Source organism: Gymnoscopelus microlampas (genome assembly GCF_963454915.1).
Source record: "Gymnoscopelus microlampas genome assembly, chromosome: 10".
Classification (NCBI taxonomy): Eukaryota; Metazoa; Chordata; class Actinopteri; order Myctophiformes; family Myctophidae; genus Gymnoscopelus; species Gymnoscopelus microlampas.
The window spans coordinates 6371883-6509758 of record NC_139947.1 but is presented as its reverse complement, the minus strand read 5'-3'; the positions used below and the strand labels follow the sequence as shown (position 1 = coordinate 6509758).

General features: G+C 41.9%; 5 protein-coding genes across 6 annotated transcripts in view; 4 read left to right on the top strand and 1 right to left on the bottom strand.

The window, feature by feature from the left end:
* The window catches only part of LOC311053224 (leucine-rich repeat neuronal protein 1), a gene marked incomplete at its 3' end in the record, with an annotated part of 16706 nt that extends 10650 nt beyond the window's left edge, over positions 1-6056 (top strand). Inside the window, 5 exon segments of the mRNA XM_084068681.1 lie at positions 185-314; positions 944-1131; positions 2020-2166; positions 2816-3152; positions 5764-6056. Coding sequence (XP_083924807.1) covers positions 185-314; positions 944-1131; positions 2020-2166; positions 2816-3152; positions 5764-6056 — 1095 coding nt within the window.
* Positions 6057-16275: 10219 nt separating this feature from the next.
* otud5a (OTU deubiquitinase 5a) lies at positions 16276-60947 on the top strand. Its single transcript, XM_084070235.1, has 9 exons — positions 16276-17361; positions 32748-32841; positions 43453-43517; positions 44295-44451; positions 46944-47092; positions 50298-50483; positions 52148-52361; positions 54448-54522; positions 59021-60947. Exons 1-9 carry the CDS (start codon positions 16612-16614, stop codon positions 59176-59178), a joined length of 1848 nt encoding a protein of 615 aa, XP_083926361.1. The 5' UTR covers positions 16276-16611; the 3' UTR covers positions 59179-60947.
* Positions 60948-64151: 3204 nt separating this feature from the next.
* On the top strand, positions 64152-70141 carry pim2 (Pim-2 proto-oncogene, serine/threonine kinase). Its single transcript, XM_084068485.1, has 7 exons — positions 64152-64412; positions 65693-65793; positions 65893-65943; positions 67208-67428; positions 67990-68159; positions 68449-68625; positions 69671-70141. Exons 1-7 carry the CDS (start codon positions 64340-64342, stop codon positions 69829-69831), a joined length of 954 nt encoding a protein of 317 aa, XP_083924611.1. The 5' UTR covers positions 64152-64339; the 3' UTR covers positions 69832-70141.
* Positions 70142-73908: 3767 nt separating this feature from the next.
* On the top strand, positions 73909-97101 carry slc35a2 (solute carrier family 35 member 2). Of its 2 annotated transcripts, XM_084070232.1 has the most exons (7): positions 73909-74689; positions 78413-78595; positions 79974-80125; positions 84843-84965; positions 86150-86377; positions 88128-88525; positions 96069-97101. In XM_084070232.1, exons 1-7 carry the CDS (start codon positions 74656-74658, stop codon positions 96094-96096), a joined length of 1146 nt encoding a protein of 381 aa, XP_083926358.1. In that variant the 5' UTR covers positions 73909-74655; the 3' UTR covers positions 96097-97101. The 2 variants fall into 2 exon arrangements, with proteins under 2 accessions (XP_083926358.1, XP_083926359.1); XM_084070233.1 differs by lacking the exon at positions 96069-97101 and having other exon boundaries at positions 73910-74689; positions 88128-90810.
* A 16912-nt stretch (positions 97102-114013) lies between these two features.
* On the bottom strand, positions 114014-117017 carry LOC311054063 (uncharacterized protein; the record flags this gene model as incomplete). The annotated part of the gene is made up of 8 exons (XM_084069943.1): positions 116473-117017; positions 116339-116389; positions 115866-116079; positions 115625-115677; positions 115276-115412; positions 115101-115165; positions 114732-114811; positions 114014-114138 (listed from the first exon to the last, which is right to left on the bottom strand). Exons 5-8 carry the CDS (start codon positions 115333-115335, stop codon positions 114014-114016), a joined length of 330 nt encoding a protein of 109 aa, XP_083926069.1. The 5' UTR covers positions 115336-115412; positions 115625-115677; positions 115866-116079; positions 116339-116389; positions 116473-117017.
* Positions 117018-137876: the final 20859 nt, after the last annotated feature.

Sequence of the window (137876 nt, the reverse complement as noted above, 5' to 3'; positions counted from 1 at the left end):
AATGAAGTAAATAGGGTCTTAGTGGTAAAATACATGTGTTTAAGACCTGATGACATTGTAAACATTATTGTATTAAAACTAAAACTAGCAAAACTGCTCTGCTGGTGATACACAGACCTCAGGCTTTGTTTTTGGTTCCCCGTCAACCAATGAAACACCTTCTCTTTCCCTCTTTCGCCGTCAGGTGACCTCAGAGGCCGTCGCAGCGCCAATCATATCGGAGCAAGGGCGTGGCTTAACCAGGAACAGGAAGAAGCAGCGAGTGTCTGAACCCGGAGCGCTGATTATTGAACGCGTGGAGCCGACAGACGCAGGTACCTCACCTGGAATAATATCACACCACCGACTACTGATTAGATTAGATGTCCTATGTTGTATTATCCACAACTGCAAATAATTGACATAGAATTTACATACAATACATACTATAGGCTCTATGCACAGCAGCCATATTGGGAATGAATTGGGCGCCTTCCTTCACAGGTGTTACCAATGATACTAATTAAGGCTCAGTTCCATTCAGTGTGGCATAGTGGTTGTCTTATTTTCAAGGACCCCCATAACTCTGAGAGTGTACAAATGGAACCAAATGGACCCTTACGGGTCCATTTGGTTCCATTTGTACACTCTCAGAGTTACACACCCACCATAAGGGGCCATTTGGGAACCAAAATGGAGTGTTTCTAGTGAGCCAACATGCACGTTATCAGCATCCTGACCAGAATGGAACAGAGCCTTCATTAGTATCATTGGTAACACCTGTGAAGGATGTAAGAAGAGGCCCAATTTCTTTACAATATGGCTGCTGTGCATAGAGCCTATTACAGCCCAGCCTACCCGCAGCAGCATCTGTTATTAGCTCTCCCTCTCTCTCCCCCCCCCTCTCTCTCTCTCTCTCTCTCTCTCTCTCTCTCTCTCTCTCGCTCTCTCTCTCTCCCTCTAGGTCTGTATACATGTGTAGCGTGGAACGCAGAAGGAGCCGACACCAGGAGCGTGTCGGTGTCTGTCGACCACCAGGGCGGCGTGCTGTCCGACCAGGGGAGCAGGCAGAGAGACGATCCCAGCCGAGAGGAGCCGTGGCTGGGGAACTACTCCAGCCCTGCAGGGGGCTCCCTGGTGGTTCTGGCCAAGGTAGACAGACTGCTGTTATTGGATAGATCAGCTGTTTGCGGCGTGTATGAATGAGAGGCCCAACAGTTAAATGAAGTAATCGATTTTAATCAAGTATAAAAAATAACAGATTTTTAATATAATAATAGATTTTCAAAAATGAAAATCTATTAGGTTGTGAGGCAATCTACAACCTCACAACCTTAATCTACATCTCACTGTGAGCTTGTAGATCGGATCTTTTTGCTATGTTTGTGCTAGACTGTTGTACAACAAAGTATAAAATAGGGCTTAATTGGTTAATCATACTAATTGATTTTATTCAATTTTTGATTTACTCATTAAGACCGGGAAATAATCTGTGTCATTTTTAGATTTCTTTGGCTATTCAAAAATAGCAGATCTACAAGCTCGTAGCGCAGCACCGAGTGTCGCGCTATGAGCTTGTAGATCTGCTAATTTCTTTTTTATCGTGAAAGTTTGTGGAAATCTTTTGAATATATATATTGTTTTATATTTTTGACTAAAATCTTTGCTTCTGGGGGATTCTACAAAAAAATATGTTTTCTAAATCCTAACAGTTTTTTTTTTTTAAATATCAGTGTTTCTCAAACATTTTCATGTCAAGGACCCCAAAAATGATATGCATTTGGCCGCGGACCCCCATCTCAAAATATTTTGTAATAGGGACCCCAGAAGCAAAGATTTGAGTCAAAATGTACTACGAGCTTGTAGATCTGCTATTTTTGAAAAATCGTGAAAAAATATTTTTTACATTTTTTTTCAAAAAAACGATTTAGAAAACATTTTAAGAATCGGACTCGGGCCTTAATGGGTTGAGTAAAACATTTGAGTACTTTTTCCACCACAGACAGATTGTGATGTTGTTCTCACCGTGTGGTGTTACAGGTGGTCCACGCCCAGTCTGTGGTGTTGGAGTGGAGGCTGTACCCCAACAGAGAGGCTTCATCCGGGGGGGACCTGCCCGTCCCTCTGCCCCGCTGGACCAGTGCCACGGTGCACATAGACAACCCCCAGATCAGCTACACCGCCAAGGTTACCTATCAATCTATCAATCAATCAGTCAGTCAGTCAGTCAGTCAGTCAGTCAGTCAGTCAGTCAGTCCATCCATACAGCCTTGTCTTTATTGTTTTCGTTTTTTTCTTATTAACCCATTAAAAACGGCAACGGTTTTAATGGGTTAAAGTTGGTTCCGTCTTTTTCTTTATGTAAAGCGACTTTCAGTACTTAAGAAAAGTGCGATATAAATATGAGCTATTATTATTATTATTATCCATCCATCCACCCATCCCTCCCTCTCTCAGTCAAATCGATGGCTCTGAGAGTCAGGAATGAAATGCCTTGCTCAGACGCAACACCCGAGCGCAACCAAACATAAAATGACTTGTCTTTTAGTTCTGCTGGATCTCTTCTCCACTAGTTCCCTCACTGACATTTTAGTCTAGTTTTTATTTGTTGACGAAATGGTCAGCACATTTAGTCTTAGTTTCAGTCATCATAGCTTAGCTTTTATTTCGTTTTTAATTCGTTTTCGTCAGTGAAAAAAGGTAGACGACCGACATTTTTCCTCATAGTTTTAGTAGACGAAATCAACACTGCTGTGTAATCAACTTTAAGACTCCCCAACAACTGAATAATCATAGTCTCTCTCTCTCTCTCTCTCTCTCTCTCTCTCCCCCCTAGGTCCCTGTGGACGTGCAGGAGTACAACCTGACGCACCTCCTTCCCTCCACCCAGTACCAAGTCTGTCTCACCGTCTCCTCCTCTCCTCTCTCCTCCTCCTCTCCTTCTCCTCCTCCTCCTCCCCCTCCCCCCGCTCCTCGTCCCTCGTCCTCGCCCCCGTCCCCTCCCTCCTCTGCGTTCTCCTCCTCCTCCCCCGCCTCCTCCTCGTCCCCGTCGTCCCCGTCCTTCCACACCTCCTCCTGTCTGAACTTCACCACCAAGGACTCGGGTTTCTCCGTCCAGGTGGTGGCGTCTCAGCACGTCAGCAGCCGCCGCGTGGCGCTGGCGGCCGTCATGGGTGAGATAAAACAGCATTCATGTTACACGAATATACGTTTATATATTGTTGCTCAGGGACGTGCACAGATAGACTCTAGGTGGTGCTAGAGCCCCTGCCCTTTGCCCTCTTGACCAGAAGTGCCCTTTTGAAAAAAAAAAAGGGGAAAAAAAGTTTTTTTGTTTTTTTTTCATTTTTCATTTTACAGCAGGGGTCTTCAACAGGGGGTCCGGGACCCCCAGGGGGTCCTCAGAGTTACTACAGGGGGTCCGCCAAGTCTTTATGTGATGTGATTTTTCTTTTTACCATAACCACTCGAAACCTAGCATCCCTTTTCTGAGGAGAATTTTAGCCAAAAATAGCAGATCTACAAGCTCACAACGCCTCGCGCTGCGAGGCGTTGTGGGCTTGTAGATCGGCTATTTTTGGCAAAGAGGTATAGGTGTAGAGGGAAAAAAGAGCAGACCAAGTCAACAAAAAAAAAGTATAATTTACTTGAGCACCTGCCCCTCAAAATGTCTGTGCACGCCACTGTTGTTGCTGTCCGGCAGGAACCAGCTGACTCCATTTTGATGCTTTTGCATTTTTTTCCCATAAATCAGGGCCAGTGAACACCCTTTATGTCTGTGTGTTGGTAAAAAAAAAATATTGAACCAATGAAAAGTATTAAAAAGCGCTTCTGACAAAACCAGCTAACTCCATTGGATCCTCAAACTTTCTGCTAAACCAGCTAACTCCAGCAAAGGGGGGTGGAGTTAGCTGGTTTTCCTGACTCCAGGCTCCACCCCCTTTTGACCTCCAACCTCATTGTGAGCTTGGAGGTCCATTCAGCTGTTCTTATCAATGATGAACAAAACCTCCTAACTGTTCCAGGGACCCCCAGAAGCATCGATTTGAGTTACAAATGTTCGCTTTACAAATGTATATTTTCAAAGATTTGCACACATTTTCTCGATTTTTCATATATAGCAGATCTGCAAGCTCATAGCGCGGCACTCGGTGCCGCGCTATGAGCTTGTATATCTGCTATTTTTGAATAGCCAAAGTGTAAAATAATGCTTTTTAGCTCAAATCAAGAAGTGACACAGATGCGTTCCAGGTCTTAAAGGGTTAATTAAATAATAGTTTGAAGAAATAGGATATGCATCATGATTTATTGGTAGAAACCAGTATATGTTAAATCAGACATTAAGCACCCCTACAGCCCAAATGGAATGTTCCTCTCTTGCATAACATCTTTTTTGCATGATTCGAATCGACTGAGAGATTGGCAATCTCAGTCGAATCATGCAAATCAATATTTTTTTTTGTAGCATTAGTCGACTATTAGTCAACTAATAGTCGACTAATGGTCGACTATAGGCAACATTTGGTCGATCAGAGTCGACTAGAAATACTTAGTCGGGGACAGGCCTATGAACAGCATTCGTATACATGAATATACATTTACATGTAAGTACCGTTTATCAGTGGTGGAAAAAGTACTCACATTTTGTACTTAAGTAAAAGTATCAATATTGTAGAAATAGTCTGTTACAAGTTCGGTATTCAAAATTGACTTGAGTGAAAGTAAAAAAAGTATTGGCATCAAAATGTACTTAAAGCACCAAAAGTATACTCATTATGCAGAGAGGTCCCATTTAAAGTTTTCAAAATGTATCGAAATCTTTTGAAAATAGCAAATCTTCAAGCTCACAATGCGTCCTTCAGATATATGAGCTTTTAGATCTGCTATTGTTTTTTAAGTGCAAATATTTGATTCTTTTTTTTTTAAAGGGAACATTTGTAACTCAAATCTTCCCTGGAACAAAATATTTGGAGATGTCTGTGGCCAAATACATATATTTTTGGGGGTCCTTGACATGAAAAGGTTTGGGAACCACTCATATTAAAGCAACATGTTTTCAGAAAACTGTTAGGAGTTTTAGAAGAGGAATCCCCAGAAGCAAAGATTTGAGTTACAAATGTTCGCTTTAAAAATGTATATATATTCAAATATTTGCAAAAATCGGTGCTGCGCTATGAGCTTGTAGATCTGCTATTTTTGACTAGCCAAAGAAATCTAAAAATGACACAGATTCTTTCCCGGTCTTAACACATTAACCGCCAAGAACGTAGTCCTACGGTCCGTTAAATCCAACTGTTAAGCGCCGAGACCGTGGCCCTACGGTCCGGGTGCTTTTTCCTTTTTTTCGAAAAAAATAATAATAATACAATTTCTACACGGACCATTTTCAGTGTAACACCACCGGAAGTCGGGACTATTTGCGATCCCGTTTTTCGTTTCCCGTCGGCCTCCATTCTAAGGCACACACTGAAAGTCCATTTTAAACCCTTGTAGTTTTTTTCTCCTCGCATTTCCCATGTTAACATAAACGGTCAGAACTCAAACATGGCTGCCCCGTTTGACACGTGGTCTTGAGTGGGAGACGCAGGCAGATGTCGGCGATGTATGTAAACAAAGCAGAGATCACTTTTATGGATTTTAACAAGGTCTATGGCGACGTGAAAAAAAACAAAAAACAACAAAAAAACCTTGGCACTGGTGAGTACATTCTGAGATTAGCCCTTGGCGGTGGATGTGTTAATGTGTTAACATGTCCATATGTCTGTCCTCTGTCTTCTCCATCAGGCTCCATGTTCGCCCTGTCCCTCATGTCTCTGCTGCTGGTGTTCATGGGCCGCCGCGTCCCGGGGAAGGGCCACTCCCTGAAGACCTACGTCCAGCACGCCACCTCCATCCCCCTCAACGAGCTGTACCCCCCTCTCATCACGCTGTGGGAGAAGGACAAGGACGAGAACAGAGAGGAGGACGACGAGGAGGACGAGGAGGAGGAGGAGAGGAGGGACGAGGAGGCCCGGGGCGTAGGAGGAGCGGCGGGCGGCGGGGTGCAGATCGACACCTCCAAGACCTATATGTGGTAGACTGGATGGAGGGAGGGAGAGGATGGACAGATGCAAAGGACAAACGGATGGAGGGACGGATTGAAGGACAACTTCTCTGACTTCCTGTGAAAGTGACGAACATTTGAGTGTTTGGATGGATGGATGATGGATAGATGGACGGACGGATTGAAGGACATTTCTCAGACTGAAGAGCATTTGAGTCCTCGGACCAATAGAGCTCTATGCACAGCAGCCATAGTGTGAAGACATTCGCAGGTGTTGCCAATGACACTAATGAAGGCTCTGTTCCATTCTGGTCAAACAGAGTCAGGGTGCTGATATTGTGCATGTTGGCTCACTGGAAACACTCTGCTACACCGGTGGGTCTAAAATGTGGGTCCAGGGACCCTCATGGTTCCTTAAGAGGTTTCCAAATGGCCCCTTACGAGTGTGTAACTCTGAGAGTGTACAAATGGAGCCAAATTGACCCGTAAGGGTCCATTTGGTTCCATTTGTACACTCTCAGAGTTATGGGGGTTGTGGAAACCACTGTGCTACACTAAATGGAACAGAGCCTTCATTAGTATCATTGGTAACACCTGTGAAGGAAGTGATAATATGGCTGCTGTGCATAGAGCCTATTGATGGAAGGATTGATGGATGGACACCTGATTCGGACGCTATCAATGCATGGATTGGGACATTATCACGTTTTATCAGACCATTGAATGGGCGAAGTGTAGGCGACATACTGACCTACCCGCGATTTATCGCGTGTTATCGAGACATACTGACCTACCGACGGAGATGACTTATCTAAGTAAAGTGTTAGTTTCAATGGTCTGATAAAACGCGATAATGTCCCATTCAGTGGGTTGTGAGATGGACAGGTGGACAGGGTCTCTGCATCGTCAGGAGAAGAGGACAGGAGAGGAACGCTGAAGACATTTAATGGTTTTATTATCGTTACACTTTCACGTCCACACGGTCCACGCGTCACATGCTCAAATACACAATACTTTATAGACTGAAAATATAATCTCTATTCTCACTTCCTCCCCTCTTTGTCTACGTCTCTCAAGCACACTTGCAGTAATATTATCGTTCACAACGTTGTGTTTTTTGTTTTGTTTCATATGAACACAATATGAAGCTACTCCGCTCTAAGCCCCGCCCCCTGTGTTGTCACCAGGAGGGAGGACCAATCCCAGAGTTTGTTAGGTTGTCTGTCCGTCTGTTTCTTCTTCTATGGTTTTTATTGAGGACCATGTATGTTTGGGTTTCACATCAGCTTTAGTGTGAATGTGATATACAGCTTCATTGATGACCCCCTAGACTGATTGTACAGTTTGTGTTCCAGTTCAGGTTAAAAAACGACAACAGGGTAAAGATATGGCCAGCTGCATAAGATTGACTATCACTGCCTTCATTGAACAGTTGAGTTGAGTCAGTTGGTTCTGTCTTTACTGGTGGCTTTATTAACACGTTGACACATTGGCTTGTTGATACCTGGAAGAGTTCCAGGTATCAACAAGCAGTGGCGGAGCGTCCGGGTAGGCCAGGTAGGCGGCCGCCTACGGGCCCGGGACTCCGGGGGCCCGGGCCGTCGGATCACATGGACCTTTATTTTATTAGAATTAGACGCACTTTGCGTGCTCCGCCTCTCCGCCTCTCCGCCTCTCCGCGGCCGCCTCTCAGCAACTTTCCCAGAGATTCACCAGCTTACATGGAACTGCAAATATATTCGAGGCACCTCAATACACTGTTGGAAGCTCACTCTAACCCTAAAACCGAAATAAAGTAACACTAAAACGAACACAATCCGCACAAAACCCGCAGATTTTCGCGCATGCGGGGGGGGGGGCTTGATCAGTATGCCGTGCCTACCGCCGCGGCTTTCAGTTGTTCCGCCACTGTCAACAAGCCAACGTCAAACTGGTTGAAACACAAAAATAAACAATGTTCAGACTAAACATAACGTAAACACACATAACACATATGAATGTAATAAAAATAAAATACCCTTCAAACTAATTTACCTCACTGGCTGCATATTATTTACAACAAACTCCAAAGGAAGCCCAAAGAAACAGCGACAAACAAAATGAATCAATCAATCAAGCTTATGAAGAAACATAATAACTTGTTTGTTTGCGTGGCAGCATCACGCTGCCACACAAGCAAAACGCTGTCCGTCTACATTACGGAAGTACCCCCCGGCACAATATAAAGAATTCCGGAATGCACTTCCGTAAAACAATACTCTTCCCATAATAAAACAAAAATATCAGTGAACATAGGAAATAAAGAAAACAACAAAATAATGACAAAATAATAATTATGGCAGCTAAACTGACCTCAGACCGAGATGTAAGCAACACAGCTGCAGCTAATCCACTTAATGGGTTTGTTAGATTTAGGTTCATTGACAATACGGTTGAGTCAACAGTGTTGACTGCTGTCTATGCTTTGCATGTTGGCACAACCATGGCTCTGGACACACCTAAATCCATCATTAATTTGATTAGCTGCAGCTGTGTCGTGTTTTTAATCCGAACTGGAAAACAAAACGACAAAATCAGCCTAGGGCCCACCACACTACTGACACGCTGCCCACAAAGTAGAAGACTGTGGTTGTGCTGGTCAGCTCCCAGTTAGTGGTGGTGGAAGACCACTGTTGAATAAATGCAAGAGAAACACTGGTACGTTTATACTGTCACTTTACTGTCACTGCTACACAATTACTGTATACTGTACTGTATCAGTGGCTCTCAGCGTGGGGTCTGGGGGACACCCAGGGGTCCTTGTGGGGGTTCCAGGGGGTTATTAGGAACCAAATGGACCCTTATGGGTCTGTAACTCTGAGAGTGTACAAATGGAACCCTAACCCTAACCCTTGATGATTTGGTTACATTTGGTCACTCTAAACGATTTTGCAGTGTAGCCTTTTCTGTTCCTTTTGTACACTATCTGTCGGTCCATTCAGTTCCAAACTATCAGTAACTTATTGGGACCCCCCCCCCCCCCCCCCCCCCCCGTTGAGAACCACTGCACTAAACCCACGACAACAATACACTGTCAGCGAAAGTACCAAACTTTATCGACGGCTGCTGCATGGACAGTTTAAACATGTTCACGTTGTTTTACTAAAAACACAATTGCAATCTTTACTCTGACTTCACAACTGTTAAGATACTGTTTTATTTTGTAGTGGTATTATGATTATTATTATGAATACTATTCTCTGTTGCACCCTGAGGCCAGTTCTGCTGCATGTCTTTGCACCCATGTTTTAAATATGTTTAATCAACTTTTGTAAAAAAAACAAAAAAACAATGAGATTTTAGGGGAAGGGGGTGTTGGCGACATCCTGACCAATCACCAGGGACCCGGTAGGACTCGAGCATGGGTACTAGCTAGGACCCTATCTATAGATATTATACTGTAACATACTGTTACATACTGTAAGGTACTAGGATGACAGTATATAGCGAAGTACATAGGAGATTATGAAGGACACTACTATAGCTAGGGTACTACCTAGTACTCTATGCCTGTTGCATCATCTAGGAGACTAAGAGTGACATCGGCTATATTTACATAAGATATAAGATCAACTTTATTGGACCCTGTGAGGAAATTCTGGTCATTATACATTGTAAAATGCTAAAGGAATAGAGAGAAAGGAAAGAACACGTCGACTAGTTGCTCTGTCTGTTTGTAGACCAGCAACTCTTCTTCGAACAAGCTGGCAAAAACAAGCAATTGTATGGATGTTGCATAGTCATTTTTGGAACTCACTGCAGACATACATTAATTCTATACTTTGGTCTCAATGTAGCGTCAACATTTACTTTTCTTTACATGAATTGACAGTCATTACATTCACATTAATAAAAAGACAGGGAGAACTTTCACACAAAACCAATGTCTTTAAGTCCAAACCCTGTGAGGTTTTTCTGTAGTTTTTCAGAAATAATGTTCCAGTCTCACAACCAGAAATAGAACCTTTAATTTGGCAAAGCTCTGTGAGGAACCATTCGTTGCTCCTCAAAGAACCATTTTTGGTATTATTTTGGTCACCTGTAACCAACCACTCAACCCTTAGTGGCGGCCCTATTCTGGGGTGAAAATAGCCAGCCTCCAAGTTCACAACGTGCTAGCCATGGTTCACATGACGCTTAATGACAGTCATGTTTCAGGGCTAACAACGTGCAAGCTTGTTCTGGTTGTTTTCAACAAAGAGATTTGATGTAAAGGGGGGGAAAAAGTATATACCCCCTAAACACCTGTTGGATGGAGTATTTTAAGTGGTGAAGGGTTCTTTATAGAACCATTAAGATAAGGTAAAGAACCTTGGTTCTGCTATGGCATCACTCTGAAGAACCAGCTTCGGTTCCAGTTGGCACCTTTTTTTTTTATGTGTAAAAGTGTGTGTGTTTAGGTGAACATGCACTGTGAATGTCCAAAATGTATGAGGTGCCAGAGACTGCTCCTCACACACACTTCATGACCTACAGTAACTGTCTGTATTTGTTTTTGTTTTTTATCAAACCCTCAATTATTACTGAAACCACAAATGGTTCCATTTGAGGTGCACTAGTAACAGACTGCTAAATTGGGGCTTGAGACAATGTTTCAGACTTTTTGTTATGTTTTCAATGTCCAGATAAAGTGTTTTTTGTAATGCTTCTACAAACCCTTCAAACCTTCCTTTGGAGAGAATCTGAGAATAGACTTTGAAATGGCAAAAAACACAGTGAACTACGCCCTCTAGTGGTGCTTAGTTCGAATAACCAGTAGGATGATGTCATTTTGTTAAATCTGACGTCACAACAAGCTGTAGTTGACTGTAATTTGATTCAGAACTCGTCAGTAATATGCAGGGTATTTTGTACAAAGTTTATTGCTCTAACATTATATTTTAACTTAACTATTGCTACTATTATTGCTATTATTATTATTACAATTATTATTATTATTAATACTTGACACCAACCACCAATTGTAATTAAGCTGTGTGGGTATGTTGTAGTAAAAATGGGAGAGTACTATATAAATATATAAATAAACTCACTGACTACACTGATAACTGATGTTTCTGTGTGTGTGTGTGTGTGTGTGTGTGTGTGTGTGTGTGTGTGTGTGTGTGTGTGTGTGTGTGTGTGTGTGTGTGTGTGTGTGTGTGTGTGTGTGTGTGTGTGTGTGTGTGTGTGTGTGTGTGTGTGTGTGTGTGTGTGTGTGTGCGTGCGTGCGTGTGTGTGTGTGTGTGTGTGTGTGCGCGTGCGTGCGTGCGTGTGTGTGGCTCTTCTTTTCTCTTTTTCATCTCAAAGGTGAATTTCCTCCTCAATTCATCAGAAGAAAAATAATCCATCAGGAAAAATAAAGCAATTTTGTTTTTGTATCCATTTATACGACAATAATTCAAAAGTATATTACATTTCCATTGTGTTGAATTGGCAATGGTGGAAAAAGTACTAAATTGTATTACTTAAGTAAAAGTATCAATACTGCAATATAGAAATATACTCTGTTACAAGTGAAAGTCTGGAATTCAAAATGTACTCTACTTGAGTAAAAGTACAGAAGTGTTGGCATTAAAAAGTAAAGTACCAAAAGTACAAGTACTCATTATGCAGAATGTCCCATTTCAAGTTTTCAAATGTATTAAAATCTTTTGAAAATAGCAGATCTAGAGTACAATATTTGCCTCTGAGATGTAGTGGAGTTGAAGTAAAAGTATTGCAAATTGGAAGTACTCCAGTAAAGTAAAAATACCTTAAAAAAATTTACTTAAGTACAGTAGGCTAGCCTACTAAGATAAGTTACTTTCCACCACTGCAAATGTATTTATATAAACACATTTGTATTATTTGCCTTTGCTTGGAAAATGAAACTAGCATGTCCCTACCCTACCTATAGCCTACTTTTACATTAATATTAGGTTATAGAAACGTCGTGATATCGATCTTCATTGATCTTCTTGCCCGATACATAAGTCGTTTTTTTTATGTAATCCTTTGTTCTCCGTTGCTAGGCACCGGTTGCTAGGCAGAACAAAATACGACATGACGTGATTTAGTTTTACTGTGGGTCGGCTATTTTTCGACGCACGAGCGTCGAAAAAGACCAGCGTTGCCATGTCGGCTTATTATAAGCGACTTTGGGCTTCCTTTTCTGTAAAGTTGCCTGTAAAAAATGGTAGTTGGTTGCGTTTTTTTGGGCTGGTTTCTAACGTGTACTTGATCATTTAGGCTTGTTTCCCCCCCAAAAAAGCATTTGTGTCAGAATGTTGCAAAAACATTCCAAATATTCCACATTTTATTTCAAGACTTTTGAAAATAGCTGATCTACAAGCTTATCACGACGTGTTGTGAGCTTGTAGATTGGCTATTTTCAATTAGCCGATGGCCGTTGTATATATTTAAAGTGCTTAAGTGGCGTAGTTGCTTCTTTTATGTTTTCATAGACCTGGTTGCGTAATTCTCTCACAAACAATGGCAACGCTGCGCACGACACCGTCGTGCGACGAAGTATGAATCTGGCTTCAGGCGAGAATAAACATTTCTGTGTTAAATGAATAATATTAATAATAAGTCCTGTAACAGGACTTATTATTAGTGTTATTAATTTAACACAGAAATGTTTACACAGAAATGTTTATACACAACAGGACTCCGAAAGTAAAAGTACTCATTATGCAGAATGTCCCATTTCCAAGTTTTCAAAATGTATACAAATCTTTTGAAAATAGCCTGTATTTTCAAATAGCTTTTCAAAAAGCTTAAGTTACAAACTTAATCTACAAAGTAACTAGTATATAGCCTACTAAAGTTTTCAAATAAAGGTATTGGAGTAAAAGTACAACATTTTCCTCAGAGATGTATTGAAAATTGGTGATTGTCCACTAAAATAAAAGACCTCAAAATTGTACTGAAGGAGGCCAGAGTACTTGAGTAAATGTAGGCCTACTTAGGTATTTTACACCTCTGGTAGCCTAGATTAGACAAAATAGAAGAAAATTAGGAAATAATGATGAGGACAAAACTAAATGCACAAAAACAACCAGAGACAATCATAAGGAGTTCGAAAGAAGATGAACAGATTAAATGTACACCTTTAAAAATGCACAAGTTATTAAAAGTGTAAGAAAAATGAGGTTTGCGAATCGCAATGCAGTTCATTCAGAAGTATGATTGTAAAACAGGAAGTACAACAGTAGAAAGTACAATCAATTAATAGAAATAGAAATCACTACTACTGTACTATATATATATTACACAGTACATATCAATTATATGTATGTATATTTATATGTACCTATAAATAAATACATACATACATACATACAAATAAATACAGTATAACTACCTACTGTATATGCCTGTCTGTCTGTCTGTCTGTCTGTCTGTCTGTTTGATATAGGCTACTATATATTTACGCCCAGTACAAATAAATTATATGTATGTTTGTATAATTTTTTTAAATCTGTACACAGTATAATGTTGTTGTTTTTTTTATTATTATTATTTTATTGACAAATTATCAACATTACATTTACAAATAACAGGACAAAATGCAGTTACAAAACTGGAAACATTAAATAAAGACGGAACAAATAAATAGATAAGCTCTAGGTTATAGACTTCAATCACTTCATCACGGATTATTTTGGTTTTCATAGCTTTAGTGTTTGTATAATGTTTTAAGGTGTCTATAAGTATGACAATAATAAGGCTTTAAAAACAATATTTGGACGTTGGTTAATTGATTGATTGATTGAATACTTTATTAGCAGTTTGCAAAAAAAGCACAGGAAAGTACAGTTCAATACAAGGTCTGCTAAGAGGATTTTAAACCCAAGAAAGCCTATGGCTTGTTTCCATTGGAGTCCTTTGTACTGAATTCATCGAAACATTTAATGACAGACAAATATACAATACTATGCAAAACATCATATAAACAGTTAAAAATCAAAAAGAAAACCTGTAAGTGCTCTTTTAAAGCAGTTTTGAAGGAGAGTAGGGATTTACACTCCTTTTAGACTGTTGGTAGGGTGTTCCACATTTTGGCGGCATAGCAGGAGAATGAATTTAACCCCTTGTTTGAGCCAAATCTGGGTTGAACGTGATTAGTGGAGCTCCCTCTGGTGTTGTGATTGTGGACGTCATTGACGTTTGTGAAGTAGTTTGACGGGTACATGGGCCTGGTCTTGCAAGTTGCTGTACTCTGTCCTCTACCCTGAGCCATCCCACCCTAGCAAAGTGAGTAGAGGTTAAATGAGTTGTAGATGTGAGGCCAAGCAGTAGCCTTACCAGTTTGTTTTGGGATTTCTGGAGCCTTTTTGAGGCCTATGTCACGTGGTGCTATGGTGGTTGCATGCATAGTCCAAGTGACTTTGGACGAGTGCTCCTGTTATAAGTCCTCAATGTAATTCTTACTGACCACTGACCATTGAGGAGATCCTGTACAAAAATCTTGTTCGGTTGAATTTTTTTGATTACTTTAGTTGCAATTTTATCACTGGAAAGATTGGAACCCAGGTAGGTAATTTCCTCTTTTCTTGTGATAACTTTAGCAAATGTGGTACAATGAATACTATAGTTAAGCTCATCTAACCCCTGCTCACTTTGCTAGGGTGGGATGGCTCAGGGTAGAGGACGGATACAGCAACTTGCAATGGGCCTGGTCTACAAAATACACTATACCAGGGGTCTTCAACAGGGGGTCCGGGACCCCTATGGGGTCCTCAGAGTTACTACAGGGGGTCCGCCAAATCTTTGTGTGATATGATTTTTTTTTTACCTTAACCACTTGAACCCTAACATCCCTTTTCTGAGGAGAACTTTAGCCAAAAATAGCAGATCTACAAGCTCACAACGCCTCGCGCTGCGAGGCGTTGTGAGCTTGTAGATCGGCTATTTTTGGCAAAGAGTTATAGGTATAGAGGGAAAAAAGAGCAGAAGAAGTTTATCTGAAACACAATTTTATACAATATAGAGGGGGTCCCTGCTTCATCTCTATCTCAGCTATGGGGTCCTTGGCCTGAAAAGGTTGAAGACCCCTGCACTATACTACACCACAAAGCATTCATGTACCTTCAAAAACGTTAAAGACGTACACAAACACAACACCAGAGGGAGCTCCACAAATCACGTTCAACACAGATTTGGCTCAAGCAAGGAGTTAAATTCGTTCTACTGCTATGCCACCAAAATGTGGAATGCCATACTATCATACATCAAAGTGTGAATCCTTCAAAACCGCTCTAAAAGAGCACATTTACAGGTGGCTGCATGCAGCCTGCAATTCGGAACCGGCCCTTGTCAAAAGTCCAAGCCTTTCACCAGAAATGCCCCTGGGCCCTGCCCCCCCACCCCCAACTGTTAACTGTACATATTTTTCTTTTTGTGTACTAATCGTTTATATGATGTTTTCTGCATAGTATTGTATATTTATCTGTCATTAAATGTTGATGAATTGAGTACACATGACAGGACCCCAATGGAAACAAGAAATTGTGTTTTCTTGGGTGTATCCTTTTAGCAGACCTTGTATAGAACTGTACTTTCTGTGCTTTTTGATTTCTGTGCTTTTTTGGGCAAACAGTTAATAAAGTATTCGATCAATCAATCAATCAATCAATCAAACAAGCGGTTTTGAATCTGATGACAGTCATGGCGCAATTAACTTGTTCCTGGTTTTGTCACTTTCTCCATTCCGTTCAGATTTCACATATAAAGTGCTGACCCCACGGCCGCGGATGTGACAAGTTAGAACCCCTGGGTCTAAGTACCCGTATCTTCCGTATTGTTCAATAAAAAGCATTTTAATCCAATCGGTGGCCATTAAAAAAAAATGTCCTTCATATGCTTTCAAATACGCGACCCTATCGGTTGGGAGGTGTATTGCACTTTGATACATTATTACATTATACATTACACAGTCTATGAACAAATGGCCGCCAATCGGATTCAAATGCTTTTTATTGAACAATACGTAAGATACGGGTACTTAGTCCGAAGCGATTCAACTTGTTACATCCATGGCCGTGGGGTCAGCACTTTATATTTGAAATGTAAACGTTTATATAGATGTGCGGGTTGTAAATGGAGAAAGTGCCAAAACCAGGAACAAGTTGCGCCATGACGCGTGTGACAGAGCATACACAGTATAACGTATCTGCCATTCTGCCAGCTTCCCAACAAACACCTCAACGTCACATCCTGGTTGCAACAGGAAGTGAGGTCGGGCTGTGTTGATGTTTAGTGGCCAGGCTGGAGAGAGAGAGGAACGGGAAGAAGAAGAAGAGAGAGAAGAAGAAGAAGAAGAAGAAGCAGGAGACGGTTTGTTTTTGTTCAACATTAAACCGTCAAAACGCCAACAATCCTCACACTCGTCGCCATTTTCCGCCAGATAAGACGCTAACGTGGCGCATTCCTCCGCCGCGGCCGCTCGGGGAGGCGATCAAACCGACGTTATTGGATCCGCGAAGAGGGGAGGGAACCGCCGTCACCCCTCTGACCCCCCTCCCTCCTCCCCCCCCCCCACCACCTCCTCATAAACACACAACAACCATCATCACATCAACATCATGACGATCCTCCCCAAGAAGAAGCCCCCCAGCTCGGGGGGCGTCGGCGGCGGGGGGGTCTCGGATCACGCCGACGAGAGGAGCGGAGCGGACCCCCACAACAGCCGCGATCAGCACCTCGGTCGGCCCGGCGCCCGGCCGAGGGCTTCCCCTCCGCCCTGGTCCTCGTACCAGCAGCACCAGCTGCAGCCCGCGCTGCCGCCGCTGTCCGCCAGGGACGACAGGCGGAGCATCGAGGCCAGCTCCCGGCCCGGGCAGGCCTCCCCTCCGCCCGTAGGAGGAGGCGGAGGATCGTCGGCTCTCTCCCCCGCCGGCAGCGGGGACGGGAGCATGATCAGAGACAGTAGCGGCGGCATGATGATGATGGTCGGCTCCGGCGGGCCGGGCCCGTCCGCCGGCGGCGGCGGTGGTGGGGTGGGATCGTGCGGGGATCGACTCGATCGCGGCGGGGGCATCGGCGGTGGCTGCTGCTCGGGGCCCGGGCTGAGCAAGAGGCGGCGGCAGGCTGGCGGCGGTGACCGCGGAATAGGAGGCACCTGTTCCGGTCAGGGTTCCAGCGGGGGGGTGGCGCTGATGGCCGGAGGAGGGCAGCCCGGCGGGGTGACCGGGGGGCCTGGGGGCGGGGGAGGTGGGGGCGGTGTGGGGGGGCCCGGGCAGGACGCCGAGGAGGGAGCCGGCGGAAACAACAGCGAGGATGAGTACGAGAACGCGGCCAGGCTGCAGTCGCAGGACCCCGCCACAGTGGAACAGGTTAGCTGTGATGATAATATGTAATATATACTTAAAAAGTACCCAAGTAAAAGTACTTGCTATGCTAGAAATGTCCCACTTCAAGTTTTCAAAATGAATACAAATCTTTTGAAAATAGCAGATCTACAAGCTCATAGTGAGCTTGTAGATCTGCTATTTTCAAATAGCTGGACTATATATATATATATATATATATATATATGTCTATATAGGGCTGAAGTGGTTAATGCATGTTTTGAAATAATAATGACATCTACAAAGTAACTCAAGTTTTCATATAATTGTAGTGGAGTAAAAGTACAATATTTAGTGGAGTAGAAGTAAAAGTACTGACAACTGGAAATACTCGAGTAAAGTAAAAAAAAACTTCGAAATTGTACCTAAATACAGTACTTGAGTAAATGTACTTAGTTACTTAACACCACTGATACCAGGTACTACCACTCACAAACACTCTTGCATATTGTGTATGTACAATGTTATGGTTATGGTATAATCTGTTCTGGTATAATAGTATATGGTATAGTCTGGTATTCCCCATGTGTTGCTATCTGATTACCCTTTTACTTTCTATATTACAGCATTTTTTGGTACAGCCTTTTCTGCCATATGTCCTATGTTTCATAACTGCTGTAATGCCATAATTCTATCTATCTATCTATCTATCTATCTATCTATCTATCTATCTATCTATCTATCTATCTATCTATCTATCTATCTATCTATCTATCTATCTTAGTATCTATACATCTATACAAAAATAATGTCCTCCTCTAGTTCTATGTAGTTTGTCCTGTCTAAGCTCCCCAGTTACCCTTGTAACCTCCTTAACTTTGAAGTTAGTAGTTATCAACCACGGTCCAACTGACTGACTGCTGCTGCTCTTAAAAGTTCCCATGAATTGTTTCCATGTTCGGGAAAAAAAAAAGCCTTTTCATGTCGTTCGCCCACACACAACGTGGAACAACTTACAAAAGCCTCTTCAGTTAGTAGAGAGATGCCACTTTAAGGGAGTTCAAGGTCCTGATGGCAGACGTTTCTCAGGAAGGAGGTGTAGATGGATGTTTCCCATAGGCTGCCGTGTTATTTTTAGGTGTCACAGAAGATGTTACTTATAACCCACTCCGACTGGGAAACGCATGGCATTTTAAGATTTCTTTGGCTATTCAAGAATAGCAGGTATACAAGCTTGTAGATCTGCTATTTTTTTGAAAAATCTTGAAATTTAAGCGAACATTTGTTCCCTGGAACGAAATATTTTGAGAAGGGGGTCGGTGGTCCGCGGCCAAATACATATTTTGGGGGGTCCTTGACATGAAAAAGTTTAAGAACCACTGATATAGCAATAAGTTTAAGAAGACATTTGTAGAATCAGGTCTTAATGGGTTAACCCATTAAGACCTGGAACGCATCTGTCACTTTAGATTTCTTTGGCTATTCAAAAATAGCAGATATACAAGCTCATAGCCGCGCTATGAACTTGCAGATCTGCTGTTTTTTATTTTTTTATTTATTTATTTTCAAAAAACGGTTAGGATTTACAAATCATTTTTAAGAATTGCCTCAGGTCTTAAAGGGTTAATGCATGTTATTGTGATGTGTGTCAAACTGTCAGTGTGACCCAGTTTAGAATGCTGTTCTGCTACCTGTTCTTTGGCAAGGTGTCACTTGAAAAACACATTGTGTGTCTCAATGGGCATTTAACATCTTAAGTAAAGTTTACATACATAATCTACGCTATATAATACAACCGTGGCCGTCGGTCAGAAACCTCATATCTTTTGTAAGCCGATGCCCTGCTTCATCATAAAAGAGTGTGCGTACAAAAGTAGTGAAAATAAGCGGATAGCTTGTAGATCGGCTACTTTCACAATTTCACAATCGGCATCACAATCATGTTAACAAATGAATCCATATTTTATACGTTGGCTATTAAAAAATAGCAGATATACAAGCTTGCAGTGCGTCACTTCGTTCCGCGCTGCGAGCTTGTACATCTGATATTTTCGAACATTTTTCTCCCCTCTGGGGATCCCTGGCCACAAAACATTTTCAGGTGGGGGTCCGCGGCCAAATAAATATCAATTTGGGTGTCCTTGACATGGTATGCTACTATGGTACAGTATGGTATTTGATATGGTATAATACAGGGGTCTTCAACAGGGGGTCCGGGACCCCTAGGGGGTCCTCAGAGTTACTACAGGGGGTCCGCCAAATCTTTGTGTTATGTTTTTTTTTGCCTTAACCACTTGAACCCTAGCATCCCTTTTCTGAGGAGAACTTGAGCCAAAAATAGCAGATCTACAAGCTCACAACGCCTCGCGCTGCGAGGCGTTGTGAGCTTGTAGATCTGCTATTTTTGGCAAAGAGGCGTAGAGGGAAAAAAAGCAGACCAAGAGAACAAAAAACGTTTAATCTGAAACACAATTTTATACAATATAGAGGAGGGGGTCCCTGCTTCATCTCTCTCTCAGCTAGGGGGTCCTTGGCCTGAAAACGTTGAAGACCCCTGGTATAATATAATAACATAACGATCATATTTCAACTGGGGACCCCCACCCTGATACGCACTTGGAATGTAGGAGTTGAGGCATTACATTTAGTTTGACTCGGTTTCCACAGATAAAAAGTGAGAACATTGCCGATCCGCACCGCGTTGGCAGACAGACAAGTTGTCGCATTTCAGTGACATCACTGTCTTTACGAGCTCCGAGCGCCGACCAGTGGTGTACCCACACTGTAGAGGCAGGACAGGCGGTCGCCTGCCCAACTAAGATCTCGTCTCCCCTAAAAAAAAAAAAAAATATCCCGAAAATGTGTCATTGTGTGCTTAATGTCCTCAAAGTCACGCACCCAACAAGCTTTGAACTGAGCAGATTGGACCTTCTGTTCCAGAGATAATGACCAAAACATATTGAAAACGTCCACTTTCGCCAGTTTTCTGGGTATTGAAAACCTCAAGGGATGCGTCCGTGACGTATATACCATGCGACCATTTAAACTCTAGATCTCCGACGCTAGCGGTTTTGACATACTGATGGAGTATATTATAGTATATTGTGGGTAGTATATCGAGATGACAGATATGGGACATTAAAAAGGACAAATCAAACAAATGGGACACTTTATTAGAACACCAAAAAAGTCGCTACAGCCTCAGTCGTTAACCAATGAAATGACGGTATTTTACAATGCCACTCATAAAGATTGCATTGAGAGCTGCAGTTCATCTTTCTAACGGACCCCGAGTAGCAGCGCTGTCTCAAAAGTGGGCGTGAATTTGTAGGCCGTCCGTTTCCGTCCGTATGTCTCTATGTACAGTATATAGCAACATACTTTTATTTGTAATTTTTGAATAAATATTTGAAGTTTTTCAGAAAACTTTAGGTTAGGATTTAGAAGGCGTTTTTAGAATCGGCCTCAGGTCTACATTTGGCCAATGTTTGACCAGCCTTTATATTATAGTTTGTTGATTAAATTGTCACTTCACTGTCATCTGGGGACCCTCCCCAAAATCATGTCCCACAGGTTGAGAACCACTGCTCTATGGTAATACAGTATGGCATTATGTTATGCTCTTTGGTATTGGTTCTCAATGTGGGGTCCGGGGACCCCCAGGGGTCCTTGGGGGGGTACCAGGGGGTCCCCAGCAAAATATGTTAAGACAGTATCACAATCATTTTAACAACATTATCCATGTATACGTTGGATATTCAAAAATAGCAGATATACAAGCTCACAGTGCGTCACTTCGTGCCGCACTGCAAGCTTGTAGATCTGCTATTTTTGATAAACATTTAAAAAAAATCTCATGTTTGGATTTTTTGGGAATATATATATATTTTTTTACATACATCTTCTCTCCTCGGGCACAATTTCTTTTCAGGTGGGGGTCCGTGGCTAAATATATATCAATTTGGGGGTCGTTAACATGAAAAATGTTTGAAAACCACTGCCATAGTGGAGCATAGATCCCCAAATCCCCCCCTACAGTTTTTCTTTCTCTTTACGTTTTATATGTCGGCCTAGTGATAGATGACTGGCGTCCTAGACTGGGCACAGTTCCTTTCTGGCGGAGATATGCCCCCTACCGATGAACCTCTGAGTCTGTATGGTCGTTGTTAGATTACATTTAGTACAGAAGTCTGTCTAATATACTGTACAGACAGGGAGATGACAGTGAAGAGAGTGAAAGCTTTCATCTGAATAGCCATTCTTTATGACTATTTTATTTCTTTTTGGGTCACGGAATGAAAAGGTTTACTTTTCATTCCGTGACCCACCTGTGGAGGTACTTTTTTTTTTTCGCCCAGAAGTTCGAACCCATCAAATATGCCGTAAAATAACCAATAAATATGCATTACCATGTAAAGAAAAGGGAAACGATTAACATTTCACTATGCACAGTATATATTGGTCATCAATAGACAACAACAAGGCAGTTCAAGATCATACACATGTTATAAGATTTACTATCACATTTTTGTTTCAATATCAGATGCGTAACCCTACTTGCAACATTCAAAATAAAGCGCTGTCTACCACCCGTATATTTAGTCACAAATATTGCAAGGGATTGTATTTAACCCATTGAGACCTGTAGCCGATTCTACATGTCTCCTAAATCTCAACAGTATTGTGAAAAACGTATGTTTCTATATCAGTGGTGCTCAATCTTTTTCATGTCAAGGACCCCTGAAATGATATGTATTTGGCCGCGGACCCCATCAAATAATTTTGTTCCAGGGACCCCCCAGAAGCAACGATTTGAGTTAAAAATGTTCACTTTAAAAATATATATATTCAAAGATTTGCACACATTTTCACGATTTTTCAAAAATAGCAGATCTACAAGCACCGAGTGCCGCACTACGAGCTTGTATATCTGCTATTTTTGAATAGCCCAAAGTGTAAAATAATGCTTTTTAGCTCAAATATAAAAATGACACAGTTCCAGGTCTTAATGGGTTAAACTGTCAAGGAAACAGTGGATGCTTTTCTTCTTTTGTTAAGAATTGGATTTATGTATCTATCTATATTTATCTACTGTGTACTGTATATACATTACATACATATCATATTGTTGCTGTCGGGTGGAAACTTCATTATGTCCAAAGCTGTTAACTTTTCACGATTCAAATGAAGAAATAGCAAAAATAGCAGATCTACAAGCTCAAAACACGCCACAAGTAGAGAGAATTAATTTACAAAAAAAACAACATAAAAATGTGGAGATGTGAGATTTCTGCCCGGCGACAACGAATACGATCCCCTCACATGAGAACAATGGGATTTGGGTTCAGAATCGGCAACTCTTCCCTTTTTTGAGGTGGCGATACAATTTTAATATGTTCTCTGTTGTGCAGCCAGGCTGGGACAGCTGGGAGGTATTAACAGGGATATATGTGACACAAAATACTGGTTCTCAGCCTAGACTTGGTCGAAGTGTCCCTGAGCAAAGACACTTAACTCTGAACTGCTCCCTCGGTGGCCGGATTAATGGCATCCACTTTTCCTAAATTAGCCCAGGTATCATTTTAGATTTCTTTGGCAATTCAAAAATAGCAGATGTACAAGCTCGTAGCGAGGCACTCGAGTGCCGCGCTATGAGCTTGTAGATCTGCTATTTTTTGAAAAATCGTGAAAATGTGTGCAAATCTTTGAATATATATTCTTTAAAGCCAACATTTGTAACTTGAATCTTTGCTTCTGAGGGATTCTACAAATGTCTTCTAAATCCTAACAGTGTTTTGAAGAAAAAAAAAAAGTATGTTGCTTGCTATAATATCAGTGGTTCACAAACGTTTTCATGTCAAGGACTCCCAAAATGATATTTATTTGGCCACGGACCCCCATCTCAAAATATGTTGTTCCAGGGACTCCCAGAAGCAAAGATTTGAGTTACAAATATCTCTTTGAATATATATATATATAAGCGAACATTTGTAACTCAAATCTTTGCTTCGTTCTGGGGGGTCCCTGAAACAAAATAATTTGAGATGGGGGTCCGTGGCCATGGCAAGGGGTCCTTGCCATGAACACGTTTTGAGAACCACTGATATAGAAACATACATACATTATTATGTTATTATCATATCAACATGCTGATCGCAGTGTTGATTTTGACAGCACATTTTGATTTAGTTTTAGTCACAGTCTTTTGAATAAAGTTCCATTTAGTTTAGTCACATTTTAGTCATCTGAAAGTTTTAGTTGACTAAATATCATAAGATTATAAATGACTAAATCTACAGTTGATTTAGTCGACTAAAATGTATGTTGGCGGGCCTTGATGGAGTCGTAATACTTATACTTAGCCGTGTGCTGAAAAAAAGCCGATCTACAAGCTCACAACGCATCGCAGACGTGTTTCGTGAGCCTATTGTTTTCAGAGACACCCATACACGCAGCCAAGCTTAAAATCATGTGTCTTAGTTCTACTGGATCTCTTGTCCACTAGTCCTCATAACACATGACTCTAGTTTTTATTTGTTGAAATTGTCAGTATATTTAGTCATAGTTTTTGTCATCACAGCGTAGTTTGCATTTAGTTCTTATTTAGTTTTCATCAGTGAAAAAAAACGTAGATGTACTGTTTTAGTCAACAAAATTAACTGGCTGATCGTTGAAAATACAAAGGGATTGTAGTCCACTGCCCTCCCCCCTCTCTCTCTCTCACACACACACACACACACACACACACACACACACACACACACACACACACACACACACACACACACACACACACACACACACACACACACACACACACACACACACACACACACACACACACACACACACACCTGGTCACTGTTACAAACCCAGTCAGATCTAGAATAACTGTCTACAAACAAAGCCGGTATGTACACCTGTCTACAAACAAAGTGTGTGTGTGTGTGTGTGTGTGTGTGTGTGTGTGTCCAACAGTATGGATGCATGTAGAAGAGTCTCCTCTATTCACATGTCCTACAACAAAGACAAAACAGCCATTGTTGATTTAGTCGACTAAAACTATTACGAAACATGTTTCGTGAACGACCCTTTTTCAACGAAGAAAACTAAATAAAAACCAAGCAATGATGACTAAAACTATTACTGAATATACTGACAATTTTGTCAACAAATGTAAAAACTAGACTAAAATGTTAGGGCGGGGACTGGTGGAGAAGCGATCCAGTAGACCTCAAACAAGTCATCATGCGTACGGGTGTCACAGACCGAAAATAGCGGATCTTACAAGCTCACAACGCGTCGCACTGCGATAGGCTCTATTCACAGCAGCCATATTGTGAAGACATTCACAGGTGTTACCAATGATACTAATGAAGGCTCTGTTCCATTCTGGTCAAACAAAGTCAGGGTGCTGATATTGTGCATGTTGGCTCACTGGAAACCTTCCAAATGGCCCCTTACAGGTGTGTAACGGGTCCATTTGGTTCCATTTGTACACTCTCAGAGCTATGGGGGTCGTGGAAACCACTGCGCTACACTAAATGGAACAGAGCCTTCATTAGTGTCATTGGTAACACCTGGGAAGGAAGTGATAATATGGCTGCTGTGAATAGAGCCTATCGTACATTTCGATGGCATCACAGCCTGCCAAAAATAAGTTTTAGTCGACTAAATCAACTGTACATTTAGTCGACTAAAATCTTATATTTAGTCTACTAAAGCTGCACTAAAAGTAAAACATTTCAGACGACTTAAATATGACAAACTAAACAGAATTTTATTCAAAAGACTATGACTCAAACTGAATCAAAATGTGCTAGTCAAAATTAACACCACAATAGACTATGCACAGCAGCCATATTGGGAATGAATTGGGCCCCTTCCTTACTTCCTTCGCAGGTGTTACCAATGATACTAATTAAGGCTCTGTTCCATTCAGTGTGGCATAGTGGGTGTCTTATTTTCAAGGACCCCCATAACTCTGAGAGTGTACAAATGGAACCAAATGGACCCTTACGGGTCCATTTGGTTCCATTTGTACACTCTCAGAGTTACACACCCACCATAAGGGGCCATTTGGGAACCAAAATGGAGTGTTTCTAGTGAGCCAACATGCACGATATCAGCACCCTGACCAGAATGGAACAGAGCCTTCATTAGTTTCATTGGTAACACCTGTGAAGGAAGTAAGAAGAGGCCAAATTTCTTTCCAATATGGCTGCTGTGCATAGAGCCTATCAGCACTGTCTGTCTGTCTGTCCTATAGAGACAAACACTACTATAATGTATGTCCTAAAAGGACCATAGGACACAGGACAGACCTTGATTGCTCCCAGAAAGGAAATTCAGTCACCATGGCAATTACAGCAGTCATAAAAACCACAAAAGCAGATCATAAAAAAACACGGCAGATAAGAATAATAGGCAGCCAGATATAAAAAAAGATATGAAGATAAAAGATAAGGAGGGCCCAAAAAAAGAAGGCCAAGAGTATAAAAATAGAAAAAAAGTCGTAGCCGCGTGGGCAAGAGTCCCATATTGGTCTTAATCCCTGGATCGGGCAGAACACCTGCTAATGGAGCGACCGTTGGCATCATTGTGTTGCTTCTGTCGTGCAGTGTTTATCTTATCTTATCTTTTGTTCATCTTAAAGGAGTAGTTCACCCAAAACATTTTTTTATTTTCTCTCAATTACACACCCCATGAAGCATTGAATTCATGGATATTTCTTAGTTTTTGTCGCATTCCTAAGCCAATAATTTGATGAGAAGAGTCTCCTACCGGATGTATTAGCATCTTTTCGTCGGTAATCAAATTATTGGCTGAGGAATGCGACAAAAACTGAAAATATCCATGAATTCAATGCTTCATGGGGTGTGTAATTGATAGAAAACAAGTCATGTTTGGGTGAACTACTCCTTTAATATTGAATTGACAATCTTCAAGGGTACAGGCAGTACAATAAACACGGTAAATGGATGACACAAAAAAAAGTCAGTGGCTCGTTTCCATTGTGGTCCATTAAACATTTAAAGGACGACTTCACCACTTTTCAACATATCTTCATATAATAGGTTCTCACTAATGCTCATGATAAAATGATACAACTTTTCCTACTTGGTCTGTGTCTCATAGGAGGGCTGTGGACAGTCCAGAAACCCGTCTACCAGTGACATCATCGTTAGGCAGGATTTTTCCCCCCAAAAAGATTTAAAAAAAATTATTCCGATTTTTATTAAGGCGAGAACAATGGGATCTATAATTGCATTGCAACTTTCCAGGAATACAAAGCCTGCTGTTTCTATTAGCTTGGATTCCCCATCGATGATATCACTGGTAGACGGGTTTCTGAACTGTCTACAGCCCTCCTCTGAGACACAGACTGATTAGATTTTTTTTATACCATTTTATCATGAGCATTAGTGAGGACCTATTATATGAAGATATGTTGAAAAGTGGTGAAGTCGTCCTTTAAACAACAAGTGCAGAAAACGACAACACAAACTATCAAAATATACAGTTTAACCCATTAAGACCTGGAACGCATCTGTGTCACTTAAGATTTCTTCGGCTATTCAAAAATAGCAGATATACAAGCTCATAGCGCGGCACCGAGTGCCGCGCTATGAACTTGTAGATCTGCTATTTTTGAAAAATCTAGATTTTTTTCCCTTTTTTTTTTTTCAAAAAACTGTTAGGATTTAGAAAACATTTTAAGAATCGTTCCAGGTCTTAATGGGTTAAATTCATCATAATAACAAAAGGAGGTGGGAGGGGCCTGGGTGTACGACACACGTGGAGGATGTTAGTCACTCGCATGGGAGTGACTCTGGGGAAAGGCCACCGGAAAGGAACACATTTAGCTACGTCCAGCTTAAATTATGGCAGAGCCGTTCTTTTTTAGGTCAGCTTTAAAACTTGGAACGGGGAATTGAAAAACTTCCAGGGCTGTTGGTGGAGAATTCAGCCGCATATACGGTCATACGGTGGTGTCATGCGAAAATAGCCAATCTGTAAGCATTGCGAGCTTGTAAATGTAGATCACCTATTTTTTTGTAAACAAACCGGAAAATCTTTTGAACATTTTCTCCCTATACAGTAATAGCTTAATGACATGCCTAAAATAGGGCTCATGCCCAAAGTGCTTAACCCATTAAGACCGGTAACACAGCATTTTAAGATTTCTTTGGCTATTCAAAAATAGCAGATATACAAGCTCATAGCGCAGCACTCGGTGCCGCACTATGGGCTTGTATATCTGCTATTTTTTTTAAATCGTGAAAATGTGTGCAAATATTAGATTTTTATTTTTTTTAAAGCGAACATTTGTAACTCAAATCTTTGCTTCTGGCGGGTCCCTGGAACAACATATTTTGAGATGGGGGTCCGTGGCCGAATACATATAATTTTGGGGGTCCTTGACATGAAAAGGTTTGAGAACCACTGATTATAGCAACATGTTTTTTCAAAAAAAACTGTTAGGATAAGACTTTTAGTAAAATCCCCAGATTTAAAGATTTGAGTTACAAATGTTCGCTTTAAAAAAATATATATTCAAAGGTTTGCACACATTTTCAGGATTTTTCAAAAATAGCAGATCTACAAGCTCATAGCGTGACACCCGGTGCCTCGCCATGAGCTTGTAGATCTGCTATTTTTACAATAGCCAAAGAAATCAAAAAATGACACAGATGCGTTCCCGGTCTTAATGGGTTAAAGGGGCATTAAACCGTAGGCTTATTTTGCGTAGTTTTTTCCCCCAGTTCGTTAAAAACTACAGCCGACATGGCAGGCAAGTAAGCAATGCAGCCGCAGCTAATACAATGTAATAATGTGTGTGTTAGGTTTAGGTATGTTCAGAGTCATCATGGGTGTGCCAATGTGTAAGCATAGAGTCCAACAGTATAGGCTCTATTCACAGCAGCCATAGTATGAAGACATTCACAGGTGTTACCAATGATACTAATGAAGGCTCTGTTCCATTCTAGTCAAACAGAGTAGGGTGCAGATATTGTGCATGTTAGCTCACTGGAAACACTCCCAAATGGCCCTTTACGGGTGTGTAACTCTTACGGGTCCATTTGGTTCCATTTGTACACTCTCAGAGTTATGGGGGTCGTGGAAACCACTGTGCTACACTAAATGGAACAGAGCCTTCATTAGTATCATTGGTAACACCTGTGAATGTCTTCATAATATGGCTGCTGTGAATAGAGCCTATTGCCAATGCATACATTGACACACCTAAATCTAACACACCTTTTCATTTGATTAGCTGAAGCTGTGATGCTTTTTGATTGAATACTATTCAATACACCACCAACAGCATAAATTATCAACATATTAAAGGGATAGTTCGCCCAAAAGAAATCATTTTTTTCTATCGATTACTCACCCCACGGAGACTTGAATTCATGGATATTTCTTAGTTTTTGTCGCATTTCGAAGCCAATAATTTCATGACCAGCGGACCGGTAGGCAGCGGGTCCGTTAGGAGACGCAAAGGAGACTCTTTGCGTCTCTTATCGGAACTGATCATCAAATGATTGGCCTAGGAATGCGACAAAAACAAAACAATATCCATGAATTCAAGTCTCCATGGGGTGAGTAAGCATAGAAAAAAAGTCATTTTGGGGGTGAACTATCCCTTTAATGCATGTCATCAACAAATACAAATAGCTTTTTACAGAGGAGAAAAAGGAAAAATGGAGGCAGTGTCTGACCCCTCGTTTCAATGGGATTTAATATCTATCTCCGCTTGTAATTGTTTTGACAGATGCTTTTTCAGGCCCAGTTTTGAAAGAAACCAGTGATTCACATCCGTTAATGGATGATGTCACGGCCATTCCACTTTATGGTGGCAGAGTAATTCATGTTTATGCTACATTTTGGGGGGGTACCAGATTTTTGGTGCTGTGGGTGTCAAGTAGAGGGCACTGTCCCTCTGCTCTGAGTATCTTAGATACCAATCCTATTGATATTTGCTTAACCCATTGAGACCTGAAGCCGATTCCACATGTCTCCTAAAGCCCAAAAATATCACATCTACAAGCTCGTAGCGCGGCACTCGGTGCCGCGCTATGAGCTTGTATATCTGATATTTTTTGAATAGCCCAAAGTGTAAAATAATGCTTTTTTAGCTCAAATCTAAAAATGAGACAGTTCCAGGTGTTAATGGGTTAACCTCGTCTTCTACCCTGAGCCATCCCAAACTAAGTGTATTATTTGGAATTAGGCAGTGCTGTAAAGTAACTAATTACAATTACTCAACTAACTCAAGTATTGTATTTAAGTACAAATTTGAGGTATTTTTTTTTTACTTTACTGGAGTATTTAAAAATGTCTGTACTTTTACTTCTACTCCATTACATCTCAAAGGCAAATATTGTACTTTTACTCCACTACAATTATTTAAAAACTTTAGTTACTAGTTACATTGTATATTTTGAATGTTATTACAAAACATAGATTAACCACTTTCAGCCCTATATACATTTCGGCCAATTGAAAATAGCCGATCTAAAAGCTCACAATGAGCTTGTAGATCTGCTATTTTCAAAGGATTTTTATACTTTTGAGAACTTGTGAAATGGGAGTACTTTCTACTTTTGTTACTTTAAGTACATTTTGATACCAATACGTTTGTACTTTTAGTCAAGTAAATGTTTAATTCCAGACATTTACTTGTAAAAGAGTATTGCTACATTGCAGTATTGATACTTTTACCTAAGTAAAAAAAAATGGAGTACTTTTTCCACCACTGGAATCAGGTGGGTCATAGGCTTTAGGCTTACATTATACAGTACTGTAAGGTCAGCATTTTGCGGCATAAAGGTAAATCCCCTTGGGGATATGTTGTCCTCTGCATTTGACCCATCCTAACTACTAGGCTCTATGCACAGCAGCCATATTATGAAGACATTCACAGGTGTTACCAATGATACTAATGAAGGCTCTGTTCCATTCTTGGTCAAACAGAGTCAGGGTGCTGATATTGTGCATGTTGGCTCACTGGAAACACTCTGCTACACCAGTGGGTCTACAGTTGGGGTCCAGGGACCCTCATGGGCTTCCAAATGGCCCCTTACAGGTGTGTAACTCTGAGAGTGTACAAATGGAACCAAATGGACCCTTGTACACTCTCAGAGTTATGGGGGTCGTGGAAACCACTGTGCTACACTAAATGGAACAGAGCCTTCATTAGTATCATTGGTAACACCTGTGAAGGAAGTGATAATATGGCTGCTGTGCATAGAGCCTCTTAGGAGCAGTGGGCAGCCACAGTGTAGAGGCCTCTGGGGCCAACTCCTGTTGTATTGCCATTGACCGGCTTTGAATGCTATCAATGCACTGCATGAGACATTATCACGTTTTATCAGACCATTGAATGGGCAAAGTAGGCGACATACTGTACGTAGTGTTACCCGTCAGTGTTGATTTCGTCGACTATGACGAAAAATGTTCGTCGACTACCTGTTTTCACTGACGAAAACTAAATAAAAACTAAGCTACGATGACTAAGACTATGACTAAATATATTGACAATTTCTTCAACAAATAAAAACTAGACTAAAATGTTAGTGAGGGACGAGTGGAGAAAAGATCCAGTAGAACTAAAATACACGTCATTTTATGTTTGGTTGCGCTCGGGTGTTGCGCTCTGAAAATAGCAGATCTACAACGCGTCGCGTTGTGAGCTTGTAGATCGGCTATTTTCAGCATGCAACCAAGTGTAAAATCAGCCATTCCAACGCCATCAAGGCACCGCCAAAATACATTTTAGTCGACTAAATCAACTGCTGATTTAGTCGACTAAAACTAGACAAAAACTAAAACATTTCAGATGCCTAAACTATGACTAAAACTAAATTTTATTCAAAAGGAGTTCAGGAGATACTGACCTACTCGGAGGCAGAGCAGTCCCCACAAACATGATTCTGTGCCTATCTGTACTTAACTCGGACGGTGCTGAGTAGGCTCAAGCGAACGTCGCAACCTTCGGCACGGCAACTCGCTCGCTTTAGCTCGCTCGGTGGTGCTTCAGGTGGCTCCAGTTCGCTTGAGACTGCGCGCCTCCGTCATGGTCCGAAACCGATATAAAATGACCTATGTGTCTTCTGTGTGTTTCTCCCACCAAATGCGGGAGAAACATCAAGTGTACACCTGATGTATGATCTTCTCACATCAGAAGAGAAATGGGATTTAGGTTAAAACTCTGCAAAATGTCCATTTAACCACATGAACCCTGATGTCCCCGTTACGGAGCATGTCATCATTATAGGTGAAACAATCTGAGGCATTTTGGGTTGGGTAACCATATGGTTTCGCTTTTGTTTGCCTTTTGTCTGCACTCATGAAAGCGTTTACAAGGGACCTCTCCAGGGACAGTTTTTGACAAGACTTTTCAATCAATCTGTGCCGCTTAAGCCCAATGTACTTTGTCATACGACATAATAGTGAAAATAGCTGATCTACAAGCGCGCAACGCGTCATAATGTGACACGTTGTGAGCTTACAGAACAGGTATTTTCACTATTTTTTGGAAAAATAAAAATGTGAAGATTTAGATCATTTTTTTAACACAAGGGGTGCCAGCGTTTTATTAAAACCGATTACGTTGAGTGCAAGAGATCTCACCGTTTGTAACGCTGTGCTGTTTATAGCTAAGGACCCCACGGCGAGCACCCACACGCAAACAATGGATGCGTGCACGGCGATCGATGGTCCTGGCTGACGCCTGGAACAAAAACCTCTCTCACGCGAGTCGCCACTACGGAGTAATCGCCCATCGAAATTGACTCGTTTTCCCCAATGTAAAAAGTTAAGGAGATACAGAGGTTTTTATCAAGGAGATAGAACGGGAGCGGACAGGGAGCCATGTTCTTTGGCATGGTGATCCATCTGTCCCTTCCTTCTCAGAGTCACCGTGGGTGATTCCAGAGCTGCACTAGCCCCCCCCCCCCCTTGTGGAAAAAAACAAAAAGACTGATAACACGTTTTTTACCGTGTTCGGCACCTAAGCGCTACTCTCTGAAACCGTGTTTGGCACCCGATGTGTTAAAAACACCAACGATAATGTAACTTTTGCACCTGTGTTGGATTAACTGTTTCATTCTCAAGTAAGGTTCAAGTCTCTACAAATAGATCATATTGTACTGCTGACACTATGTCATCCTTTAAGTCAGTTCAGAAAAGCCTTCGCCAAAACCATCCTCGTTATATTATCTCCGGTATTGCTCTATTTATTTGTTGAATCATAATTGTTGAATTTACATTAGTTCTCTTATGTTACCTTTTTTTTTTAAGCACTCTTAGATTTTTGTGTTCCTTTTTGTGTTGCCGTTTGTCATTTTAATTTGTGTGATTTTTGCGCAGCACTTTATTTAATCATAGGTTTGACGTGTCTATCTGTGTGTCTGTGTGTGCAGCAGGAACACTGGTTCGAGAAGAATCTTGGGGAGAAGAAAGGATATGTCATTAAACGAATGAAAGAAGACGGAGCGTGTCTGTTCAGAGCTGTCGGTGAGTGACACACACACACACACACGCACGCGCGCGCGCGCGCGCGCGCGCACACACACACGCACTTGAATTATTTTATTTGGATCTGCACAAAAAGCTCAATACATAATAGATCCAAACACTGATCAGAAGAAGGTTACATTATGGTCAAACCAGATACAACTGCTTCACATGCTTTAACCCATTGAGACCTAAAGCCTCTCCTAAATCTCAACAGTCTTCTGAAAAACGTATGTTTCTATATCAGTGGTGCTCAATCTTTTTCATGTCAAGGACCCCCAAAATTATATGTATTTGGCCGCGGACCCCCATCAAAATATTTTGTTCCAGAAGCAAAGATTTGAGTTAAAAATGTTCGCTTTAAAAATATATATATTCAAAGATTTGCACACATTTTCACGATTTTTCAAAAATAGCGGATCTACAAGCTCGTAGCACGGCACTCGGTGCCGCGCTATGAGCTTGTATATCTGCTATTTTTGAATAGAATCTAAAAATGATACAGTTCCAGGTCTTAATGGGTTAACACAGAGGAAAAAAGAAAGTGAAAGATTCTTTTATTTCCTCCCCCACAGACTGCCTATGATAGCTGAGTTAGAACAGTATTTAGACAACCTTTTTTGCATTCGACTTTTACAATCCTCTCGATGTCAGTCCACGGAGCACAACGTTTATGAACGTGGCCCAGACTTCCAAACACAAGGACAACACGTTGACAGTTATACCCCAAGGCCATAATCAGGGTTGCCAGATCTGCATATTGTAATTTCCCCAATCTGCTATTTTCAAATAGCTGATGTATATGTTAAAGTGCTCGTGTGGCCCATAGTCGCTTCTTTTGGGCTGGTTTTCCTAGACCTGGTTGCATGTTTCCCTCACAGAATCTGGCAACACTGCTGGCCATAATACGTTCCACCATAGGCTGATATTTCATAAGTAAACAAGTGTCCATTATACAAATCAAAAGGGCAGCCTATTTCAAAGATAGTAACGTCTTTTCTAATTTCAATAATGAACACAACATCTGGGGTGTTTGGAATATTTTGCAGTGAATTGACATGTGTGACATGGGATCAAACCAGTCTAGTTTTACTGTGCTGAGTTCATACATTTTTGTTGTCCTTTCATGTGCTTCTCTGATGTTGCGTGAGACCAGATCCACCAAAACGGCTGGCAATGAACAGTCCTTTATATAGTGGCTGCAACGATTTAACCCATTAAGACCTGGAACTGTGTCATTTTTAGATTTGAGTTAAAAAGCATTATTTTACACTTTGGGCTATTCAAAAATAGCAGATATACAAGCTCATAGCGCGGCACCGAGTGCCGCGCTATGAGCTTGTATATCTGCTATTTTTGAAAAATCGTGAAAATGTGTGAAAATCTTTGAAAATATATATTTTTAAAGCAAACATTTTTAACTCAAATCTTTGCTTCTGGGAGGTCCCTGGAACAGAACATTTTGATGGGTGTCCGCGGCCAAATACATATCATTTTGGGGGTCCTTGACATGACAAAGATTGAGCACCACTGATATAGAAACATGCGTTTTTCAGAAAAGTTGAGATTTAGGAGACATGTAGTATCGGCTTCAGGTCTCAATGGGTTAAGATGTGTGCGAATAGAGTACAGAAGTCATGACGTCACTCGTTCATCCCCAGGTGGGAAGTAATTGCTCTATGGAGAATAACATTGGGTCATCTTAGAATCGTCTCGTATAAGAATTGTGGTCCAAACACAACCAAACTGTCTCGCCGATATTGTCAGGGAGGAGGCTCTGTATCGTTTATGATAGTCAGTCACTCATATTTGATACAGTCGGTTTCTGCAGAAAATTGTACTAATTGGGCGGAAGTAACATTAGCGTTTTCTCACCGTCAGTTGATGCTTCATATCCATACGAGTCAAACCAATCATTTGTTTATTTTTGGAACACAGTTCTTATTTGACGTGATATTAAACACGGCTATGGCAATTCAGAATGGGGGGGGAAAACGTGACCCAGGTAGGATGTGTAAATGACGTCAGACTTCGGTGCTCTGTGTCTCTTCGTCATGTGGGACCAGGGCCGGCGCGTCCATACAGGCGACCTAGGCGGCCGCCTAGAGCGGCAGTTGGAGAGGCGGCAAAAAAAAGTCGGGGAAAAAATAAAAATAAGAATTAAATAGCATAACCCTAACCTAACCCTAACCCTAAAACCGAAATAAAGTAACCAAAGACACAAAAAAAAGTATTATAATCCGCCCATAACCGCGTAAAAAATTCGCGCGTCAAATGAATCTCGCCTAGAGCGGCGATCAGCCCTCCACCGGCCCTGTGTGGGACCGGGTGTACAGTGTGGGTCACGTTCTGATGGGTACCAGGTTGCCAAGTTGAATTTGGTCGGCAGCACTTGTAAATGAGCATTCCATATGCGCGCGCACACACACACACACACACACACACACACACACACACACACACACACACACACACACACACACACACACACACACACACACACACACACACACACACACACCTATTGTAGAACATGCACACATTTTTCAGGGTCAATTCCCTGCTTTGACCAGCAGGTGTCAGCGTAGGACCAGATGCTGCTCCACATCTGTCTCTCTCTCTCTCTCTCTCTCTCTCTCTCTCTCTCTCCCTGTGATGGCAGCATGTTTCACAGTCGCATTTAAAATCTCTTCTATTTTATTGTCTTTCTAATTAGTCCAGCTGTGACGAAAGTGAAATAAATCATAAATGAATGTGTGAGGATGGAGAGAAAGAAGAGACAAATATGTGGAGGGAGGGACAGAGTAGTGAAGTGATAGAGAGAATGATGGAAAGAATAGTGTGAGAAATAGAGAGATGGAGGGGTGAGAGAAGCATCGAAACCAAGACAGAAACATGAGCTAGACTGACCTACATCTGTACACGTACACACACACACACACACACACACACACACACACACACACACACACACGCACACGTACACGTACACGTACACGTACACACACACACACACACACACACACACACACACACACAGGTGCCAGGTCAGCTCCATTCAAGAGAACATACTTGCGTAATCTGAATGAGGTTATCGTGTGTGTGTGTGTGTGTGTGTGTGTGTGTGTGTGGGGGGGATATAGAGAGAGGGGGGGACGTGTAAAATGTCACTTCTAATTGTTGTTTTGAGGACCGAGAGAGAGTTGAGTTTGATTTAATTGAATTGAGTTTGCCTGCTTGTTTTTTTTGTGTGGATTCCTCTCCTCTGCTCTGTTATATAATCATCTCCTATACCAGTCTGCATTCCTGTCCTATTCAGTCTGCCCTTTCATTTCATTTCAAAGAAACCTGACACACACACACACGCACACGCACACGCACACGCACACACACGCACACACACACACAGTCACACCTGCTGGCCACAATTGAAACTAGTCATGAAGTGTGAAACCTCTCTACTCTAAGGTGTGTGTGTGTGTGTGTGTGTGTGTGTGTGTGTGTGTGTGTGTAGTAGTAGTGTGAGAAACTCTCTTTAGAAGAGGAAATGTTACCCTGAATACCCTCATTTACACACAAAGGGCCCTCGGTTATGAAAGGAGCGTGAGGACGGTAAACTGGGGCGTTCCGTACGGTCATTTCCCGGCAATGCTCGGCATTTATCATCCTTTATCTGTCGCCAGTTTGACGTGCCTGTATCGTAGCCTACGAGTAAATCTCGCGTTAAAGGGATAGTTCACCCCCCAAACGACTTTTTTTCTATCGATTAGTCACCCCATGGGGACTTGAATTCATGGATATGTTTTTTTTTGTGTCCTACCGGAACCGCTGCCTACCTACCTGTTCATCAAATTATTGGCTTAAAATATCCATGAATTCAAGTCTCCATGGGGTGACTAATTGATAGAAAAAAATGTCATTTTTGGGGTGAACTATCCCTTTTTAAGTCTAAACTCCTGTATGCAAATACTCAAGTCAGCATAGTCAAAAAATGTCCATCTAAACATATCAGCAACCTAAGCCATTTTGGGCGGGAAGCCCTATTTGTAACTCTACCTTTCAGGACGGGAACCCCTTTTGGGGTTCTTGTTGCTATGTACGGTATATAGCAACATACATTTGTTTTTCAGAAAACTTAGGTCAGGATTTAGAAGGCGTTCTTAGAATCGGCCTCAGGTCTAAATGGGTTAAAAGAATATGTCAAAATATTGTGTTTTGTAGGTCTAAATAGGCTCTATTCACAGCAGCCATATTATGAAGACATTCACAGGTGTTCCATTCTGGTCAAACAGAGTCAGGGTGCTGATATTGTGCATGTTTGCTCACTGGAAACACTCTGTTGCACCAGTGGGTCTAAAGTTGGGGTCCAAGGGACCCTCATGGGCTTCCAAATGGCCCCTTACAGGTGTGTAACTCTGAGAGTGTACAAATGGAACCAAATGGTTCCATTTGTACACTCTCAGAGTTATGGGGGTCGTGGAAACCACTGTGCTACACTAAATGGAACAGAGCCTTCATTAGTATCATTGGTAACACCTGTGAAGGAAGTGATAATCTGGCTGCTGTGCATAGAGCCTATCGGCTATGTGTGTACCCTTAACACGAACAGGTGTTTCCAAATTGTTTGCAATCAACAGGTTTAACAGGTGACAGGTGTGCAAGTGCCCTGGTTTGGGGGGGAAGGGGGGGGGGATTTGGCCACTAGGGGCCTTTCCACAGGACATTGTGTAAATAGTGCTTGGCAACGTGTCGTCACCACGGGGGGGGGCGGGGGGGGGGGCATGGTATAGTAGCTGCAGACATACTGGTGGGAGTCAATGTTAAGTCAACCTGTTTATGCCCCACCAAGATGTCCGCGCTACCAAATGACACTTGTTGACAATCCCTTCAGGACTTTTTTTGCTACGCAGTACGCACTATAGGTCTGGTTCTGTTTGTTTTGTGTGATGAAATGACACAAACTAAATGGTACGTTATGCGGCATTCTATAAGCCCATATGGGCTCGAAAACCTTTGGTGCGAGACACTAATATATAATAAGTCAAATGAAAAAAAACAACAATAGGCTCTATGCACAGCAGCCATATTGGAAAGAAATTGGGCCTCTTCTTACTTCCTTCACAGGTGTTACCAATGATACTAATGAAGGCTCTGTTCCATTCTGGTCAGGGTGCTGATATTGTGCATGTTGGCTCATTAGAAACACTCCATTTTGGTTCCCAAATGGCCCCTTATGGTGGGTGTGTAACTCTGAGAGTGTACAAATGGAACCAAATGGACCCGTGAGGGTCCATTTGGTTCCATTTGTACACTCAGAGTTATGGGGGTCCTTGAAAATAAGACACCCACTATGCCACACTAAATGGAACTGAGCCTTAATTAGTATTATTGGTAACACCTGTGAAGTAAGGAAGGGGCCCAATTCATTCCCAATATGGCTGCTGTGCATAGAGTCTATTACTACTACCACCAGTACTGCTACGACTGTCAATACTGTGTGTCTTGTCTGATAAACTGATAAAAAGGCAGAGCGAGCCACTTCACGTGCACATACCATGTTCGTGTACAATATATAGATGGAGGTGCGTGTGTGTGTGTGTGTGGTGCACTGATAAACGCCTACAGAAGAAGTCGACGTCATGTCATCTCACGTGACGCTCACGAGTCCCTGGTCTGTGTAGCTGCTCACTCTGAATGTGAGATGTTTACGTTTTTGTGTCCTTCTCTGAACATCTAGCTACAGCCACATCTGTATCAGCAATTATGCAGCTGATTTTTAACAACTTTCTAAACCTACCGTGACACCGTCCCTATTCCAGGCATGTCTTCTAGGCAGTGGTGTAAAGTAACTAAGTACATTTACTCAAGTACTGTACTTAACTCATTAAGGCCTGAGCGCCACGTGACGTCTAAGACGTCATGAAAAGAAAAAATAAATAAATTCAGAACCCAAGATATCATGATTTGAAAATATTCTGCTCCATTCACTCTTTGTTTAACTTCTTACTTAAAAAGGCTGTATCTCGGCTCCTAAGCACTTTTTTTTACATTGAATTTTGGCTGTGGCACTCTGCACACTGAATGAGTTAAGTACATTTTGATGCCAATACTTTTGTACTTTTACTCAAGTGCATTTTGAATTCCGGACTTTTACTTGTACCGGAGTACTTCTACATTGCAGTATTGATACTTTTACTTAAGTAAAACATCACCGCTTATAGGTGAACTTTTTTTTAAAAGGTTTTTCAAAAATAGCCAGTCTTAAGGATTTAAGAACTGGAGTGATATGCTCCACTTTCTATTCTTAGTGAAGAGCAGCAGCTGCTCTGAATCAACTGCAGGTCATCTGATTGCTTTTTAACCCATTAAGACCGGGAACGCATCTGTGTCATTTGAAGATTTCTTTGGGCTATTGAAAAATAGCAGATCTACAAGCTCATAGTGTGCCGCACAATGAGCTTGCAGATCTGCTATTTTTTGAAAAATCGTGAAAATGTGTGCAAATCTTTGAATGTATGTATATACATGTTAACTCAAATCTTTGCTTTTGGGGGTTCCTGGAACAAAATATTTGTTCAAATACATTTTGGGGGTCCTTGACATGAACAATGTTTGAGAACCACTGATGTATAGCAACATAAGCAAAAAATAAAATAAACAGTTAGGATTTAGAATACATTTGTAGAATCCCCCAGAAGCAAAGATTTGATTAAAACATTTTGGCTTTGAAAAATATATACATATTCAAAGATTTGCACATATTTTCACGATTTTTCAAAAAACAGCAGATCTACAAGCTCGTAGCGCGGCACTCGGTGCCGCGCTACGAGCTTGTAGATCTGCTACTTTTGAATAGACAAAGAAATCTAAAAATGACACATTCTTTCCCGGTCTTAATGGGTTATGGAGACATGAAAATCCACCGTTACAGTAGTCAAGTCTATAAAGACCTATATAATAGTCTAGGACATCAATATCATGTTAAATACGTCACCAATAAACAGGGCATATAGTAGATATGAATGTACACCAACATTAAAATGTGTTAATATGTACATACAATGTAGGCATATAGACATAGGAAGGAATGTAGTTAGATATAGTATGAATATAGGCATAGGTAAATGTACAATATTACTATCACCAGTAATATTAGTGTGTTTTTGCCTCTGGGGGGCACCACCTTCTGTTCTTTTGTGTAGAAACAGGACCTTGGTTTGGCAGAATCTCACAGCGGTGTGAGCTTGTAGATCGGCTATTTTCACTATTTTATGTTCTTAAAATCATAGAAAAGGAACAGTTTTGCACATACGTGGTTTCCAACCGACGACAACGATGTCAGGAATCGGTACTATGGTCCATGAATCACTTTGATTCTGAAGGAGAGTATTTGCATAATTGAGATGACACACACACTTTCCAGGGTAAATTTCATGTCATGGTTGATCACACTGTTGTCAGCAGGTGTAGGAGGTAACAGTCACCGTGGGATTGTCCCTACTCTGTGTGTGTGTGTGTGTGTGTGTGTGTGTGTGTGTGTGTGTGTGACAGAGTGTTACGGGCGGAAATTTGAGCTCAGGTGTTTTCTGTTGGGTTTTTCTTCCCATGACACACACACACACACACACACACACACACACACACACACACACACACACACACACACACACACACACACACACACACACACACACACACACACACACACGCACACTCATATAGTGAGCATGAACACACTCATATAGTGAGTGAAGCAGTGTAAATGCCATTTGCTGGTGGTGATGAGTCAGACATAGATGATCAGGGAATCGAACTAGCAGCCCTTATGGAACTAGCCTGAGTTAAACTCGTTTTACTCTGGTGGTATCCCTAGACGACATAGTGCACACACACACACACACACACACACACACACACACACACACACACACACGGCACAGACGTGCTAATACTGAGAACGAGGAAAGAGGAAGTTTTCAGAGAGGTTCTGAGAATCACCACAGATATCATGTGACTTGCTGGAAGTCTAACCGGCCCTCATTTGCATACCACTATGTGTGTGTGCACGCGCGTGTGCGTGTGTATATATAGTATATACATACACCCACACACACACATATATATAGTGTGTGTGTAGGTTATTTTAGCTGATGGTGTGAAGTGTTATCCTGGGGTGACCCGATAGCCCAACGGTTAGGGCACAGCAGTGGTGGAACAAGTACTCAGATATTTTTACTTAAGTAAAAGTATCAATACTGCAATGTAGAAATGCTCCGTTACAAGTAAAAGTCCGGAATTAAACGTTTACTTGAGTAAAAGTACAAAAGTATTGGCATCAAAATGTACTTAAAGTACCAAAAGTAAAAGTACTAAAATGTTTGAAAATAGCAGATCTACAAGCTCACAACGCGTCGCATCGCGACGCGTTGTGAGCTTGTAGATCGGCTATTTTCAAATAGCCTAGGTATAAAATAGAGCTAACGTGGTTAATGTATGTTTTATAATGAATAATTTATATCTGAAATGTAACTAGTAACTAAAGTTTTCAAATAATTGTAGTGGAGTAAAAGTACAATATTTTCCTCTGAGATGTAGTGGAGTAGAAGTAGAAGTCTTGAAAATAGGAAATACTCCAGTAAAGTAAAAGTACCTCCAAATTGTACTTAAGTACAGTACTTGAGTAAATGTACTTTACACCACTGGGGCACAGGCTGTACCACACGGGCATGAAGATGCCGCCCTAAGCGAGTTCAGCCTGTCCCCGGTTCGATTTAGGTGACAGCCCGCCCCGGACTGTTTTAGTGAACTCACTGAACTGTCTCTCATAGTCCTGTCTCTCTGTCACTGTCGTTATCTGTATCAACATATAGCAGAAATGCTGAAAATATAATTTCATAAGTTTTAGGGGCCATGATGGGCCACAGAAAGCATATTTTTGAGCTGCCAGCGTTTTTCTGCCATACAAATCTATGGTAAAGACACGCTGGAGCGAATCGTCTCGGCAGCGTCGTGCCCAAGTTGCGTTTCAGCGGTCTTGACGTCCCAGCGTCTTTTCTGTCTTTCTTTTTCCATTATTTAATCAGGGAAGCCCATTGAAAGCAGAACAAAACAAAAAAGAAAGGGTCTCGACGCTCAGAAGTTCAAAAAAGTGTAGCGAAGGTGCTCTTTGGTGGGGGACTGAAAACTTGCAACAAAGGAAAAGAACCAAGGCACTCTTCTGGGGAAAAAAGTAAAAAAGCCTTTATTGATGTGGCTAGTTAATAATAGAAGTAGTCAAAAACTGGGAGCAAGCTCTCTTTTTCAAGGACGCCCCGATTACAGCATGAAAACAAGTACAGTTATAAAATACAATACACAGAACGAAAAACAATGACAAACATTTGAACCACGTGAAAACAAACCACAGATGCAAATAAATATAGGGTCACATGAAACGGGTGCTGTCGCTATGTAGTGTGTCCTCAAGAAGCACCTAAACATCTCTATCTATGGAGACCCAATCCAACCAGTTTCAGAGAGTCCCAAGTCTTTCCTTGTTCACTGTTCATACGTGGACTGATATATCTAATGCAGTGGTTTTCAAACCTTTTTCATGTCAAGGTCCATTATTTATTCGGCATTTGAGCCACGGAACCACCGTTTGAGGAGATTTTGCCTCTCAGACCCAAAACTTCGAATGTTTTGTTGTCGTTGGATACGATTTTGTCCACAATTCCATCCATGCGGTATTGATGTTGGTACCATAGGAGAGATAACAGGGAAACGTTGATCAAAATAGCAAAACTTTAATCAAGTAACGCAGATGTTTAACAATAAGTTAACTCTTAAGTGTCCAGTAACCTTTTGGTTCTAAAAGCTTTCTTTTGGGCCTCGAGCAGAAAATGGTTCAACTTTTGGGAGAAGCGTGCCGCTCTGGACACGATGTCCAAAGCAGTGGTGGATAGTAACTAAGTACATTTACTCAAGTAGTGCTGTACTTAAGTGCAATTTTGAGGTCCTTTTACTTTACTGGAGTATTTCCAATTTTGAGTACTGTTACTTCTACTCCACTACATCTCAGAGGCAAATATTGTATTTACTCCACTACATTTATTTGAAAACTTGAGTTACTAGTTACTTTGTAGATGATTATTATTACAAAACATACATTAACCACTTCAGCCCTATATACATTTCGGCCATTTGAGAATAGCAGATCTACAAGCTCACAATGCGTCGCGATGCGACGCATTGTGAGCTTGTAGATCTGCTATTCTCAAAGGATTTTTTATAAATGTTATACATTTGAAAACTTGGACTTTTGGTACTTTTAAGTACATTTTGATACCAATACTTTTGTACTTTTACTTGAGTGAATTTAGAATTCCGGACTTTTACATGTAACAGAATATTTACTTGATACTTTACGTAAGTAAAACATTTGAGTACTTTTTCCAAAACTGGTCCAAAGCGCCCCGTCGCTCAAAACACTTTCTGTGGACACGGCCCCTTGTGCTGTTTTTTGTTTGTTTGTTTATTGAACATTTTCTTAAAAGCCATAGATGTAATATATCAGATAACATGAATATGAACCTGTCATTTATCCCTCTGTGTGTCTGTCTGTCTCCGCAGCTGATCAGGTGTATGGCGATCAGGACATGCATGAAGTTGTGAGGAAGCACTGTATGGATTATTTGGTGAGTCACATTAGAACAATATTACTAATCATATACTCATATTTAACACGTCTGTCTGTCTGTCTGGCCAACTGTGTGTGTGTGTGTGTGTGTGTGTGTGTGTGTGTGTGTGTGTGTGTGTGTGTGTGTGTGTGTGTGTGTCCTTATGCTATCTATGTTATTGGTTCTCAAAGTGGGGTCCCCAGATGAACCAAATGGACTCTTATGGGTCTGTAACTCAGCTACTATACCATGCCCCCCCCCCCCCCCCCCCCCCCGTGGTGACGACACGTTGCCAAGCACTATTTACACTATGTCCTGTGGAAAGGCCCCTAGTGGCCAAATCCCCCCCAAACCAGGGCACTTGCACACCTGTCACCTGTTAAACCTGTTGATTGCAAACAATTTGGAAACACCTGTTCATGTTAAGGGTACACACATAGCCGATAGGCTCTATGCACAGCAGCCAGATTATCACTTCCTTCACAGGTGTTACCAATGATACTAATGAAGGCTTTGTTCCATTTAGTGTAGCACAGTGGTTTCCACGACCCCCATAACTCTGAGAGTGTACAAATGGAACCAAATGGACCCTAACGGGTCCATTTGGTTCCATTTGTACACTCTCAGAGTTAGAATTAACATTGATTTTACAATATAAATTGGGGTCCCAGAGATAGAAATGCCATTAAATGGGGGTCCGTAGCCCTAATGCATGTCAAACTGGGGGGGTCCAGTAAAATGGTTGTAAATCACCGCTAGAGCCGTAAAAAGATCTTCTCTTATGTGGGGGTCCAGATGAAGAATGCTGATTATTTCTCCAACTACGTGACGGAGGACTTCACCACCTACATCAACCGCAAGAGGAAAAACAACTGCCATGGCAACCACATCGAGATGCAGGCCATGGCAGAGATGTACAACCGACCGGTGGAGGTCTACCAGTACACTACAGGTCTGTGTACGCGCGCACGCACACACACACACACACACACACACACACACACACACACACACACACACACACACACACACACACACACACACACACACACACACACACACACACACACACACACACACACACATACATAGGCCTGTGAAAATTATTACATAATCGCTTAATCGCAATTATGTTGAAAAATGTTCTTACATTTTCAAACATTTTCCAAAAATAGCAGAAATAGCTACAAGCTCACAATTTAGGCTTGTATAGATCAGCTATTTCAGCTATTTTTATTTTGTATGTGAAAGTGTACAATTATTAAAAATGGCTTTGTGTATTTAAGTTATTTTGTCATGTCATCTGCCCTGTGCAATGTTCCTGATCAGCGCCTCCTAAAAGCAGCCGCTATGCAGACACCTTTGGGTCACAGGGTTCACAGGGTGTTTTTGCGACGTATTGAGAGCTTGTAGATAGGCTATTTTCGGTTATTTCTTGAGCGCAATTAAATCGTTCTTCGCAATTATTTGTGTTCATAGCTCATAGCGCGGCTCATAGCGCGGCACCGAGTGCCGCGCTATGAGCTTGTAGATCTGCTGTTTTTGAAAAATCGTAAAAAATATTTTAAAAATATTTTTTCCCGATTTTCTTTTTTTTTTAGGATTTTGAAAATGTTTAGAAGCGGCCTCAGGTCTCAATGGGTTAATCGTCAACTTCAATATTTTAATTGTGACAGCCCTACATATACACACACACACGATCAGGGAATCGAACTAGCAACCTGAGTTAAACTCTGTTGCTCTGGCTGTGTCCCGAGATGACATAGTGCATTACTTTGATGTTCACACACACACACACACACACACACACACACACACACACACACACACACACACACACACACACACACACACACACACACACACACGCACGCACGCACAGGTCAGTTCCTCTCAAGAGTACGCATTTGCGTAATCCTCAGTTCTTTCTGAATGAGGATATCACTGAGCTGTCTGTCTGTCTGCCTGCCATGTTCGTGACAGGGAGAGAGGAAGTCTAAAATGCCACACTCCTAAGTTGGTTAACACACTACCTCAAAAGACAAAATAGGCACCGCCTTCTCTTTTCAGTAAACCCAATGAACCGTGTGAGCCAAAAATGTCTGCAGAACTTGGCGCCCTTTTTCTGGCAAAACGGAAGGCTTTTTTACAGTTGAAAATAGTATTAACTCAAATAACCCGCACACCATCTACACTTGCACAATAAGGACAACTTAGGACAACGGCTCTACGTCTTACCGGTGGGGCCTCCTCACTGGCAGGATAACAGCACAGAAAATGAGTGTGGGGAGGAGATAATTGTCACAAGGACTAAATTGTGGGAAAAGGGGATTTAAAAAAACTAAACACTCATTAAGACCGGGAACGCATCTGTGTCATTAAAAAAAAATCTTTGGCTATAAAAAAAAAAAAGCATGGCACCAAGTGTCACGCTATGAGCTTGTAGATCTGCATTTAAAAAAAAAAAACGTGTGCAAATCTTATATATATTCTATAAATGTCTTTTTGAAAAAACATCGTTTCTATATCAGTGGTGCTCCAACTTTTCTATGTCAAGGACCCCCAAAATGATATGTATTTGGCTGCCGACCCCCATCTCAAAATATGTTGTTCCAGGGACCCCCAGAAGCACAGATCGGAGTTAAAAATGTTCACTTTAAAACATGCATATATATATTCCATGATTTGCAAAAAAAAAACTTAAAATGACATAGATGCGTTCCCGGTCTTAAAGGGTTAAAGGAGGAGTTCACCCAAAAAAAGACTTATTTTCTATCAAGTGCACACCCCATGAAGCCTTGAATTCATGGATTTATTTTAGTTTTTGTGGCATTCCTAAGACAATAATTTGATGACCGGGTGTTGTATCCGGTAGGAGACACAAACAATCTACTTTTTGTCTCCTAACGGATACATTAGTCGGTAGGAGACGGGAATCAAATTGTTGGCTTAGGAATGCAACAAAAACAAAAATAAATCCATGGATTCAAGGCTTCATGGGGTGTGCAATTGATAGAAAATAAGTCATTTTTTGGGTGAACTACTCCTTTAATTTAGGTTTGCTCAGTACCAATCATAGCTCCGTACTAATGGCATGACAAATCCAACGTGTGTTCGTTAATAACCAACAAATGCCCTGATATGTGTGTGTCTGTGATGATCAACTTTGTCTCATCCACCACCTATCCCCCCCGATTAGATGGTATGACTCTTCCTGTTCCAGAGCCAATCAACACGTTCCACGGCATCCATCAGAACAACGACGAGCCAATCAGAGTGAGCTACCACCGCAACATTCACTACAACTCTGTGGTCAATCCCAACAAGGCGTGTGTTCGTTAATAACCAACAAATGCCCTGATATGTGTGTGTCTGTGATGATCAACTTTGTCTCATCCACCACCTATCCCCCCCGATTAGATGGTATGACTCTTCCTGTTCCAGAGCCAATCAACACGTTCCACGGCATCCATCAGAACAACGACGAGCCAATCAGAGTGAGCTACCACCGCAACATTCACTACAACTCTGTGGTCAATCCCAACAAGGCGACCATTGGAGTGGGACTGGGTCTGCCTGCCTTCAAACCTGGGGTACACGCACGCGCACACACACACACACACACACACACACACACACACACACACACACACACACACACACACACACACACGTGCACACATGCGCACATAGCTTGGTTCCAGACGAATCTGCCATTGCAAAAAATAATAGGCTATGCACAGCAGCCATATTGGAAAGAAATTGGGCCTCTTCTTACTTCCTTCACAGGTGTTACCAATGATACTAAGGAAGGCTCTGTTCCATTCTGGTCAGGCTGCTGACGTGCATGTTGGCTCACTAGAAACACTCCATTTTGGTTCCCAAATGGCCCCTTATGGTGGGTGTGTAACTCTGAGAGTGTACAAATGGAACCAAATGGACCCTTACGGGTCCATTTGGTTCCATTTGTACACTCTCAGAGTTATGGGGGTCCTTGAAAATAAGACACCCACTATGCCACACTAAATGGTACTGAGCCTTAATTAGTATTATTGGTAACACCTGTGAAGGAAGTAAGGAAGGGGGCCAATTCATTCCCAATATGGCCTGCTGTGCATAGAGTCTATTGCCTGTGGCAGTTTAGGTCTGGCCCTTCTCAATAGGGATTGGATTTTTCTCCCTCCGAAGTTGTGAGGGACCAATCAGGGCCCAGTATGCAAATATGGGGAGGGTTTATCACCAGAGGCATTTTTTTTAATTTGCCCCTCGTAAATGCAGGTTCCACACTGAGATTCCAAACTAATATCAATGCAGTGATATTAGTCTGGCCATGCCAGGCCAATGCGCACACACACTTTTGGACTGGCTGATATTTATGAATATGACCAATATAAATATGCAAATATGCAACAGTTTTTTTTTTAAACCTTTTTTATTTATTTATTATTATTTTCAATAATGGATCTACAGACTCACATGCATGAAGTTGCATGAATTTTCCGTTTTTTTTAAAAGATATTATTCGGGGTCTTTTTCTGCCTTTTATTGATACATAGTAGATAGACAGGAAATGGGGAGGGAGAGAGACTTGAAGTGACACGCAGCAAAGGTCGTCGGGATCCGGACTCGAACCCGCGACACGCTGTCAGTCAGTATTGCAGCCTAGGTGCCCGGACTGCAAGGCCAGCGGTCCGGGCCTTGAATCAAGTCTTATCGTTTTTACCAAATTGATTTTTGCACTTTTTTGACAAAATATTGTTCAAAACATGGGTTATTGGTGGTCTAGGCTTCTCAAAAAAAGAAAAGAAGTGGCATCGGTCGGGCTCTACAATCTAGACATAACACATGCCATACACTAAGTGTGTGTGTGTGTGTACAGCAGTGGTGGAATGTAAGTAAGTACATGTACCGGTACTCATGTACTGTACTTAAGTACACTTTCAAGATATTTTTACTTTAACTGCATCTCAGAGGCAAATATTGTACTTTTACTCCACTATTATTTGAAAACTTAAGTTACTTTGTATTAACCACTTAAGCTCTCTATATCAGGGGTTTTCAACTGATTATGAACCAGGGACCAATAACCTGACTAAGAATCAACTTGGGGATCACTGTTGAGAACCACTGATCTATTCCTATCCCACGATTAGGAATAGATCTGTTCACTTAACCCATTAAGACCTGAGGCCGCTTCTTCCAATCTAAATTTTTTCGGAAAAAAATATTAAAAAAAGATTTTCACGATTTTTCAAAAATAGCAGATGAGCTTGTATATCTGCACTTTATACGCACTTTATTTTTTTTTACAATGTATTTTTGGCTCTGGCACTCAGAGCCAAACTGCCAGAAATAAGTCAGGCACTGAATGAGTTAATGGGTTAAACTTCAATATTTAACTAATTATAACTGATATAGGGCATCGCAGTTCCCGCCCACTTCCTGGTGCCGGAAGTAAATACTCAATGCATTTTTCCCATTGACTTTCCAAAAATATTTATATCAATTAATTTAAGCCTAGAATCAAGCTATCCAGGATTCTGGTGAATCATGACCATAAAACGTTTGATTCTGTGAAAAAACGTTTTTGAAAACAGCAAAAAAAAGGGTATTTATTAAATATAGTATATCATATCATTAAATATAAAATAAAAAAAATCACAGAAAAAAAGGTTTTATGGTCATGATTCACCAGGATCCTGGATGGCTTGATTCTAGGCTTAAACTAATTGATAAAAAATATTTTTGGAAAAGTCAATGGGAAAAATTCATTGAGTGTTTACTTCCGGCACCAGGAAGTGGGCGGAACTGCGATGCCCTATACTGATTGTAACTTATGAGCAGACACATGTGATTACCGTATATGGGCACATGGCCTAATAATGATTACTCAACCAGTCTATCCGGTACACTTTCCCTTCTTGAGATTCCAACTCCCTTTTCTGTGTAATTTCTTTACCTCCCGACTTCCCAGTAACTGACAACATTGACACGTCATCATAGGTCGCCAGATAATTTAGTGTGCTGTCTCTCAACTAGTCCTCACTCTCCTACATTACTAAATGCATAGTGAGGGACCACATGCGCTACCTTCACGGACCACCAGTGGTCCACGGACCACCATTTGAAAACCCCTGCTCTATATATTTCCCGCTATTTGAAAATAGCCGATCTACAAGCTCACAATGGTGAGCTTGTAGATCGGCTATTTTCAAAAGATTTGTATACATTTTGAACTGGGACATTCCGCATAATGAGTACTTTTACTTTTGGTACTTGAAGTATATTTTTATGCCAATACTTCTGTACTCAAGTACATTTTGAATACTGGACTGAACGTAACAGTAGTATTTCTACATGATGGTATCGATACTTTTACTTAACCCATTGAGACCTGGAACGCATCGGTGTCACTTTAGATTTCTTTGGCTATTCAAAAATAGCAGATCTGCAAGCTGAGTTAAGACCTGAGGTGATTCTTTAAAAAAAATCTAAATCCTAACAGTTTTTTTAACAGAGATTTTTCATTGAAAAAAAAAAAGTACTCAGGAGCCGAGATATAGAATTTTTAAGTTAACAAGGAAGTGGATGGGAGTCTAGATCTTCGAAAAATCATATCTCCTTGGTCTTTGGGTCAAATTTGAAAAAAAAATAAATAAAAAATCTTTGTTTCGTTTTTTACGTCAGTGGCAGTATTGGTTAATAACGTCAATTACGTCAGAGGCAGTGAATGAGTTAATGGGGTTAAGTAAAAAACATTGAGTACTTTTTTCCACCACTGTGTGTGTGCAACAACAGTACGCAGACACGTCTCTGATGAAGTCGGCCATCAAGACGTCGGAGGAGTCGTGGATCGAACAACAGATGCTGGAGGACAAGAAGCGAGCGACGGACTGGGAGGCCACCAACGAAGCCATAGAGGAACAAGTAGCCAGAGAGTCGTATCTACAATGGCTGCAAGACCAGGAGAAACAAGCTAGACAGGTTGGTGCTGCTGCTGCTGCTGCTGCTGCTCAGCTATGTGGGAAGGAATGCCTCTCTCCTGCTGACTGCCTATGCCGGCAATGTTAATTATTTACCCCAGCAGTGTTACTGAATGTATTCCAGCGGAAACGCTGCATAATTGAGCTGATCTCCAGTGAACAAGCTGTCTAACCCAGTGGTTCTCAAACTTTTTCAGGCCGTGACACCCCCCCCCCCCCCCCCCCATAATCATATTTGAACTGGGGACCCCCCCAAAATAATCATATTTGAACTGGCCTGGGGACCCCCCAAAATAATCATATTTGAACTGGCCTGGGAACCCCCCAAAATAATCATATTTGAACTGGCCTGGGAACCCCCCAAAATAATCATATTTGAACTGAGGATCCCCACCCTGACAAGCACTTGGAATGTAGGAGTTGAGGCATTACCATTTAGTTTGACTTGGTTCCACAGATACATATTGTGAAAATAGCCCATCTACAAGCTTGTAGATCGGCTATTTTCACAATTATTGCATATTTCTTTTATTATTTGACAATTTGGCCAATCTTTGTTTTTATAGTATAGTTTGTTGATCATTTTTGATGCAGCAATGGTCTTTTCCTTGTCTTTATTTTTTTTTTGGTACTAAAATGGTCTTAAAAGTCTTTAAATTGTCACTTCACTGTCATCTGGGGACCCCCTCAAAATCATGTGGGGACTCCCCTGGGGAGGGTCCCGACACACAGGTTGAGAACCACTGCCTTAGAGAACCAAGTCTTTAGGGCGGTCTCATGACCGGTGTCCAAAGCAGGGGGAGTAGGTTTGTTTAGCGGCGGTTCTCGTTCTTTTTCTAGCAGATACCTTTCGGCCCCCCAGATGAGGCGCTCGGGGTGGCACAGTGGCAAAGTATCTGCCCACCACCGCGGAGTCTGGGGGTTCGAGTCCGCCGCGGTGCGTCCGGTTTTGTTGAGCGTCCATACCGGTGGTTTTCGACCCTTTTCATTTTCAAGGTCCATTATTTATTTGGCAATTGAGCCACGTACCACCATTTGATGAGATTTAAGCCCCTCAGAACCAAGACTTGGAATATTTTGTTATCTTTGGATACGATTTTGTCCACAATTCCATACTGTATTGATGTTGGTACCATAGGAGAGATAACAGGCAAACGTCTATCAAAATAACAATTCTTTAATTAAGTCATGCAGATGTTTAACAATAATTGAACTCTTGAGAGTGTAAAATGAAAGCAAATGGACCCGTAAGGGTCCATTTGCTTTCATTTTACACTCAAGAGTTAAAGGTCTACAGTATAAGGGTCCATTTGGTTACCGACTCTCCATCATTTAGCGGGGGACCACCTGGAACCCCCCACCCCAAGGACCACTGGTGGTCCCCGGACCACTGGTTGAAAACCACTGGTCTATCTGAACACAATTGGCCGGGGAGGGTCATATTTGTCACTGCATGTACTCCTACGGGCTTGGGGGCGGATCCTGTCAGCAGGGAGTGTTGGGTGGGAGGAGTAGGACGAAAGCTCTGCGTCCTCCCGCTGGGGGCTCCTCACTGGCAAGCGGAGTCAGGGAAATAATTGGGGATAAAAATAAAAATATTACATGTTCTTAAATCGAGTGTGTGTGTGTGTGTGTGTGTGTGTGTGTGTGCGTGCGTGAGCGCAGCCCCGCAAGGCCACCGCCACCTGTAGCTCGGCAACAGCAGCAGCCTCCAGCGGATTGGATGACTGGAGCGCCCGGTCGCCAAGGCAACCCCTCCCTGTCGTCCCCGACCCCTCCCACTCCGACATAGCCGCCACCCCAGCAACCAATAACAAGCCTCCGTCGCCCGCAGGCGCCGCCCACGTCCTGAACAAACCCCCTTCCCCCTGCAACCCAGGTAAACGCACACACACACACACACACACACACACACACACACACACACACACACACACACACTTAACCACTTAAACCCCAGCATCCGTATTCTGGAGAAAATAGCAGATCTACAAGCTGATCTGCATATTTAAGTGAAGATATTAGTAGGAGTGAAAACAGAAAAGACTCTTGTATAGAGCCCCGAGGGACTTCGCTCAGAGTATGGGGTTTAACTGGTTAAAGGGGAAATGACCGGTCATTAGGCAAACATTTAGGCATTTCATGGACAAATAACACACAAGACATGGGGGAAATGTCTCCTCAAAGTAGATATATTGTTGCTGTTGGGCAGAAACCTCTTGTCTCCATATTTTAGCTTCATGTGTTTTTTTTTGTCACTATAGAGCGTGATGATGAATTTCTCCATTGACAAGAAATTGATAATTTAAAATATGCTCCTCATTGACTTACATTGTATGGTGTATTGTATGGCGTTTCACTGTTTTGACCCAGCAACCCTATGTAAATTACGCCACTGCTGAAAAGCATCCCAGCCCAAACATTGATGTAACTAATAATTGGGCCGCGCGACCCGGAAATGACCGTAATAATCTTAAAACGGGAGTTAAAAAAAATATATAAATATATATATATATATATATATATATATTTATTTATTTTTTGGTGGCCCACCGGCCCTGTCTTGGCGGCCTGGTCGGCCTGGAATGGTGCGCCGTTCTGGAATTGTCCCAAATTTCCCAGTGGCCAGCATGTCCCTGAACACAAACAAAGCTGTTTCTGACAGTATAGAACAAAACCCAGTACGGTTTCTTTTTTTGTATTAAAATGTCAACTTCCTGTTGATTTTGCTATTTTTATTTGGAAGAACCCCCGGACTGGATCCGGATCTTCAAATAGTAAAATCAACAGGAAGTTGACATTTTTATAAATTATGTTTATATATTTATTTGCGTTTGTTTACGGGCTTAAAAGACCTCCTCCAGAGCGGTTTTGCCGTATAATGTAAGTCAATGAGGAGCATATTTTGAATGATCAATTTCTAGCCAATAGAGAAATCTGTTTATTGTGACATGTCCAGATATCATGGTTGTCATCATGTTTCATTCCTCTTAATATAGCATTTCAAGCGAGACAGTTATGAAGCGATCTCCTAGTCCAGGGCCAAGGACCCCCTAGCTGAGAGAGAGAGATGAAGCAGGGACCCCCTCTACATTGCATAAAATTGTGTTTCAGATTCAACTTGTTTTTTGTTTACTTGGTCTGCTCTTTTTTCCCCCTCTACACCAAACACCTCGTTGCCAAAAATAGCCGATCTACAAGCTCACAACGCCTCGCGGCGCGAGGCGTTGTGAGCTTGTAGATCTGCTATTGTTGGCTAAAGTTCTCCTCAGAAAAGTGACGCTAGGGTTCAAGTGGTTAAGGTAAAAAGAAAAAAATCGTATCACACAAAGATTTGGCGGACCCCCTGGAGTAACTCTGAGGACCCCCTGTTTTTTTTTACTTAAGTAAAAGTATCAATACTGCAATGTAGAAATACTCAGTAAAAGTACAAAAATATTGGCATCAAAATGTACTTAAAGTACCAAAAGTAAAAGTGCTCATTATGCAGAATGTCCCGTTTCAAGTTTTCAAACGTTTAAAAATCGTTTGAAAAGAGCAGATCTACAAGCTCACAATGCGACGCATTGTGAGCTTGTAGATCTGCTATTTTCAAATGGCCGAAATGTATATAGGGCTGAAGTGGTTTATGTACGTTTTGTAAGATTAATCAAAGTCTACAAAGTAACTAGTAACTAAAGTGTTCAAATGCATGTAGCGGAGTAAAAGTATAATAATTGGATCCAAGATGTAGTGGAGTAGGAGTAAAAGTATTGGAAATACTCAAGTAAAGTACAAGCGCCTCAACATTTTTACTCAAGTACACTTTTCTTTCACTTGCACTTAGTTACTTTCCACCACTGTGTTTGAGCAAGCATTTTGAAATAGAGCTTGCTACATAGATTCTGCATACAGTTTCAGGAAGTGCTTTATTTGTTAAGTTTATAAAGGTGAATTCATTGAGCTTGTTTTGCCTGTCTTGCTAGGTCCCAGTAATCAGAGTAATCGTCATCATTTGGAGTACAGAGCTATCATGCAGGAAATGTCCCCGACAGCATTTGGTAAGACACCACACGTGCACATTCACACACACACACACACACACACACACACACACACACACACACACACACACACACACACACACACACACACACACGCTAGGGATGGGGACAGGTACACGTTTAACTGTGGACACAAAAATAAATCAGTCATACAGCTCCAGAGGTAGAGCGGGCCACCTTGGGCAATCGTAACGTTGCGGGTTTGATCCCCGGCTCCCGCTTGGGTTAGTGGCAAAGTGTCCTTGAGCAAGACGCCGAACCACACTAACTGCTCCTGATAAGCAGGTTGTTTGTTGGTGCCTTGCATGGTTTCCTCTGTCGTCAGCGTGTGTGTGAATGTAATGCACAATGTAAAGCACTTTGAAGTCATTCAGATGAACGGGTCTCGCGGTACAGGCGTGCAAAGGACAAGCATAATTAATGCAATAGGCTCTATGCACAGCAGCCATATTGGGAATGAATTGGGCCCCTTCCTTACTTCCTTCACAGGTGTTACCAATGATACTAATTAAGGCTCTGTTCCATTTAGTGTGGCATAGTGGTTGTCTTATTTTCAAGGACCCCCATAACTCTGAGAGTGTACAAATGGAACCAAATGGACCCTTACGGGTCCATTTGGTTCCATTTGTACACTATCAGAGTTACACACCCACCATAAGGGGCCATTTGGGAACCACAATGGAGTGTTTCTAGTGAGCCAACATGCACGATATCAGCACCCTGACCAGAATGGAACAGAGCCTTCATTAGTATCATTGGTAACACCTGTGAAGGAAGTAAGAAGAGGCCCAATTTCCTTCCAATATGGCTGCTGTGCATAGAGCCTATTAACGCATACAGAGGTTCCTGGCATTTATAGATCGATTATATATACAATTGTGACTCATACACTAATGTGTTGCCCTAGCAGTGGTTGGAAAAAGTACGAAAATGTTTTACTTAAGTAAAAGTATCAATGCTGCAAAGTAGAAGTATTCTGTTACAACTACAAGTCCGGAATTCAAAATTGACTTGAGTAAAAGTACTAAAATGTTTGAAATTAGCAGGTCTACAAGCTCACAACGCGATGCGACACGTTGGTAGCTTGTAGATCGGCTATTTTCAAATAGCCCAGGTAGGACTGAAGTGGTTAATGTATTTTTTATTATGTAATAATCTGCAAAGTAACTAGTACAGTTTTCAAATAATTTTTGTGGAGTAAAAGTACAATATTCGCCTCTGAGATGTAGTGGAGTAGAAGTAAAAGTATGGACAATTGGAAATTGTAAAGTAAAAGTACCTCTACATTGTACTTAAGTACAGTACTTGAGTAAATGTACTTTCCACAACTGCATATATGGGCAGAAAGTGGACACACTGCCTTCTGGGATCTCCTTATATGGGCGTCCATATACGTATATATACACCGTGACACACAGGCAGACGGAGGTTCCTGGAATGCTATGGTTAACTGCATGCAGAGTACCGCGAAGGCGCCAACACTCGCAAGCATAAGACGAATGCCCTTAATGTCGAACCTAGGTATACACACAGGTAGTATCTGATGGTGTGCACGTGTGGTTGTGTATGTGCATGTGTGTGTGTGGTTGTTTGTTTTCAGAAAAAATGAGGAAACCACAGCATCAACTAACAGGAAACGCTGAAATACGCGTGTGTGTGTGTGTGTGTGTGTGTGTGTGTGTGTGCGCGCGCGCGCGCGCCAGATACGATGACATTTTTGTTTTGACTTTCTTTAACCCTTTTTGGGCGGGAACTCCTATTTGCAACTATACCTTTCAGGACGTGTTCCAGTTGCTATGTACATTATATAGCTAAATATTTTTTTGTTGTCATTTTTGAATACGTATTTGAAGTTTTTCAGTAAACTTAGGTCAGGATTTAGAAGGCGTTTTTTTAGAATCGGCCTCAGGTCTAAATGGGTTAATATCTATCTCCAAATCCTTTGATAACTGAATCGTCCAAATCCTGGGACCCATAGTTTGTCCGTGTAAAAAAATAAGATGTTTTATCATATACGTCTTTTAAGCGACCATTTTTAACACAAATCTTCGCTTCTGGGGTCCCAGGGCACAAAATATCTTCAGATTCAGATTCAGATTCAGATGACTTTATTTATCCCCGGGGGGCAATTCAGTTCTCACCATGACATGACATACGTAGAGCATGGTGGTCCACGGGCCAAATTCATATCATTTTTGTGGTCCTTGACATGAAAAAGTTTGAGAACCACTGGTTTAACATACCTGCCAACAAACATCACTTCAGTGTCAAGTCTTTATTCTCACCTAATATGATACTGATATGATACAGTGGGTAGCGAGGGATCTCTTCTTTCTAGCGCATGCTAGACTCACTTTCTTTTTTTTTTTTAAAGATATTTTTTGGGGCTTTTCTGCCTTTATTTTTTGAGAGGAAAGTAGGCTGACAGGAAATTGGGAGAGAGATGGGGGGGATGACACACAGCAAAGGTCGTCGGGAACGGGAGTCGAACCCGCGACACGCTATAAGACTGGATTACCAGACATGTGGTATGCGCCTGGACCGCTAGGCCAGCTGACGCCCCTAGACTCACTTTCTAGTTGGTTGCACTTAGGTCTGTTACAATTTTAAGTTGGCGATTAATTGTCAGACAAATAATTGCGATTAAAGATTTAATTGTGTTTTTGGCATTGAGCATTGGAACAACACGAATAAAACTTCAAAAGCTTCAAAATCACAAATTGCACAGGGCAGCTATGACAAATCTTACAAGAAATATACAATAAAATGCTGACATGAAAACATTAAATAGCGGACATAGCCGATCTACAAGCTTTACAACCCGTCACAAAGTAAGCTTGTAGATCAGCTATTTCTGATTTTTTTTTAATATTTGAAAATGTATGAAAATATTTCAACATGGAAAACGATTATGACGATTATTCAAAATAATTGCGATTTTCTCAAACAATATTGTGAATAGATGATTATGTAATGGTAAATGGTGCATTTATATAGCGCTCATCCAATCACTTCCTTCACAGGTGTTACCAATGATACTAATGAAGGCTCTGTTCCATTTAGTCTAGCACAGTGGTTTCCACGAGCCCCATAACTCTGAGAGTGTACACATGGTTATCCAAATCGCTTTACATAGATTGTGCATTACATTCACCCATTCATTCATACACCAATGGCAGAGGAAACCATGCAAGGCAGTTTCACTGGTTCGTCAAAACTTTTGTTTTTCATATAGGAGCACCAGCATATACTGCATATGATGTGACATCGCCCATAAGCGCCTCACGTGCCATACCACAGTCCTCACATGCCACACCACAGTCCTCATATCACCCCACTTTTTCAATCTCTTTCAGTCTCTTTCTCTATTCTCTCACGTTTGTTCTAGCCCGTAAGCACTTGGCGTATCCCTGACAACCATGCAAGTCCTATGCAAGGGTTCAAATGTCATTTAGATAGCATGTTATTTAACCCATTAAGACCTGAGGTCGATTCTTAAAAATGTTTTCTAAATCCTAACATTTTTTTGGAAAAAAAAAAAAAAATGTTCAAGATTTTTCAAAAATAGCAGATCTACAAGCTCATAGCGCGGCACTCGGTGCCGCGCTATGAGCTTGTATATCTGCTATTTTTGAATAGCCAAATAAATTTAAAGTGATACAGATGAGTTCCAGGTCTTAGACTGATTTCTTGGTTCTTGGTTTATCTGTGATTCTGCTTTCCTACTTTCCATTTGATGTATGTGTTTACCAGTGGTGGAAAGTAACTAAGTACATTTACTTAAGTACTGTACTTAAGTACAGCTTTGAGGTATTTGCTCTTTACTTGAGTATTTCCAATTATTTTACTTCACTACTTCTAGGATCCAAATATTGTTCTTTTACTCCACATTATTTAAAACATGAGTTACTATTTACTTTGTACTTTTACTCAAGTACATTTTGAATTCCGGACTTTTACTTTTTTCCACCACTGTCTGTTTACCTTGCTTTGTTAATATAAGTCGCTCTGGATAAAGGGCGTCTGCTAAATTGACTATGCACAGCAGCCATATTGGGAATGAATTGGGCCCCTTCCTTACTTCCTTCACAGGTGTTACCAATGATACTAATTAAGGCTCTGTTCCATTTACTGTGGCATAGTGGTTGTCTTATTTTCAAGGACCCCCATAACTCTGAGAGTGTACAAATGGAACCAAATGGACCCTCACGGGTCCATTTGGTTCCATTTGTACACTCTCAGAGTTACACACCCACCATAAGGGGCCATTTGGGAACCAAAATGGAGTGTTTCTAGTGAGCCAACATGCACGATATCAGCACCCTGACCAGAATGGAACAGAGCCGTCATTAGTATCATTGGTAACACCTGTGAAGGAAGTAAGAAGAGGCCCAATTTCTTTCCAATATGGGTGCTGTGCACAGAGCCTATTGTAATTTGTGCTCACCTCTCTGTCTGTCTGTCTGTGTCTGTCTGTCTGTCCGTGTTCTCGCAGGTCTGACGGACTGGGAGGACGATGAGATCCTGGCGTCCGTCCTGGCCGTCTCCCAGCAGGAATACCTGGACAGTATGAAGCACCAGAGCAGCCTGCTGAGGGACAGGGACAGAGAGAGGGACAGGCAGGAGAGAGAGTCGTCCCCAGAGAACAGTTGATAACAAACAAAAAAATAACACACACACACACACACACACACACAAACCTACAGCGACCCTCTCCCACCCCTCCTCCGCCGCTGAACCCCCTCGCTCCCCAACCACCCTCCCCACCCCCCTCCCCACCCGCCCCCCCCAGACGGAGGTCGACCAGGGAAGACAAATTAAAAGATTTAAAAACATGAACGACCTTCTCACACACACACACACACACACACACACACACACACACACACACACACACCATAATCTGTCCTTCCATCTTCACTCGCTTCTTCTCCTCCTTTCCTACTTTTCCTTCCGTCGCTCCCTTTTCTACCTCCTGGCTTTTCCTTGGTCTCCCTCCCCCCATCCAATCGCAGTCCGGCATTAACGCCCCTCCCCTTCTCCTTCTCATTTTGATCCAATCAGAATTGAGCTTGTCCTATTATGAAACGCTGATGGGCAAAAAGATGATTTCTCCCCAACATGTTTGTAAATCCTCTGCACTCTAAACACGGTGGTTCACACAAAGTGGGGTCCGGGGGACCCCCAGGGGTCATTGAGGTGGGTTCCCGGTGGTTCCCCAGCTTGTTGATGGTGTCAATAGGCTCTATTCACAGCAGCCATAGTATGAAGACATTCACAGGTGTTACCAATGATACTAATGAAGGCTCTGTTCCATTCTGGTCAAACAGAGTCAGGGTGCTGATATTGTGCATGTCTACAGTTGGGGTCCAGGGACCCTCATGGGCTTCCAAATGGCCCCTTACAGGTGTGTAACTCTGAGAGTGCACTCTCAGAGTTATGGGGCTCGTGGAAAACACTGTGCTAGACTAAATGGAACAGAGCCTTCATTAGTAGCATTGGTAACACCTGTGAAGGAAGTGATAATATGGCTGCTGTGCATAGAGCCTATAGCAAATGGACCCATTCCAGGTCTGTCACTATGGGCGTCGGTGGCCTAATGCATATACCTGACTCGGGGGTCCTTGAAAATGAAACGTTTGAGAACCACGGGGTTAAGAGACAGCTTTGGTTACATGGGTAACAGCCAGCTTTGGTAACATGGGTAACAGACAGCTTTGGTAACATGGGTAACAGACAGCTTTGGTAACATGGGTAACAGACAGCTTTGGTAATAGACAGCCTAGGTAACTGACCGCTTGGGTAAAATCGGTAACAGACAACAGCTTCAGTAACTGACAGCTTCTGTAAGGCGCCACGTCCATTGAGAATGCCTTTTTAGCTGAGGAGTGCCGTGGATATCGTGGTGGACATCATGTCCATAGTGGACATCATGTCCATTGAACATTGTTCAAACTGATCAACTATTGCTGAGCTCAAACGTCCTGAGGATCTATGTTGTTAGAACAAATAGCTTAGCTGAAACAAAGTAAACAAGGGCTTGCCTTGTGATAACGGTTCAACGTCGGGTTGTAAATTACCGAGTTGTCACATACAATCAGGAGGTTCAAATGACCGAGGCTCTTTTCCCAACAGTGGAACCGTTTCCAGCTTGAAGCAACCAACAGGGCGCTGCGCAAAAAAAACAAACACCTGCCGTCAGGAGAACCAGGGCGAACCAGTGCGTCTTTATCATAGAAATGCATGGCAGTCTAGCGCTGCCAACTCAAAAGGCCTTTCTCAGTGGACACAAACCCTCACGGACAGTATCGGTAACTGAACGTTTCACCAGCCAAACGATTTGTGGTACATGGTTTTCGGCGTGAAGACCAGGCCTGTCGGTGACATTTAGAGTCATGGTTTCTTTTGTTGACCAAACGTTTTAAGAAAAGAACCGTCTTCATTTTAGTAATGAGTTTGAATAACATTACCCTAGCATCGTGGCTATATCAGGAAGTTATTGTTTTCACTGAAGACTGGCAGGAACATTATTGCTCAATTTTCTACTCTGTTGTAGGACGTTGTTAGCGCGCCAAAAAAACGGCACATCTTCAAGCTCACTAGGCTACGCGTCAAAAGTTATCAATCAGATTCAACTTTTTTTTTTTTAAATAGCACTTCTGTACATTTTTTTAATACAGCACTTCTACAAGCTCATAACACGTCAAGTGTACATGGGGAAAAAAGAAACCATGAAGTGGCAGATCTACAAGCTCACAATGCATTGTGAGCTTGTAGAGCGGCCATTTTCCAATTATAGCCAAAGTATAAAATAGGACTTAAGTGGTGAACAAGTCTATTTCTAGCTGGTATGTGAGATAGCAACACACACACACACACACACACACACACACGCATTGTGAGTGACATCGGTTACCGTCCAAAGCTGCTCTGTATCCCTGCTGATAAACATTGAGTTCACAGTAATTCGAGTTCAAAAACGTCTCATTTGATCCCAAAATAAGCAATAGGGGGAGGGGCGATTTTACCCCTACTCTTTATAATTCCACTCTTCCTCAGCACCATCACCATCGCCGCCATCATCATCATCATCAGACTTATTTAGCTGCATGTTAAACTGACCACAGCTGATGTCATTAAAAAAAATACAAAGGATATAAAAAAAAAAAGAAAATCTAGATTAAAAAAAATGTCATCCTGTCCTCTTATTAATGACTGACTGTTGTTATTATTATTATTAATAATATAAGTTTGTTTTATTTTATTTTCTTGTTTGGGATGAAAATACCTTTTTTTTTTTCTTGGAATAAAAAGAGGAAAATGTTTCTGAAAAAAAAAGGTTTTCAATGTTTTTTTTTCTTTTATCTTTTTTTTTTGTAATCACAGACATAAAACATGTGTTTGAATGTCTGCTACAAGTTGGACAGACAGACAGATAGAGACAGACAGACAGACAGACAGACAGGGTATGTACTGTAGGTAGTAGTTTGTAAAACAATCTTTATTTTCTTTGTATTGTGACTTATCTCAACTGGAAATGTGTGTGTGTGTGTGTGTGTGAGTGCGTGTGTGAGTGCGTGTGTGAGAGAGAGAGAGAGAGGGAGAGATACACAGGACGGGGATATTTTGGGGGACTGTCCCCTGATGTCTCTCTCTTCATCTTTTATTCTTCCGCTCTCTATAAACTTTCTATTTATGATCTATATTTATCTGTAAACGTGGACAAACAATAACCAACCTACTCTCATCATCACAACCTTCATAACGATGTTTGTTACTGGACGTTTATTTCCAATGTGAATGATTATAACACTTTTGATTATAACAGATTTTACTGGTGGTTTCCTTGGTGATAAATGGTCCTCTGTTATTAACATGATATTATAAATCATTGATGTAAATATTGACACATTCTTTGCTAGCTTTTGTTGCTTTCAGGTACATGATATTATTGTATAAAATGAAAATGATTTCATCTGACTGTAGATGAGTCACTCTTACTTTTTGCCACTTTGAGAAGTGTTCACGTTTGAGTCCACATTTACTGTAAAAGTGTGTGTGTGTGTGTGTGTGTGTGTGTGTGTGTGTATGTGTGTGTGTGTGTGTGTGTGTGTGTGCGTGCGTGCGTGCGTGCATATGTGTCTGTCATTTTCATAGATCTTTAGAGCAATTGTTGGTTAAAATTTCAGTGTGGGTTAAAATGGCAGCAACAAAAAAAGAAATAAGAAAACAAGGTATTAGATTAGTATTTTTTGATATATAAATGATATACATAAAAACACAATGATATAAAGACAAACCTGTGCGTGTGTGAGTGCATGTGTGTTAATAGGCTCTGTGCACAGTAGCCACATTGGAAAGAAATTGGGCCTCTTCTTACTTCCTTCACAGGTGTTACCAATGATACTAATGAAGGCTCTGTACCATTCTGGTCAGGGTGCTGATATCGTGCATGTTGGCTCACTAGAAACACTCCATTTTGGTTCCCAAATGGCCCCTTAATGGTGGGTGTGTAACTCTGAGAGTGTACAAATGGAACCAAATGGACCCTTACGGGTCCATACACTCTCAGAGTTATGGGGGTCCTTGAAAATAAGACAGCCCACTATGCCACACTAAATGGAACAGAGCCTTAATTAGTATTACTGGTAACACCTGTGAAGGAAGTAACTAAGGAAGGGGCCCAATTAATTCCCAATAGAAGTCTATTTAACTCCTAGAGAGAGAATTGAAATGTCCTTATCTTTGTATGTTGCCTGTGTGTGTGTGTGTGTGTGTGTGTGTGTGTGTGTGTGTGTGTGTGTGTGTGTGTGTGTGTACGTGCGCGGGAAGAGCCGTTGGACCGTTGTATTTACCAGAAGTTAAAAGCCTCATAATGTGTTTCATTTCTCATCATCATGGCCCCTCAGTGGCTCTCAGCGCACTTCCTTCCTTTCCTGGAAGACACGCTTACTCACACACACACGCACACACATACGTGCACGCACCACCGGTCCGCAGCCGCCGCAGCTCTGCTCCAGTGTTGCCAGATTTTATGAGAGAAATAAGCAACCTGGTTTATGAAAACGACAAGCCCAAAAGAAGCTGGGCTGTTCGAAAATGACAGATCTACCACGTGCTGTGAGCTTGTAGATCTGCTATTTTCACTTATTTTCTGGGGGGAGAGGTGACAAATGTGGACTATTTTTGAAACATTTTTAACACAAATAATGGTACCGGGGTCCCTGGGACAAGATATTTTCAGATGGGGGTCCGTGGACAACAAATACATATTAATTTGGGAGTCCAATAGCTTAAACAACATGAGGAAACAAGCCCAAAGTAAGCAACTAGACGTTAGAAACAAGCCCCAAAAACCCCGCAACTACCAATATTTACAAGCAACTTTACAGAAAAATAAATAAAGCCAAAGTCGCTTATAATAAGCGGACATGGCAACACCGCTCTGCTCCTCATTGGCCGACGCCCGTTCAAAACAACCGCACATGCGCCGGCGCTTATTGGACCGCGTTCGCTGTTTTGGGGCGCGCCGATTGGCTGGATTGAGTGTGGGTGGGCGTGGCCCGGAGAGTAAAAACAAAACACAACAAGTAGTGATCATCAAACGGACAGAATATCAACGACTATCAAGTACACTTTAACATCAATAGAATATTAGGTTTTTTAAAAACGTTTTGGAGACAGGAATACAAAAGGTTACTTTTGATCTGAAACAAGGATTATTCTTTTTGTTTTTATTAATTTGTTTTGACGGTTAAAGACATTATAAAGCTCTTTTGTAAACACAATGGATGTATGAATATTAATACGTTTAATGATTAAGAAGATGTTGGATAAACGAGTTGAGCTGAACTGTGAGGGGGAGGAAAGAAGAGAAAAGAAAAGAGGTAAGAGAAACATTCCTTCATACACACTATGATCGTACCGTCAGTGGTGAAAAAGTACTCCCATTTTTTACTTAAGTAAAAGTATCAATGCTGTAATGATTGCAGTATTGATACTTTTACTTAAGTAAAAAAAAAATATTGCAGTGCAATATATCACTACTCTGTTACAAGTTAAAAGTCCAGAATTCAAAATGTACTTGAGTAAAAGCACAGAAGTATTGGCATCAAAATGTACTTAAAGTGGAAAGTACTCATTGTGTTTAAATGTGCGCTTTAAAAAAAACTTTTGAAAATAGCAGATCTACAAGCTCACAATGCATCATGGCGACGCCAGATAGCTAGATAGGCTATTTTCAAATGACCGAAATATAGGGCTGAAGTTGTTAAGGTATGATTTGTAATAATAATCAAAATAATAATCAAAAAATAAAGTACCTCAACATTGCACTTAAGTACAGTACTTGAGTAAATGTACTTACTTTTACACTACTGCGTAGCTTCACATGATCACATAATCTACACAACATGACTTTACTGTTTGGATTGTTGATAGAGATGTGACTGTGAATAGAGACAATCAGCTACATTATCTGATTGTTGGGTTTATATGAATATAATTATGTTTCATGCCATTATTGTAACTATAGAAACTTTGACCACACACACACACACACACACACACACACACACACACACACACACACACACACACACACACACACACACACACACACACACACACACACACACACACACACACACACACACACACACACACACACACCCCAAACAATATTAGCATCTGAATCAGTGATTCTCATCTTTCATTTCACGGGCCCCCATTTGATAAGATATCTCTGGCACCCAGTCTAATATTTTTTTAAATATTATTCTTAGACATGATTTGATGATGATTGGTCTAGTATTCCTTTACAGTCTTGTACATGTGAAGATGAACTATCTATCAGTCAGTCATTTAGCTGGGAGCCTCCTAGAACACACATGTTATGTTGGATATTCAAAAAATTGCTCATCTGCTATTTTTTTTACACAAATCTTTTCTTCTGGGGATACCTGGCACGAAACATTGTCAGATAGGGGGGGGGGGGGGGGGTATGCGGGGGTCCACGGCCTAATACATTCCAATTTTGGGGCCCTTGAAATGGAAGATGTTTGAGAAGCTCTGATCTACACTATACAGAGAGACTCTTTTCTCATAAATGACATCATTTATAGAATCAATTTGATACAATAATCTGTGTGTGTGTGTGTGTGTGCAGATAAGGAGCCTTTCGACAGTCTGTATCGTTGTGGATCTCTTCTGGGCAGTGGAGGGTTCGGCTCAGTGTTCTGTGGACAGAGGCTTTCAGATGGACTACAGGTACACATGGAACTATACAACCATTATGATTAATTAATGAATCTTCGGTAAATTTATGTTCATATTTAATCTAACAAGTGTTTTTGTCTCTGCGTTCAGGTGGCCATTAAACAGGTTTCCTGTGACAAGGTGCAGCAGTGGACCAGACTGGTGAGAGTTTTTTTTAACATTTCACATTTTAACATTTCGTTTCAGTTTTCATCTAACAGTGTTTCACCAATTTTCACCATGATGAAGTTAAGCGGGTTCAAGAGATAACCACTAACAGTTGACAGTTTTTTTCTAAGATAAAATACAAATTAAATTAAAAAATATATATATATATATATATATATATATTAAAATTATAAAATGATACATAAAGGTACATCCATTGCTAATGAATACAGGAATGGTTATATGTTATTAACTAATTGTTGGTGATTAGGATGGAAACACGATTTTGTTCCTAAAAACATAATTTTTTTTATCCATTTATCCATTAGTATAATATTCACATATAAACTTACTTTGTGTAGGCCTATTATTGACTAATACTCAACTATTTGGACCAATAAATGTGTTTGTTTAGAAAGTGTCCACCCTGTCGTTAGTGTTCAGTGTGGAAACAAAAAGCAGTCACGCGTCTCCCTCTAGTGGTGAGCCAGGAGAACTTTATCTTTCCGCAGTGGGACGTTAGGTGATGATGTCACAGGATTTTCCCTTTGATGACGTCACAGAGTAGATTTCATGAGAAAGCCAATGAGGGGATTTACCGCCTGCTCTGCTAGAAAGACACCTGTTTTTTTTGTTTTCTACTATTTATTTGTTTTACTGTCCGGTTAATGTTCATGCTCTTAGGGCTGCAACTTCATTTTCTTAGTGGTTATTCTTTCGATTACATTTCCCCCCCCAATGAATCGACATGAAAGAAATTCCATAGATTTCTTATAATTCACTAAATCAATAGGCTCTATGCACAGCAGCCATATTATCACTTCATTCACAGGTGTTACCAATAATACTAATGAAGGCTCTGTTCCATTCTGGTCAAACAGAGTCAGGGTGCTAATATTGTGCATGTTGGCTCACTGGAAACACTCTGTTACACCAGTGGGTCTACAGTTGGGGTCCAGGGACCCTCATGGGCTTCCAAATGGCCCCTTACAGGTGTGTAACTCTGAGAGTTATGGGGGTCGTGGAAACCACTGTGCTACACTAAATGGAACAGAGCCTTCATTAGTATGATTGGTAACACCTGTGAAGGAAGTGATAATATGGCTGCTGTGTATAGAGCCTATTAGTCTGATGAACAACTAATAAAAAAAAAAAAATTCTAACCCCCCCCCCCCCCCCCCCCCCCTTCCCCCCCCATGAATTCATGAACCTCTCTTAACGTGTCATTAACCGTCTCTCTCTCTCTCTCCTCTGGTAGCCGGGCGAGGTGCGTCCCGTTCCCATGGAGATCGCCCTGCTGCTGCGTCTCGGGGGCGGGGCCAAGGCGGCCGAGGGGGGCGGGGGCGTCATCAGGCTGCTGGACTGGTTCGAGGTCAGTGGGCGGGGCTTCCTGCTGGTGTTCGAGAGACCGCCCCACTGCCAGGACCTGTTTGACTTCATCACTGAGAGGGGAGCGCTGCCCGAGGGCCTGGCCAGGAGGTATGTGTGCACCTGTGTGTGTGTGTGTGTGTGTGTGTGTGTGTGTGTGTGTGTGTGTGTGTGTGTGTGTGTGTGTGTGTGTGTGTGTAAGAATGTTATTTAGGTCAGTGGTTATCAAAGTGGGGTCCGGGGACCCTCAGGGGTCCTTGGGGGGTACCGGGGGGTCCCCAGCAAAAGTAGTTAAAGGGATAGTTCACCCCCCAAAAAATGTTTTCCTATCACCCCATGGAGACTTGATCTCAAGCGGACCGGCAGCGGTTGGAGACACAAAGGAGACTCTTTGTGTCTCCTACCGGAACCGCTGCCGGTCATCAAATTATTGGCTTAGGAATGCGACAAAAACTAAAAAATATCTAAGTAAATAAGTCTCCATGGGGTGACGAATCGATAGTCACTTTAAATTACTTTAAATTCAAAAATGTTTGGCACAGAATTATGAATTCTTGCCTTTTTGTGACTCAAGTCAGAGTTATGAATATATGGTGCTCATTCCATGGTGAAATAATCTCCCTCACTTGTTGCTGACCTGTAGTTTGTTTGTTTCTTCGTGTGTTTGTGCAGGATATTGCGTCAGATCGTGGCGGCGTTACAGTCGGTCCATTCCCAGGGCGTGGTCCACAGGGACATCAAAGACGAGAACATCCTGCTGGACACCAGGACGATGGAGGTCAAAATCATCGACTTTGGCTCCGGCGCCTTGCTCAAGGACACGCCGTACACCGAGTTTGAAGGTGAGCACGAGATTCAAACCTGTTCTTTAAACCACTTAAGTTCGATGTACTTCATGGTAAAAGTGCAATATATCAGCTAGCTACTTTCTTAAACAAATGAGACAAATAGGAACATCAAATGAGCAAGAGCTAAAACCAATAAGTGTATGGAATAAACAAGACCCAATAAGACAAGAGCTCGTACAACTATTTGACAACAAGTAGGCAAGGGAAAGAGGAAGGGCCAGGGTAGTGTTTCCTGAAGAAAAGAATGAGAATGTAAACGTTATGTTGTCTCTCCTCCTGTCAGGTACTCGCGTGTACAGCCCTCCAGAGTGGGTGGAGAGTCAGCGGTACGAGGCAGGCTCTCTGACGGTCTGGTCTCTGGGGGTCCTGTTGTTTGACATGGTGTGCGGGGACATCCCCTTCGAGACGGACCAGGAGATCGTCGCCGCAGAGCCCAGCTACACCCGACGCATATCCAAAGGTGTGTGTGTGTTTTGTTTTTTAAAGATGGAGTGCCATGATATTTTTCAACCCTAAAACCTTATCATAAGGTATTATTATTATGTAAGGATTTTTTTCCAAAAAAAAAAGTGTACAGAAATTGTTGAAAAAAATGTTTTTATGTGGACACGCCTCCAGTTAATTAAGTATGCCTGGTTCTCACCTTAGCACCTCCTCTACCACCTTAGCACCACCCACCTGTCCTAGTCCCTCCTCCTCCTCATGCCCACACCTGTTGTGTTATGATAATGAGGGGGAGGGTATGTTTTTTGGGGGCTCTGTGATGTCACTAAAGGGCTGTTTCTCTATTGGCACGTTTGACCCTCAAGATTTCAGCCTCCAGGAAGAAACTCCAAATAATCAGAGAAGACATAAAACACCATAAAACCACCTCCGGGGGGCTTAATGAAGTTCTATCAACCTCATAGACACATGAAAAACAGAAAAAGTGCAAAAACTTGGCACCAGCTCTTTAAAGTTTTATTATTTATTTATTTTTGGCTTTTTATGCCTTTATTGATAGTGAAGTGAAGTTAGACACGGCACAGCAAAGACGCAGCAAAGGCTGTCGGGATCGGGACTCCAACCCGCGACACACTGTCAGGCTACATCATAGCCTAAGTGCCCGGACCGCTAGGTCGGTGGACGGGGCAAGGTGTGTGTTTATGCTCCTGTCATACTCGCTGTTTTTTAAAGAGCACATAGTCGGAGGGACGGGGAGACCCTGTTACTGAACAAGCACTCTATAGCAATAATTACTATCAGCATATACCGCTATTTTAACAAAGAAATATCACTTACGCTACTTTGAAAATAAATATATTATGGTAAATATGTTATTCACTCTTAATTACAGACCTGTTTTAAAAGCTTATTCACTGTTCTATGTGAACTAAATGATACCTGCCTGTTCAATGTTGATACAACATCCTATAATAGTAATATGATAATTAAAAAAATAATTATATATTTGCAATTCAGTAAGACCACATCGCTTAATCTCCTCTAAACCCTCTCTCTCCCAGAATGCCAGTCTCTGATTGGCTGGTGCCTGTCCTACCGGCCGGAAGATCGACCAACCCTGGAGCAGATGGTGTCTCACCCCTGGATGGAGGGAGGAGGAAAGACGGAGGAAGAGAGTTCGTCCGAGGAAGAGAGTTTGTCTCTGCCAAACCAGTCCCTGTAGACCAGTACAACCAGTCCACCTGGACCAGTACAGCCACCTGGACCAGTACAGCCATCCAACTCTCAGCCTGGACACCCAACTATAGCAACTGTCTCCTCACCCAGGTTCCTTAAGGAACCTTAAGAACTCTAGCGTCCATATTCTGGGGGCGAACATTAGGCGAAAACAGCGCTGTTTTTGGTTAAGTTATTTACTGTCGAGCGAAAACAGGGGGCCTATAGTATAGAGCCTGGGTGACTCTGGTCAACTAAGTGTAGCATTTAAGCCTGATTTTATACTTGGTTATTTACGATGTGCATCGTAAAAGAAACGACAACACAAGTGTTGCGAGTCTAAGTCAAGGCATTACAGGACTGTCTGCTAACAGAGGAAGACGTCGGTTCGATTCCTGTGTGGTTGAGCAAGGCTGGCTCTGAATATATGACGTACGCGTAGCACTATGTTTATGAACGGACTGGAGCCATTCATTGTTTTGTTTTCATAAGCAGTCCTCTGTTACCGTGACAGACAGTACACACATGTTATCGTAACAGTACACATGTTACGTGAGAATCACATCTATTCTTTGTTGTTAAATTATTTTTTTAGTTTTATTTACTTAATTTGTTACAAAAAACACATTGTGTCAGTTAGTTTTACAGACTTCTGACGGGAGAAAATGTTTATTATAAGTTATGTTTATTATTTATCTTCATACAGGGCAGTTTTGTAATCTAGATTTAGTGGAGTTGGTTCAAATGGTAGTGTAGTTTTTCTTTTAAGGCTGCAATACATAACTTTTTATGAGTAAAACTTTATTTTGAACATCTCTATGGTAGAGTCTACCATACAGATTGTCCAAAATAAAGTTAACATACTCAACCAGTTAGATGTGTTAATAGAATATAACTAACACAACTGGTTATTGATGTATACCCTTTGTTGAGTAGGACCCCTACTGGATGACAGGTAGTATTGCATGATGCTCAGTTTTCATTCCAGGTAGGACGTTGGAAGTTATGCATTGCAGCTTTAATATAATAATTATTCACTAACTAAGTCTGGAAATCTTTAACGGATTGAAACCTCAGTTTAACAGGAAGTCGACAGATTATGCTAATATATAAGTCATTATATTTGACCTTTATTTGTTTACAAGTCATAATTTATTTTTGTCATGTGACTTGGGTGAAATCTAAAGCCTTGCAGGAGCAGAACGTTTAGAGCAGGGCTGACTCTGGATCAGAACCTGGTTCTACAGGCTGACACACACACACACACACACACACACACACACACACACACACACACACACACACACACACACACACACACACACACACACACACACACACACACACACACACACACACACACACACACACTGAGAATGTCTCAGGTTCATTGCTTTAAGTTTGTTCTGTTGGTACCGGTTCAAAAATGACCTCAAGCGCATCTGAACTTTCTGTGTTGTTGTCAACCACTGTCACCATAAGTAATGATGCCTTTTTATGTTTGCTATTTATTGTTTGTTGGTGTCATGTGATGCCGGCTGCTTTAAAAGACCAAAAGATGTGTTCGTATTGTATTTAACAGATGTGTGAGACAGATGTTTAGACACTGGAGACTGGACTGATATGCTGCCATTTAAACCATGAGACCACAGGAAGCACAGTTAAGCTTAATTTATAAATAAAGTATATATTAAGCTTCACTGGTCACATATGTAAGCTTCCTAAACATAGGCCAAAAAACTAAATGTGTCTGGTCACTGGACTTTTTCTTTTCTTTTTTTTTTACAAAATATATTTGATATATTTGTCCACGATATATGTTGTTGTATGTCCCAATTGAGGTTTGGAAGCTATGCTTTTGTAACTGACTGTGTTTTAAGAGTTAATATACAGAGGTTGGAGCCTATTTGTTGCCAGACTGTGATTTCTATACAGTTGTATCTAATGTATATAGTTTGTGTCAGTTATCTTTCAATTATTGTTGAATTGTTACAGTGGCTACTCTGTGACTTGTTACTGAATGTTATTTACATTAAATAAAAAAGATGTATGTATCATTTTAGATTGATACAGTACATGTGTGAATACAAACTGTGGTTTGTCAATATTTAATTTGGGGTCAGTCAAGTGGGGTGTGTCATTTGTTTGTCTATTTGTTAAATGTGGACTTACGCAGTCATTAAAGTAGCACTATGTAACTTTCCTCTTCTACCCTGGATTTGAACCCGGTTTCCTGCCCAACCATTGAGCCAATAGAGCCTGCCTGCTTGCTCAGGGGATAAATTGAATCTTGACCATCAGGTCAAAATTTGTGTCAGGTCCTGTGTCTAGGTGAGACATGACCTTTGACACAATCAATGTCTCAATAGAAGAGCAGAGGGACAAAATACAACCACCCCAATTGTATAAGTTATATTGTATTAACATACTTTACCATACAGATTGGACAACATTACATTTTATTAATTTAAAAAAAGATACGCAGTTAGGCTTTAACCAATTTCAATGTGGCGTCTCTGTTTTGAGCATGTCACTAGGCTATATTTTCTAAGTGTTTCCATGTTTCTTTTTTAAAATAGCTGCACCTGTAGCTAGTAGATCGGCTATTTTTGCATTATGCCATCATCATACAACAAAGGCTTAGGTCATTACCGCCTATACAAATCAATTTGACTTCAAAATCAACTTCATGTCACATCGCGTGATCACAGGTGTAAAAGAGTAGGTGAAATAATATTTTGTGCCAAGTTACAGGAAGTTAGAATAAGGAAAGAGTTCAAATAACAGGAAGGCACTGTCAAATCAAATATACAAAGTCCAGTAAACGCATGATTAAGCAGAAATGCTTCTCGTGCAGGTGGAAAACATCCTGCATATAAAAAGCAGCAGGTATATAAAATCACATTATCATGCATGGCTAAAGTTAAAGATCTTCCTTGCTCTTAAGTTCTGACTTGTTTGGTTGTTAATAGGATGTTTTTTTTAATTATACATAGAGAGCCAGGGATGGAATTTCACAGGGGCCATGGAAGTCGTGGCCCTCCGTGCGCCCCTCAGTTTGGCCTTATGACCTATTGACCTTCAGAAAATGATCAGCTCTGAGGCCACTGATTTCAACGTTTTCTCCTCTATGCCATTGGTATAAGTGTATACAGGGTATCTTCGCATTTCTACAGTGATAAGGGCTTTTTAATATACCTAAAAAATAAAATCAACTAATAGACCCCTTAACAGACGACGTCACACTGATAAGAACACACTGATGCGCGCAACCAGTATGCGCAATGAAACCCATTCTGTCTCGGTCTCGCTAGGACGCGCCTCACTAGCCAACACACAAGAGGGGGTTGGGGTGTACTGAAACCAGCACACCCCGAAACAACAGGTTGGGAATTGATTGCGTGAAACAATCACCTGTGCGTCCAGTCTCAATGTTAGTAAACAAATAATTGGTCTATAATAAGACCATTACTATGTCAAAAGGAACCAACAAACAATACTATAAAAAATTGTCAAACATTGGCCATATTGTCAAATATTACCTACCAAATATTTTGAAAATAACTGATCTGAGCTTGTAGATCGGCTATTTTCACAATATCTGTGGAACCGACTAAAACTACATTTTATGCCTCAACTCCTACAATTGCTTGTCTGGGTGGGGGGTCCCCAGTTCAAATATGATTATTTTGGGGAGTCACAGCCTGAAAGTTACGGAATGCTTGGTCTAGACACCATGTCTTTCATTGAGATTCTGAATTCTTATTGGGCAAACATCAAGTGAAATGGTGCAATAGTGTGCACCAGTGGCGTAATAATAAAAGTTGAGTAAATGCACTTAGTTACTTGTTGCCACGCATGCGACGAAGGGCTTGGAGGAGGGGGCCTACGATGCCCCTCCTTCGAACGTCAACGACCAATAGGATCACTCCTACTTTTTTTCCCCAGCCATAACAGCCAATGTGATCGCAGCTACCTGGGAGTCAAGGAGTCAACCAACCCAAGGAAGCTTATTTAAGGAAGGGACAACGACGTCATTTCCTCTATCCCGGCAATTCCAGCCCGTCGCACTGAGTGTCGCATCCCCCCGACGTCCGGCGTGTCTTTTCCTTAATTAAGTTTCCTTGCAACCAACAAGGAAGTGTTTGTGTTGCTGAACAGCATCTGTTCTGTGATGTTGTGGTGGAATTAAAGGACACTGTAGGTTCTGTTGGACCGTCCGTTGGGACTGAGCTGCAACAACATGTCTTCATGAGGGAAGGCTTTTGTTCCTGGGGAAACAAACTGTGGCGTAACGCCGGACCGGAGGACGTCAGTACAGATGCAGCAGTAGGAAAACCACTAGGGTGTTACGCGCAAATCGGTGACCCCCCCCGTCGGATGTTTTACTCTCGAGGTTGCCTTCTTTTTCTTTTTTTTTTCTCTCGTGCAAAACGCCTTCTTTTTTTTTGGTTTAATCCTATGAGAAATTTACAAGAAATTGTGGAAAACAACAATCTGAGTCTGAGATGACGAGACTCCATCAGGATACTTGTAAAAGAGACATTTGATCTGGCAATGGGACTATAACTGGTAAATTAAAGTAATTTAGATAAGATAGCACTCCTTTTGCTATTCTACGGACCCCCCCCCCCTTAAAAAAATATATTAATTCTATTTTATGACTGATGCTGAAGAGAAAGGCTATTTTTTCCTTGTGAAAAGAACCATTGGACCTTTTGGTAGCTTGTACCTGTACGTACGGGCAGGAGAGAACAGCGACCTCTGCAGGAAGTAACCGAATTGTGTGGGTCACCAGTCTCCGTGTGACAGCTGGTCGTTTGTTGCCAACATGGCGAGTCAGGCCGGGGAGCGAAAACAAGAAGGTAAAGGAAACATAAGTAAATAACATTAATAATGCTAATTCTTGTTGTTTTTTGTGTTTGTTTTACTGCCAGAGTTGCAAAAACATTCCTAACGTTAGTTCAGGAGCTGAATGTCAGCCACTGGACACGTTTAAACACGTTTGTTTGAGGTAAATGCTTAAATGCAAGTATAAGTGTGAATGTATGGTCAATGCTTAGTAGCTTTAGTAGTGTACTATGTGTTCTACTGTGTGACGTCACGTTACTACTAGTATGCACTACTGCAAAGGTTCTCAAAGTGAGGTCCAGGGACTCTCAGGGGGGCCTTTAGGGGGTTCTAAATTGACCCTTACAAGTCTGTAACTCTTGACAGTGTACACATGGAACCAAATGGACCCGGTAGGGTCCATTTGGTTCCATGTGTACACTGTCAAGAGTTAGGAGAGACCTTGAAATGGAGAGGTTTGAGATACACTGCACTACTGTGTATTGTGGAGTACTAGTGTACTACTACTGTTTGTGTAGCAGTGTGGTTCAACGTGGGGGTCATTCAGGGGGTCCCTAGCTTTGTGGTTGATCTTTAATCTTCACCATTATTACATGTACAAGTAGATCACTGCTAGAGAACGTATGAGAATGTCTGTTTTCACTATTATTATCATCACTAATACAGTCTGTAAAGCAACGCTGGACCAATAAGCACAGACCAGTGGTGATTCTGAAACCTTTTCATGTCAACGAGGACCCCCACAGACATTATGTATTTGGCCACAGACCCCCCACCTGAAAATATTTTGTGCCATGGCACGGACCCCCCCTCCCCCATACAAGATTTGCGTTGTTAAGATGTTTCAAAAAAATGTCCAAAATGTTTTCCTCAAGATTTTTAGAAAATAGATCTATACGCTGACAGCAAGTCAATGCATTGTGACAATTTGTGAGCTTGTAGAGATTGGCCAATAGGCTCTATTCACAGCAGCCATATTATGAAGACATTCACAGGTGATGCTAATGAAGGCTCTGTTCCATTCTGGTCAAACAGAGTCGGTCAGGGGGCTGATATTGTGTGCATGTTGGCTCACTGGAAACACTCTGCTACACCAGTGGGTCTAAAGTTGGGGTCATGGGCTTCCAAATGGCCCCTTATGGGTGCGTAACTCTCAGAGTTATGGGGGTCGTGGAAACCACTGTGCTACACTAAATGGAACAGAGCCTTCATTAGTATCATTGGTAACACCTGTGAAGGAAGTGATAATATGGCTGCTGTGCATAGAGCCTATTGTGGTCAGTGCGTGGCCTTACTTTTTATTTTTTGTGTTATCATGTTTATTTGTTTTTAACTGTATATGTGTGGTGTTTATTTATTGTGTTGTTTGTTGCACCACTGTTTGTCCAGTGTCTTGAGTCTTCAAAGGCATAGTGTAGTAACTTTGCCTTGTGTTTACATAACAATATATATTTCAATTCAAACTTTATTCCAGACACACAGGGGGTCCATAGAGTACATGCAACACAACAAATACAATCATTGAAAAAGACATATAATCATACATGGATGCTGACTCTCCAGTGTTTACGGCAGCCTGGACGAGTACCGTAGACAGCTCTTCCCAGGATTGACTATATCCTCAATAATACTGTTCCTGGACTCATCCAGGCGAGATATGAAGCCATACATAGAGTGCCTTAAGACAGCCTCACAAGTGTGGATTCCACATGTTACAAACAAGTGACTGGCAGTCTGGCACTATGCCATCTAGGGACCGTAACCCATTAAGGCCTGATGTTCTAAATCCTAACAGTTTGAAAAAAAAAAAACATGTTTTTATGTCAGTGGTTCTCAAACTTTTTCATGTCAAAGACCCCCACAATGATATGAATTTGGTCGCGGACCTGCATCTCAAAATATTTTGTTCCAGGGACCACCAGAAGCAAAGATTTGAGTTAGAAATGTTCGCTTAAAAATATATATATATTCAAAGATTTGCACATATTTTAGCGATTTTTCAAAAATAGCAGATCTACAAGCTCGTAGCGCGGCACTCGGTGCCGCGCTATGAGCTTGTATATCTGCTATTTTTGAATAGCCCAAAGTGTAAAATAATGCTTTTTAGCTCAAATCTAAAAATGACACAGTTCCAGGTCTTAATGGGTTAAGTAGTATCCTCAGGGCGTCATTGTTTATATACATTATTTTACACATCATTTCCCAATTTTCCCTCTATAACAGCAGTCATCAGACACTATAGAAGTGTGGTGGTGTTTACCTGTAGAAACACACTGCCCTCTCACTGTATTTGGTTTGTTTTGGTAGACAAGGGTGTTTTTGGGCTACCAAAACAAACCGTGAAAACACCAAAATACAGCAGTTTTCTTTCCACAATGGAAACAAGCTGTAGGTTTTTTTTTTTTTAAAACCCATTCAAACCAGGAACCGGGAATCTCTGTCATTTTTTGATTTCTATGGGCTGTTCAAAAATAGCAGATCTACAAGCTCATAGCTTGGCACCGAGTGCCACGCTATGAGCTTGTAGATCTACTATTCTTTTGGAAAAATCGTGGGTCTTTGAATATATATAAATTTTAAAGCGAACATTTGTCACTTAAATCTTTGCTTCTGGGGATTCTACAAATGTATTCTAACATCCTAACTAATGTTGCTGTAATATCAGTGGTTCTCAAAAATCATATGTATTTGGCCGTGGACCCCCCATCTCAAAATATTTTGTTCCAGGGACCCCCCTGAAGTTGTTACAGAGTTAAAAATGTTCGCTTTAAAAAATATATATTCAAAGATTTGCACACATTTTCACTATTTAAAAAAAAATAGCAGATCTACAAGCTCATAGCGCGGCATATGAGCTTGTAGATCTGCTATTTTTGAATAGCCAAAGAAATCTTAAAAGTGACACACAGATGCGTTCCCGGTCTTAAAGGGTTAAATGTTTATTCACGTCGCCGTTTTCAATTGTTAATAAGTTATTCAATTCAGTAACTACTTGGGGCCCTTGAAATGAAATGAAAAGAAAGAAAAGTGGAGGACAGGATTGGTGTGGGTGTGGGTGTGGGTGTGATACAGGATACCCGTTATGTGTGTGTAACAGGTATCCTGGTATCAACTACAATGCTATCATATGTTGTGTAAATCAGACACACACACACACACACACACACACACACACACACACACACACACACACACACACACACACACACACACACACCCCTACTTGTTCTACCTGTTCAGTGCTTACATGTGTAGTATAGGAGCCACACCCCATACCTTTCTGTGTAACTTAATGGACCTAAAGCTGTAAATGATTGAAGTTAGTTTATTCTGTATAGTTACGTAATGTGTGTGTGTGTGGGTGGGGCCATCATTCAGTCTATTGGGTCACAAGAAGGGATAAGGCTTTTTGGGTCCGATCACGAATGTATTTTTCCCCCTCACAATCGACCAATAAGGGTTAAATTGTAATATTTCCAAAATTCTTTTAATTCATTTTTTTTTTTTATTTTATAATGAAGCTTTTGTAAAAGCTTTTTGTGTCATATGTCCTTAAACAAATACATTTTTTAAAACATTGCAGATCTACAAGCTCATAGCGCGACGCTCGGTGCCGCGCTATGAGCTTGTAGATCTGCCATTTTTGGATTGCCCAAAGAAATAAATCTTAATGGCTTAAATAGAAAAACTGAAATAAATAAAGTTTCCTGTGGTGTTTTACTTCCCGTTTCCTGCAGCCAACAGGAAGTTGAAGTACATCAGCCTGGCGGTGCTGGTGGTCCAGAATGCGTCGCTCATCCTCAGCATACGCTACGTCCGCACGTTGCCTGGCGACCGCTTCTTCACCACCTCGGCCGTGGTCATGGCGGAGATCCTCAAGCTGCTGACCTGTCTGCTCATCATCGTCATGCAGAAGAGATGTAAGTAGCCGGGACGCCCCAGAAAAAAAAGATCAAATCTCGCTGTATGTAATGTGCAGCTTTTGTATACGATATTAACCCATTAAGACCTGGGACGCATCTGTGTCATTTTTAGATATGAGCTAAAAAGCATTATTTGACACTTTTGGCTATTCAAACATAGCAGATCTACAAGCTCGTAGCGCGGCACCGAGTGCCGCGCTACGAGCTTGTAGATCTGCTATTTTTTGAAAAATCGAGAAAATTAGTGCAAATCTTTGAATATATATATATATATATATATATATATATATATATATATATATATATATTTTTTTTTTTTTTAAACCGAACATGTATGATGTTCCAGGGGGCCCCTGGAACAACATATTTTGAGATGGGGGGTCCGCGGCCAAATACATATACATTTTGGGGGTCCTTGACATTAAAAAGCTTGAAAACCACTGATATGGTAACATAGGTTTTTTTCATAAAAAATTATTTAGAAGACCTTTTGTAAAATCGGAACCTCAGGCCTCAATGGGTTAACCACTATTCTTGAGTGGTGCCAACCACTCCTATATCTGACTTTGTCCGTGTGTCCGTATGTATGTATGTATGTCCAATAAACAACATCAATACCAATACAGGGCTCATCAAAGGCACCACTCTCTTCACACAGGGTGTGATTTTTTTTTGTGGTAAATGAACGCCCTACTTCACACTGCAGCGGTCGCGCAAAAGCATCTAAAGTAGCCGATTCGCAAGCTCGAAATGCGGTGCGAAGCGACGCCTTTTTGAGCTTGTGTATCTGCTACTTGAATAGGCTCTATGCACTGCAGCCATATTGGGAATGAATTTGGCCCCTTCCTTACTTCCTTTTACAGGTGTTACCAATAATACTAATTAAGGCCCTGTTCCATTTAGTTTGGCATAGTGGTTGTCTTATTTTCAAGGACCCCCATAACTCTGAGAGTGTACAAATGGAACCAAATGGACCCTTACGGGTCCATTTGGTTCCATTTGTACACTCTCAGAGTTACACACCCACCATAAGGGGCCGAGTGTTTCTAGTGAGCCAACATGCACGTTATCAGCACCCTGACCAGAATGGGACAGAGCCTTCATTAGTTTCATTGGTAACACCTGTGAAGGAAGTAAGAAGAGGCCCAATTTCTTTCCAATATGGCTGCTGTGCATAAAGCCTATTTGAAACCTGAAAAGTAACTGAATTTCCTTTTGTGTGTGTGTGTGTGTGTGTGTGTGTGTGTGTGTGTGTGTGTGTGTGTGTGTGTGTGTGTGTGTGTGTGTGTGTGTGTGTGTGTGTGTGTGTGTGTGTGTGTGTGTGTGTGTGTGTGTGTGTGTGTGTGTGTGTGTGTGTGTGTGTGTGTGTGTGCAGGTAATCTGAAGCAGACGGTGTTGTTCCTGTGTGACAGTATATTTGTCCAGTACAGAGACACACTGAAGCTGGCCGTCCCCTCCCTCATCTACACGCTGCAGAACAACCTGCAGTATGTCGCCATCTCCAACCTGCCTGCTGCCACCTTCCAGGTAACTATTATAACACACACACTAGAGCAGGGGTCTTCAACAGGCCAGAAGACCCCTGCCCCCCCTTCTTTCTTTGTGTGATAGGATATGTATTTTTTTTTTTACATTAAGCACTTGAACCATACCATTCCTATTCTAAACATTTTTGATCTACAAGCTCACAACGCCTCGCAGCGCAAAGAGGTTTAGTGTGGGCTAGAGGGGAAAAAAGAGCAGACCAAGTACAGAGCCAAAGGTCAAGTTTACTAAGTATTGACGGTTTAAGTGGTTAATCGGAAGTGATTATCTGGCCACATGAGGTGTCCAAAGATCCAAGTAGTTCACCCCAAAAAATGACTTGTTTTCTATCAATTACGCACCCCATGAAGCATTGAATTGTCGCATTCCTAAGCCAATAATAATTGATGACCGGCGGACTCAATGGAGACTCTTTGAGTCTCCTACCGGGTACATTAGCATCTTTCCACCGTTCATGAAATTATTGGCTTGGGAATTCGACAAAAACGAAAAAGTCTCCATGAAAATGGCTACGGTATGTAGCTTCCGACTTCCCAGTAGTGTTGCTGCGATCTACTGTGTTATCGGTATTAAACGGGGTGCGGGCACCCACAGATTAGGTTACTTGCACACCAATAACATTTTTTTTTTTTTTTTTAACAATTTAATAAAAAATGTTATTTTTTTTGCGGCACCCATGTTCTTGTAAGCATGTTATCACTACTTAATTCAGTTTATGGGTGGTAAAAGTATTATTATTATTATGAAGTGACTGACTGTTCTGTCTCCGTCTCTGCACCTGGGCTGCTGCAGCGAACACACTGCGGAGCAAGTAACAGCTGTGTCAGATTTCACATACAGGGTGGGTGGGGGTGGGGGAGGGAGAAACATCCAAAGTTTAGTTGAACGCTGCTTTGAACTCTGTACGAGTTAATACTTCAGTGTGCACAGTACGAGTGCCTCACAACAACCCGCAGACTATGTGCTCTCAATTAATCGTATCATTATTATTTCCCGTTTGTGTCTTGAACAACACTGACGAAGGCTGTTTGAGCAGTTTAACCCATTAAGACCTGAAGCCGATTCTACAAATGTCTTCTAAATCCCAACAGTTTTCTGAAAAACGTACGTTTCTATATCAGTGGTGCTCAAACTTTTTCATGTCATGGACCACCCAAAATGATGTGTATTTGGCCGCCGACCCCCATCTCAAAACGTGTTGTTCCAGGGACCCAGGGATCTCAAAAACTAAGGAGCTTTGCATTGACTTTAGACTGTCACCACAATCTCCCCGGAAGAGCCTGACCAACGGAGAGACAGTAGAGATTGTAAAAAATTACAAATATCTGGGTACAATAATCGATGATAAACTGAAATTTGACCTCAACACGGACATGATGTATAAAAAAGGCCAGCAACGCCTATACTGTCTGAGAAAATTGGCTAAGTTCAATATCGACAAAACTCTGATGAAACTGTTTTACTGTGCCTACATAGAATCTGTCATTTCCTTTTCTATTATCTGTTGGTACGGTAATCTCTGTGTCAAGGACAAGAATTCCCTGGGTAAAATTGTGAAAGTTGCCTCCAAGGTTATTGGTACAAACATGAACAGCCTTGGACTTCTCTTTAATAGACAAGTAATCAAAAAAGCCAAGTCGATTCGTTCAGATACTGCTCACCCACTTAACACCGAGTACGAACTCCTTCCTTCGGGCCGTCGCTTGCGGACCCCCAGTGCCACAACAAACAGGCACAAACTGTCCTTTATTCCCATTTCTATCGGCAGTCTGAACTCGGTCATGGAGAAGCCAAGGAGGAGATAGCCTTTAGTTAATACGTGCACCGAGCAGTCTCCTTGCTGTCCACGTATTCTTTTCAATGGACATGTACAATGCACTGACTGAATAGCACCTTACACTTTGCTCTTTATGACCTAATGTGAACTCTATGTACCGGCTATGGATGTTTTACTGTTCTGTTTTGTACTGTTTTTACTGTCTGTTTTAATATTGTTGTACTGCACTTGATGCTATATGCTGCAAACCAAATTGCCCCTCGGGGACACTAATAAACTTGAACCTTGAACCTTGAACCCTAGAAGCAAAGAATAGAGTTAAAAATGTTTGCTTTAAACAATACATATTCAAAGATTTGCACACATTTTCAACATTAAAAAAAAAAAAGCAGATCTATGAGCTTGTATATCTGCTATTTTTGAATAGCCAAAGTGTAAAATAATGCTTTTTAGCTCAAATCAAAAAGTGACACAGATGCGTTCCAGGTAAGGTAACACACATGGAACATGCGTTCCAGGTGTGTTACCACCGGTATTACCGGTGTTGACACGGCAAAACAGCATGCCACTGTGGCATCAGGGCGGAACATAGTCTTTGAGGGGTAGAAGGTCAAACTTGTTGAACAAGATTCACTTGTTTCGTGGGTTCATTTAGACACTTTAGTTCAGGAATAACCAATACCATGTATTAACCATTTACCATGTATTGCATATAACCATTTACTGCAATAGTAACCATTTACTGCAATAATATTGTATTCAGATTTGGCAGGGTGACTCTGCTCATGTGATATTACAGATTACCTGCTCAAGCAGGACAACAAATCTGAAATCACAAATACTCCCTGAGCAGAGCATGAAATGCAGATATAACATGAACATGACATTTGAACCTTCAATGCATAATTAAACTGACTACCACGTATCATAGCACAATCCATAGAACCACAGTACAATTCACAAATCATCCTTTTAACAATAAGAACTAAAAGTTCACACGGAGGAGGCCGGGGAGGTGGAGGAATTTTGACAGCTGACAACCGGCGCTGACAGCTAAGCACGTAGTAGAATGAACGGAGAACCAGAGGGCTGCTTAACCCTTTAAGACCGGGAACGCATCTGTGTCATTTTAAGATTTCTTTGTCTCTATAAAAATAGCAGATATACAAGCTCGTAGCGCGGCACCGAGTGCCGCGCTACGAGCTTGTAAATGTGCTATTTTTTTTTTAAATCGTGAAAATGTGTGCAAATCTTTAGTTTGAATATATATACTTTTTTAAAGCCAAAATTTTTAGCTCAAATCTTTGCTTCTGGGGATTTTACAAATGTCTTCTAAAGTTTTTTTTTTTCCTAAAGTGTTTTTTTAATTTTAATTTTTTACTTATGTTGTTATATTTTCAATGGTTTTCAAACTTTTTTCATGTCAAGGACCCCCAAAATAATATGTATTTGTCCACGGACCCCCTCCCATCTAAACATATTTTGTTCCAGGGACCCCCAGAAGCAAATATTTGAGTTAAAAATGATTTGCACAAATGTTCAAGATTTTTCAAAAAAATAGCAGATCTACAAGCTCATATGAGCTTGTGTATCTGCTATTTTTGAATAGCCAAAGAAATCTTAAAATGACACACATGTGTTCCCTTCCCCGGCCTTAACTCATCCACTGCCACGGACGTAAAAAACGTAATTATTCCCATTTACCAATCCTGCCACGGACGTAAAAAACATAATTTTTATTTTTTTCAATGTTTTCATTTTTTTTTGCCCAAAGACCAAGGAGATATGATTTTTCGAAGGAAAAGACTCCCATCCACTTCCTTGTTAACTTAAAACTTAAAAATTCTGTATCTCAGCTCCTGAGTACTTTTTTTTTTTTTCAATGAAAAATCTCTGGCAGTGGGCAAACGCGGCCAGCAATAATTCTGGCAGTGAAAGAGTTAAAGGGTTAAATGAAGTGCCAGAGATGCACTGTGGGAATGAGGGCGTGAGTGAGATGGCTTGTAGCGAATGAGAATGACGTGAGTTTGAACGTACTGACTTGTGGGATTACGTATGAATTAGCTTGCTAGCGAATGAATGGGGGGTGTGGTGGTGGGGGGGGGGGGGGGTCCGGGGAGAGTGAACATAGCATATAAACCTCCTGCCTTCCGTGCCTACATGAACTATCGCTACGCTGAATTTGTGTTTAGTTTGTACTCCCTCCTGCTGTGACTGACTGGCAAGTGTGACTGAGTTCTTGTTGTCCTAGTCAGTCTTCTTTGTGTAATAACTGGATGGGGGGGGGGCGCAGTACCAATCCCGAACCTATGAACCTATACTGAGGGGGCCATGGTGGCCATTGAATTCCTGCCCTGTTGTATACTCTCAGAGTTAAAGACGGGGTGCCGTGATTTTCAGTGATTTCTCCCCCCCCCCCTAAAACATAATCATCAGGTATTATGGTTATACTAGGAGGAAGATTTATTTCAAAAAAGTGTACAGAAATTGTTAAAATTATGTTTTTATGTGGACACGCCTCCAGTTCATTAAGTATACCTGGTTCTCACCTTAGAACCTCCTCCACCACCTTAGCACCACCCACCTGTCCTAGTCCCTCCTCCTCCTCATGCCCACACCTGTTGTGTTATGATAATGAGGGGGAGGGTATGTTTTTACTATGTCACTAAAGGGCTGTTTTTCTATTGGCACGTTTGACCCTCAAGGTTTCAGCCTCCAGGTAGAAACTCAAAATAGTCAGAGAAGACATAAAACACCATAAAAACACCACCAGGGGGCTTAATGAAGTTCTATCAACCTCATAGACACAGGAAAAACAGAAAAAGTGCAAAAGCATGTTACCACCTCTTTAAATTAACACTTTCTAGTGTTGCGTTTCAGTGTGTTTTTGGGGTGTGTTGACTGTAAGTGTGTCTCATCTAGGTGACCTACCAGCTGAAGATCCTGACCACAGCGTTGTTCAGCGTGATGATGCTGAGGAGGTCTCTGTCCAGAGTACAGTGGGTTTCTCTGCTGCTGCTGTTTGCAGGGGTGGCTGTCGTACAGGTTAGTGTCATCATTATGATGATTATGATTATTATTACAAGTATTGGCATAAGAATGTACTTAAGAGCAGAATGGTCCATTACACAATCATGTTATTGGATTGTAATTAGTAATGCATTAACGTGTTTATCACTGTGAAGCTGGGCTGATTTTAATGACTTTATATGCTGCAGGGTAGATTAACCCATTAAGACCCGAGGCAATCCTTAAAAAGATTCTAAATCCTAACATTTTTTTGAAAAAAAATCAAACACTTTTTTCCCCAAGATTTTTCAAAAAATAGCAGATCTACAAGCTCATGGCGCGGCACTCTGTGCCGCGCCATGAGCTTGTAGATCTGCTATTTTTTGAATAGCCAAAGAAATCTTAAGTGACACAGATACGTTCCAGGTCCTAATGGTTTAACTTATACAGTCATAATACATTATCATTTATCACTCAATGTTGGTTTTGATTGATTGAATATTTTATTACACAGACATGTAAAAACGGCACGAGTACAGTCAAACACTTTGTCTAAAAGGATAACGCCAAAAAAGTCCTTGCGGTCTTGTTTCCATTGGGGTCCTAGGTATTCAATTCATCAACATAAAATAGCGCCAAACATTCAATATCATCACAAATATAAAACACTATATGTACAGAGTAGAAAAAAAGGGCGGGGGAAAGGGAATGGGGGTAAAGAAAAGGGGGGCGGGTGTCGCCTGTCTAAGGGAGAAGTGATAACTACCTCCCCCTTTGGCCTCCTGAAAGGTGAATTTTCAGGGCTGTTTTAAAGGAAGCCAGTGATCAACATTTTTTGAGGGTTGGGGTCAGGGCATCCCACACCTGGGTGGCAGTGCTGTAGAAGGAGAATTTACCCATGTTTGTTATATGGGTGGGTGGTACCAGATCGTTGTTTACGCTCCCTCTAGTATTGTGGCTGTTGTCAGTAACGTTTTGGAGGTATTGAGGGAAAAGTTGCATGAAAACCAATCCCATTTTGTTATAATAATCTAAATCTGCAAAGTAACTAGTAACTACAGCTGTCAAATAATTGAATAAATTAAATGGTTACTTTCTACCGTTATTATTGTTGTTGCTGTTATTGTTATAATTATTCTTGTTACTATTATCTTTTATAATGTGTATAAGTGTTATTATTGTGGCTGTTTATAATATAGTTATTATCATTGTACTTCCAGGTACAACAGGAAGGCCAGAAGGAATCGGGCTCCGATTCGACCGGTCAGAACTACTCCGTGGGGCTGGTCGCCGTGGTGATCAGCTGTCTGTCGTCGGGCTTTGCGGGCGTCTACTTTGAGAAGATCCTGAAGGGAAGCTCCGCCTCCGTGTGGATGCGCAACGTGCAGCTGGGGCTGTTCGGCACGGCGCTCGGCATGCTGGGACTGTGGTGGAACGACGGCGTGCAGGTAGGCCCCGACGCCATTTATTACAACATCGCCTGATCACAATTATTTGAGATAATCGCAATTATTTGTGTATGCATTCTGTGTAATATCTGTATCTATATTCAATATTCAATCCCAGAACGCATCTGTGTCATTTTAAGATTTCTTTGGCTATTCAAATATGGCATATCTACAAGCTCATAGCGAGTATAATCTACAAGCGTTGTGAGCTTGTAGATCGGCTATTTTCACAATATTTGCCTCTTTCTTATAATATTTGGCCAATGTTTGACCAGTTTTTATAGTGTAGTTTGCTTTTGGGGGGTCCCTGGAACAAAACATTTTGAGATGGAGGGGGTCCGCTGCCAAATACATAATCTAAAAATGTTTTCTCAATTCTAACAGTATGTTGCTATATCAGTGGTGCTCCAACTTTTCCATGTCAAGGACCCCCAAAATGATATGTATTTGACCACGGACCGTTGTTCCAGGGACCCCCAGAAGCACAGATCGGTGTTAAAAAAGTTCGCTTTAAAACATATATTATATTCAAAGATTCGCACATTTTCCACGATAAAAAAAAAAAAGCAGATCTACAAGCTCATAGTGCTATGAGCTTGTATATGTGCTATTTTTTAATGGTCAAAGAAATCTTAAAATGACAGAGATGCGTTCCCGGTCTTAAATTCATCTATTGGAAAATAGTGGAAATAGCTACATCTACAAGTTTGCGATATGACACGACGTGAACTTGTAGATCGGCTATTTCAGCAATTTGTAAAAGTTTTGGGAAAGAATACAATTTTTAAATATATGGCCTTTTGTCCATAGTACCGTACATCTTTTTTTTTTTGATTAATGGTGCCAGTCATTGTCAGTCATGCAATTGCTGTTTAAAAGCCTAAAAGGCAAACTGAAAAGTAATAGTGATTCACATGTACTTTTTGATATGTTTATGCCAAAACCACAAACAAATGGCACTTATTTTACAACAATTAACGGTTGACTAAAATGTCATGATCGTGACAACCCTAAGTTCTGCGACTCTCCATAACCCATATTTTCATAGCCATTATTCTATGCATTACTTTTTCGTTGAATTGAATAATTGTGAAACATTTTTTTATACATTTTTTTTCAACATCAACAAATCGATGGTGTCATGCAAAAAAAGGTGAAAATAGCTGATCTTCTGTGAGCTTGTAGATCGGCTATTTTCACTATTTTGGAATGTTTTCAAAAGCGTTTGAAAATGTTAATCTACAGCAGAGGTTCTAAACCTTTTTCAGGCTGTGACCCCCCAAAATAATCATATTTGAACTGAGGACCCCCCACCCTGATAAGCACCTGGAATGTAGGATTTACATTTTGTTGTTTGACTCTAGATAAAAAATGTTAAAATGGCCGATCTACAAGCTCACAACGCCTCGCTTTGCGAGGCGTTGTGAGCTTGTAGATCGGCTATTTTCACAATATTTGCCTCTTTCTTATAATAATTGACAATTTGGCCAATGTTTGACCAGTTTGTATAGTGTAGTTTGTTGATTACTTTTGATGCAGCGATGGTGTTTCTTCTTTTCGTTTTCGTTTTCTGGGGACCTCCACAAAATCATGTGGGGACCCACCTGGGGATCCACAGGTTGAGAACCACTGATGTACAGTATAATGACTTACCCATAACAGATTATTTCATAAAATTATCGCTTTTTTTTTTCTATAATCAGTTAAATTGATTAGTTCTAATTAACCCTCGCGCCCCTTCCTTCCCCAGGTGGCCGCCCAGGGCTTCTTCTTCGGCTACACGCCCATGGTGTGGACGGTCATCCTCAACCAGGCGTTCGGCGGCCTCCTGGTGGCCGTGGTGGTGAAGTACGCCGACAACATCCTGAAGGGCTTCGCCACGTCCTTCAGCATCGTGGTCTCCACCGTGATGTCGGTCTACCTGTTCGGCTTCCACGTGGACCCCCTGTTCGCCGCCGGCGCCGCCATGGTGATGGGAGCGGTCTACATGTACAGTCTGCCTAAAGCCGCCGCGGCGCCATCGTCGTCGTCGTCATCGTTGTTGTCGTCTTCGTCGTCGTCGTCGCTGGGCTCCTCGGAGGCGGTTCTAGGAGGAGGAGGAGCCAGGACAGACGCCGGAGGATCAGACATGGACTCTTTCCTCCCCAAGTCAGTCCTGATCAAATGAGACACAAAAAACACTAAAACGTTTCTCGTGGCTTTTTTGTTTGTTTTTGTTTCATTGATGATCCGCTCCCTCCCTCCTTGTTTCAGACCAGCTAGGCTGTCAGATCCAACAAAAAAAACAATGAGGTCTACCTTTCTTTTTCCCCCGCTATCTATCTAATCTATCTAATCTCTTCTTTCTTTCTGAGGCAATAGGCTCTATGCACGGTGCACTGCAGCCATATTGGAAGGAAACCAATGATACTAATGGGAGGCTCTGTTCCATTTCGAGTAGCACAGTGGTTCTCACACTTTTAAATTTCAACGACCCCCATAACTCTTGAGTGTACAAATAGAAACCAAATGGACCCTTACGGGTCCATTTGGTTTCCATTTGTACACTCTCAGAGTTACACACCTGTAAGTGGCCATTTAGAAACTCCCTCAAGGAACCCTGAGGGTCCCTGGACCACACTTTGAGACCCACTGGTGTAGCAGAGTGTTTCCAGTGAGCCAACATGCATGACATCAGCATGTTTGACCATGAATGGAACAGAGCCTTCATTGATTGGTAACACCTGTGAATGTCTTTACAATACGACTGCTGTGCGTAGAGCCTGAGCGTGATCTAGTATGAGAGTGACGACACTAGCGTTGACTCCCATTGTAAGAATGGAATGCGGAAATGCCCGTTCTAACTCAATGAGATAGTTCCAATGTTTGGAACTATAGCCCATAGCGGCCCGCTTTGCGGCGAGATCAAAGTGTGTCATAACTCTCTCTCTCTGTGGGTCTGGACTGGAGCCTATTAGTTGGACGTTGAAAACATCCTGAGAATCCTCAATTCTCTCCTCTCCTCTCACCTCAACTCTCGTCCTCTCTCCGTTGTAAGTCATTGAGTCTCATGCTGTTCTCATGTGGAACCAAGGGAGGTTTTCAGGACAGAGAGGAAGAAATTGGAGGAGTTCTTGATGAGCAGATGATTTGGTAGGAGGACAGACAGAAGAAGAAGACAGGACAAGAGAAGAGGAGAGAGAAGGGTTACTACTAAAAGACATTCAACCCTTTTCCTCTTCTTCAATCTCTCTGAACTATAAACTAACACTTCATTCTTCTTTATTATTCTCTCTCTCTCTCTCTCTTTCCCTCTGCATTTTACTGGACGGCCAAAGACACTTCACCTTCCGTGGAACTAAAAGCCTCATTTATACTCGTGTTGGCATCGTCTCTCGCACCGAAAATAGCCGATCTACAAGCTTGTACATGGGCTGTTTTCCGGTGCGAGACAACGACCCGCAACTAAGTTTGAATCGGGGCGTAACTCGTTACTGGACTAACGTTTCTGAAAAAGCACAAGAGACACTTCTCCGTCCCTCATGTGAGGAGGACATGTCCGCGTTTAGTTTTGTCTCATCATGGCCATCTCCTGCCTTAAGTCTTTATTGCTTATGTTTTCTAAGCCTTATGAATCGAACACGGATGAATTACTCTATTATTGCAACTATAATATTTATTATCATCATCAGAGGTTTTCTAAACTGAACAGAGGGGGCTGGGGCTCTGTATGAAATTGTAAATTAATGGAAATCTCTCTTCATAACTCATAAAGGTCTTTTATGGAACCATTTAACGTGGACCTTTTTAACGGAACCAAAATGGTTTCATATGGAACTTTGTTACAGAGTGTCAAAGCTGCAACTTTCCTCTGTTCTACCCCGGATGTGAACCCAGCCAGGTCTCCTGCTTAAGTGCTGAACATGTTACCACTGAGCTAATAATAGAGCCTGCATGCTTGCTCTGGGGAGAAATTGCTCTGGGAGTGTCAAATCAGAAACGAGCTTCTGTCAAAGGTTGTGTCCAACCTAGACACAGGATCTTAATGTCAATAGAAGAGCAGAGAGACCAAATACAACCACCCCAATTGTTTGTTATATTGTATAAACATGCTCTACTATACAGATTGGACAAAATTTACATTTTATTCACAAAAAAATTACATAATAGTGTGTGTGTGCGCGCGGCCACGCACAAATAAATATAGCTCGTATAATGTTGGTTCAAAATATACAAAGAAATTCAATTTTTTTTTAATTTAACCCATTTAGACCGGGAAAGAATGCGTGTCATTTTAGATTTCGTTGGCTATTCAAAAATAGCTGATCTACAAGATCATAGCGCTGCACCGAGTGCCGCGCTATGAGCTTGTAGATCTGCTATTTTTGAAAAAATCGTGAAAGTTTGTGCAAATCCTTTAAATACATATATATATATATATATATGTATATGTATATGTATATGTATATGTATATATATATATATATATATATATATATATGTATATGTATATGTATATATATATATATATATATATATATATATATATATATATATATATATATATATATATATATATGTATATGTATATGTATATATATATATATATGTGTTTTTAAAGCAAACATTTGTAACTCAAATCTTTGCTTCCTGGGATTCTACAAATGTCTTCTAAATCCTAACTTTCTTTTTTTAAATATCAGTTTCTATATCAGTGGTTCTCGAACTTTCTCATGTCAAGGACCCCCAAAATTATGTATATTTGGCCGTGGACCCACATCTCAAAATATGTTGTAATAGGAACCCCCAGAAGCAAAGATTGCAGTCTAAAATGTTCCCTTTAAAAATATAAATATTCAAAGATTTGCACAAATGTTCACGATTTTTCAAAAAATAGCAGATCTACAAGCTCATAGTGCGGCACTCTGTGCCGCACTATGAGCTTGTGTATCTGCTATTTTTTTTATAGCCAAAGAAATCTAAAATGACACAAATGCGTCCCCGGATTGAATGGGTTAAATTATATGGTGAATGATAACAATGGATATAAGGATATTTATATAATTTTACAGTATGTTTTCACATATGGTCCCATAGACATGCATCACGTTGTTCTGGTCGTTTGACGGTAGTGTCTGTGCCTTCATCAGGGCTGTCACGATTAGGACATTTTACGCGTCGATTAATCGCTACGCAAAATAATTGTGGATAAGGCGATTACGCAATAACCGTGACAGGCCTAGCCTTCATGTCATCTGTACAAAAAGAAAAAAAGCCATAAAAGATTTTTAATTTTCTTCCTTTAGATAAATAATGTACAGATCTCAGTGCAGCTGAGTTCTACGGACACAATGTTGTCTAGAATGTTGTAAAAAGGCTTTAACTCTTGATGTAAAATATGTTTATTTGTTAATGTCGTATTGTTGTTCGAATGATACATACAGGCTCTATTCACAGCAGCCATATTATGAAGACATTCACAGGTGTTACCAATGATACTAATGAAGGCTCTGTTCCATTCTGGTCAAACAGAGTCAGGGTGCTGATATTGTGCATGTTGGCTCACTGGAAACACTCTGTTACACCAGTGGGTCTACAGTTGGGGTCCAGGGACCCTCATGGGCTTCCAAATGGCCCCTTACAGGAGTGTAACTCTGAGAGTTTGTACACTCAGAGTTATGGGGGTCGTGGAAACCACTGTGCTACACTAAATGGAACCGAGCCTTCATTAGTATCATTGGTAACACCTGTGAAGGAAGTGATAATATGGCTGCTGTGCATAGAGCCTATTGGTTGTGAAGTATGGTTGTGTAAAACATGCCCCCGCTGCAGCATCGTTTGTTTTTCACGTGGGGGACCCTACCAGCGTTGCTACCGGTCCCCGAACCACAGCTTTTGTAACTACAGTCCTGTAAAGGCTCGGAAGGTTACAGCCCCCCCCCCCCCCCCCCCCCCCCCCCCGACTAATTTGATTTACAGCACGACTTATTTTCACGACTTCAAAGGTGAAACGGAATACATCAAGCTTTATTATCGACTCATTTTCAGAGCTTCCGTTGTACAGACCGTTAAGCACAATGCATGCTTCTTTTCCGACCTCTGAATGTTTCTCTCGGAAAAGGGAGGTAGAATAACTCTACATTTTGTCATTCAGAAACTTCTGATCACATTTTTTTTCTCGGACGCTCCTGCACTCCCAGATGTTGTGACTTGTCCGAACTAGTTTGGAAAGCCCGTCGGAAACGAGGCTTTTCTAGAGTTGTTTCCGATACAGATGCCAGTATCGGGGAAAAGCTGCCGATACTGCCCAAAATGCTGGTATCGGTGAGTATGACATTACGATACCACATAATATATATCATATGATGATATATCATTTACAGCAGTGGTTCTCAAACTTTTTCATGTCAAGGGCCCCCAAAATTATATGTATTTGGCCACGGACCCCCATCTCAAAATCTTTTGTTCCAGGGACCCCCAGAAGCAAAGATTTGAGTTAAAAAGTTTGCTTTAAAAAATATATATATATATTCAAAGATTTTCAAAAATGGCGATTTTTCACGAACGATTTTTCAAAAATAGCTGATTTACAAGCTCATAGCACGGCACTTGGTGCCGCCCAATGGCTTGTATATCTGCAATTTTCGAATAGCCAAAGAAAAAAATACTATGGTTAAAGCGGTTCCACAGATGCGTTCCCGGTTTTAATGGGTTAAGCACAATACATACTCGGAAAATGTCCCGGTTCGCAAAACACTTCCTGAACCATAGTTAGGCGAGTCGGGGACACCTTGAGGTGCTACGGGTTCCAAGGAAAGGTTCTGGGACTGCCCTTTCCGAAGCTGGGAATGACGCTAGTTTGTAGTTCTATCACCTCCCCTTTCCGAAGAAAGGTCAGAGCGTCAGAAGGAGAATGGACGGCGCTTTAGAGCGGAAGTCTCTTGAGAGACTAAATTTTCAGTATAATAGGCTCTATGCACAGCAGCCATATTGGGAATGAATTGGGCCCCTTCCTTACTTCCTTCGCAGGTGTTACCAATGATACTAATTAAGGCTCTGTTCCATTTAGTGTGGCATAGTGGTTGTCTTATTTTCAAGGACCCCCATAACTCTGAGAGTGTACAAATGCTACCAAATGGACCCTTACAGTCTATACCTCTTTGTGGACAAATGCTACCAAATATACCCTTACAGTCTATAATAAGTCTGAGAGGGTACCATTTGTACACTCTCAGAGTAATGGGGTTACCTGGTCTAATGCACACAAAATTGGGGTCCTTGAAATTAAAAAGTTAGAGAACCACTGATATACTGTATATAGTTTTGTTTCGTGTCAATGAGCGTAAAAAGTACACAATGTGTATGTCCTGTTACGCAAAACGACGGTATCAGAACAATGGGATTTAAGGTTCAAAATCTGTGAAATATCCCTTTAAACAACCTGCTAATGAAACTATATATTTACAAAGTTGAGAAATAGATGATATTTGATTCATAAACAATCATATCATTTGATCCATGTATGTTGGAGGTCACTGCTGCCTTGTCAGGCTATCGGTTATTCTAATGAATTATCAATCAGATAATTTCCACATGGCCACATTGTTGCAATGGATCCACTGCCTGTCCATCCCATTTATTGATTCATTGATCTGACAGTCGATCAATAATCTGTTAATGGGAGGATGGAGGTGTTTAAATGAATGTGTCTACCTGAAGTTGAAATATCACTTTAAATGTTTTTATTTTAATTGTATTATTTTTTAATCATAAGTTTCTATTCATCTCAAAGGGAGAAGGTTTTCTTGTTTATAGATTATGAAGTAATTTCAATGTGAAAGATAGAGGATAAACATTATGGTGCTGGTATTATTATTATTATTATTATTATTATTATTATTATTATTATTATTTCTTTTGTACAAATCACCCAGCTGATTGACGGGTTGTTTATGCAGCTAAAATAAGAAAAAAATAATTTATTTAAAGAATGGAATGAAAATGTATGTGATCTGTTGAGATTGTTTATTTTATGTTGTGGTGGTGGGGAGGAGAGAGGGGAATGCAGGAAAAAAAACTGATCTGGTTTCACTTTAACCCTTTTAGACCGGGAACGCATCTCTGTCATTTTTAGATTTCTTTAGGCTATTCAAAAATAGCAGATCGACAAGCTCATATAAGCTTGTCGATCTGCTATTTTTTTTTGGAAAAATCGTGGAAAGTTTTATGCAAATCTTTGAATATATATATTTTTTAAAGCATTTTTGAACATTTGTAACTCAAATCTTTGCTTCTGGAGATTCTACAAATGTCTTCTAAATCTTAACAGTTTTTAGAAAGAAAACGTATGTTGCTATAATCAGTGGTTATCAAAAATGATAACATGTATTTGGCCTTGGATATATCAAAATATCAAAATGCTTTGTTCCAGGGACCCCCAGAAGTTGTAACAGAGTTTTAAAATGTTTGCTTTAAAAATGTATATATTCAAAGATTTGCACAGATTTTCACGATTTTAAATAAAAAATAGCAGATCTACAAGCTCGTAGCGTGGCACTCGGTGCCACGCGGTGAGCTTGTAGATCTGCTATTTTTGAATAGCCAAATAAATCAAAAAATGACACCCAAATGCGTTCCCGGTCTTAAAGGGTTAAACAATAACAAAACTTCAAGAACTCTCGCAGAGTCCCAGTATGTGGAACACGGGGAAATAGATCTACAAATCTACAAGCTTACAATGCGCTGCGGAGTGACACGTTGCGAGCTGCTGGATAATTCTATTGGATTATCCAATAGAATTATCCAGTAACATATCTATTCTAATAGATCATGAATAAAAACATCCAATTGGTTCCCATTGGAATCTCACAGGATGATTTTAATCACTCATGTGCTTCCTCTCTCTCTCTCTCTCTCTGAGACTTTTATTTCTTGTGTTAAATCGAGTCTGAATGGAGGAATGTTATCATTTTCATCTGTTTAAATGTCTCAGTTTGTAAATACAAAGTTTTATATAAACAAGAAATGATCTAACCTCTTCTCTGTATGTCGTCTTAATTGATAAATAATTTATTGTAGCGGCACTGAACGTAATGGAGGAGTTCAGAGTACTGACTTGTAGTAAATGTTTACAGCATAGTATGTTATACAATATAATGTAACACATAATGTGAAAACCACGAAAAACAAAATGTGACATCATTTATACTCCTCCGTACGATGGTGTTGCTCGCCAAAAACAGCGGATCTACAAGCTCACAGCGTGTTGTGAGCTTGTAGATCTGCTACCTTTCATTCACAAACTCATTCAATGTATTTCATGAATACACACACATACAAGATATTAACTATGTTAATGTTTACATTAGAATAGTAGATTGATTGAGTAGATTGATAGATTGATTCAACTCTTTATGTGTTTTTGTAAATGAACACCCTGCTTGATCATACAACAGCGTCACACCAACGCATCAAATGTTGCAGATCCGCTACTTTCTGCTACTTTAGAATTTGAATCCTGAAAAGTAACAGTTTTGGCGATATTTTATGGTGTTAATTTATCCAATTGTAACTCTGAGAGTCTTGACAAAGTAACACTTAAATCAACACTGAGGATTTTGCCGTGTAATCAGCCCTCTGAGAGAGAGACGGAAATATGTGAATGAATTTCATTCTTAATATATATATTTCTTTCTCTCTCTCTCTCTCTCAGGAGTCCAGAGAAGGAGAAAGGTTGCTAGGAGGAAGAATGATCCAGCTGTGAAGGAAGACAAGACAGACCGGATGAATACTTCTGTCTATCTGTGTAACCAGGTCTGACATTTCTGTTTGAATGTTATTTTTTTCAAAATTCAATCTGCTGGTTTACAGCAGCTCTCTGACTGACACACACACACACACACACACACACACACACACACACACACACACACACACACACACACACACACAGTGTTTGTACAGGTACTGTGTATTACTCACTCCATTAAAAATAACCTAAACGGATGTTCTATATATCAGGGATCCTCAACCTGTGGGTTGGGATGCCCAGGGGGAGGGGGGTCACCACATGACAGTAAAGTGACAATTTAAGGACTTTTAATACCTAGAAGAAAAAAGAAAATAAAAAGACCATTATTGCATCAAAAGTAATCAACAAACAGTATAAAACATTGTCCAAATTGTTCAAATAATATAAGGGGCAACATTTTTTTAAATTGCCGATCTACAAGCTCTCACCTCCTCGCAACGCAAGGCGTTGTGAGCTTGCAGATCTGCTATTTTCACAATATTTCAGCGTCAACCAAAATGGCGGGTCCCCAGTTCAAATGTGATTATTTTGGGGGGTCGCGGCCTAAAAGGTTGAGAACCACTGTTCCATATGAACCTTTTTAAAGAACGACAACTGATGGTTCCACGTGGAACATACTGTAGAGATACTTTATTGAACCCGAAAGGACATTATTGCATTCAACCGCTCCAGTTGCCATATGTTCCTCCATTTCATTTCACATGTGAAAGAACCACAACAGATGTGATTCCATTCCATATGACCTTTTACCAGTTACCATTTGTATTATTATTTATCTTATGGGACAGCAGTATTACAAAATCAGGACGAAAGCCGTCACATTTCTTCTGCCATCCACACCTTTTTTAACCCTGTAACACCGGTAACGTATCTGTGTCATTTTAAGATTACTTTGGCTTTTCAAAAATAGCAGATATACAAGCTCATAGCGTGGCACTCGGTGCCACGCTATGAGCTTGTAGATCTGCTATTTTGTTTTTAATTGTGGAAAATGTGTGAAAATAACACAGATTCTTTACCGGTTGTAATGAGTTAAAACCGGGAAAGCTATTGTAATTTTTGATTTTTGCGTTGGCTATTAAAAAATAGTAGATATACAAGCTCACAAGCACGTCACTTCGTGCCACACTGCGAGCTTGTATATCTGCTATTTTGGGACATTTTTAGAAAAATCTTGAAAGGCGAATAATTTTTTATTTAATTAAAAACGACTTATTTAAAAGACATTTGTAGAATCGGCCTCAGGTCTTATAGGGTTAACAGTTGTTTAGCAAAAATAGCAGATCTAACAGCATCACAGGATCAATTCATTACACATTAAAGATTCATCCCACTTGGTCCAGAAATATATAAAAAAAACTTTTAAAAAAATCGTTACTGTCGAGCAGAAACCTCTTATTTACTTGTTATGGTTTATTGTAAATCAGTGACCTACTTCATACTATAGTGTCACACAAACGTAGCAAAAATATTTTGAGCTTGTAGATCTATTTTTTTATTTGACTACCAACAACAGTTTTTGGACATATGATATGAGCTTTCCACCCGACAACGATATCCACTCCTGTTGTAGGGGTTCAGGAAGTTACCAGCACCTTGTGAGAGTTTTTTATCAAGCAGATATCAAAATACCAAATAAATATTTATCAGGTTGCATTGCATTTAAATCTAACATTTTAAAGATGACTCGTCATTTACCCATTTGTTTCAAAACCAAAGCGTGTGATTCTTACTGTTGAAGCAGTATTACAGACGGACTCCTTAAATAGTTATCATTAATTTCATTGTTTTCTCATGTTTTATTCCTGCTTCTGGACAGACTGAAATAAAATACATGCATTTCCTTTTGGCAAATATCTGATATCTATGTCTTAGATGTCATTTTAAATACTGTATTTATATATATGTATGTAACTCAAACTGTATTCTTGTGATTTTTACAAAGTGTAACACACCTTTAAGTGACCTTTCAAAGTCTCTTTCCAATGCTGCCTTACAAGTATCTCATGTAGCACAAATAATGTATAATTTAACTTAAAACTAAAGGTTCTTTCGACTGGTATGAATCCTCATGTGTTTTTTTAGATAACTCTCAAGACTAAAGCCTTTGCGACAAACAAAGTACAAATAAATGGCTTTTCCCCTGTATGAGTTCTCATGTGTCTTTTTAGATCACCAAAGCCGTGGCCACAAACTGTGCAAGTAAAGGACTTTTCCCCAGCATGGGTCCTCATGTGTGCTTTTAGATTATACTGTTGACTAAAGCCTTTGCGACAAAGTTTACAAGTATATGGCTTTTCCCCTGTCTGAGACCTCATGTGTGTTTTTAGATGATACAGTTGACTAAAGCATTTGCTACAACGTTTACAAGTAAATGGCTTTTCCCCTGTACGAGTCCTCCTGTGTCTTTTTAGATCACTTACGTGACCAAAGCCTTTAGTACAAACTGTGCACGTATAGGGCTTTTCCCCTGTATGGGTCTTCATGTGTGTGTTTTTAGACAAGATGATGTACGAAAACACAAGTAAATATTTTCTTCCCTGTGTAACTCTGCATGGAGTGAGTTCCTTTCGATGATCTCAGGTCCTGGGACAGCTCGTTGCTCAAAGACAATCTCTGTCCTTCCACATGTTGTGTGTTTAAAGGTGACTGATGTACACTAGATGGATGTGATGTTCCCAAACTAAATGTAATGCCTCAACTCCCACATTCTAAGTGCATGTCAGGGTGGGGGGTCCCCAGTTCAAATCTGACTATTTTGGGGGGTCCCCAGTTCAAATATGATCATTTGGGGGTGGTCGTGGCCTGAAAAGGTTGAGAACCACTGCATTAGGGTTGGGGTCCGTGATTTTGGACCTGTGAAGAGCTATAATGTATAGGACATAGCAGTGGCGGCCATTTTGTGGTTCCATCGATCCAGAGCGCATACATTTTTCCCATAGAGATTTAGAAAAAAATATATCAATTATTTTAAGCCTGGAATCCAGCCATCCAAGCTCCTGGTGAATTATGTCAATAAAACATTATCACATTTTGAATTTCCCTTAAATAGAAAGTAAGAAAAATATATGGATAAAGACAATATGGTCTTTATCCATGCTATAATTGTCACCTAAAAGACATTAAAGTGCTTATAGTTAGTTAAATTCCGAGAAGTCCATTTGGTTACATTTGTAGGCTATACTCTTCTTTGGAGTTACACCAAAACTGACAGTGAACCTCATGATGTCACTGTCTGGCCACGCCCACCACTAATATGCCTCTGCTATGATCACATTTAAAGTTTAAAGCTCTAGTTATGAAGGAGATACAGGAGTCAGTGTGAAAAAGCATCAAATATAATGAGACTTGATCAAACACATTGAAGACATTGTGTGTTTTTAATGTTAAATTATCAAATGTCTCCAGACAGAGAGATACAGATATGTCCATGTATGGGCATAAAAGGGTCACAGACAGACAGGTACAATGGATATACTCAGCGACAACGAGTGCAACGGGTATTGCATAAAGGCGGGGCATGCATTTCCAACTTGTTCCCAGTCTAGTTTGTTAATTGTGCTTAATCTCGTGATGAGGAAAAACATCACATGGATGCAACTGGGACGTATCATCAGTGTTGTAGCCTGGGGTCATAGGGTGTTTCGGGTCTCGCAACATACACCCTCGCCTTGGTGACCCAGCCAGGGTTGATCAAGCCCCGACTTACGTCCCAGTAGCTACCCACGGTCAGTCCTACAGGGCAAGACAGGGCCACTCAGTCCGCTTCTCCGGAAGTACTCTGCCGGGACTCAGGGAGGCTCTGGCACATGGAGGGACTAGGCTCTGTGGGTTGACTCCTGGCCGGGCTCCTCCTTCGTCTCACCAGGTCCAGGACCTGAGCGCTGCGCCAGATCCACTGCACCGCCCCGATCCAAACATTTCCTTCTGGCGTGATGGTTCCTTGGGCCGTGGTGGTACTGCAGGCTCCACTTGCGGATTGATTGAATGGCCCTCCTAAAGGCCTCACCGCGGGTTTGTTGGGCTTCTTCCTCACGAAAGACACAGCATGGGGCGCTAACCCATACTGCTCCCGGGATGCCGTCTACATTCCGGCTGTCACCAGTCTCTCCTGTGGTCACCAAACTATTCCTGGTTGTCACATAGTCTATTCCTATGAGCCACTATAAATAGAATTACTAATGAGGAAAAACATCACAGTATATCAGTACAGTTACTGGTTCCTCCACAGAATAAACAGTAAAGAAAAACAAATTAACATTACTTTGATTAGAAGAAAACCTTTTAGGCTCCAATCTATCATTTTTAGTTATTGGTTCATCTTTGTTTACCTGGTGTTTGGTGTTGGTTGAACCGGGGGACCTGAAGAGACAGATGATAAAATAAATGAGTTTGAGTGTTGTTACAGAGTGCATGGCTCCTCTCTAGCAGTGCAACCGGTTGGTTTTTCTGTTGACATACAGGAGATGATGTCCCGTGATTCTCCTGTTTGCTGCTATTTATTTGACGTTCACAGGGTGGGGATGAGCGCCTGTATGATTTTATCAGAACACACATACCAATAAAAAGGTTTGCAGAATGCATGCATGCAAGACAGGTGGCACAGTGGTGACCACAAAGTCTCACGGTGCATGCAGCCTTGTCAATGGTTTGTAACCAAACAGAATTGGCTCGTGTTCAAGGGAGGGAAGCCAGGCGGGGAGGGTGATAATTGTCACAACACATACTTCTATGGGTTTGGGGGCGGAAACGGTCAGCAGGGAGTGTTGGGGCGGGAGGAGTAGGACGAAGGCTCTACGTCCTCCCGTTGGGGGCTCCTCAATGGCAATGACAACACACAAATGTGTGTGGGGAGGAATTAATTGGCGTAACAACTAAATTGGGGTGAAAAGGGGGTAAAAAAAAAAAAAAACGCCTATCCACCGGAACATTTTTTTTTTATGGCGATCGTCCATTCTGTTGTGTATGGCCGTTGAATATGGCTTGTTTTCTCCCAAAAAAATAAGTATATGTTTTTCTACATTTCATAAAATATTGGACGGAAGTGAATCATTTTGGGATGACGTCACATCCTTCCTTTCTTGCTCTAGCAGTCAAGGAATCATTCATAGGTTGCGGAAGAACGCCCTCTAGCGTAATTTCTAATTACAGATGTTTACTAATTTACCATTTAATTTTTTTTAAACTTGGATGTAGATCTACGTCAATGGCAGTCTGCGGTTGGTTTTGAAATTACGTAGATCTACGCCAATGGCAGTGAATGTGTTAAAAGTACTCATTGTGCATTGTTTTCAAATGTTCAAATAGCTGAGATAGAGAGATAGATACATAGATATATAGATAGAATAAGAGACTGTATTACTGTCATTGTGTGTTACCTGAACATGTTATCTCCCGTAAGTCGTTTGTGTGACCAGAATGATAATTGTCCTTCAACCCTCGAATACAGGCCTTCGCTGAAGACTCATCTCCTATACAGGTAGATCTGTTGTGCCATACAGCATGGCGTTTAGAACCATGTCTCCGATTTGTGTAAAGAGCTTGGCCACAGCCCAGCTGTCTACACACTACATGTGAAGCCTTCATGTCCCAGTCACTATACTCATCAAACGTTGGTTTCCACTCTCTCCCGAGTTCCATCTCCAGTACACCTGCACAGTTACTGGTTCCCCCCACCAACCTGAGCTATATACAGAGACAACAGAATAAACAGTAAAGCAAAAAGAAGAATAAGTAATATCACTTTGATCAGAAGAAAACTTTTTAGGCTACAATCAATGATGTTCAGTTGTTGGTTCAAATATGTTTATATGCTGTGTGGTTTATGTTACATAAATATTTATTTTGTAAAATATCTATATAAAAAAAACATTAGTTTGAGTGAACAGTGAACAGAGCATGGATCATCTCTAGCTATCAATGTAACATCTTGACTGTAATTACGAAGAATTTGAGTGTTCAGAAAATATGAACTTTATAAATTATGTAAATAAGTAAAAAAAAAAAAAAAAACATGTAGGAAGGATAGGCACAAATAAGCTTTGAGCTTCAGCCTATGCCTTTTTGATCAATCAGCACGAACTGTTGGATTATAGTGTGGTACGTTTTGGTGAAATTGTTGATGTGGATCAAAATAAACTAAACTAAACTAGCAGTGCAACACGTTAGTTTATATGGATTACAATGTGTCACACACACGCAGGCACGCACGCACACACACGCACACACACGCGCACACACCATACTAATCCATACAAATCTAAAGTGTAGCTGATATTTTACCTGAGCAGGTGAGTCCAACAGCCTTGTCAGGTGAGCAGATGTTTCTAGCCGAGTTTGAGGTTCTACAGTCCAGGAGAACAGACTCGTTGCCTTCACACTGGAACTCTTTGGTCCACATTGGAACATTCACTTCTCCTTGGAGCCCCTCCAGGGGGATTGCATGACTTCCACAGCCAAGCTGCCTGCAGACCACCTGTGCATCCTGCTTGTCAAAGTCACCTTCACACACTGAGACCCACGACTGATTAGACTTCACCTCCACTCTGCCTAAACACTCACTAGGCCCATTCACCAACCTCACAGACGAGAGAGAGAGAGAGAGAGAGAGAGAGAGAGAGAGAGAGAGAGAGAGAGAGAGAGAGAGAGAGAGAGAGAGAGAGAGAGAGAGAGAGAGAGAGAGAGAGAGAGAGAGAGAGAGAGAGAGAGAGTCTAGATAGGATGGGGGAGACAATCAACTCTAAATTGTCTGAAACGTACTCCTAACAGGTTTTTGGGGGGACGATTTTGGCCTCCAAACTTAGTGATTTTTTCAGATTTAACTTTCGTTTCGGTAGTGACCAACTTTCGTTTCGGTAGATGGTGAAATGTACTAAGTCCAGAGCTCGATGAATGTTAGGGACCAAAAAATGTCACTACAAAGTACTACCAATCAACTCTAAATTGCCTGAAACGTACTCCTAACAGGTTTTTGGGGGGACGATTTTGGCCTCCACACTTAGTAATTTTTTCGGATTTAACTTTCGTTTCGGTAAAATAAATTTTACCGAAACGAAAATTACCAATCAACTCTAAATTGGCTGAAACGTACTCCTAACAGGTTTTTGGGGGGACGATTTTGGCCTCCACACTTAGTGATTTTTTCGGATTTAACTTTCGTTTCGGTAGTGACCAACTTTCGTTTCGGTAGATGGTGAAATGTACTAAGTCCAGAGCTCGATGAATGTTAGGGACCAAAAAAATGTCACTACAAAGTACTACCAATCAACTCTAAATTGCCTGAAACGTACTCCTAACAGGTTTTTGGGGGGACGATTTTGGCCTCCACACTTAGTGATTTTTTCGGATTTAACTTTCGTTTCGGTGGTGACCAACTTTCTTTTCGGTAGTTTGATTACAAAATGTAAGTTGTGTAAAAAAAAGTCTGACTATACTAAGTTGTTATTTGTTTGTTTAAGTCAGGCTATACTCTACTCAGAGTCATAAGTTTACAAAATGTACTAAAGTACAGTGAACGTCTGTGCGGTTTGTCTTCATCACTGAAAATAACGTACATGTAAACAGATATAAAACTGCTGTCATGTGCAGTTGGGGTGAAGAAACACAACCATTTCACTCCTAATAGTACCTATTTGATTTGACATCCTGACTTGCTGCTGTGGCTGAGGCTTGAACCTGTTACCTGCGGCTCACTAGTCAGTGACTCTATCCATTCACCTACAGCTGTTTTCTTGGAATCTGTGGTTTTAAAACGTTTTGTTGTCAACCCCCCAAATTGACATGTATTTGGGCAGTGGACCCCAATGTGAAAAGATGTAGTGTCAGGGCCCCCCATGAAAAAGATTTATATTTATGCTGTAACACATTTTTTTAAAGTTATTTGTCTTGTTTGTTGTTCAATTCAAAGCACCAGGAAGGCTGTACTTGTCAGCCATCTGTTAGCTCAATGGGTTGAGACGCAGTACTCATGATCCAGAGGCCATGAGTTCAAATCCCATTGATGTCTTTCCTATGAGTCTTTCCTTTGCAGACTGGCTTCCAGAAGATCAACTGAAAACCACCAGGAAGGCTGTATTTGTCATCCAACTGTTAGCTCAATGGGTTGAGACGCAGTATACATGATCCAGAGGCCATGAGTTCAAATCCCACTGGTGTCTTTACTGTGATGCTTTCCTTTGCAGACTAACTTCTAGAAAAACAAGTTAAAACCACCAGGAAACCTGTAACTCTCAGCCAACAGCTTAGCTCAACTGTTAGAGCGTCTGTCCAATAACATGACGTGGCTTGACTTGAGTGGGTTCGATTCCCACTCGAGTCATGTGTCCCCGTTAACTTGGGGCAAAGGATAAATTGACTGATATCCTTAGTGATGCTTCCCTTTGCAGACTAACTTCTATAAAAACAAGTTAAAACCACCAGGAAACCCGTAACTCTCAGCCAACAGCATAGCTCAACTGGTAGAGCGTCTGTCCAATAACATTACTTGACTTGAGTGGGTTCGATTCCCACTCGAGTCAAGTGTCCCCGGTAACTTGGGGCAACGGATAAATTGACTGATATCCTTAGTGATGCTTCCCTTTGCAGACTAACTTCTAGAAAAACAAGTTAAAACCACCAGGAAACCTGTAACTCTCAGCCAACAGCATAGCTCAACTGGTAGAGCGTCTGTCCAATAACATGACTTGACTTGACTGGGTTCGATTCCTACTCGAGTCAAGTGTCCCCGCTAACTTGGGGCAACGGATAAATTGACTGATATCCGTAGAATAACTTGTAGTAGTGTGCTGGTTCAAATCCAGTTCAGTTCAGGACCGAGCGATCCTGGGTTCGATTCCCACTAACGTCAAGTCCCCGGTAAATTGGGGCAGCGGATACATTTGGGGACACTTGACTCGAGTTGGAATCGAACCCAGTCAGTCAAGTCAAGTCAAGTCATGTTATTGGACAGACGCTCTACCAGTTGAGCTATGCTGTTGGCTGAGAGTTACAGGTTTCCTGGTGGTTTTAACTTGTTTTTCTAGAAGTTAGTCTGCAAAGGGAAGCATCACTAAGGATATCAGTCAATTTATCCATCACTAAGGATATCAGTCAATTTATCCGTTGCCCCAAGTTACCGGGGACACTTGACTCGAGTGGGAATCGAACCCACTCAAGTCAAGCCAAGTCATGTTATTGGACAGACGCTCTACCAGTTGAGCTATGCTGTTGGCTGAGAGTTACAGGTTTCCTGGTGGTTTTAACTTGTTTTTCTAGAAGTTAGTCTGCAAAGGGAAGCATCACCAAGGATATCAGTCAATTTATCCGTTGCCCCAAGTTACCGGGGACACTTGACTCGAGTGGGAATCGAACCCACTCAAGTCAAGTAATGTTATTGGACAGACGCTCTACCAGTTGAGCTATGCTGTTGGCTGAGAGTTACAGGTTTCCTGGTGGTTTTAACTTGTTTGTATAGAAGTTAGTCTGCAAAGGGAAGCATCACTAAGGATATCAGTCAATTTATCCTTTGCCCCAAGTTAACGGGGACACATGACTCGAGTGGGAATCGAACCCACTCAAGTCAAGTCACGTCGTGTTATTGGACAGACGCTCTAACAGTTGAGCTAAGCTGTTGGCTGAGAGTTACAGGTTTCCTGGTGGTTTTAACTTGTTTTTCTAGAAGTTAGTCTGCAAAGGAAAGCATCACAGTAAAGACACCAGTGGGATTTGAACTCATGGCCTCTGGATCATGTATACTGCGTCTCAACCCATTGAGCTAACAGTTGGATGACAAATACAGCCTTCCTGGTGGTTTTCAGTTGATCTTCTGGAAGCCAGTCTGCAAAGGAAAGACTCATAGGAAAGACATCAATGGGATTTGAACTCATGGCCTCTGGATCATGAATACTGCGTCTCAACCCATTGAGCTAACAGATGGCTGACAAGTACAGCCTTCCTGGTGCTTTGACTTGAACAACAAACAAGACAAATAACTTTAAAAAAATGTGTTACAGCATAAATATAAATCTTTTTCATGGGGGGCCCTGACACTACATCTTTTCACATTGGGGTCCACTGCCCAAATACATGTCAATTTGGTGGGTTGACAACAAAACGTTTTAGAACCATAGATTGCAAGGAAACAGCTGTAGGTGAATGGATAGAGTCACTGACTAGTGAGCCGCAGGTAACAGGTTCAAGCCTCAGCCACAGCAGCAAGTCAGGATGTCAAATCAAATAGGTACTATTAGGAGTGAAATGGTTGTGTTTCTTCACCCCAACTGCACATGACAGCAGTTTTATATCTGTTTACATGTACGTTATTTTCAGTGATGAAGACAAACCGCACAGACGTTCACTGTACTTTAGTACATTTTGTAAACTTATGACTGAGTAGAGTATAGCCTGACTTAAACAAACAAATAACAACTTAGTATAGTCAGACTTTTTTTTACACAACTTACATTTTGTAATCAAACTACCGAAACGAAAGTTGGTCACCACCGAAACGAAAGTTAAATCCGAAAAAATCACTAAGTGTGGAAGCCAAAATCGTCCCCCAAAAAACCTGTTAGGAGTACGTTTCAGGCAATTTAGAGTTGATTGGTAATTTTCGTTTCGGTAAAATGTATTTTACCGAAACGAAAGTTAAATCCAAAAAAAACACTAAGTGTGGAGGCCAAAATAGTCCCCCCAAAAACCTGTTAGGAGTACGTTTCAGGCAATTTAGAGTTGATTGGTAGTACTTTGTAGTGACTTTTTTTGGTCCCTAACATTCATCGAGCTCTGGACTTAGTAAATTTATTTTTTCACCATTGTGTCACTACCAAAACGAAAGTTCGTCACTACCGAAACGAAAGTTAAATCCGAAAAAATCACCAAGTGTGGAGGCCAAAATACTCCCCCCAAAAACCTGTTAGGAGTACGTTTCAGGCAATTTAGAGTTGATTGGTAATTTTCGTTTCGGTAAAATTTATTTTACCGAAACGAAAGCTAAATCCGAAAAAATCACTAAGTGTGGAGGCCAAAATCGTCCCCCCAAAAACCTGTTAGGAGTACGTTTCAGGCAATTTAGAGTTGATTAAACACGTCATATTAAACACGTCACTGACATAGACGTGTTTAATATCGCGTCAAATAAGAACTGTGTTCCAAAAACAAACAAATGACCCCGGCGGTTTTACTCTTATGGATATGAAGCATCAACTGACGGTGAGAAAACGCTAATGTTACTTCTGCCGAATTAGTTAAATTTTCGCCAGAAACGGACCGTTTCAAATATGAGTGACTGACTATCATAAACGATGCAGAGGCTCCTCCCTGACAATATCGCCGAAGCAGTTTGTTTATTTTTGGACCACAATTCTTATGAGACGATTCTATGATGACCCAATGTTATTCTCCATAGGGAATTACTTTACGACCCAGGGGATGGACGAGTGACGTCAGGACTTCTGTACTCTGGGTTAACATGTGCATGTACAAACTGGATGTATCCACTAGAGGGCAGTGTTGCCCTTCCACCTCGGTCCGGTATGCCTCTCGGTCGGTCGGAAGGAACGATCGATTATAACAATTGGGGGTCAGGGAAACGAGCTCGACCTTTTCATCTTCAGGGGACAACAGGAATGGAACAGATGTTTTCACATATACAGTATATTATTTTATTCCCACTGTGCAATGAGAGGTCATTTTTGAACGTCCCATTTTGGTCCCTGGAGGGTGCAGAATTAAAGTTTTAATTGCGTCTTTGTCTGACGTCTTCTGAACGTCCAAACCTCTACATAAGGGCTTATTCTAGTCCAAATGTGGTCATCTTTTCTACGTAAAATTCTACTAATTATAGACATCTTTTGTACACTTCTTCTAGGCTCGGTGCATAACTGTAATCCCCATTTCCTGTTAATTTTCCTGTAGCTTTAACATAGTTAGTAGTTAACATGCTGCTAAGTTAAAGCTACAGGAAAATGAACAGGATCAAATGGTTATGCCACCTTCTGAAAACTGGGAATACAGTACACAGAGGTTTACAAATAAATCACAATTCAATACACACTTATTTCCTTATTAGCCTATCTCTTTATTCTTCTTGTGAATACACAGCTGCGCAAACAAATGTTCCACAATTACAGTATTCCACAAATATTCCATATGATTGTGGAATATTTGGAATATTTGGAATATTTGTGGACTGGAACTGTGCGTTTCAACATCTGGAGTGAACATAGCTCCTGGCTGCTGGGTAGTGAGTATAGCATATTTCTTATCTAGCAAGTTACTAGCAGTGTAGTTTAAGTGCTTTGTTACTGGTGCTGTATTCTCAGCTTGTGTTAGTCTGTAGTTTCTATTTTTGTATTTGTGCTATAAGCTGTAGGCCATTGATACTCTGTGTGTGCCTCACAGAGCACTTGAGGCAATTTCAGGTAGAACAGGCCACTTAATAGCCCTGTGCTAAGTGGCTGGGTGGGGCAGCACAGCTCCAAGGATTTAAAAGTCAGGCTGCTATAGTTTCACCTCAGTGTGCGTTTCAACATCTGGAGTGAACATAGCTCCTGGCTGCTGGGTAGTGAGTATAGCATATTTCTTATCTAGCAAGTTACTAGCAGTGTAGTTTAAGTGCTTTGTTACTGGTGCTGTATTCTCAGCTTGTGTTAGTCTGTAGTTTCTATTTTTGTATTTGTGCTATAAGCTGTAGGCCATTGATACTCTGTGTGTGCCTCACAGAGCACTTGAGGCAATTTCAGGTAGAACAGGCCACTTAATAGCCCTGTGCTAAGTGGCTGGGTGGGGCAGCACAGCTCCAAGGATTTAAAAGTCAGGCTGCTATAGTTTCACCTCAGTGTGCGTTTCAACATCTGGAGTGAACATAGCTCCTGGCTGCTGGGTAGTGAGTATAGCATATTTCTTATCTAGCAAGTTACTAGCAGTGTAGTTTAAGTGCTTTGTTACTGGTGCTGTATTCTCAGCTTGTGTTAGTCTGTAGTTTCTATTTTTGTATTTGTGCTATAAGCTGTAGGCCATTGATACTCTGTGTGTGCCTCACAGAGCACTTGAGGCAATTTCAGGTAGAACAGGCCACTTAATAGCCCTGTGCTAAGTGGCTGGGTGGGGCAGCACTCCCCGGCAGACAATTAGCAATCAAGCTAAGTGGTTTTAAACCAGCGCTGAAAGCGGCAGCTTGCAAAGCGGCCAGCCGAACGAAGGCGAACAAAGGCAGCTGCAGGCGACTTTGTCAAAGCGCGACTTTGTCAAAGCGCGACTTAGTCAATGTAAGACCTGGACCATTGAGTGCTTCTTCTAGATATAGTAGTGTGTATATGTTTAGTGATCTACAATGGGCTTTCTTCCTATTCCTGTCCTCTCCTCTTTCTGGCAGTCGCAAAAACACTGGGTTACACCCAGATGTCGCGAGACCGCTAATCTAATATATCCTACTATTTCAACTCACGTCGAGCAAGTGGTAACAGGGGGGCTCTGGAATTGCCGATCGGCTGTGGTGGAAGGCAAAGCTGCTTTCATCACAGGCTACGCATCCGGGCTCTCCCTTAACTTCCTTGCCCTGACTGAGACCTGGATCCCACCAGAAAACACTGCTACACCCGCGGCTCTGTCAGATGTGTTCTCTTTCTCTCACACTCCCAGAGGCGTGCGGATAGGTGGTGGTGCTGGTCTGCTAATTTCCAGAAAATGGAAATACTCTCCTGTCTCACTGCCACAATTCTCTCCTAACTCTTTTGAATATCACATGGTCACGGTTTCTCATCCAGTCAAGCTCACCATTGCAGTTGTTTATCGCCCACCGGGCTCTGCTGGTGGCTTCCTGGAGGAACTCGACCATCTAGTCTCTCACTTCCCGGTCGACGGCTCTGGAATCATCCTTCTGGGTGACTTCAACCTCCCGACCGAGAAGCAGCTAGACCCACTACTGTCGTTTCTCGCCGCCTTCGACCTAGTCCTTTCCCCATCTCCCCCTACCCACGAGAAGGGCAACCAACTGGACCTGATCTTCACCAGAGGCTGCTCTACTGCTAACCTGTCCGTCACTCCTCCTCCCAGTGAAAAGGGTAAGAAACTCTCTGATCACTACCTCATGTCTTACTCTCTCTCTCTCTCCTCCCCCCCCCCACAGCCCCTCCCTACCCACATGATTTCCTCACGTCGCAACCTTCGCTCACTATCCTCCTCTGATCTTTCCTCCTCTGTCCTCTCTGCTCTCCCTGCCCCCGAATCCTTTGCTCTACTATCCCCCGATACTGCCACTGATCTTCTTTTCTCTACTCTATCCTCTTCCCTGGACCATCTCTGTCCCCTCACCACCAGGCCTGCACGCCAAACTCCACCTGCACCCTGGTTGTCGGACTCAGTGCGTACTGAGAGACGGAGCCTAAGAGCAGCTGAGCGTAAATGGAGAAATGGCAACCTCCCGGAGGACCTTCTTACCTTCCAATCTCTCCTTTCTACCTTTTCCTCCTCTCTATCAGCTGCTAAAGCTGCTTTCTTCTGCACTAAAATTCAGGCTTCTGCTTCTAACCCTAAAAAACTCTTTGAAACTTTCTCCTCTCTCCTGCAACCACCTCCCCCTCCTCCCTCCTCGTCCCTCGTCCCTGACGATTTCGCCAACTTCTTTGACAAGAAGGTGAACGATATCCGATCCTCATTCCCTCCTCCCCCGGCTGGGGCCCTGCGCACTACCCACACCCGTCCCTCTTCCACCCTCCCCTCTCTAGCTTCATCTACTCCTCTCTCCCCCCCCTCCACCTCTCTATCCCACTTTTCTCCCCTTTCTCCTAACGAGGTCCTTCTCCTTGTTACCTCTAGCCGCCCCACCTCATGCTCTCTGGACCCTGTCCCATCCCCTCTGCTGCAGTCCACTGCACCTGAACTTCTTCCCTTCTTAACCCACCTTATTAACACCTCTCTGACATCTGGTTACTTTCCCTCTACTTTCAAGACTGCCAGAGTCACCCCCCTCCTCAAGAAACCGACACTTGACCCCTCTGAAGTCAAGAACTACAGGCCGGTTTCCCTTCTATCCTTCCTATCTAAAACTCTCGAACGTGCTGTGTTCAAACAACTGTCCTCGTATCTCCACCAGAACAACCTCCTGGACTCCAACCAGTCTGGGTTCAAAGTGGGTCACTCGACAGAGACTGCCCTCCTGGCAGTGGCGGAGTCACTCCATGCCGCTAGAGCGAACTCTCTCTCCTCTGTCCTGATACTCCTGGACCTGTCTGCAGCGTTCAACACAGTGAACCATCAGATCCTCCTCTCCACCCTCGAGGGGATGGGTGTCTCAGGCTCTGCACTCTCCCTGTTTGCATCCTACCTGACGGGTCGCTCCTACCAGGTGAAGCTGGGAGGGTCTGTGTCAGAACCACACAGGCTCACTACTGGGGTTCCCCAAGGCTCGGTTCTGGGTCCTCTTCTCTTCTCTCTCTACACTACATCTCTTGGTGCTGTCATCCGCTCCCATGGCTTTTCCTACCACTGCTATGCCGATGACACCCAGCTGATCCTCTCATTCCCCCCCTCTGACACACACGTGGAGGCACGCATTGCTGCTTGTCTGGCTGACATCTCGGAGTGGATGTCGACGAACCACCTGAAGCTCAACCTGGACAAGACCGAGCTGGGGAAGGGCTGTCCTCACCGAGACATGGCCATCACCATTGAGAACGCTGTGGTGACGTCAACTCGGACTGCGAAGAATCTGGGTGTGACCCTGGACGATCAACTGTCGTTCTCGGCTAACATCGCATCAGTGACACGGTCCTGCAGATTCCTCCTCTACAACATCAGGAGAATTCGGCCCTTCCTCACGGAGAAGGCAGCCCAGGTGCTCATCCAGGCTCTTGTCATCTCCCGCCTGGACTACTGCAACTCCCTCCTGGCTGGCGCTCCGGCATCTGCCATCAGACCCCTGGAGCTTGTTCAGAAAGCTGCGGCTCGTCTGGTGTTCAACCGCCCCAAGTTCTCTCACACAACTATCCTTCTCCGTTCCCTGCACTGGCTCCCCGTAGCGGCTCGCATTCAGTTTAAAACCCTGGTGCTAGCCTATAGGGCAGCGAAAGGAACAGCTCCCTCTTACCTCCGGGTATTGGTCAATGCCCACAACCCTTCCCGACCACTCCGGTCGGCCACCAAGGGGCGACTGACTCCCCCGCCACTCAACGGTCCTTCTGGTCGATCGACACGGTCACGACTTTTTTCTGTTCTGGCCCCACAGTGGTGGAATGAACTTCCCACTGATGTCAGGACAGCAGAGTCACTGCCCATCTTTCGCCGCAGGCTGAAAACCCACCTCTTCAGGAAACACTACCCTTCCTCTTTGCCTGGCCTACTTGTTGTTAACTAGTTGTACGAATGCTTGTTTTATTGTTGAATTGTTTATTGGATCTTGTTTAGTCAATACAATTATTTGTTTTTAGCTCCTGCTCATTTGACTACTTTGTCTCATCTGTTTAAGGAAATAGGTAGCTGATATATTGCACTTTTACCTTAGCGCTAGGTATGCTCTTGGTTGCTTGTTATTGCAGAAAATGCACTTATAACCTCTGGTGATTAGTAGCTTTCGTTCCCTACCTTTGTTGATTGCACTTATTGTAAGTCGCTTTGGATAAAAGCGTCTGCTAAATGACTGTAATGTAATGTAATGTAACTAGACCCCCTGAAATGGAATCTAGTTCATAGGACCACAATGGAAACAAGTCCCCAGGACTTGTGTTATCCTTTTAGCCTTAACGTACCAATGACGTTTACCTTACTGACTAATTAAGTATTCAAACAAACAGCAGATCAAGCCAGCTTTGAATTATTTTTGACAGAACAGAAGCGGGACATCCACTTAACTCCCACAATGTTGTTCCATGCAGTCTAGCTCAAGACTGAATACAGAAGGTCATACAGAAGGACACACACACACACACACACACACACACACACACACACACACACACACACACACACACACACACACACACACACACACACACACACACACACACACACACACACACACACACACACACAGCAGTCACTAGGGCTGATTAAGCTTGATCCAGAACAGAACAGTTAACTTCTCTTTTTTTTTTTTACACGTCAGAATCAGAATCAAGTTTATTGTCACATCACAGGTTTACAAGGTACAAAAGTGGGTGAAATTCGTTTTTGTACATCCTTCCCATCGCAACATTAATTTCCATAGAAAGAAGAGGGGGGGAGGAAGAAGAGGGGTGAGGGGCAAGTGGGAAGGAGATCAAACAAGAGAACAACAGAAGGCCAAACAAATTATCTACATATTTACAAAGTACCTGAGATAATAAAAACTAAGGTGCCTGAGCATAGCAGCAATGTATGTATACTGTGCATGATATACTTATGGACGTTAAGGTGCTTAGAGAAAAAGAGCACAATTTAAAAAAAATACAAAAAAGTCAGTGCGTTATACATGGGATTAAGGTGCAAAAGGTCAGTGCGTGTCCACCTAGGGTGGACTGACCCTGGTATAATCCCCAAGTAGCTCCATGAGGGAGAGCAACAAAAAAGTCATTTGTACCTGGTGTAGTCCACAGGTATGTCCGAGGGGGGCTAAGTCCAAGTCAAGTCCAAGTCCACGTCACTAGTCGAATGAAAATAAAATAATAATAAAACATAATAGCACAGCCTACTTTGTAGGGACACCTTTTTTGCTTGGGCCGGTTCCACAACTGAAAAATATTAAACAAGTGCTGTACTGAATAGCCAGTGAGCTACCAGGGTAAGGTCCAACCAGAGCTACTTCGTTGAACAGAACACAAGTTCAAATTACACAATACTGTACAATACTGTGACACTAAGATCCCGCACAATGGACAGTGAAAGTTCAAGTTAAATCAGTCCTGAGTGCCTGCTGTGTGTCCTCCACCTCCCCTTCTCGCTGGAGCATGCTTGAGGTGGTCTGCGGCATGCTGCCTTATGAGGTCCTCTGTGGCTTCTGGGTCGAATTTCATGACTGCATCTGCATAGTAGAAAAAGACAATAAAAAATGTGCAACGGCAACATGCTGTCCTAGTCCCTATCTGACATAATACACAGCTCGATTGAACTCCTGCCATCTGGTAGGAGGTTCAAGAGCTCAGGGGAAAGCACCAGCAGGTCATCCAACAGCTGCCCCAAACCATCAGAACCCTGAACCCATGCTCGCCATATATTGCCCCCAAAACCAACATCTTGAAAGATGGATTGCACTTTGAATGCATCAGCACTTTTTACCAATGTTGTCTGCTCTTTACTTTTTAATGTTTGCCTCTTTTTAATATGCACCATGAGTTGTGGAGAATGGTATTTTGCTCCCCTGTTTGCTTAGTGTGTATTGTGGAAGTGACAATAAAACTGATTGTGAGTTGACATGCAAAAATGCTTGTACATCCACAACTAGTTTAATACAAAGCCATCTCCCTTCTACACATAACCACCAGTTATTTAAAATGTTATGATAGCAACGGTAACGGTAGACAGTTGGCATTGTATTGTTTTATGTCAACAGGGAAGGACATGTTTTACCCAATTACATTTAGATTTGTCCTTGGTCAACATGAAATATGGGCTTACCTTGTATTGCGCTGACAGTCGCAGTCTTCTCTTTTTCCCCCTTCATGTTCAACTGTGCCATCAGACTGTTACTGAAGAGCCTTAAGAAAAACAAATTACATTTAATAATGTAGTAGGATTAGGATTTATTGTAAAACATGGTATAAACCCTTTATACTACTAATTTTCACTTAATGTTCAACCATTATGTCATTGACATGACAGAACAGAGGATTCAGGTGTTAAGCTAAAAAAAAAAGGCAAATTAATGGAAACATGCAGTCAGGCGCTCATCTAGAAGAATTAACCAAATAAGTGTTCACACATTGAAAACCACAGCGCACCCAAACATCACACAGGGGTTAATTCATAGTGTATGTTGAAACATACCTGTCAAGAACTTTGTGGACACAGTCCTTAACGTCCTTCCCTCTATAATGGGAAAGTTGCAGCACCTGTTGGAATAAGTCCATGAAAACTTTCACTGACATATCCCAGAGGAACGTAAAAAGTGTGCGAGTGCATCTTATGCTGTTCATTACTTCCAGACTCTTGAAAAGCCTACCAGGGTATTAAAAGCTTGGACATCACTGAGGAGTTGCTCCTCTCTCTGGAAGTCCTCCATTCTCTCAACATGACTGGCCGCTGAAGAGGCAGGTTCTTTAATGAATATTGATATGGTCAGGACTTTCTTCTGGTATACTGAAAAATAAGTAAGTGTACATTAATACAGAGAAATGTTATAGACACCACCCTACAATGATACAAACCACTGATATAATTGAAGAGCAGTTTCTGTGTCCCGATAGGAGAGGAGACAGAGAGAACAGTAAAGGAAGAAAGGAGAGAATGGGCAGAAGAGAGAAGGGTTGCAAATTAAGTGTCCCCCAGTTTTTAGCTAGCTCAGAACTTACCTTGTGTTGGCAATGGGAATGCCCATGTTGGCCTCTCAGTCACTGCATAGCACCTGTAATAAGAACAAAAGTACATTTTAGAAATTACAAAGTGATATTTTTGCATTAAAACTTTCCAAGACAGATGACTATACATTAGATGAGAAATAATAAATATGTCATATTGTAACAATTAGGGGTGCACGATACTACTTGCTGAATTGTAAAGGTTTTGATTACTTGGGGCCTTTGGACAACTCACCATGCCTGACCGTGTCCCTGGATCTGTCATGTCTGGACCTGACCGTGTTCCTCGACCCATCACTGCGGTGGGACCTGTCATCATGTCTGGACCTGACAGAGTGCCTCCGAGCTGTTGCTGAACCTGGAGTCGTGGCTGGTCCTGGACCTGATGCTGTGCCGGTATCTGACACTGTGTCTGGAGCCATCACTGTGCCTGATGGCTGGAGCCATCACTAAAGACTTAATGCTTGGACATAATACTACTACAATACCATGTCACACTGAAAAAGACTACCCCTACTGGTTGGTCTTAGATGTTGACAATCACACATCTCCTCTGATACACATAGTTCAACACATTGAGCCTGTAACTACTTACTCATTGCTTGTGCATTAGGTATGGTAATGATTTCTTTAGTATGCACAACATGTAACACCTTGTACTGACTGTACTTAAAATGTGTTAGTGCAATGGAGAAAGTGAATACTCACGGGGTGTGGACATTTCTCTGCTCCGAGGTGCTACACTTGCATGTCGGGAGCCTGGAAAAGACAAAGAATGTTCTTAGATACCAAATATTGATTTGTAAACAAAAGGTGACTGCTTAAATTTGATTCATACTCACTGTGTGTAGACATTTCCCTGTGCCAAGACCCCTCAGCATGCTCTAACTCGACAGACATGGTGTCCACCACGACATCCACCAGGCCATCCAGGGCTTGATTTTCAGAGTCTGAAACATAACAATCAGCTTGTAACTGATTTCATGTTGTGTGTACCCAATACATCATTATCATATTTCATAAATTGACATCAATACTCAACAAGCATTGAGTAACACATTGTTGTCCTGGCTGGACTGCAACTTCCTTGGTGCGATAGGAAAGGAGGGCACCTATACGGCTGCAATATAAAGTAAAAATAAACATATCCATATCTAAAATAGACAGCCTTATTAAAGCATTTGATTGTCATTTTTGACATTGGACTTATAAATTGATTATAGAAGAAAGTTACCCATAATGCTCCAAAACGTCATATAAAACATGAATGGTCTACAATGTGAGGCCCAGTTTCTGTTGACACATTTCATATTTAGAAGTTACTTGAGAAACATATGAACTCTACATCAGTCATCATCTTGTCTTTTAACAGATTTCCTCTTCCCTCTTATCAGCACATCCACATCCTCCTCTTCCTCCTCTGCTTGGCTGGTCAGGTTGTAGTTGTCACATTCACAAGCTTTAACTAGAAGTTATACAATTCAACTGTAAACATTGATTTAACTATTTGTACTTGAATTATTGAGTAAATGATCCAAAAACAAAACCTGCCTGAAGTCATCTTTATCTTGACTAACTGGGACGTCAGCCAGTCCTCCTGGGGGTCCTTTCTCATCTTGTAAGTTGTGTTTGTTTGGCATTTGGCCATCTAATGGTTCCCTTACCCCTGTCGATCCAATTATTAGGAATTGTACCCTCTGTCTCCTTTCCATCCTCCAACCACACATCCCTGGCATACATGACCTGAAAAAGACAGCACAAACATGTTAGTGCAATATCAGAAAATAAATTATGTGAACCATAGTCAATAAATCACCGGGCAAGTGGTCATGTTAGTAGAGGGCAAAGAACTAGAGGCGGCCGGATTGAAAATGCTACGATTCTCATTAGAAGCAACATGGAGGGATGAGAACAGAAATTACTACATTTGAGTATAAGCCCAGGTTAGAAGGTTAGACGATAAAGCAAGAGAGGTGGATAAAGCGAGAGGTGAGGTAGAGATGGTTTATCTGCGGCGGAGGGAGAAGGATGCTGAAACGCAAGACAAATAGCAAATTTAGGGTGTGCTGAGAGAGACAAGCAGGTGATGATCGAGGAAGGTGCAGCCGTGATGGGAACTAGCTGAAAGAAAAAGAAAATGTAACCTTTAATATTGCTGTTCCAGACCATGGCGAAAGGGTATGAGGACATAACCACCAACGTTTCTTGTGGGAGGCAAGCCACCTTGCGGAACAGATCTGTTTCACGCAGTAGTCCATCTTTCATCCTACCCTGACTTGGCTTCCATTTCCTTGCTTGTTCTTTCACTGAAGTCCTGATTGTTTTTCTGGATATATGATATGATTGACAGCCGCAGCAGTGCAGCCAGTCTCATCCCTGACATTGGTGTCTCCTATCAAGGGACCATAGATGACCCACCCCAATAGGGTCCTCACAGCATATGGTCCATCTGCCTGGCTGTTAACCACCTCCAAAGGTTCCAATAACTTTGAAGCATTTCTGCCGATCAGTAGGTCAACACCAGAGTCTATTTCTTGCAGTTTGATGTGTTTCAAATAAGGCCATGGTGACAAGCCCTGTTGTTTTTGGAATATTGTGTTGTGAGACAGGCATGGTTTTATGAGTGAACACATTAGGGAGTTGTATGAAATCATTTTTGTCCAACTTGGCTATTTCCAAACCTGAGATATGGTGACTGGTCTCAGGCTTCACTTGGTTCATTGTGCGGAAGAAGAATATTTGTTTTTTGTCCGGTAATGTTTAGCCTTCTCATTAAGTTTTCAGTGCAGAATGTGGATGTGCTTCCATGGTCCAAAAATGCATATGTTTGCAACACTGTCTCCCTGTGGCTCTTCACTTGAACGGGTACTATGGAGAAGATGGAGGTTTCATCACCGGCCCCAATATGACCACATGTGTGAGGTGAGACGACAGCATTGTTTCCTATTGATTTCTTTTCTGTTTCTTCAATGTGGAGTATATCAGGATGGTTTTGTTCACACGTATCACAGGTTAAAAGACTTGTGCAGTCTCTGCTTAAGTGTCCTCTTTTCAAACAGCCAAAACAGACTCCCTTTTCCCTATAAGTAGACCATCTTCTCTCTGTGTCTTCTCTCTTTCATCTGTGGACACCGCTCCAATGTGTGACCAGCAGAGTTTCTAGTGTCTCAGTGCAGGGTTCATTTGGTGCCGGCCTGCGGGCGCATACTGGTTCTTATCAGTGTGACGTTGTCTGTTAAGGCGTCTATAGAATTACATAGGACCACAATGGAAACAAGCCCTTAGGACATTTTGTGTTATCCTTTTTAGCATTATTGTATAATCGTAATTCTGTCGTATTTTGCAATATTAACAGAGTTATTTTTTTCCCCTTCTTTTTGTTTGCTTTGCCTAATTCTGTAGTAGGCTACTCTTCCCCGAGACAGACAGACAGACAGACAGACAGACAGACAGACAGACAGACAGACAGACAGACAGACAGACAGACAGACAGACAGACAGACAGACAGACAGTGTGTGTGTGTGTGTGTGTGTGTGTGTGTGTGTGTGTGTGTGTGTGTGTGTGTGTGTGTGTGTGTGTGTGTGTGTGTGTGTGTGTTCATGGTCATGAACAAATAGCTGAAACCATGTCCCACATCTTAAATGGGTGCCATGTATACAGGGGACTCTACATAAGTAGGTATGACAGAATAGTGGATTTGATATCCAAAGATATCTCTTCTATTTTCAGGTCCTCCATCATGCTGTATAAGCATTCTACTGTGAAGCCATTTTTTTGTAGCTCCACCACCCAGAGATGTTACGGGATGAAAGGAGGAGAAACATCTGCGAAGAGTGGCTCCCGGCTGATGATCCTGCAGCCAGCACCATGGCACTGTCGGAGGTGCGTCAGACAGCAATGCCCAGCAAGTGTTCTCACTTGTACGTTCATTGCAACTTCATAACTTAGCATTACTCATGCTGCTAGGAGGAAGAATGATCCAGCTGTGAAAGAAGACAAGATGGACACACAGACAGGAGAATATTCTGTCTGTCTGTGTTACCAAATTTGACATTTCGGTTTGAATGTTTTATTTAACCTGCTGGCTTACGGCAGCTCTCTCTCTCTCTCTCTCTCTCTGTGTAAAAACAGATGTTCTATGAAACAAAAAGGTATTTATTGAATATAGTACATTATATAATTAAACACAGGTATTTCATTTTACAGAATCAAATGTTTCATAGTCATGATTCACCCTCCTCTGAGACAAAGAGTGAGTGATGGCTCCTTTGAAAAAAGCATTTGTTTTTTGAATCTATGTGCATTTGGAACAAAGTGTTAAGTCACAAACTGCAGCTAAAGGGTTTTCCCCCCTGTATGAGTCCTCATGTGTTGTTTTAGGTTACTGCTGTCACTAAAGCTTTTGCTACAAACTGTGCAAGTGAATGGCTTTTCCCCTGTATGAGTCCTCATATGTCTTTTTAGAGCATGCTTTTGAATACAGCCGTGGCCACAAACTGTACAAATAAAGGACTTTTCCCCTGTATGGGTCTTCGTGTGTGTTTTTAGATGACCCAATTGACTAAAGCCTTTGCTGCACACTTTACAAGTAAAGGACTTTTCCCCTGTATGAGTCGTCATGTGTCTTTTTAGATCACACTTTTGAATAAAGCCGTAGCCACAAACTGTACAAGTAAATGGCCTTTCTCCTGTGTGAGTCCTCATGTGTCTTTTTAGATCACCCTTTTGAATACAGTCGTGGCCACAAACTGTACAAGTAAATGGTCTTTCTCCTGTGTGAGTCCTCATGTGATTTTTTAGATCACCCTTTTGAATACAGCCGTAGCCACAAACTGTACAAAAAAAGGACTTTTCCCCTGTATGGGTCTTCATGTGTCTTTTTAGATTAGCCATTAGATTAAAGCCTTTTTCACAAACTTCACAAGTAAAGGGCATTTCCTCTGTATGAGTTATCATGTGTGTCTTCAGATTTCCCTTATGATTAAACATTTTGCAACACACTGTACAATTAAAGCTTTTCTTCCCTCTGTGACTCTGCATTGAGTGAGTTTCTTTCGATGATTTCAGGTCCTGGGACATCTTGTTGCTCAAAGACAATCTCTGTCCTTCCACATGTTGTGTCTTGTGTGACTTCAGTGTGTTTAAAGGTGACTGATCTACACTGGGCTCCCACTCATCACTGTCCTCAGTGATGTCTGATTCAGAACAGTGTGAAGAGAGGAGCTGGTCATCACTAGTTGGATGTGATGTTCCACAGTCCTCTACATCAACTTGTGTTTTCATGTGTTCAGTTGAGGTGCTGGCTACAGGCTCTGTCTCTCTGTTTTCACCATCACCATCTTCACTTTTCACTGCTAGTAACGTCAGCATTGGCTTATCAACCTCTTCTGGTCTTTGAAGTAGCTCTTCCTGCTCCTCTTTAATGTGTGGAGGCTCTGGTTCCTCCTGGACCAGACTGGGGCTCCTCTCCTTTTCAGAGGAAAGCTCCTCTTTACACACAGGAAGGCCCAGGACGTTTGGGGAAAAGATGAAGTGAAAGCAATCATGAAATATTTGTTTTGAAATGTTGAACACATACACAGCTTAACGTCGGGAAAGTTACACGACTCACCCACCCGCATGATACTAATCACCATAATTGTAACAAAATTCAGAATCACAGCGCTGCCTGTTTCGGATTCCGCACGTTGAAGTATATTAATTCATTTGTTTGTCTATTTATTAACTGCTACTGTAGTCTTACAGTTCGGTACATGAAAACTCCTGTTACAGTTATGGATGAACTTCAACCCCATGGCCATGGATATTACAATTATGTACAGGCCTCTCAGAAGTACCTGTATATTCCGTATTGTTCAATAAAAAGCATTTTAATCCGATCGGTGGCCATTTTCTCATAGAGTCAGAGATGCTCATAGGCCTGTGTCCTGTGTCGCTGACGCACATTATTGAGAAAGGACGCATTCATGACACCGTTGTGGGGTCCATGGGAAGCACTACAGTTTGTCACCAACAACAGAAGAAATTATAAAAATTATTTGTGGTAAAATATTTTTTTTACCGCAAATATTTTACAAATCCACGGGACACCAGATCCTACTTTATAAACAATACAATCCACGTAGAAATTGTCTTAGAAAGACGATAGAAATAATAATACTCCACGGACGCTGCCATTTAGCGCATGCTCACTGCTCAGACCGAATTCTTTTGGGTAACACTTTTGCGTATAACACAACAAGGGCCGTCCGGCCGCCCACGGAGTTGAAACGTGAGCAGACCTGATTCTATGGGTAAAATTTAACAAATGTGAATAAAAAATAAACTGTGATTAATGTTGTTAGTGGTGTAACATGCCACCAAAAAAGATACTGAAGCCTGCTGCAGGTCAACAGATTTCTTTCAGAGACATGTTCTGCATGAATATAATCATATTATAACCATATAAGATGAAACACGAGTTAAACGCTGTGAATTTTTTTTGGGACTCATAAAATGTCCCTGGGAATGTCCCAGGTGGCTGAACTTGGCTCAGCAACTTAAGAAAATGGGAGCACAACTCAAGTGTCAACAAGTAGTTTATTTACCTGATACACTGTTCGGAAGAGTTCTATGGGCTGAGTGTAAGGTTGTTCTTTTTTAAACGATTGTTAGATTAATATTTATAATGATATTATTATCTTTCATTCATTCTTTTACCTGAGAGAGTGTTGCACCTGTTCTTCCTGTGTAGTAATGTCCATGTTGACACATCAGCCTCCTCTTCCTGTTCCTGTTTAATCTGTGGAGGTTGTGGTTCCTCCTGGACCAGACTGGAGCTCCTCTCCTCCTCATGATCAGATGAAACCTCTTTACACACTGACAGAAGGAGGACAGAAGAGGTAGCATCAGCACTGTTATGTTGTGTGTTACTAGGCATGTTAATGACTGTCTGACAAGAGGGGGCACAAGTACACCAGACTAGGAGCAAAGGTAGTCAATAGGAAGTATCCACCCACTTAATATACTAGCCATGGCTTACATGACGCTCGTCTGTCACAAGCGTCATGCGTTACTTGTTCCTATTTTTTGAAAATTTTACATTTACAACCAGTACATCTACATAAACGTTCAGATTTCAAATATAAAGTGCTGACCCCCCGGCTACGGAAGTTAAAGTGCACAGGTCTAAGTACCCGAATCTTCCATATTGTTCAATAAAAAGATTTTCAAATCCGATCGGCGGCCATTTTTTTTTTTATTATTATTTTTTCATAATGTATCAGAGTGCAATACACCTCCCAACCGATAAGGGCACGTAGTTGAAAGCATATGGAGAAAATTCTGAGAAAATGGCCGGCGATCGGATTAAAAAGCCTTTTATTGAACAATACGGAAGATTCGGGTACTTACTGTAGACCCGTGCGCTATAACTTATAACATCCGTGGCCAGGGGGTCAGCACCTTACATTTGAAATCTGAACATTTATGTAGCTGTACTGGTTGTAAATGTAATATTTTCAAAAAACAGGAACAAGTAGCGCCATCACTGTCATGGTTTGACAGTCATGTGTCAGGGCTAGGAGAATACATGTATGTTAGCGTCATAGGCGCCGATAGGTTGGGGGCCTCGGTTCTACAGCCCCCATGCTCAACTGATCAGCCCCCTCACTTCGGGGCCCAATTTCATTTTCATGACTATAGCGCGAAGCAGCTCTCAAATAGGTTCAAATATGTGCCCGCGAGAGAGCTGCACGCAACGCGCCGGCCGTTAACACCTAGAACAATAGCACAGACGGAGTGAAAGGAGATTCAGCCAGAGGAATGTAACAACCCTACCCAGCCATTCCAAGCCCTTGTAAACCTGCTCTGTGTAGTTTGATGTGTGGCTGTAGCATCACCTTGCTTATAAACCTAATGTGACAATAAACCGGATTCTTCTTGTTTCTTCTAATTCTTTGAGTTTGATTGGTTTTTACTGTAGAGTTTATTATTTTACCTTCCTTATAAATTATAATGCCGCCTATAACTAAAATGAAATGAAAATAGCACCTTTCATGACATGAATGCAGCTAACATTTCTAAAATAATTAAACTGTTTAAGGTGGTTTTCATTTTCATGCTATAAATAAAGTCATTCAAGTAAAGACAAGTTGTCTGATTATTTTAAGTATAGCCTTTATAGTAAGCCAGCAATTTAGGGGTCCATGAAAAAGGTTGAAACCACTGGCATATAACTTGGCTGATAGATCCCATTTTACTGCCATTATTTTAAATGATTTTAAGACAAGTTGTCTGATTATTGTAAGTATAGCCTACTTATGTGTGGGTGTCTATGTAAAGGGCTTTTATATAAAACTAAAATGAAAATAATGAATTAATAGAAACAAAAATAAAAACAACAAATTAACAATGCAACTAAACAATAAGAAATATAATTACATTACAGCACACAACACCTGGGCTGACAACCTGTCCCTCCCTCATTGGTGCAATGGGGCTTCCATTGCACCCATTTCATTGGTGGGGCACGCTCCCATAGGCATGCAAATGTATTCACCTGTTTCCTAGGCTGTGTTTTCCATTTCCTGTCGATTTCATTGGATATCATTGGTCATCTGACCAGTTTCATTGGATTTCATTGGATCAAATCGACAGGAAGAGGAAAACACACAGCCTAGGAAACAGGTCAATAGGGAGTACCAAAAAATCCTAAAGGGGGCGTCAACATCTGTCACTTGGTAGTGGCGGCCGTTGTTGGGGTCGGTAGGCTACATAAAAAAATGAAATGACTTTCTCCTCTGAAAATAGCCGATCTACAGGCAGTGCGCTTGTAGATCTGCTATTTTCGGAGAACATATTTAATGTGAAGATTACCAATATCTTTGGAAAAAAATAACCTATCTACATTGTTAATAAATTGAAACAGTGTAAATTCTAAGCCATTGGCAAGCCAAAAATGACTCCTTCAGAGTGACCCAGGTTCTAAAACTTCTCTAGAAATAACACTTTACAAGTGAAACACAATTTACACGTGAAGCAAGACAGCGAAATCATCATTCTGTGTGTTCATACTGCTACGCTGTTTTTCCTCATTGTTCAGCTTGTTCTTGTATGGTATGTTGAGCACGAGTCGAGCCAAGAAGAGATTCACACAGAAGACCCTACATTTTGCTGCGCCTGCCAGCCTCAGCCCATGTCGGCAAGACCCACCTGGTGCCTTCAGCAGTAGAACCAAGGGCAGCGAGCAGCAGTGCCTGTGACCCTGCCGAGGCGGATAGCACAACCAGCGCCCCGAGCGCCGCCACTACCCCTCGTATGAGCAGCAGCAGTGCCGGACAAGATGTGCAAAGGAAGGGAGGGATATAATTGGCTAAATTGTCTAGGTCAAGTTCAGCCCCCACGGTCGCGCACAAAAACCGGCACCACTGGTTAGCGTGCTGTCAGTCTGTGTTCCCGGCCTGGCAATAAACATAAGCCGATTGTAAAGTCATTGTTGTGTGGCATCTTCAGTATTCACGATAATACAAGCACCGCTGAGGGCGGGTAGAGCGGGCTAGTGTGAACCCGTGCTGGGGGGCCCTGGGCTCCCTGGCCCTTCCCTGGTGGAAGGGGGAAGCCAGGGAGAACCAGGCCGACTGGTGCCATAGGATAGGTAGGGATGCCCAGGAAGAGGCTCGTCGGGGCGGCGAGAGGCCCCAAATCCTGATTCTTTTGAAATTTTTAATAAATGTGTCTGCATGGCCTCCAGAGGTCTCCAGGGACCCCCGGACGAAAAAAAGCAACTTTCTTCGGCTTATAGATCTGCCGTTTTTCGGGCGAAAAGGCCCAGGAGGCCTAGGGCTCCCGGCCTCTCCCCTGTGTGAAATGTCTCATGGGGGGGAGGTGGCCACTTGTGCCATAGGACCGCTAGGGACCATGCCCAGACGCGAGGCACCATCCTGGGGGCTTCCCCGTGCCTCGCAGGGCCATGGATCCTGGAGGTTTCGGAAAAAGCCGGGAATTTTGCATGGGGTAAAAGTGGCCACTTGTGCAATAGGATAGCTAGGGACCATAACCAGGAAGAGGCACCTTCCTGGGGCGGCGTCGGGGAGGCGCGAGGCCCCAAATCCTGGTTCTTTTTGAAAATTAAAAAAATTGCGCTGTGTCTGCATGGCCTCCAGAGGGCCGAAAATCTATTTTTTTTTCGGCTTGTAGATCTGCTGTTTTTCGGGCTAAAACGGTCGGTACCTCCCGGGCCGTGGGTCGCCCGGGGCCGGCGGAGGGCTCATTGGATCCGGGCCGGGGGTGCGCACGCGTCGGTGCCCCCCCCCCCCGGGTCCCTGGGTGGCCCCGGGCCAACTGCGGCCGACAAACCTGGGAAAAATGTGAAAATCGCACTATGTTTGGAGGCCCCGCGAGGCCTGGGGCTCCGGCCTCTCCCCTGCGTGAAATTTCGCGTGGGGGGCGAATGGCCACTGAGGGCCCACGAGGCCTAGTGCTCCCGGCCTCTCCCCTGCGTGAAATGTCGCATGGGGGGGGAAGTGGCCACTTGTGCCATAGGATAGCTAATGACCATGCCCGGACGCGAGGCACCATTCTGGGGGCCTCGCAGGGCCAATGTTCCTGGATGTTTCAGAAAAAGTCGGGATTTTTTCTAAGTGTTGAGGGCCCATGAGGCTATGGGCTCCCGGTCTCTCCCCTGCGTGAAATGTTGCATGGAGGGGAAGTGGCCACTGGTGCCATAGGATAGCTAGGGACCATGCCCGGGACGAGGCACCTTCCCGGGGCAGTGTCGGGGCCGCGAGGGGCCCCCTTCTCCTGGATCTCCGCGTCGTACCTCCCTGTCCCCTCCCCGTAGCCCAGGAGGCGTCTGGCTCGTCCCTGCCTCCCTCCTGTGAAAAAGTCTCCCGTGCGAGACGCCGACTTGCTGCAGAACGTACTTATTGAGCTTGGCCGTCGCGATGCCCGGCGCGAGGCTCCGTCTCGGGGCGGCCTGGGTGGGCCGAGCGGGGCACCCGATGGTGGTGGCCGTGGGGCCGTGGTGGTGGTGGCCTCCCTGCGAGGGGGGAAAGAACCATGAAATCGGAGGCCACGGTGGCCATCGGGCTGAAGGGAAGAGAGAGGCCTCCGGTCGGGCACGATGGTCCATGGTCCCCTCCTTTGAAATTCTCTCCCGAGCCAATCGCCAACTTTTCCCAGCCCGGATATGTTGACCCAGCGTGCGGACGGTGGGGATGGACGGCAGGCCTGCCCGAATGCAGGGCCCACCGTCGGCCACGGTGGCCACTCTAGTCAAAGCACTGTGAGCTGAGGAACCACGCCGCCCGCAAGGGCCGTGGAACCCACGATTGATTCTGACCGATTGGCACTCGTAGCCCGCCTCTTGCAAGGGCCCCGCCGGCACCTCTGGTTGCTCGGTGGACGCTGCTTGCAACCTGCGGGCCCGACCAGGCGCGGAGGGACCACGTGCGGAGAGGCCCCGTCTGCCCTAGTTGCCCTGCCACGGACCACACGAGGGCCCCCGCAGTTGGGGAGCTCCTCGGGGGAGATCCGTTTGCCGCGGGGGCGCGAAGGTTGACGTGCCGTTGACGTGCGCGAAGGCCGACGTGCCGAAACGCGTCCGTTTCTCTAGATAGACATGTCTGCTGCGGCTGTTCACCTCTAAAGAATAAACCAAGAATATAACTGAAGAGAATGCGGATGTTCCTTTATTATATGTATTCTCAATAATCTGCACCCAGTTAATCCCAAGAGACTACTTCTCAAGACTCCCCTTGAGTAGAGCACGCCTTCTCCTGACGGTATTATCCGGTAGGAGAGCTGTCTTCATATTTCTGAGGACTGACATTCCTCTGTCTGACTAAAATATGTGTCCTCAGCATTTCTCTTCTGCCTGAATGTTGACATAAATAGTTGTGTAATGTTACACCCTGTACAGGTGTCACCAATGATACTAATTAAATAAACATGCACAATAGCAGCACCCACTCTGTTTACTTTGACTTTAATGACACACAGCCTTAATTTGTATAATTGAAAAGGTATATTCCAGTCTAAGATTAAACTAGTATTATTACATAATAATTATGTCCAGTGATTTATCTTAAGGACATCCAGACAAACGGCGCATCCAGACTTATTGCTGCAGCCAATTGGTACTTTGAACCAGGACTCACCTGTGGCAGTAAATCAATTAAGGAACCCTTAAAAGCTCCCGACTCCCCATTGGCAGTTCTTTTTGTTCAGAAGGACAACAGAGGCAACAACCTGTATGTGTTGTAGAGGCAAGGAACCATGGAACCATCTGGAAGATGAGCTTTCTACAACATCACTTCCTTCAACGTAATGAAGCTGTTCTGTTTTCTCCATCCTTGGTCTCTCCGCTCACTAAAAGGCCCTGTTCAGACTGGCAGCCCAAATCACATTGTTGTACTATCCAGATTGGAACTAGATGTATTTGATCCGGTCTGAACAGCATAAAACCACATGGAAACTGATTCTTGTACAACAAACCTTGTATTGGCCCATCGTCACCTTTGAGTGTAAGTGATCATAGTATGTTGTATAGCCTACTTGTAGGCAGTGATCATAGTATGTTGTATAGCCTACATGTAGGTAGTGATCATAGTATGCTGAATAGCCTACATGTACTGTAGGTAGTGATCATAGTATGTTGTATAGCCTACATGTAGGTAGTGATCATAGTATGTTGTATAGCCTACATGTATGCAGTGATCATAGTATGTTGTATAGCATACATGTAGATAGTGATCATAGTATGTTGTATAGCCTACATGTAGGTAGTGATCATAGTATGGTGTATAGCCTACATGTACAGTAGATAGTGATCATAGTATGTTGTATAGCCTACATGTAGGTAATGCAACATACTAGCAACGTGGTGTTGTTTCTGAAAAGCTGAAGTGCTTAGAGAATGTGTTATGAATGCAGAATGTTATTTAATTATCAAAACTGAACATGTGAATTACAACAGAGATGTTGGTGCTTCATAATAACAGTGCCAGACCAGTGAATGTCAGCGGCTGTGCTCAGCTGAAATGTTAGGCATGTTTGTCCCCATTAAGGTAACACTTGCTATTATTCTTTGTCTATAATGCTTTATAAATATACTTATAATTTGCTAATAACACTGTATAATTATAAGAACCCATAAATAATAATGCTTAATAACAATAATCAAAACGCATTATAAAGCCATTCATAAATTATAAGGTCAAGTATCACACAGCTTCATAACTACAGGTCACTCACAGACTTTTTATTTTGGCCAGGATCTTGTTTCATAATAATTCTCATAGTTGTAATACATTATAATAATTATACAATGCATTATCACTGTTCATTAAACGTAAATAATCGAGGCAAAAGCTATAAATAATGTTGATATTGATTAGAAGTCATAAGGCCCAGCACTAGATCATACGTTTGTCTGATGTCATTTATAAACTCAGATTGATCCTTTGAAAAAAATATTTCGTTTAACTAACAGCTTCTCTGCGTATGAATCTATGTGCATTTGGACCAAAGCGTTTGTCACAAACTGCAACTAAAGATTTTTCCTCCCTGTATGAGTCCTCATGTGTGTTTTTAGATTACCGTTGTGACAAAAGCCTTTGTTACAATGTATACAAGTAAATGGCTTTTCCCCTGTATGAGTCCTCATATGTGTTTTTAGATCACTGGTTTGACGAAAGCCTTTGCTACAAACTGTACAAGTAAATGGCTTTTCCCCTGTATGGATCATCATGTGGCTTTTTAGATGACTCAATTGTATAAATCCTTTGCTACAAACATTACAAGTAAATGGCGTTTCCCCTGTATGGATCATCATGTGGCTTTTTAGATGACTCAATTGTATAAATCCTTTGCTACAAACATTACAAGTAAACAGCTTTTCTCCTGTATGAGTGGTCATGTGTATTTTTAGATTACCGTTTTTACGAAAGCCTTTGTTACAAACTGTACAAGTGAATGGCCTTTCCCCTGTATGAATCCTCATGTGTATTTTTAGATTACCGTTTTTACAAAAGCCTTTGTTACAAACTGTACAAGTGAATGGCTTTTCCCCTGTATGGATCATCATGTGGCTTTTTAGATGACTCAATTGTATAAATCCTTTGCTACAAACATTACAAGTAAAGGGCTTTTCTCCTGTATGAGTCCTCATGTGTATTTTTAGATGACTCTTATGAATACAGCCATGGCCACAAACTATACAAGTAAATGGCTTTTCCCCTGTATGGGTCTTCATGTGTACATTTAGACTACACAAGTGTCTAAAGTATTTGCTACAAATTTCACAAGTAAAGGGCATTTCCCCCGTATGAGTCCTCATGTGCGTCTTTAGAGTTCCCTTACGATTAAACATTTTGCAACACACTGTACAACTAAAACTTTTCTTCCCTGTGTGACTCTGCATGGACTGAGTTTCTTTCGATGATTTCAGGTCCTGGGATATCTTGTTGCTCAAAGACAATCTCTGTCCTTCCACATGCTGTGTCTTGTGTGACTTCAGTGTGTTTAAAGGTGACTGATCTACACTGGGCTCCCACTCATCACTGTCTTCAGTGATGTCTGATTCAGAACAGTGTGAAGAGAGGAGCTGGCCATCACTAATTGGATGTGATGTTCCACAGTCCTCTACATCAGCTTGTGTTTTCATGTGTTCAGTTGAGGTGCTGGCTACAGGCTCTGTGTCTCTGTTCTCACCATCATCACCTTCACTTTTCACTGCTAGTAATGTCAGCATTGGCCAATTAACCTCTTCTGGTCTTTGAAGTAGCTCCTCCTGCTCCTCTTTAATGTGTGGAGGCTCTGGTTCCTCCTGGACCAGACTGGGGTCCTCTTTACACACAGGGAGGTGCAGGATGTCTGGGGAAAAGATACAATGAACACATCTTTTCTTTTTCTTTGTGTTACCTCTGTTTCATAGGTGTGATAGTTGGAGTAACTTCTGCTGTAAATTAATGCTCCTAAACCATAGATCTATCATCATTTATCTAAGATATTTGTATATATATCGGCTGCAACCATTCCTTCCACCAATACACTTTGTGGTGGAAATTGAACAGTTTTGTACTGTAATCAAATGTTTTAATCTTTGTGTACACTGCAGCTGTCTATATGTTACCGTATAGTGGCCGTAATTATTGTTATTATTGTATTTGATAGGCTATGTTATTATTTGTATTATTGTATTACGATGTTGCTTTTGTTTGTTAATTCAGCTGGAGTGTTGGTCCATTCTATGAATGGGAGAGGAGAGTGGGGCGTAGGCTTGATTGCCTGATTGAAGTAATTCATTGATGATTCAACACAGAGGCGTTGACCGTCGACTGATCCACACGTGATGATTGATAAACCCCACGGATTGGTTGCTTCACTCCATCTCCATGGCAACAGGGGGCATATGCCCGGTGGGCCGACCAGTAATGGTCAAAAACAATTGTCCCAGTTTTAGGATATTTACGGTCATTTCTGGCCGCGCGGCTGGCACTCGCCACTGGTAATTACGGTAACCGGCAACCGTGGGCTGGGCAGCCCAGAAAGTTAAAGGATCTCATGTCATTGGCCCACTAGCTGGTCTCTCAACTGAATACCTGGCCCAGTGGCCCAATGACAGGGCTACAATGGCCCATGTTGCTACACCCCCCCCCCCCCTCGTCTTTGAGGAGAGATTGTGATGTGAGGAGAAGAGAGAGAGAAAAAATGAAAACAAAATGAAAACAGAGTTACAAAAATGGAGAAGGAGACCAAAACACATAAAGGAAGTACACAGAAGGCAAGGGAAAATAAAAGAAAAGCCCTAGAGGCAGAGGCTGCAACAAGTAAAAAGATCACACAGATGTTTTCTGCAGGGCCAGCAGCAGGGGAAGCTAGGCTGAGCACCACGGCTGCAGGTCCATCGCAGCAACAGGTGGTGGTGTCGGGTTACAGCAGCCTGCCGACTCAGTGCGTGGCCCTCCAGCAACATCAAGCATGGTGAGGAATAATAATAAATAAAATAATCGCGACGCATGATGATTGCATCGCGACGGTCAAAAAAGTGAAATGTTTTTTTATCAACAAAATGGTTCGGAAATGGTTGCTTAGTTCTATCTATGAACACAATTTACTCAATAAATACATAGAGAACTGGAAACTCTGTTCTCTGCATGGTGTGGTGTGTGTTGTTGCAACTATGTAGTTATCTAATGTATTGGAAAACAATAATCATATTCATATACTATCCTGATTCATTGATCAGCTGCTTTTAAGCCCCAATTTATACTTTAATGATACAATGTCTCACAACTCGCATGTGTTGTGAACTTGTAAATCTGCTACTTTCACCTTTTTAAATATATATTCTACCTATAATGACATCCTCAGAATCAGGATACCAGTTGTAGCGCTGCCACATATGTATAAAAGAGGATTTAGTTTTATAATGGCATTTAAAAGATTATGCCTATATTAAAATAGTCCTTAAAATGCCTGCCAGAGTTTTTTCAGAACAGTCTGTAGCCTCTGCCAGGGTTTTGCCATGATTTTGGTACCTGTTCGCGTAGCCACAGATTTTTTTCCTCCAGTATGATTGATCCCCAGATGGTTTCTAATCACAGATGAGATTCAGGTGTGGTTTCACAAATGTCAACGAGGTCATTTTGACCTCGTTGACATGTGTTGTTCGCGTAGCCACAGATTTTTTTCCTCCAGTATGATTGATCCCCAGATGGTTTCTAATCACAGATGAGATTCAGGTGTGGTTTCACAAATGTCAACGAGGTCATTTTGACCTCGTTGACATGTGTTGTTTGATGTTTCAATATAGCTCAAAACCAGTAGTTTTAAACCAAAAAACAAAGTGAATTGTTTGTCCGTTTGAATTTTAACATTGAAGTGAATGGAGCAGCAAATCTTCGAACATTTTTAGCTCCTAATCTGTTCGTAATTCGACAAGGGTTGAAATTATAAAAAAAGTAAAAAAAAAAAAAAGAAAAAAAAAAAATTCCTTTTTTTCAAAGACGTATATATACGTCTTTGGCGGACAACAGCTGATTATTAAAAGACGTATATATACGTCTTTGGCAGGTAATCAGTTAAAATAACGCCATCCTTTAAGGGTAAGGTCCTATCTTTTGTGATGTTTATGTTTTGATTTTGTTATTGTTTGGGGGGTTCAAATGTTTATGTTTTCATTTTGATGTATTGTGATTGATTGATTGACATTGATTGACGGGTCGGTGAATGACTGACGCACCATATAATGTGCGGAAGTTGCCGGCCCTCAGGGGGGAAAAAACGACGGAGACAAACCGACAGGGAGTCCACGGGAGACCTGGTCCAGTTTGAATAGTTCGTTTTCTATTTCTCTAAGCTATAAGTGGAAAATAGCGAAGGCCACACTACTGTCAATACTCACCGTTTAAAAGGGAAGAGCCGCGGGACATTCTTCTGACTGGTGAGACCGTTTATATTTTGTTTATATCCAGCGTGGATATGTTTGTTCTCTCCGTGTAGATCTGAACGTTTCTTTGGATTATTCCGCTTCTGGAGAGGATTAAGTTTTCTTTTGGATTTCAATTGGATTTACTTTTTTCGTGCTGTTTTGGGGGGAGCGTTTGGGAGACGCTACACGGACCGATATTGGAACAATAGGAGCGTGCGTGCGGACGTGCGGTAGACGCGGCCTTTACCGTCGGCCGCTTCACGATCTGCTACATTTGTACAATGCATGTATTATTTTCCTGTCAATGATTTAAGTAGTAGATAAAGGGGTTAAACTTGACCACTACTTTCGTGCTTTATTTCTGGCTGTGTTTATTTGCTGTTTATTTATTGAAGTGCACTGCTTTCAGCCTAATCAATTGTATCTTTAAAGAGGTTATTCAGAACCTGTGACTTAAAAAATAGTAATAGTCAAATATATAATATCTGACCGTTACACAGTGTTTAAGTGCCATCATGCACCTTTCTTGGTGCCCACAGCCCATATGGGCTTAAAGGACATTGATCAAACAAATGAAATACTGTATGTATAGTAGTAGGCTACACATATTGTTTCAATCACAGTGTATTGTTTATTGGCCTTTCAGTTTCAGCTTTATCACAGGTTATACAGTTATTAAAACACTGAATTATTTTGCGGTTAGAATTAAACAGCACAAGCATTTCCTCTTATGTCATGCTCTATATAACCTATACAGTATACTGCATATTGAGCTATAAAATACTTTCTAAAATATAACCCAAGTGTTTGTCCAATTCTCAGATCATTATGCTCTTGTTTTCCATTAATTAGCTAACTAGCCAAAGTCCTGATTGGATGCAGACACATTAGTGCATGTAATCATGTTCATACTTCACCCATTCATAACAGTCCTCTACTTCTCATGTCTAGGTTTGTGATAGACCCAGTACATCTTCTCCAGTGGAGATGATCTCCTCAGAGCCCCAATTAACATAAATATGCCAAGCAGCCCAGGGCCAGGCCCAGCACCCGTCCCAACCTAAACACCATTCAGCTGTTTTTTAACTCTCACCCTTGACAAAAGGAAAAGAACCCAGTGGTGCAGAGAGCTTTCTCCTGCCAAGATGGCACCAATAGAAAGTGGCTAACATATGATGAAGAAAGTAATACAGCCTGTTGCTTCGTTTGTTTGGCCTTTGCAAAGCCCACTGACCCCAGCATTTGTATTAGTGGTATGACAGATTGGAGGCGTCCACACCAGCATGCAAGTGATCATGAGCAGAGCCATGCACATAGGAGTTGTGCAGAAGCATATTTCTTGCAGGCTTCCAAAGCCAACATAAAGAGTTTGTTGAGTGGGAACCAGATGTCTGCTCACAGAGACCAGGTCAGAAAAAAACGACAGGTTATGGAGTGTATAGTGAATGTAGTGAAGCTTATAGGCAAGAGGGGGCTTAGGTACAGGGGGGCAGAGAATGAGGCAGCCTATGCCCTAGAAGACATTACTAAAGACCTTTTTTTAGAGCTAATTTTTCTCCTGGGAAAGTATGATGTGATCCTGAAAGACCATCTCACTAATTGAATTGAGCATCAGTCAGTCTGGGACAAAAGGCAGAGTTTCCCTTGTCACATTTATTAAAAAAAAAAACAGTCAATCCTGTCATAGATACAGTTAAGCAACTGATTCAAGAATCAATTTCCAGTGACATTCAGGATGCTGGGAGGTTCTCAGTCCAAATTGGCACAACACAGGACATCACCTCTCCTCTCAGGATCAATGCTCAGTTATTCTGAGATATGTAACTACTGTGGTTAATGAGAGGTTTATTGCAGTGGTCAAGTGCAAGGAGTCTACTGGACAGTGGGAACACCTTTCCATTTCGAAACACCTCCACTTCGACGCACCCCCACTTCGACGCACCCCCACTTCGACGCACGGGGGTCCGACCCACCGGGGGTCCGACACATCGCTAGTCCGACCCCAAATGGATATTTCACCCCTCCACTCTGAAAGTGATTTTTCAAGTCTCAGCATATAAACTCATGCGTAAAATCGTGCGTAATATGCAGCTGTGATGCTCAGATTGACGAGCTCTACAGCAGCTCTACAGCAGATCTACAAGCTCATCCAATATTAATAATATTTTATTATTATTACCCTTATTATTATTATTATTATTATTATATTATGAATATTCGAAATGGTGGGTCTTCTTTATAATCGAAATAGAGGTGTTTCTAAATAGTGGTGTCTGGCTGTCGGAGTGGCAGGGTTTAAAAAAAAAAAGATTAACCCCCCCACTCCGAACAATGGAAGTCAATGATCGAAGTGCGGGTGCGTCGAAATAGCGATGTGTAACCTGGACAGTACTTTGTCCATGCTAACAGAGGTCATCTCCAAGCTGAACATGAACAAGTGCATAGGAAGTGCGACATATAGAGCATCTACAGTAATATGCAAGGTCAATACAAAGGCTTCTCTACCCTGTTGTCCGCACAGTCCCCAAATAAGGTACATGTATGGTGCTATGTCCTGAATCTGGTATTGGCCGACATAACCCAGACACAGACAGTCATTGAAGGTGTCTCACTGCTTGCTCTCCTCAATGACATAGCAGTGTTCATCAGAGAGTCATACAAAAGGATGACTATGTGGGAGAATGAAAACCAGGACAAGCAACACAGACGGCTTTCTCCATTTGGAAAGACACGGTGGTGGGCCAAGCGCGAGGCCCTGAAGAAGGTTTTGGTTTCTTTGCCAAACCTAAAAGTGGTGTCTTTGATGTGATGCTCACATTGTCAGCCATACAGGAACAGGCAACCATGAAGACGACAGTCCGGGTCAAAGCAAGGGGATACATAGAGGCCCTGCTCAGGTATGAGACCATACTGACAGCACAGGTATTCCCGCAAGTATTTGAGGAAACGTCACCACTGTCAAAGTATCTGCAAACAAAAGGGATGGACATCCTCTTGGCCCATAGAATGGTTCTGACAACACAGGACAAGTTGAAAGAGATGGCAAGAGACTACAAGACAGTCAGGGCAGCTGCAGACACATTTGTGGGATGGGCAAATAAGACATTGCACGAGCAGGATAAAGAACCTGAATTTGAAGTGGAGGCCGCACTGCAGGAGAAAAGGTAAAGAAAGAAAAAAGTCTTAGCTGGAGAGACGGCTCATGATGAGACACTGTCTGATGCAGACCGAGCATATGAAGTCAATGTGCATAATATAATCAAGTGATGGACACAGCACTTGAGACCATCTACAGAAGGTTTCTGTCTCATGGTACCCTGTATGCTGACTTAGCAATTCTGGATCAAAGCAAATTCTCTAAGCTCAAGACCAGTGCTCTTCCTCAGTCTGCTCTCCAAGAGTTCAGCAAATGTTTGCTGAAGTTTGACAGCAGGGCAACAGTGGAGAACTTACAGAGTGAGTTGAAAAGGTTAGCTGGACAGTGGGATAGACTTAAAGCTTCTCCACTGGCTGAGTACATGTCCAGGGCAGTGGAGGATGGATCTGGTGAAGAGGAAGAGGTTGAAACAAAACAATACACTTCCTGCGAAGACTGTCCACTGTGCTGCTACCAGCTCCTCAAGGAGTTCAACCTCCTATTGGATGCATACCGTATAATTGGCCTCGCATACAAGTTCCTCCTCACTCTGTCCATCCCCCAGGTGGCCTGTGAACGGGCCACCTAGGTGATGAAGTTCATTAAAAGCAGACTCAGGAGCTCACTCTCACAGGACCACTTGGAGGCGTTTATGTTGATGGCTACTGAGAAGGACGTCCTTATGAACCTGGACACAGACACTGTGATTGACAGAGTTGCAGAGAAGAGTCAACGATGACAAACATGGTCATCTGATTGGTTAAGACAATTTTTGTGGTAGTAGTAATAATACATGATTATTATTATTAGTAGTACTAGTAGCAGCAGTAGTAGTCTTCTTATCGTGTCCACAAGACAGTCAGTTACAATCTTTTGTCGTTTTGTAGCTTTGTCTCTGCAGTTGAAGCCAGCTCAACTTGGATTGTAGCTTTGTAGATTTTGCAGCAGCTACAAACATCAGGTGTAGCTTTGTAACTTTGTAACTAACATGTCACTGGCTTCCATTGAAATGAATGGTGGACTGTAGTTTTGTATTTGACTGGGTGAACACAGCATAAATGTTGGTTTCGATACATTTTTGGTTAATTGTCCAGTCCTAGTAGGCAGAGATCTCTGATCATATGTGAGACCAGCCACCACCTGTCTGTCTGACTGAATGAACAGTGCGCCAACAGGTGGCTGAACTTGACTCGGCAACATAATAAAATATGAGCACAACTCAAGTGTCAACAAGCAGTTTCTTTAAATGCAAGGTTCAGAAGAGTTCATACAGACATTCATTAAAATGTCCTTAAATTAGGTACCTGTTATTTAAGGAGGCACAGGCATACGTTTGCGTTCAATAACCATCTTGACACTTCTGAACCTACACCCATCTGACGTAGCAACATATATGGGCTGATTGTAGGGCTTTTAGCCTTATTAGATTAACACGTATAACGTTTTTTTTTTAAATACCTGAGAGAGTGTTGCAACTGGTCTTCCTATGTAGTAATGTCAATGTTGACACATCAGCCTCTTCCTGTTCCTGTTTAATCTGTGGAGGTAGTGCTTCCTCCTGGACGAGACTGGGGCTCATTTTCTCCTCATGTTCAGATGAAACCTCTTTACACACAGACAGAAGGAGGACAGAAGAGATAGAATCAGCACCACAACTAAATGTGGGTTACCCGAGTTTCATTTTATAGGCAAATCT

What these genes read in the sequence shown, in the direction of transcription:
- slc35a2 (XM_084070232.1), top strand. Translation starts at nt 74,656, where the DNA reads ATGGCGAGTCAGGCCGGGGAGCGAAAACAAGAAG. An exon ending in TGCCTGCTGCCACCTTCCAG is followed by an intron (nt 80,126 to 84,842) that starts GTAACTATTATA and finishes TGTCTCATCTAG; the next exon opens with GTGACCTACCAGCTGAAGAT. An exon ending in ATGGACTCTTTCCTCCCCAA is followed by an intron (nt 88,526 to 96,068) that starts GTCAGTCCTGAT and finishes TCTCTCTCTCAG; the next exon opens with GAGTCCAGAGAAGGAGAAAG.
- otud5a (XM_084070235.1), top strand. Translation starts at nt 16,612, where the DNA reads ATGACGATCCTCCCCAAGAAGAAGCCCCCCAGCTCGGGGGGCGTCGGC. An exon ending in AGCACTGTATGGATTATTTG is followed by an intron (nt 43,518 to 44,294) that starts GTGAGTCACATT and finishes GTGGGGGTCCAG; the next exon opens with ATGAAGAATGCTGATTATTT. An exon ending in CCCTTCCCCCTGCAACCCAG is followed by an intron (nt 52,362 to 54,447) that starts GTAAACGCACAC and finishes CTGTCTTGCTAG; the next exon opens with GTCCCAGTAATCAGAGTAAT.
- pim2 (XM_084068485.1), top strand. Translation starts at nt 64,340, where the DNA reads ATGATTAAGAAGATGTTGGATAAACGAGTTGAGCTGAACTGTGAGGGG. An exon ending in GGCTTTCAGATGGACTACAG is followed by an intron (nt 65,794 to 65,892) that starts GTACACATGGAA and finishes CTCTGCGTTCAG; the next exon opens with GTGGCCATTAAACAGGTTTC. An exon ending in CACCCGACGCATATCCAAAG is followed by an intron (nt 68,626 to 69,670) that starts GTGTGTGTGTGT and finishes TCTCTCTCCCAG; the next exon opens with AATGCCAGTCTCTGATTGGC.